This window comes from Semicossyphus pulcher, unplaced genomic scaffold, assembly GCF_022749685.1.
Source record: "Semicossyphus pulcher isolate SPU_LCO1_2020_fin unplaced genomic scaffold, fSemPul1.0.p SCAF_25, whole genome shotgun sequence".
NCBI lineage: Eukaryota > Metazoa > Chordata > Actinopteri > Labriformes > Labridae > Semicossyphus > Semicossyphus pulcher.
In genome coordinates, this window is record NW_027211699.1 from 9,659,433 (window position 1) to 9,803,611 (window position 144,179).

General features: G+C 43.4%; 2 protein-coding genes across 2 annotated transcripts in view; one reads left to right on the forward strand and one right to left on the reverse strand.

Annotated features, from left to right (window-relative positions):
• The first annotated feature begins 561 nt into the window (after nt 1–561).
• On the forward strand, nt 562–65,658 carry tmem104 (transmembrane protein 104). Its single transcript, XM_069676381.1, has 10 exons — nt 562–805; nt 1,827–1,894; nt 3,392–3,513; nt 4,650–4,731; nt 9,234–9,327; nt 10,201–10,284; nt 19,372–19,471; nt 20,854–20,950; nt 49,601–49,694; nt 60,339–65,658. Exons 2-10 carry the CDS (start codon nt 1,850–1,852, stop codon nt 61,100–61,102), a joined length of 1,482 nt encoding a protein of 493 aa, XP_069532482.1. The 5' UTR covers nt 562–805; nt 1,827–1,849; the 3' UTR covers nt 61,103–65,658.
• Nucleotides 65,659–113,503: 47,845 nt separating this feature from the next.
• The window catches only part of grin2ca (glutamate receptor, ionotropic, N-methyl D-aspartate 2Ca), a 49,594-nt gene continuing 18,918 nt past the window's right edge, over nt 113,504–144,179 (reverse strand). The window contains exons 3-12 of the mRNA XM_069675900.1: nt 142,180–142,294; nt 136,195–136,406; nt 127,642–127,810; nt 124,877–125,030; nt 123,335–123,460; nt 121,472–121,701; nt 118,272–118,432; nt 117,964–118,151; nt 116,630–116,862; nt 113,504–115,760 (exon numbers count right to left, since the gene is read on the reverse strand). Of these exons, the coding sequence (XP_069532001.1) occupies nt 114,138–115,760; nt 116,630–116,862; nt 117,964–118,151; nt 118,272–118,432; nt 121,472–121,701; nt 123,335–123,460; nt 124,877–125,030; nt 127,642–127,810; nt 136,195–136,406; nt 142,180–142,294 (3,211 nt within the window). The 3' untranslated portion in view covers nt 113,504–114,137. The remainder of the gene's footprint in view (nt 115,761–116,629; nt 116,863–117,963; nt 118,152–118,271; nt 118,433–121,471; nt 121,702–123,334; nt 123,461–124,876; nt 125,031–127,641; nt 127,811–136,194; nt 136,407–142,179; nt 142,295–144,179) is intronic.

The window sequence follows — 144,179 nt, forward strand, 5'->3', positions numbered from 1 at the left end:
TCAGACAATAAAAACAAAATTTTCAATATTTTAAAAACACCACTTACAAACTAGACGTGAAAGTGATACTGCACGGAAGCAATCACACATAGGTGTGGAAGTCATATGACATGTACATGTATCATATGACAGCTGGATAAGGGCTAGTCGTTTTGATAACTTCAGCAGAAGGTTCTAAACAAATCCTGCACGGTTAAAGTAAGGTAAGGTTTAACACTACACTGCCGATGAGGGATAACTGTACAGAGGTAAAAACAACAACAACAAAAACATGTCCCCCCCCCCCAAAAAAGAAGTCAGACTTTATTGGACCTCGTGATGTAATTTTAGCACCAACAACTAAACGAGCAGACTAAAAGAATGCGCATCAAGATAAACAAAATAATCCTGACCGTAACTCTATTCTGTCTTCACAATAAAAGCTTTATTATCAACAATTTATTCTTAAACATGTGCGAGATGAAAAGAAAGTTTATTCTGAAATCTTTAACCGGAAGTGAAAGTTTGCGTCAAAGCTAGTTTAACGGATATTCACGCGGGGCACGTCAGCTGGTTGTTTAGTTTACTGTTCCAGTTAGCTAAGTGTTACAGCCTTGATAGCCAATGGGAAAGTGTTTTTCCATTAGTTTTAGGTTTAAATATTTCATGCATTCAAATTATTCAAATAATTTACAACGGCATAGCTAATGTTAGCTAGAGGGCGAGGGGTCTGCGTTTATTCTGCTAGCTAGTTAGGGTGACAGCTTGGAGCATCCTGCTAGCCTAACGGCTAAAGTAGCAAACAGGAGACACTGGAAAGAAGTAGGTGAGTTGTGTTTACTTTTGATTTCATTTATGACACCTGTCTAGCTAGCCGCATGAACCAGTTTTTTTTTTATCAGCGTGATTCATTAAACGTCACAATAATACAATATCAGTATTATTTTCAGGATTAGATTAACTAGTCTAATCTACGATGTATTGCTAGCGAGGAAAGCCAACTCACTAACATCAACAGGGATTTAAAACGTGAAAGAAACCTAGACTTAATGCAAACAAAGATAGCTATTACAAGTGACCATGATCTCCATAATGCTTAAACTGTGTTATAAATGAAGTTATAACTTCCACAATCTCAGTCAGAGGACAACACAGCACATATGGTAAAAGGGATATTTACATAGAAACGTATGTTTCCTATCACATCATCTGAAGACCGAATTGTGAAGTATCAATTTTTGCCAACATAAAAACATTTGTTAATTGCAAGATAGTTGATTTAAAATGATCAAGCTTTGGGCAACACAGTGCTTGTTTTACTTGTGTAAACTTATTCATAATATCATTAATCAGGTATCAATAAGACCGGATGTATGTGGCTTAAGATCAGGAAATACAATTAGACACCATGGCAGATAATTGTTTTTAATATGGATATTTATTATTACAATACACTACTTAGGTTAAAGTAGGGGTAAAGGTTACAAGATCTTTTCCAAAACTTGCTGTCAGGTACCACTGACTCTGCGTTGACTCTTGTAAAGTGTACTACATAGATTTCAGAAGTGGCAGACAAAAAGAACTGTAGAAGTTGCCGGTAGAAATTGTTGAGGACCTGTTGTTAGAGTGGCAGGTGAGGTAAAGAACACTAAAGCACTAAAATCTCAAGCACTAATATGTCCTGATTGTTTGCAATGTTTGTTCTTTGTTTGTTCTTTTTTCTTCATGTGTTTTAAGTAGCCTTTTTAACACCTTGGCTTAGTCTTACATGCTTTTTCCAAGTGCATTTGTAATTTTGCAAATAAACTAAAGCTAAGCTACCTGCCTTGTTGTTATTTTTCATTAAGGAGAAGAAACAGTGTCATAAACCATGGCAGGTGGAATTACAGAGACCGGGGAACCCTACTCCGCATTTGTGAGTATCCTGCAGAATGCTGTGATCTTTTTTTTGGTCATTTAAGGTCAAGCACACTTTAACCACATTGCAACAGTAGAGGAAGAACTCTGTTAAAATGTGGATTGTCACCCTGACATATCAAGTTGCAGAATGTCCAATGTCCAACTTTCTGGGGCTAATTAAATGTTGCAGACCCTCAAAATCCGGTTTAATAAGTTGTATTCTGCTTTGGTGACTTATAGATGCTTTAACTTTCATTTAGTGGATCGTAATGAACTACATGCCTATGTATGTATGTATGTATGTATATATATGTCTTTGTAAGTAGGTGATGGTGCATATGAATGTGCAGTGCTAAATAAAGAGGAAGCTAAATTGCTTACACGCCTTCCTCTTTATGGCCAGGACGCAGTTTTGACAACTCATTTAGGCCCCTCACTCTGCTTACGTCGGCATCACTTTGCCACAAAGATTAAGTTCTGCTTGTAAAGTGTTTTTTTTTTTCCAGGAAGCTCAAAGCGTTGCATCATTAAAGCACTCTGCTACATGATACGGGTAATGGCTGACCAATCAGCCCAGTTTACTTCCTCAACAATGGTTGAGTCTTCCAACAAGTAGTCCGATAGTTATCAAACAGGGTGCTTAGGAAAACCTGAGACTGTTGTGCCCCAGATTTTCCACTTGAGAAAAACATTATGTGAATCATTAATATTAGATGAAACTTGATCGATCCCTGTACGGGGTCAGTGCAGCAGCGAAACTAAAAGGTTTCAGGTGGGGGAAAAGCGATTAAAGGGTCATTCCAGTATTTAAACGTGGGTCATATTTCTGTTTACATATTCTTGGATCTAAATGACTAATAGGTACAAAACTTTTAGAGCTTGCGAGACTGGCTGTAATGGCTGCAACGTAATCCTTTGGGACAAATGTGCCTGATCAAAGTACGTCCACTGCTTATTATTCAGATTATTAAGTGTATCACAACATCACAGAAAGGATCCCTGCAGTGATAGACCTTTTTGTTAATGGGTGAGATGTTTTTTAACCAAACACAGAAGCCTCTTCAAAACCACCAGACTCCATTGACAAAAATGGTAATTTTACCTTGCAGATCACTGGATTTCTGGTGTAACGCTGGTTTTGATTGGTTAGTTAGTTTGTGTTTTTGTGTGTTACAGAAATATTGTGTTGTATCTGAACTAAGCATTTAAAACCCCTAAGGAACACCTTTGTTCTTAGAGGTAAAATTACTGTTTTTGTCAGTGGAGTCTGGTGGCTATAAAGAGAACGATGTAACTCTCTTTATCTACCTCTGTAGGGATAGACCTGTTGTCCTGTTAGGATGTTTTCATTACTCTTAATGAGCTTTCTTTGATTGGATGAATTCTCCCCTCGGGAATAAGTTGTAGCATTACAGCCTGTTTCATTAAGGATACAAAATACAGTAGGTAACTTTCTTGTTGAATCTGGGCTTGTTCATTTTTTTATCGTCCATTGTTCCCATGTCTTCTCCAGGTGGGGCTGGTGTACATGTTCAACCTGATTGTGGGCACAGGAGCGCTGACGATGCCCAAAGCCTTCGCTACAGCCGGCTGGGTGGTCAGCATCGCGCTCATCTCCTTCCTTGGGTTTATGAGGTAAATCTTGTTCTACTCCAACTTCAATTTGAGAGCCACACGGAGAATCTGTTTACTGTATACTGCTCTTCTTCTTTTCAAAATGAGTAATTGCTTGTGTAGATGTTTCTTGTTTTGATAAAAGATTTTTGTTTTCAGGTTAAGTAACACAGTGAATAAGAACAACACAGTTTAAAAGGTGTCTCACGTGTGCACCGACCTCGACCACACGATTCATACAAACACAAGTCAGAGGGCATTGACAAGGCACAGGGCTGATGGGTGTCAGCCAGGCTCACATAAAATGTCGTTTATGTCCATGCTGGCAATTGTTAACTCGGAAAGCCTCCACGATTGCCCTGTTGACCGACATTCTTGATTGTTTTGTCAGCAGGTGGCTATTAGGTTGCTGTTTACACTCCATTTAAACATCCTCCCTTCCCAGCCCTTGCTGTTATGTGTAAACGCTGCAGTGGTGCAATTTGTCAGCTACTGTCTGCAAGATTAGCTACCATGATAGCTGAGGAAAAAGAAGACAGTCTTTTTTTATCGCAGGTCTTGAAGTCTTAGAATATATTTCTTGCGCATTGCAGATTTTCCTTATCGTGCAGGCGTTTCATGAAAAAAAGGCAGATGTTGGTGGAAGATTTCAGCTGTTAACACCTTCAGCTGTTTGTGATGTCTCTGATGTTGCATGACAGAAACACAAACATAAAAGTGAGGTGTGTATGTACGATGGTGTTGAATCAGGGCCAGTTAACTGATCCACCTGCTGCAGAAAAAAAACATGCCGAAAGGTGCTGAACAGATGTTGCAATGAATGAGAAGAATTATATCAACAGCTGGTGTCCTAAATCATTGTGCTGGCCCCCTGCTGGGCCCTAACGGTACTGCAGGTTGGCTGTGAGAGGTAATTTACAATAAATATATAAATACTATTATTATTTAGTTTTACAGTTGACTATTTGCACTTTGCTTAAAAACTGGTAAGTGTGTGGAAAGTTTAAGTTTTCTGCTCTGCATTGCTATAGGTCAACTTTTATTTCTGTTTATGAAACAAAAAATATGTTGGGAAATACTTTTTATATGTCTTTAATATTCATTAGTAGCTGCTTGTTTATTGTCTTCTCTCTTTTTCTCCCCGCTCCTCTGTCCAGCTACATGACGACCACGTTTGTGATCGAGGCGATGGCAGCGGCCAACGCTCAGCTGCGCTGGAAGAGGAGAGAGCAGGATGAGGTGAGATGATGAACTCTGTGCAGGAGTCTTACTCTATATGTAAATACCTTTAATAGCATGTTGGCTGAATGGATGGCTCTCTATTTGCTGTAAGGATGTACGTCAGACAAAGCAAATACTAAAGAAGTAAATGTCCTCTCTGTCAGGGGGAGTTTGTCTAATAAGACATTAAGCCAAACTCCATTTACACCCTGCAGGCATGAAAGTGGAACTAATGTTAGAAGAAGTGCAGCGCAGGGTGTTTACTCTACTTAGCTCTGGTTTCATGTGCTCCCTGGTCTTGTTGTGACATGATGAAGCATGTTTATGAAGCTAATAGCAAAATTAACTTCATGTTTTATTTGTACACAGATACACGGAAATAATCTGCCTCAAAATAAACACAAATCCAGAGTGATTTCAGTCGCTGTGCTTATTTAGAGCCACACAGCAAGACAGATTAATGAGAACTACCCTTTTGGAGCGCGTCAGATCCACTTTATTTCATTGACTCTCAAAAATAGACTAAATGCTAATCCTGTTTTAATTCACATTTAGTACAGACAAGCTAACAGGGAAGCAGTGACACACAAGATAACACCTGTGACAAGGACTTTGTGTTATTATAACATAACATTTAGCTTGTGCGGTTATCTAATAATTTCCATTATATACTACCATTAAAATTGTAATCAATCTGTTCTGTTGCGTTATGTTATACCTTGATTTATACTTGATGCAAGGGGGATAATTCTGTGATATTCGACCTGCACTTAATGTAAAATCTTATATATAAGTGGCACCGGAGCATGAGTCGCAGTCTGTTTTTGGCGGTATCCCAGAGGGAAAAAATATTTCTATAGCTATTTATTAATTAAAACGTGTATAAAAGTTATTTCAACACTATTTCAATATAGTTTTATCAAAACACACGAAACAAACACAAATCATAGCCTACCTCCTGTTTTCGCCACGCCGAGTTGCAATCCTGCTAGCTCCCGGTGCGGCAGCTGAGCTCAGCCTACGGTAAGGTTGACTGTTGTGAGAATGGCGGCTGCACTGGCAACTGGCACTCGTGACGCCGCATGTCCGTGATGACGCTTTAGCTAGATGATAGCGCCATCGTCTGGGTAAAATACCGTAACACAATAAAATACCTCTCTCTGCTTTTTATACTGGTATATTGGCCGCACCGGTAGGATGCAGCCCGGTTTTTAGATGAAAAAAAAATTGATTTAAAAGTGTCTTATACACTGAATTTTATGGTACAACCAAAGAATACAACACTGAGATATACAAGATCATAACTCTAAATGTGCAGAACATTAGGTCAGGGATTAATGAGCCCACAGCAGGGCTGAGTGATGGACACAGCATCATTTAGGCTCCTATAAAAATCCTCTCCAAAATTTGCACATTTGTTTGCTGAATTAAAACTTGGGTGCAATCACAATGTTTATATTCTTTAACTAACTGTGATAGTCGGCGGTTGCAGTCTTCAGACAGTATGAATAGAGTCAGATAACGGAGCCTTTCTTTAAAGGGCTGAAACGTGGAGTTTTTGACCTCTCGGTGTAACACCATGGAGCTTTTCTTTTAAAAGGCGAGTCCCTGTTTTTGTCTCTAACTATTTGGACGTATAAGATATTTAAAGCTGCAACGATTCATCAATTGATTGATCGCTTTTTGACTATTAAATAATCATTTGATCAGTTTGACTAAGTTCTCTAAATGTGAATATTTTCCTCCTCAGTGACAGACTAAATATCTTTGGGTTGTGGACCAAACAAGACGATTGAGTACGTCATTTTGGACTTTTGGAAGCACTGATTGACGTCCTTTACCATTTTGTAACATTTTATCGGCCAGACAGCTAATTGATTAATCAATAAAATACTCTACTCAGAAAATTATCAGTTGCGTAGTTGGACATATACAGATTAGAGACACTTTTAGACAGTTTACTTACAAACATATTTATCCTTTCAAAGCCTTTAGTGTCAAAGTAAACGGAGGGACATTTCGACCATTGATGTCTTTCTTTTACTTTTAAACTTAGACCTTTTCTATTTGCAACCCAGTAAAATATATTTCATCTTTTAAAGCCAGAAAAGATTTCTCATTTCAACAGGAAGCTGTATTTATAATCAGGAAGCTGCTGTTGTTTTATTGTCCAATCTGAGCACAAGTGAAATGTGTCTCCTGCCTTCCGTCTATAAAAACCCTATTTGGATGAAGCCGCTGGTTTAGGACTGTACTCCATTACGTCCCGCTCTTCAATCATTTTTACTTTGACTAGGAAAAAGACTTTGCACTTTAAATGGCTTGGCCTTTGCCTTTTGTTTCTCCCTGTGGTACACAAGTCATTTTGTGGGTTTCCACTTGAGGAGTTATGAGCCTGAGGACAATAGCCCGACTCTAACTGAGCCCCGAACTCTCGGCCCTGATTCATGGCTGCTGCTCTCCTTCAGCCTTTTTCTCCCACGTAATGGAAAACAAGAGAGGGAGGACACTGGAAATGTTTGCAGCTGAATGCTTTTTATTTCTCTCTGCTTGGATGAGGTTTATTTATGAAAGTTAAGGCCTTTTTTCTACAGCAATGCATCATGTATATTTTCCAAGAAAGACTCATTTAGGTGTATTAGGTGTGAAATCGAGAGCGTGACTTTGAGAGTGGCTTTTCTGTCTGCATTACCTGCTGTGCTAATTTTAAACCCTTTCATATGGAAAAAGGTAAAGCAAAACCTGCGGCTGGCCATGATCAGATATATCCTCTGTGTCTGACTGTAACTGGTTGTGCTGCATCTCAGGCTCCGTGATGCTTTGATTAGATCGTTCATGTTCGGCTATGGCACGTGACCCCCCTCTGCTGGAATTTTAAGAGCATTGCGGCTTTAATATGTTCTCTTAAAAAACTCCAACATGGACTATTATTCTATCTGTATTCTAGAATTGCGGCTATAGAAGATCTTTATGTTACTGGTCTGATTTAGTCTGCTCTGAAAATATCCTAGAGATAGTTGTGTTGTGTTACTCCTAAAGTGTGAATAATTTGCAGACATAAATTCAGAATTGATATTTATGTATATATATAAAAAAAGGTTAAATTAAAACATTAAATATCACAGTCTTTTTTTATTAGAACCCAAAGAGATTACATTTACAAGAAAACTCCAAAAACATATTTGAGAAGCTAAAACCAGATTATTTAAGTAGATTGTTTAAATTGCTGGTGATCATTTTCCTTTGATCAACTTATTAAAATACTGTAACAATTGTTGAGAAACTTTACAAATAAGTAAAAACTCCACCTTTTACATTTCTTAGTCATACAGAGCGCCTTTTTCTGGCAGAAAAGCGCTGACAGGGCTCTGGGGAGCGCTTGTGGGCTGAGAGGAAAAAAAGCTGCACGCCGGTTTTGTTTCTCTCTCTCTGAGTTTAACTCAGAAACAGCTAAAACAAGTTGCTCCTCCATGTTTGGTGGTAACCAGGGTGACGAGTGGTGCCCCATCTGATTGGTTGGAGATTTTCTTGAACTTGAAGCACTCAGAAAGCTGCACCAGTAAGGCTGAACGCTGAGCGCTCTGCTGGGTGCAGCGCCTTTTCTCTAGGCGGCCGCATACACTCTGTCCTCATTGGTAACAATCAAAAAAAGTGGGTGGAGCAGTGGTTAGCGACTCACCTCATAGCTAGAAGGTTCCTGGTTTGAATCCCGGTTCGGACATAGGGGGCCTTTCTTAACCCGGCCTCTCGTCCAGGCCTCCAGCCCACCCTGAACAGGATGAGCGGTATAGATAATTGACGGATGTTATGAGTACCACATTGAGTTGTGCCTTTCAGGAGCCATGTGATGAATTTCCAGTTACATTTATTTTTCTTCCTATAAAATGATTTACAACATTTATTGTACATTATGACTTTTAAATAATTCAGAAATCCTGGTGTCGTAATAAAGCATCACAGAAAACGCACTGATTCAGCGACATGAATCAGAAATGAAACATTGGCAGCTGCAGTGATGATTCACAGATTTACATTCAGCCTGGTGCGTTGTCTGTTCTTTAATAAGCTTTGTTTAACGCTGCCTCGAGGCACGTACAGTCGTCTGACGCTGCATACCTCCTCCTGTTAATCTGTTATTTTTCTGGGTGGCTCGTGTTTGCTGTTTCTTGTTTGTCACCGATCCATTAGCTCCTGTCACTCCTCATCCCCTCTTCCTCCCTGAGCTCCTTCCAGCGTGTTCATTATTGATTCAGCTGATGACACTCACAAAGTTGACTATCATCGACAGCTAATTGACATTAATCTGCAGAGAATTTACAGAAATAATAAACAGCGATTGGTGTGAGTTGTGAAGTCATCAGCTCTCCAAAGTGCGTCCCAGCTGTTGCTTGTTATTTCCAGATGTCGCCTCCTCCTGCATCACAAACACAGCTAATAAACGCTGTGTTTTAATCGCTTGTTAACTGACTGTTGTTGATGTTCAGGAATTAGAGCTTCACACGCTCGTGTTGTCTTCACAGAGCGATGACAGCGACTCCACCTCGGAGTATTCGGATGATGACGTCATGGGCCGAGGCCGATCAGAGCCGGAGACGAAGCCCATCTTGTCTGTCCGTGAGTATCGTGAGTACCACAGGTGTTTATGGTACAGGGGTTTTATTACAGTGCAAGTACTGTCAAAACAAGAGGTTAAGCTTTTTTAAGCTGGACTGGACACAGTGACATGCTGGTAACTGAACCAACGAGGAATTTACGGAACTGCTCCGGTAGTTTGTTTCAGTCAGCAGCCATGAAACAGGCTGTAATCACTGGAACATAATCCTCGGAGGCAAATGCTCCTAATCAAAGTACGTCCACGTGAAGTGCTTGTTTTTTTGCCACTGACAGGCTCAGATTTTTAGTCTAAGTGTCTGACAACATTTCAGTAAAGATTGCGAAAGAGATAGACCTCTTTGTTACACTTGCGGTAGGACTCCGAAGCAGAAGGTGGCAGTAATGCACCTCAAAAAGAAGTAGAAGAATAAGAGCATCATCACCTACACCACATTGTTCATTTTGTCTTTCCAGTGTAGAAAAGCGTGCAAACCGCATGATCCCAAGCCCATACACTGCCGCCGACCGTTGCTCTGTAGGCTGCTTTTTATACAGTGTTATACTCCAGAATAACAGTCTGTACCTGTCATTGGTAAAAACTTTGAGTGGACATTGGGCACATCTGCCCTCAGGGATAACGATGCAGCCATTACATCCGTTTGGCTGCAGGTTGAAGCAATCTACTGGAGCGAATTGCAAAACTTTTTGTACCTGTTAGTCATTTAGATCAAAAAATAAAATGGAGCCCCAGGTCTCTTTAAACCCTGGTTTCTGCTGAGCTGCCTCCAGCTTATCCTTGGTGTCTATGTAGAAATCTGACAGCCGGCTTTTTGACCTTTAACTCCCTCCGTTGTACTTTTATATTAACTCTAGATGATGTCTTTGTTTTCACAGAGAGATCGGGAGGTCACGTCGATCATTTCGACATAGCAGAGCGGGTCGAGATGGGTCAGATGGCCTCCATGTTCTTCAACAAAGGTAATATTCTCCTGGCCTAAGGCTCTTACTCTCAATATCCGTTATTTAATTACCTGCAGACGCCGGCGTCATTAGCCACGTGAAGGGTGAAGGTTGTGTGGGATGATTCCGATTTTTTTTACACCTTGTAAATGTGCCCAATCTTCACATTCACAAAGGAGGGCTGCTGGCTCTTTAATTGGAAGTAATTATATATGGATAAATAGCCTTTGGATGTAATTACCTGTTCAAGGCCCCATCAATGCTGTTAATCTTCCTATTGTGCGTGTGTGTGGGAGGGTCTGCAGCCTGCACTAGACTGTAAGGCTTCAGCCTGAATGATTGGAGATCTAATGAAGCTTTTGTTGGCTAAATTGAAAGCAGAATTCACCTTGAATCACGCAGAACAACCTCGCTGCTTTACATTTCCTATTCATATCAGTACATTGTCCCTGTCGTGTATGCAAGCAGCACCTCCTCCTTCTCCTCATTTCCCCGCTCCTCACGTCAGCTCGCATTACTCCCAGCGGCTCTCCTTAAGCAGACACGAGTGACTCAACAGTCTGCGGCGTCCCTGTTGCCGCAGGACTAAAGGAACAACAAAAAGGTCAAAGCTCTGACAACATCATCGGTGCTGACATGTTCTGCCCTTCAGCGCTTCAACACTAGGTGGAGCACTCGGCACACACGCACACCGTTGCACACATCCACCCGGCCCGTGTTCACACCCACACGTGTGAACGCATTCATGCATGCCGTCATGCAGCTCCTGCTGTTAAAGCTGCAGTGTGCTCCCATCCATTCAGCCTCTCGTCACTCAGCTCGTCTGTCCTGCCCGTTAAAGGTGAAGTGCTAAAAAAAACATCTGTGCGGATGACCTCTCTCACCATGAGACTGTGCGGGCGAGTCACGTGGAGGTATCGATTGGTAATAAGGAAATGAGTTTTCTCTCCTCTCCTCTCTCTCTCCACACGCTACGGGAAGGCTGCCCGGTGACTCTAATCAGGAATGAATTAGACAGGCACGAGTCCCAGCACATGCTGGACGAGGAAAAGGGAAACGCAGCTCTTTTGTCTGTCCTGACAGCAACGACCTGCTCACTTTCTACCTGCTGTCCAGGTTTTTTTTACCTGTGTGTGAGCCCTCTGTTTGAGCACAACTGAAGACACAAATACAAATGACACAACGCCAAACCTCTCATATGTTTCATGTGGTCTGAACATAAATCAGCTACCATCTGATCAAAGACAAAGACATTCAACCACAACTATCACTGCTATTCGATGCATTACACCAGAGGGAAGCTAGTTTGTGTGATGTGTTGTCTCACCTTATTGGAAGATGTTCCAGACGACCTCCCTGGAAGTCGGAGTGAAAGTCGGCCATCTTGGAGGGTAGGGGTATGCTTTAAGGCATAGCTACCTTGTTTTGTGTTCAGTTGTACTAAAAGACACTCTGAGGATCGGCTGTGAATCGTCTTGGTTAGAATATTTTGTTTAAAGCTCGTTTTTTTACCTGCTAAAACTAGCATCCAAATGCTTCATAGTTCGCATGAATTTTGGCTGCACCTCGCTCACCAAACGGTGTTAGTGTTTGGGGCGGCTGTGGCTCAGTGGTAAAGTCTGTCATCTTTCAATCAGAAGGTTAGAGGTTCGATCCCTGCCTGCTACAGTCCACATGTCGAATTGTCTTTGGGCAAGACACTGGACCCCAAATTACACTAGCAAGCGTAGCCATCAGGTATGAATGTGCATAGATACTGATAAGAGATTGCCACTTAGGCCTAAGACTTTGGGCACTTAGGAGTGCTGGTAGCTTCAAGATGAAGAAATGAGTTGATGCAAGCTGAAAATTTGCACGGACCACATTTTTATGAAACGCACATAAAAAAATCTGTATCTTTTAAAAAATGATGATTCCGCACTTCCAGGCGACATGTTTACCTTTGATGATTTTGTTGTTGGACTTAATAAGTGTTAATAAAGTCATAGACTCCAGGTGAGCGCACTAACAGAAAGGACAGACTCGTGGGGCTGAACAATTAGTTCTGGCTGACCTCTGCACGCTCAGATTAATGATAATTTATGTAAAACATGCTGAGGACCAGCACGACTGTCTGGATGCACAAATCTAGGTGTTGTACAACACCGCTGAACTCTGCGTGTGGTGTCTCGGTGGTCTTCTGTGCCTGTTGATCTGTGGGAATTACTTTTAAAGTCTATTGCACCTAAAATGATAACATTAAGTGTTTGGTGCAATTTTGTTTTAGAGCTCAAGGACTTAATATGCAACAATTTGGCTGTAAACTTTTGTTTAAACCATTTTTAATTTAAACAAAATGGCAAAGCTTCACTGCTCCTGGACCCTCAAGATGTCTTTTTTCAGTCTTCTATGTAAGTCAGTTGAACATTTTGGGCTTTGAGGGTTCTTTTTCAGAAAATGTAAGCAATTTGAATCTTTAGATCAGGCCTCTGGAAACTTGTGATTTCATTTCTTTTTGCAGAGGAATCAATAATGAAGAATCAGCATTATAATTAGCATCTTATATGTCATAGATAACTGCTAGTTGCATCCTCTGCTAAATATTCTGTATTGACTGACTGTATGTAATGTGGCTTTAACTTCGAGACTTCTTCTGTGAGCATGATTTCTGCCTTGTTCTGGTTGTTTAACAAAAAGACAACAACTCCCATGATCCCTCGCTACTTGAGCTGCCTTTGTTATTGTTTTGATTGAGAGACCCCTCGTGGCAGAAGTGGCGTACTGTGCCTTTAAATAATCTACAGTGTTTACTATTAAACCAAAATGCCTACAAATGTTATCCTCGGCTCTCTTCAGAAGGGAGTGGATGTGCAGCTTGTTAATTCAGGTAAACCCAGGAAATGACACTAAATTGCAATGCATTATGGGAGTGAGGGGACAGATGTTTACATATTAGAACCAGGAGTGCCTCCTTCTTAGAGAGCAGTTCAAAATATAATCAGCTGAGGACGAACTGACCAGGTGTTCTGCTCATTTTTATGTTTTCATCGAGCAAAATAACAAAAGTCGATCAAGTGAAAGGGCGATTAAACAGTGGTAACACCACTCCCCCTCTCCTCACAGATGATAAACTGGGTGTGCTGCACACTGTCTTTCTGTCCTGCACCTTTTGCAGGCAATTAAAAGGCAACTCTCCTGCTGTTGAAGAGACACTCTTAGAGGGCATTTGACTTCCTCCTGGACTGAAATTGACGTGGCAGCGGCAGCAGCGCTAAGGCGGGCTTGGAATAAGGCCATGGGTATCGTATCAGCCTGACCTGCAGCCGCTGACAGGAATGTTGATGGGGGCTGGTTTATCTGCACCAGCGTGGAAAGGTGTTACTCTCACCTTCACATTGATGATTTGAAAGTTGATTAGAAGACGACTTTGGCTAAAGTCACGAAGAGAGAGACAAACAGAGCGCTGTCCTTGCATCAGCATCTTGTCTCAGCTCTTCCTGCCGCTGTGATGTGATGCGGTGGTTAACATGGCCGCCGCGCAAACAGCAGGATTGTCTTTTTTCAACGTGAGGCGTCCTCCCCTGACATAAGGAGGACCATGGAATAGACCAGGGAATAGTAATTCACTCCGTCGCTTCTGTCTTTAATGAGAGCCAAACATGGCCACATTCATTTTAACACTTCAGTGGATTCTACTTAAATGTCATACTTGAGCACTGAGAGCAAATGAAAATGAAATCCAGGAGCGCCCGAGCCACTGGGAAGATAAATGGACATGTTTGCTACAGCCTGCAGCCCAATCATTTTCCATGAGCCCCTGCTACGACGGCTTCCTGTGTCAGCTTTGTAAGAGATGCACTTTAATTTCAGGGCTGTAACGGCTGACTGTGATCAAGACAACAGATCAATACAACAAGTTCAGTCCAAGGAAGGAAGCTCACTACATGAAAGCTTTATTTGTTACTCAAAACAAAACAAAGTGAGGCCTCTTGTTTCAGCTCGGACTCTGTTCAGTGCTTTCAGACCTCATCTCTGATTACTGATGATTAAAGGTATCAGTGGAGCTGCAGGGGATGAAGTGACAGACGTAGATCAGAGTTTGTAACTCTTTACAGGAAACTCACCCAAAGGTTCAAGCTTTGTTTGCATGTTTTATAGCACTCAGAACTAGATACTAAAACCATTTGTGGAAGTGTCTTTTGCCGGAATAAGTACTGCGCTCATGAACGATTAGGGTCATGTCTGCTAAAAGCCTGAAGTAGAAGAAGAAATGGAAAAATTTAGATGTATGATGGTGTTTTTGCTGTCTGTTACTTCTGCATCCCTCCGTCTGTATGACAAGCATTTATATGATATGAATTTGGCTGTTTTTAACCTTTAACTACACCCTGACTGATACATCGCTCTGCCAATATTATTGGCTGATATTGGCCCATCACAGATTTATCTTCCCAATTTAACCAGACGTCTGCGGTTGGCTCCCTTTGTCACGGCTGACGGTCGCTTTCCTTTTCAGACTGTTTGCTTCATCTGAGCGTCGAGTTTGTTTCTTCTTCTTTGGATTTTCACTTCTTGTTGAAGTTGTATCTGTAGTCATCCATCTTTCCTTTGTTTGTTCAGCCAGAGTAGATTACTGTTTACTCGCAACATTTACAGAAGCATGAAAAGCAGCTGCTTAGCTCCGCCTACCCTCTCTGGCAGACCAACCACTGCTGGCTGATGGAAAACACGTCACTAACTGGGCTTGGGATTTTCTCCGTGAATGTAGCAACAGACACCCAGCCCATAATAATACTATATACTGCAAATGCAAAGGCTTTCATCAGAGGGCCATAGGCTCAATCACCTCATTCAGTGATGGATAGTGACTTAACAGACATTTATTTACATGAAAGTCTTCCTATGATCTGATACCTGCAACACACAGAAAGTGTGTTTACAAGGGCTGCCTGAATCGTCCATTTCTGACCCTCTTCTGTCCTATTTACTTATTTTTAGAGACTTACTGTTAATGATGTTTTTGCCCTCGGGGCCGGCTCAATTTAGACTTGATTTGTGAGAGTGAGGTAATCACGGTCATTAAAAAATTCCCTCTGATACTCCCGCAAGAAGCAAAACTGGAATATAAGGAGAGACAGATTGATGAGGTGAAACTCAGGGTTAAAATTCTCTGTCCTCCTTTTGAGTTATTTTTGACTTAACATCATGAAAACAAATGAAATCCTGTTAAACCCTTTGAGTTAACAGAGCGCGTTCCCATATTATACACTTTACTAAACAGTGTCGGCTTGTCCTGTAGCTGCTCACAGAGAAGGTTGTCAGGTCTGCTGTCAGTCAGAAGCAGAGCGATGATGGATCGTGGCGCGTTTCACAGCTACATGAAAGACTGGGCGCCTGCTTGAAAGACCCATTTTCAGGCTTTTTCGCCCGCGGCTCTGAGTAATTGGGAAATATTAGTTACAGTGCCGTGAAGGCCTGCATCCCCGTGGTCATGCAGAGCTCTCGCCCTGCTATCGTTTACTGACAGCGGCGGCAGAGTACAGTACGTCCTGTTTCTGCTATCCGCCACTGGGACGCTAATATGTCTCGTCCAGCGCTGTGCCACAGGAGACATTATGCAGCGTAGAGGAGGATTTGTTTCTCGGGCGGACGATGTGAGAAAGAATTAATTTTCTCTCTAATCCATGAGCCTTTCCAGTCTGAACTTGGACTATATTTAATATCATATTATTTCATACTACTAGAGGCTGACCCATATTACATCAGTCGCTTCACTACAGAGTAACCTTTGCTGAACAGTGCGTTTGAGGGAGCATCAGAAGTACCAGTGGCTGCACCCTCACTCGACAAAATAAAATATAGTTAAACCTAAACGCAACCCATGTTAATCACTTTGTAAGGACACAAGCATTTGTACTTCACATTTTTCCTGCAAGATTAAATGCAGCTCTACTTACTTTTATTGTTTAAAATCCAAATAATTACTGCTGACTATATGACACCCTCATTTTGATACGAAAACCATACTTTTGACACCTTGTTCTAAGATAAAAGTCTCCATGGGTTAAAAAATAATGGACACAATTCCTATTTTTTTTCTGGGAAATTGTTTCAAGACCCTAAAAGAACCAAAAATGAAAAAAAATACAACAAATTCTTTGAACTGTGGGGACAGACGGGAGCCCTTTATTCTTTGGTTGTAGTGACTGAGATGGAATACAAGTTTTACTGAGGTCAGTCATATTTGAAAGGGTGATCACATTTAAAATTTGGGGGGGAAACAGTAGCACCTTAAGGTCTGATCTGACCAGAACAGGGAGGCAATTAACTGAAGCTTAGATTGCTGTAAATGTAGATCACATTTTCTGGATTAATTTAAGATTGTAGCTGCAACGATCGGCACCATTTCTAGACTTTTAGAGTGAGCTAGTGTCAGACCAGAGAGTAAAATATTAGAAACCTGATAAGTCACACCTCTCTGATTCCTGCTCTTTGAATAAAAGCGTTTGGTGTGATTTGTTTCAGTAGCATCATTTGGTTTCTAGACTGAGGACAAAAAAGTAATCTGAAGACGTATAACGAGGCTCTAGAGAAAACAATAATCAGCTAGAAGTCGTCTTCTAAAGTTAAACTTTTAGTATCAGTATTTGTATATGTATTTTGTACATAAGTATGTAAGAGATTACAGGACGTTCAGATCGTAACTTTTAAATCTCATTGATGCAATAACTGCTAGCACAAACTCCCTTAGCTTGGGAGCTAGCTTGCCCCTTGGAACAACAGATTATACCAGTGCTGCTTTACGCCATTTCCACTAAAACCACCAACCAAGACAAAACCACTGCCACTATCTAAACTTGTTACTGGAGACTGACCCCATTGAAGCAGGCTCAGTCTTTGGGCCCAAGACTTGGGCTCCACCTCTAGACCTTTGGAGCCGTGGACCATCTTCCCACCTTGCATCAGGCTCTTCAGCCAGATGAGGAGGACATCGCCCAACTTGCTGGTCCTCTACCCATGGCTGGATCCAATCCACCCATCTCTTTATCTCCTTACCACAGGCCTCCTCTTCCAACCCCTTTCAAATATCTTCTTCTTTAACTACAGTAGATGAATGGTTGTTTATTAGCCCAGCTCCTTATGTTTTAAACTTCTATGCCAGCTCTAATTAACTGTCTGATAGACACCCTCAGCCCTTAATTCATAAAAGAAGCAGTCTACCCTGTGAAGCTGTAAATCTGTCTCTTTTTATTCCTCTTTAATGGACTCCATGCTCTAATTTCCTTGTCAGTAATGTATTAACCGAGTGGTCCAGTTGGACGTTTGAACCTCCCTCTGAGAATTCAGGAGCGTGATGGATGTGTGGAGCGCTGTGAGGATCCGTCTGCTGGTTAAACCTCTCGATCTTGTCTTGGCAAAGGCGGCCAGGCCAGACTGGGTCGAGCCTGCCAGCCGTCTGGGTGGATGAAAAGAAAAAGGGAGATGCTAAAGAGCTTGATGCTGTGGAGAGTAAAAGCTGATGAGGAAAATTTCCTTCATGGACTGATTAGTTTTTTAATTAATGCTATTAATATTTTTCATTGGGCCAATAAGATGTGCCTACGCTGTACAGGCTGCTGTCCTAGAAACGGGATGGAGGGATGAAACAAGCGGAGGTGTGGATGAGAGGGCATTTTAATAAAGATGGCACCATGGTGGTTAAGTTTGACACACAAGGTCCATCAAACATTTTTCAGGATGACGTGTTTGGACAGCTGATAAAGAAGAAAGATGTGTTGACCTCATTTAACTTTATAGTGGATTTACTGTGTTTTTAAACCTGGGCTCTGTTTTAACACTTTGGGGTCCAAATGACTCAAAAAGTTTTAGATTTACTCCACTTCACCCGGAGGCAGCGAGTCCTTGGCAAATGCTCCTGATCAAAGTAGGCCCACTAAAAGTGCTTTTTGCCCCTGAAAGACTCAGATTGTTAAAGGGCCAGACTGATGATTTTCAACCTCAGTCCTTTCATGCAATGATGGGAAGCTAAAACCTTTATGGTCGAAAAAAAATTTGCTCTGTGCCTTTGTAGGACACTATCCGCTCCTCTGATAGGCCCTGGAAAAGCTCGCTAAACTACACTTCAATTTAGGACGCCCGCCTCCAATGTCATGTCTCGTTCAGAATCGTCAGGTTTCGTCAGCCCGGAAGTTTTTTTTTAGACGATCTACCGTTATATTCTCGTCGTACTTCGGATTCTGTCCCGCTCTGAGCCATTGTCTGCAGCGAAAAATGGAAGTATTTCACTCCAGCGTCTCTCGCTGGGCCGTTCCTTTCAGAGGGAGGGGCGCAGTGTATGCTGGGTGTTGCCAAGAGCTATTTGTAGAACTTTCTCCACAGCTATGGTGCCAATTTCAAGTATTATTGCTTCTATCGATTACAGAGAACACCAGCTCTGACTGACAGCGGCTTTTTCCAGGGGAGAACTGCTCCTTTAATATAAATGTCTGCCAACATTACAGAAAGTGTCTCTGAAGAGAAAGAACTTGTTAAGATAAAATCCTTTTGTTTTAACCAGAAACAGCTGTTGCGTCGCTTTCTTCAACGCCACCAAACTACAATGATAAAAACAATAATTTAACAGAACTTGAGAGCTGTTGGTCGAGTGCTACCCTAATTGGTTTGTTTGTGTTATTGTGTGACTTTAGTTGAGGTGAACACAACATTTGTTAAACACTACAATAAGAAGAAAACCAAACTGTTCGAGGCAACAGGCAACTCTGGTTTTCTGCAAGAATTGAATAAAAACTTGAATAAGACACGTCTGGTGTCAAGAATTGGCTTTGAAGGGAGTGACACGACAGCTGTTTCTGGTCAAAAGGAATTAAATAAATAACATTGTGAGTCTGTCAGCGGCAAATACAAGCACTGTTATTGGATGTACTTCGATTGGGTGCATTTGCAAGTTTTACATTGCAGCCATGACAGCCAGTTTCAAGGCTGCTGGCTGAAGGAATCTACTGGAGCAACTTCAAAACCTAATACCAGCTTTTAAAATTCCAAAATTCACCTTTAAAATCTGTTAATTTCTCTACAGATGAACATCTTTGAGTCACTCATCTGGATCTGTTCATTTCTGTCTTTCAGTTGGCGTCAATATGTTCTACATCTGCATCATAATCTACCTGTACGGAGACCTGGCCATCTACGCAGCAGCTGTTCCCATCTCACTAATGGAAGTTGCCTGGTAAGACCGACTTCATCACTCTCAGTTTTAGTGTGAAATTAAACTTAAATTAAATGGATTTTATGGATGTTCTCTTTGAAGATCATTTCCTGTCTTCCACTTTGGCAAGACAGACTGCCTCTCCCTTCATTTCATTGACTCCTCTGCCTCCCCACTTTGGTCCTGTTGTCACCTTCTGAACTCCAGATTAAGACAATAAAGCTCTGGTGACAGAAGCTGACCTCTTACCGGCGCTCTTGGCGTCTGAGTGGTGTTGACTCGCTTCCAGATAGATTTTTATTAGAAGTCCTTTGGCAAGACGGGGTGAGAATGAGGTATTTCATATAGCTACAGACTGCCCTTCAGATCCTGGACCACTGAAATAACCTTCCGTTTTTAGAGTTTATTTAGATCTCAGAATAGCAGCATGAAAAGCTTCTGGTCATCTCAAACACAGCTCAATGGGTGTTTGGAAAACTTATACCTCCCCTCAGTTTCCCTTCTTTCCTGTGTCATTGAATGCATTTACAACAATCCTCTTTCATATGTGATAATTGAGTCAGAAAGAGTCCCAGTGTAAAGTCTGTCCTCTTCTTCTTTTAATTGTTGTTGTGACAAAGCAGTCTAACCTCATCCAGTCCGGAGGCACAGCACACTGACGCTGTCTTATCGTGTTAAATTCTCCTCCGCTGTGGCTCACAAGTCGCTAACCTTCCAGCAAGAATAAGTGTGAGATGTAACTGAGACTTCAAAAGCAGTTTGCTTTGCCTGAAAGCACCAGAGCCAAAGACTGCTAAGTAGCATGAAGAGAGCAGGATGATTTTACTAAAGCTGCATCTGTCATGCAACAACGACGCGGTTTGTGATTACTTTAAAGAGATTCTTTCCACAACCTCCGCTGCACACATCAACTCTACCCTCTGATTCATCCAATTTCTGTCTTTGATTATCAGATAACTCCATTTAACACGGAAAGGCGTAACGAGAGTGCAAGCCCCTTTTACTCTGCCAGTTCAAGTCGGGATTATTACGCCTCTGTTAGGTGTCGTCTTCTATGTAATACGCACAGAGGCAGAATGGTGGGGCGAAGGCGTTCCGCCTCTGAGCCCGCATCAGAGTAACAGAGGCGAGCATGCGCTGTTTGTTTACACCTCACGTTTTGCTTCCACAACGCCGGAGCGGTATTTAAAAGCACACAGAGGGGCAGCTTTATAGTGTTGCTTGGTCCAATGTTAAATAGCAAAGGCTGCATGACGGTGGAGCTTCATTACGGCGCTGAGGCGGAACCACAGTGTAAAAAGGGCTTTGGACTTGTAAAGAGCAGCCGTGATGATCTTCAGTGCATCAGTTTCACAAAGTTTGGGTTAAAGATTAAAGCGTGTGTTTGTGTTTGTCCTGTGCAGTGGAAACCACTCCTGCAGCGCTGGAAGTGTCAAGTACAACGATACCGACCCGTGCTGGGGTTCTGTGACAAGGAAAGATGCATACAGGGTGTTTCTGGTAAGTGGCTCCTCCTCCTTGTTTCTGGAAGAAAGGTTCTCAGTGATCAGGCCTCACATCAACCTCCTCGTCTTGAAGGCCAGGACCAAAGTTGACAATTCAGATCAAAATTATCCTTGGGTTTTTATCTTTCACAAGGTTTTTACCAGGAGCCAAATTATCTGCAGAACTCCCACTTTACAAAACAAACAGACTCCCTCATAAAACCGGTAAAACACTGAATAAAGCTCCCCTGTGGACACAGGACGTATGGAAGGGCTGTAAGCTGAGCAGCCGAATCTACGGTGTTAGGATGCAAGATTTCTCTTGGCCAGTTCACTGTTCAAAAAGAGATTTAATCTCAATAAAGCTGTTAAGGGTGGTTAAATAAAGAATATATATGTAAGATCCAAACCTCTGATAACTGGAATCCTTCATCTGAGAAATGACAGTTAAATAGGACACTGATGTGACTTTAAACACTAAGAAGGTATTCATCTGAAAGCTGACAAAATCTGAGTCCGACACAACCTTTGTTATTTGTTTCCACGGTCTGAACACACAGAGAGAAACATTGAAAACACGAGTCTTTACAGTGTGTCCAGGTTATTCACAGCAGTGATGGCTGAGGGAACACACTCCTCCTAAAGTGTGTTTTTATGGAGTTGTTGTCTGTGTCAGCAGCCAGGCGGGAGGAGGGTGAAGCAAGGGTTAAAGGGCTGGCAGGGGTCATGTGCTACTTTCAGTGACCTGTGAGAGATGGCGATGTAAAACCTGACACTGGAAGTGCAGACTTCTTTGTCACAGCAAAGCAACGTCGTCCCTGAAATTGGAAAGTTCTTATTGAACCGTAAGCTGGGGAAAAGCCAAATCAAGTCATAAAGTCAATATACTGTTAAAATGAATGTGAGTTATTGAACTTTCACTACTTTGAGAGGCTTTGTTGACTTATTAATCTGCCCTACAGTACATGAAAGTAAACTTTTCACTGCATACATCCTACGCTGTCCTATCGGAGGTGTAATGTGCCAAACTACGTCCGCATTTCTGTTGAGCGCAGCCTGTCCTCTGAATCCCTCCCTTACTTAAACTTCCCTGGACAAGCCTCCTTTGCAGTCCATCGGAAGTGTGTGTTTGTGTGTATATGTGTGTGTGTGTGTGTGTGTGTGCGTGCGTCCTTGAAGACTTAAGCGAGCCAAACTCTGTGATTTCAACTGGAGCTTTAACTTTGCACGGCGACAGTGATAGATGTGCTGATCTCCTCCTGTATAATCTCTCAGCCTCCCTCCTCCCTGCTCGCGCTCCGTTTCCCGTCCTTACTTTTATTCCAGCAGAATGAGAAAATAATTTGCTAATAAATTAACTTTTCCCCTTTTATCTCCTCTGGGATGAGCCTCTTACTGTATGGAAGCAAAATGGAAACAATGCTGATTTGTAATCTCTCGTCAGTTTGTTTACACTTGCAGCTTTGCAAACTAATTTCCCTGTTTCGTCGTGTCGGCTCAGGGGAACAGATGGATAAGAATAAAGAATATTTGTAACAGAACACTGGGAAGAAGGGATGCACTGACCTGACTTCTTCCTACAAGTCTCTAAAACAAATGAGCAACCTCTCTCTGTGGCTTTCAGTGAGTAAGGTGACACGAGGCTATAACCACACAATAGAGCCCAACTGCAAATGGAGACATTCCTACATGAAACAACTTCTTAGACCTGTGCATATGTAGGTTGTTTTGTTTAGAGAGTTCATCAAACTGTCTGTAAAAATGAATTTAACAACAGGACACAACATCATGTTCAGCTTGTCCAGTACATGCAGAATATACTTTTGATGTAGAAAACTGGTGGTGTGTGTGCGCCGTCACAGACTTGTCTACATGCCTCTGAAAGCTTGTTGCAAAAAAAGATTTGATCTAAACGGAGCCGCTCGGCTTTATCCAACTTTGTGATTAAAGTGTAATCAGCAATAACACGAGGGTTAAGAGTGCAAAGAGGACTAGCAGAAATATTGAATGGTTATTGTTATAAATTACTATACAGGCTTGATGTAGTACTTTTGTTTTTATAAACATGCGATTGAGTTGAAACCAAAAACTTTTACATGTAAACGTTTATTCCTCGGGCGCGTTAAAGTCCGCCATAATGTTTGAATCGGCGCGCAATGAATCTGGGATACGATGGAAGATGGAGGATGCTTTTGTCGGACGCATCTGAAGCAGCCTTCGAATTGGGACAGTCTTTGATGTGCTTCTGTGACGCAATCGGCCTTCAAATACGGCCTTCGAAGGATGCAGCGCCTGGATCGAGACACAGCTAATGTCAGATGTTAACACCCACTTGGACACATTAGACACACTTCATTATATTGGATTTAATTGCTGCTAATATTTTATATTACTATTTGTAGATTTTTCAGTAGCTCCCATGTCATGTGACACCCTTCTAATGGTTGTTTTTTTTGTTTAGCTCCGTCTGCTCAGAGTTTTATATTTTTGTCCTGAAAATCTTCGTTTCGTTTAATAAAACAAAAATCATTGAGCTGTGATGAAACATTCAGCAGCTTCACCGAGCAGTGAGTGAACTGCCTCTTCACTCCTCTGTGTCTCCTCACTTGGCCGGAGGCTCCGGCCTAAAGAAGCTGCCCAGACTCTGAATGATGAGTCTAAATAATTGACTTTTTCTCATCAGATATGCTTTACCCTGTGGACAGACCGATCTAAACCTGCCCCACCCAGGACCCACCTGCCTCCTTTGTATTCTCAGTGTTGTGAGCTGGGCTGCAAGGACAAAGTGCCCTTCTTCCATAGGATTGAACTGAGTTTCGGACTGTTTTCATTCGGGTCTCCCAGAGTTTCAGAGGGGTCAGGCGGTGAAGCCATGCTCAAAATTGCTACCTGAGAAATAGACCTAAAAATATAGATTTCAGATTTGAAAAAGGGCACTTCTTGGGAGCACCGGACCGTCGCTGACTCAATAAAAGTGCCTGGAGAAAGGCTTCATAACCCTTTGTGGCACCTGACTGCATTTTTAAGAACCAGAGTTTCCATTACGTTCATCCTGCACGATGAAATTGGAAGATTTTTATGGCAAATTATTCCGAATTATTTCTCAAAGGGAAAAAAAAGAATTCCGAGAAGGGTCTAGATTTTAAATATGTCTTTGAAAACTTTGCAGGGCTGTACAGGTGGGAAGAAAATGTGCAGAAGTGAGTGCAAGACTGCAAACTTTTGCACATGTTGGACTTTCCTCAGTGCAAAATTAAACATGCATGTTTGTGGGTTACTTGGCAGGTGTAGATAGTAAATGATCTGACGTGAACACACGTGAAGCCAATTAGCAGCAGGTCAAGTCATTCCAAACACATTAGATTCCACAGCATTATCTCATTCTCATACAGACACTGATGTACATGCAAATGTTAGCTTGTACACACAGAAAACAGGTCATGTCTAATTCTTCTATTAAACCACTAGGGTGTAGCATTTAAAGGTGGAAGGTACATTCTGCATCCACATTGCTGACACAACGATGAGGAATCATCCTGTCATCTCCACAGGAAGCAGAATCTGAAGTTGAATGATTGTATCTGCAAAGTGTCTTTCCATGGCAGATAGCACTTTGATGGTCGATTATTCTGAATCTAAATCGCCTCCTTGTTTTAACTGAAGGGAAAAGTATTAAGTATTAAAAGTATTTACCCTTTTTACTACTAGGTATGTTTCTTTTTTACACCTGTTTGTGATATTTATGTTCTGTTTTTCTCATATTAGATTCTTGTCTTCCCTACACGCCCCCTTTCCACATGGACATGTCAACAAATAGAAGTTTTTTAAACCTTTGTTTAACCAGGAAGTCCTTTGAGATAAGATATGCTTTTTAGAGGTCGACCACATTTAGAAAGTGACGAATGGAGCAACAAGACAAGGACCAACAGAGACATAAAATAATGCAAGTTAGGATAGAAGTTGCACTCTCTTGCCACATTAATAACAAAATATTTACCTAATTATACATCATATTTTCTATATATGATGTCCATGTATGTCCAATGCAGAATCAGGGAGAGCTGGAAACTGATTTGCACAGCACCAATTGAATTCTTTTCCCCGTCTCTCTCTGTGTAATGATTTTAATTTTCTCGCCTTCTCGCCTGAATATTAAAATCTTTTTTGAGCTCCAGTTATTGAATCTGTACTCTCGTTCCAGGCGTTTATATAACGAGTGTGGATTATTGGACACCAGCAGTTGCCCGCAGCAGCATTGTCATTTTACTGGAGTGTGATACTGCCTGGTTGTGTCCAGAAGAATCATAGCATTGAGACATTACTGCCATAACATTTTTAGAGTTGAGAAAATGAGTAGAGATTAAAGAGCAGCCTGATGTGTTGCTCTAAAGAGCTGTAATCCCTGTGTGGGTGATTGGTGCGGAGAGAGGGAAAGAGGGGCAGAGGGACAGTTAGGGAGGCTGATGTCAGAAGGATTTGGACAGAGTTGTCCACTCGAGTTCAGAAGCTTTTATATATAAAGATATAGACTCCTCAACAATTAGCCCTGATTGTCAGAATGACACCAATTTAAATGTACAATATTACAAGCCTTTATTTTGGTCCAACCAACACCGAGAGATATTCAGGTTACAGTTATCTAAAACAGGGGCGGCAGTGTGTTCTCAAACTTTACAGGCAGAACAAGTGAACATTTGGCTTTTTAACCTGATAAATCTCCCAAACAGCGAATTGATTATTCCACTTTTTGCTTGCTTGACAAATAGGTCCAGCACTGATCTGTTTCATCATCCTTTAAAGCAGTCCACCAGCTTGGTTTTTAACAGAGTTTCTTGAGGTTGACCTTATTCTTCCGTGTCCCTTCTGTCTGGACTTGAGGTCCTTTTAAATTTTATATGTGAATCTCTTCAGCAGTTTTGGCAGGTTTCCCCCGGGTGGCTGCTCCGCTGCAATTGGGCTGCTTTGTTTCGCGGTGGACAACAGATTGTGGGTTATTTTTAGGTTTGAGAACAGCTGTCCCTGTACAGATGACTAGACCTTTAACGAATGCAGTCCTGGTGGAGACGGAGGAAAACGAGGAGGGTTGAGGGAAAGTGAGCCGAAGTGTTCAGGCTGGACCGGTTTGGATCATTTCCGAGGGACGATCATAGACTGTATGTAAGAAACTGTCTCATCTTAAGGGGTTGAATTGTAAAGCCAGCACAGAAGTGCCCTAAACCTGCATTCTTTTTACCGCCCAGCAGGGGGACACCCGACTGGTTGCAAAAAGAAGTAATTGTATAAAAGTCTATGAGAAAATAACTCACTTCTCTCTTGATTTATTCCCTCAGTAAACATTTTCCTAACGAGTTTATGGTCTCAGTTTATAGTTTCGAGTCTTTGTCAATACAGCATGATGTTCATTTTGCAAACTTTGGTCCAGTTTTGAGTAAAATGGACAATAAATCAGGATAAGCTTTACGGTGGTACTTCTGCCACATGAAAGAAGCCTTGTTTAACATTTCGTTGGACTTAAAGACACTTTGAGGAAGCGGCTGTTCACTTTTCTGTTAAAGTACATATTGTTTAAAACCTGTTTTTTGCTAGCATAAACTAGCATCCAAATTAAAGTCACTGTTACCATGAATACAGATAATAAAAGCATGATTGATTATACTTTGGTACTGTTTGGACAGCCCTCGCTGGATGGCAATGTGGCAGCGATGCCACAATTTTGGACTGAAGAAGCCAATAGGCTTGTTCGAGATGACTGCCGGCTCGCCTCGACAACAGGCGAGAGTAGCCGATTGCAGTCGGTGGAGGAGTCATAAAGTGTTCTTTGTTGACAAGTTTGCTGCTGGCCTCGTCAACCATCTATAATACCAACACCTCACTGTAAATTGAATTGAATAAAGTCTTCATTTGTTGTTGTTATTATTATTATTATTATTATTATTATTATTACTATCGTTCTTATTTTAATTGGATTTAATATTAAGTTCTCATTATACTTTATTCAGGGATTTTGATAGTTATTTCGATATAAACTTCATTGTATTTATGTTTATTAAGATAACGGTCATGAGGAATGAGTAAAGCATCACATTGTGAATGATAGTACTTTGATAAACCCGTTTGGTGTCTGTCTGACACTTCATTAAGTTTAATGAATAATGATGAATAAGACAGAAGTCTCATCACTTCCTTGTGGGAGGTGTCGAGGCTTTTTACAGCCAATAGGTGCTTCATTCAAACCAGAGCAAGTTGTTTCCCATCATGCACAGCGTTGTGCAGTCGGTGGAGAGCAACTGCGGCGCCTGGCCCTGAAAACTGCGGCCGCCTCGCTCCCGCGGGACTTCAAAGCCTTGCGCAGTCCAGTTTTCAGAGCAACAATCTAACCGTCATGCAATATGCTTGGCAAGGCAGCGATCGATTCTGCGCAGGTCTCGCTCATCTCAAACAAGCCTAATGACTTAAAAGGATTCTTTCCTCTTTATGCTCCCAAAAATGAAAAACGAAAAGACCCAGCTAATTCAGAAAATGTATCAAACACATCATTAATATATGACAGTTGGCTAGAGAGAATTACTTTACTTTTATACGCTACTTTTGTCGGCATATTTGATAATACCGTAAAAGCTATAAGTCCAAAATGCAGAGTCTTGCTCGTGTCATGCTACATGCTACTGCTATCCTATTTCCATCAGTTTAAGTTCTTTGCTAACAAAGCTAGCATTATTGGCTGATTACTGGATGTTTGCCAAGTTATGGTCACTTCTCCCAAAAAAACAAAAAAACAAGATGGTGGCCAAAATGCCAAATTTAGGCTTAAAAACTGTCAACAAATGTACGACATTACGGTGGATGTGTCCAATTCTTCTTACAGTCTATGGTGATACTTTTGGTCGCCCTCTTGTAGTATCTTCAACAAATGTTCCAACAGGTCAGTGTTTTTATTTAACCTCCTGCTGCCAGTCTCTTGAACTGCGTGATGTTTCCTGCAGATTGCCTGACCCTCGTTTCTCTCTTTAACACTCAGAGGGCGTGTTTGAATTTAGTCTGTTTTCAGGCAGCACATTTTCTTTTTAGCTCCACACCTCAGGCCCTTTCCTTCGTCATGTGTCAGTCACATCAACTGAGCGTCACTCTTGACTTTGACACTCAGCCTGTAGGGAAACTGCAGGGATATGGGTGGGTTCAAGGATGTTAAATTCTGCATGATCTTCACAGCGATCTGTCCAGTGGTGTCTCTTTTATTCAGCTTTCTAAGAGCACCAGCTGCCACAGAATGATGTCGTATTGTACATCAATGTTATTCATGTAGACATAAGTGCTGACTTCACAAAGAGACGGACTAATTACTGGAAGATAATAAGGCCCCGAAGCTGCCCGGTTGATATTTCATCAGGTCACATCTTTGACTTAATCAGTATTGACTTCACACATCAACACTATCAGCTGTCGACATGTCACCACGGCCGTTTTCCCCAATCTGAGCTTCTGAAAGCTCTTAAGAAGATCAATTGAACTTGATTTGCTCTGCCGCTGATTGATTCCTGTGTTCGCTGGCTGAGTGGACGACAGAGGGCTTCTCCTCCCATATCTACAATATTTGTTGGCTTTGAGGATGTGAAAGGAAGAGGATGGAGGCCATTGCATAACAGAGCACTCAGTGTTGATCCTGGCTCTTTCACACAGCTTTGATTGAAAAGATTAAGCGACCGTACATCATCAGGGGTCTTCTTAGGTTTGTGTTCAGCTCCAGCAGAGATTTCTGAGACCTCAATTAAACTTGTCTGTCCTTGATTGTCCCCCGCTAAGTTTTCTCTTTGAATTTCCCTGCGGGGGTTTTGTCACAGCGGCCGGCCGAGCAGCGGTTGGTGTACACCATCCTGCTGGACAGCAGCTACAATTTAAATGGCTGATTTATTGTTCTCCCAGTGTGCGGGACGTGATGGAAAATCAATGCAGCGTATGAGCTCAAAGACAGTTTGTGCTTACGCTGCACTGTTCTTTGCTTATCTTCATGCAGATGTTTCAATTATAGTATGTTTCTATTAAGCTGCACGCTGTCTAGAGATGAAGTTAATTTAAAGTGCAGCCAAAGTTATGAAGTTCAGAAATGGCCTGCCCTGCAACTTTCATCAATACAGAGCTGATTGATTAATTAACTGACTAATAAAGATTTATTCTAAGACAAAGGCCTAAGCTGAGGCCTCCTGCTGACTTTTTACTGCAGGATTGTAGCAGTTATTAACACACATACGACATACAAGGGCCGTGACACACCAGGCTTACGGTCGGCCACTGGCTAATCACAGTGTGCACCTGTGGCCATAGTTTATGCACACTGTTGGCACTAGACGTGTTTTTTTATCTGTTGTTTTATCTTTGTATATTTATCTGGTCTTTATCTTATTTTTGATTGATTCACCTTCTTGTATTTGACTGTGAAAGGTGCTATAGAAATAAACTTTTCTTGCTTGCTTGCTTGTTGGCTTTTGTCCACAGCTTTTCAACCTTAAAGGGGGGTATTATGCTAATTTCAAGCTTCATATTTCACTCTGTGATACCTGTGGAGTAGCTTAGCATCATTTACAGTTAAAATAACTCACACTGATGCTCTGTGCAGGCCCTCATGCAGCCTCTGCTTGAAACAACTCACTTTGTTCTGATTGGCCAGCTCTCAGAAGCCTGCTGAGGCTGCACTTTGTGACGTCACAAAGTGCAGCATGTAGAAACAAACTGTGAGAAACCTGGCGTTCACAGCAGCCGGCAGACTGAGCTGAGGAGCCTGGGGATAATCCAACATACTTTTACCTACAGATTTGAAACTTCACCCACGTTTAGTCTGGACATCCAACTTTGTAACAGTATGTATACGTCTTAAAATATCCCCTCTTTAAGCATGTTGAATCTGCAGCAGAGCAGGTTAGCCAGCGGTTGTTCAGCTAAGGGAATAACTGCACGAGAAGAGAAACTGAATCGAGAAAAGCTAGCAAACCATTCGTATGTTCTTCTTCCACGCAAACACCAAGATTAAAACACCGGGGCCATTTATCAGACAGATTCTCCATTAGTATATATTACAAAACCCTCCTAGGAATCTGAACCGAACTGTGAAAATATGATCCAAGATATATTTTTTTATTGTTGTATGGAAACCGAAAATAACTTTTTCTGTATGAGTTTGAAGCCTGTTGCATGTAAGATATCCTTGAACTTCATGTGTAAGCGTATATCATTTAGTTATCAGTATATTAATAACTTTAGTGCAGGTAATTTTTAGCTGAAGAATCCTCAATGCCATCCCACATATCTACTACACATGGCTGTAGCTGTCTTGTGTGATGTATACTGTAAGGAGGTACAGTATGTACAGTGACTCCCCCACTCGGAGGGACGACAGTGCAGATGGTTTAATGGAGATTATCGCAGCAGGAGGAAGTGTCTGAGCTGCGGTCCACACAGGGGGAGTCCACTCCACACAACAGCAGGACGCTGCATCAGAGCAGCGGATCAGGCCGGGGAGGGGACGCATGAGGCTTGAATGACGGGTGATGATGGGTGTCAAGGACGCACAGAGGTCACCGAGCGCTAAGTGACGAGCCGTGAGGATTTGTTGCCCTGTTTTTGTAGATTAAGACATTTTTAAGTCTGTTTTGTTCCGGCCTGAGTGATTCATCGACTCATTCTGCAGACTTGTTTTTACTAGATAACGTAAATACTCATGCATCATGCTTTTATTAAACAGAAGAAGCCCTTTTCACACTAAAGCCTTATCAGATCTCTTGTGTGCGGTGCGTTCAAGGGCATCCTGAGTGTGTGTGGGTGTGTGTGTGTGGGTGGGTGGCCCAACAAGCCACTGACAGATAAATGTTAAAATTCATCAGCCACTTGATAATAAATCATTATTGTGTCTAAAATCTACTAAAGACCTTTTTTTTCCTCCAGTATTTGGTTTGTTTAAATTTCCCACCCTGTCGTCCGCCCAAGAAAAACATCTGTCGTTTTAGCAAATGCCCTAAACTGACAAATGTTTACTGTGAAGTGACAAAACACTCTGGTTCCCTTGTTTGTCAGAGCAAAGAATGAAGTCCTCTGCTGTTTGTTGCGGAGCTGCAAAGCCCAGTAAAGAGGCCGTCAGAGCGGGTCAACAAAATGATGGACTTTAACTTAGGAAATCAATGTTTGTTTCCTCTAAAAAAATCAATGCACCTCTTTTTACAATGACCATCATTACTTCCCAACTTTACCAAAGTAGTAATTTTAAAGTAAACCATGCATTCAAGAGAAAGCCCTTCAGTTAGGGGAATAACGCGATGTCAAAGTAATCAGAGTTTGGGCTCTGAACGTGCCTAGACAGGCAGAGAGGGTCTGACAAAAGCTGCTGCACTTATCGTTTTGTTTTTGCAATTTGAATCAGTTTTATTGTTCGCTAACTTCCCATTGGACAGCCCGCTCTCACTCCCAACTTGTCGAATACAGCAGCTTTGTTAGTTCTCCACATTTCAAATGTATGACACTGTAGGCACCCCTTAAGTTCAATTCTTGACCACCAGAAAACAGCATTGCCAGCTTGCTTTTACTGCACAGATTGGGATGTCTCCTAGAGCTCATGCACTGAATTGAATTGTAGTATGAAGAGCAATATACGTCCACATAAAGAGGCCATCAGGATAATGGATGTTTCCAACAAGCACACACCTTTTACATTTTACAGTGGAAGCAAAGCCTCTGTTACTACCTCTGATGCTAGTGGAACATCGTCGTCCCACCATTCTGTGCGTTTTACATAGAAGACGAAACGTAACAGAGGCGTAATAATCCCGCTTTGAACTGGCAGAGTAAAAGTGGCTACCGTTTCATAACGTTACCCACATGTGCATATTTGTCCAACTTCCTTGACTCATAAAATGGGATATACTTCTCAGCAAACTTTATTTTGAACATCTAACCAAGATGATGACTTGAACTTGTGTTGTGCAGAAATGGCGCTGACTAAGCTGCTGTACTTCATGAGTTGCATATGAACACTGAAAAAGGTTTTGCTTTCTGTAATCATTCCTCCTGTTCAGACTGCCTATTAAGAGATCCCTTCTTAATGCATTATCTATGTAAGTGATGGTAGTCGGTGTTTGAAGTCGATACTGTTTAAATCAAAGATGTGACCTGATGAAATATCAACCGGGCAGCTTCCAGTAATTAGCCTGTCTCTCTGTGATTTCAGCACTTAAGTCTTATGAATGACAGATTGCTGTACATGTAGACATCTTAAGGTAGGCTAAATAACAGAAACAGCTCTCTGTGTGCTGCTGCAGAGAAGAAAAATACAAGAAACCAGTCAGATTCATATATTTTGAGAGTATTTTTTAATGTGACAGTTGTTTGTGAGCATTTCTCCTTGGAGAGTACGATAAAGTAAATGTGCTTCATTTGTCCCTTTAGTGCGGTAAACAAGGTCCTTTCATTGTGATTTCTTTTTGCTTTCATTTCTGTTATGAGGGAGGCACGGAGGGGAGAATAATCTACATGCTGAATGCAAGGAGCTGTTATCTGGTACAAGGACGTTTCAGGGAGCAGAAATGGTCACACGCACTGAAGGCAAATTAACTTAATTTCTATGCAATGTCGGGCCGTTCATTGCTGCATTTAAAATGCAGCCAGGTTAACAACAGCCTTGCACACGTAGACCCAGTGTAACCTGTAGCTCATTAGATGCTGGGCTGCATGTTTGTGGATTTCTATGCAGTAGGATTCCCCAGCAGTGGACCTTTCTGAATTGATTGGGTGGTTAGCTGCTCTGTAGTCGCTCCTCAGGGAGCAGCTGCTTAAGTGCTGTCCGCTGACCTGTGCTGCCCTTCCCCAAAGGGAAAATAAAATATCCAATCATTGCCTTTTTCAATTACACCTTGATGTATTGCACGTTCACAAGATGTCCACTTTGTTGATGTATCTTTTATTTTCTCCTCAGGTCTATCATCAGTGTAATTTGGAAAGTCATGTACTATAATGCTGCTGCCTCCTCCTCCTCCCCTTCTTCTCTGTCTCCCTTTCACAATACCTGGGATGATGGGCGGAGTAAAATAGCCGCCATCCTATTAAACCTCAAGCAAATTATCGTTCCTCATTTCCTCCCCTGATATGTCCCAGGCCATAAAGTCATAAATCTCCACCGTGTGCTGTTGCTCGTTATTTTTACCTGGGAAGATGTGAAATGGTTTCCTTTTTGAGGAGAACTTGCGCATCGTGGGCTTTAATTAGGTTAAACAGCTTGTTCAAAGTCACAAAGACTGCAGTGAACGGATGCTCATCAGTGTTTACTTTGATGTGACTCTCCTTCCCTTTATGAGAAATGTGACTGTATCTTTTAGAAACAGCTGCAACCGGGTTTTCTTGGGTTAAGGTCAAGTCCAGTCACTTGTGGTTGTGAGTTTTGGGCACTTACTTTGAAAGACACGATGCCAAGTGAATTGTTCATGTGTGTAACTCCTACTGTATGCTGATGATGCACATTTTTCCTTATCTTAAATCCTCCTATTTCCGAGGGGTTTTAACCCATTAACTGGCCATCATCAGTTCTTATCAGGAGCTGAACATAAGATACTAGTGCCCCATTGTACCTTCTAGTCGACTGAGGCGTGGCCACCTTTGCCCATTGGTTTGCGGGCTGCCATTTGGAAGCCTGAAGCATTTTGGATGTTGCCGTCTTGGTTTTTTGGAGCCAAAAGACAGTGGATTCGATTCCTGCGCCTCTAGTCCAATATACAGGTCGCAGTGTTAGAGACTAGTTAATCAAAAGTTAGCCACGCTCCAAAGCATGACCTGCTTTATTGTCCATTTTACTCTTAGTGGGACCAAAATTTACAAAATGAACATCATGTTGTTTTGAAGAAGACTTGAAGATTGAGACTATAAGCTCATTAGGTAAAAAAAGGTTTACTGAGGGAATAAGTGAAAAGTGGGCTCATGTTCTCATAGACTTCTATATATTCAGACTTGCTATTTCCACCAGTGAAGTCGCCCCCTGCTGGCCATTAGATAGAATGCAGTTCTAAAAAACTTTTGCATTGGCTTCACTTTTAAAACACAACCCAAAGGTCATTTTGTAGTCATTTATTTGACTGTAACACAAACAATGTTTTTAACAAACCCAATGAAGAAGTTATGGTGCATAAATCTAACCAATTTTCCACCGTTTCACAGCGTTAGCCAACGTTAACGTTATTGTTAGCATGACGGTGGACATTCTGTGTGTTGCTGCAGTGTGGCTGCAGAAGTGTTATAGAGTGTGTGCATTTGGTGCATTTGGTCTGGTCTGATGCATTCTTCATTCATGTCTTCAGAGTTTATGTACAAGAATGATTCTGCATGTTTACAGGACAAAGGTTGTAATATGCAACAGCTTGTATTAGTTTTACTGAATCATATTTGTTTGAGACCTTTTGTTGTTATTTACATAAGGGTGTGGAACATCCAGATCACCTGCAATATCACGCTGCAGATGACCAATGTTTGGATGAAGTTTTACAAATGAATTCTGCCACAGGCAGTCCAGCCAAGCCATTCCTTTTGTTTGCATATTAAGTCTCTGGCTGACGGTGATAAGGTCGGTGTGTGTTTGTGCTCTTTATTTTCCCTCAGGATATTGGTGTGGTCCAAAGTTGAATGTCACGCAGGTGATCGTCCCACATTCTTGCAGATTATATCCACAGTGCTGCATACATCTGAGTACAGTGGCCCCAGTCTGAATATAAGTCAGCCTTTGTTTTATTCTCAACCTCATTTACTGATGCATCTTTATTCACAGTTTAAAATATACCGACCCGTCCTGCACTCCGTCTCAGGGAACACAATGATACATTCTCCTTGCGTCTCCGCCCTCATTTAATCCCTCCTCCACCTCTCCCTTTGTCTGACTTGTCTTCCTTCCCCTCATTAGAGTCCTATCTCTTTAATCGTGTGGAGACATGGCAGTCCCCGGGGCCAAATACCTCATTAACAGTGCAGGCTACTGCGCTGGATGTGTTTCGTTTTCACCAACTGCAAATGAGATGAAAGCCGCTTAGAGAGTTCGTCTACATTTGTTTTATGTGATTTTTAAAAATCTGGTCACGTAGGTGTTTGAGTTTATTCTCACACTGTGTGTTTTACAATTATCCAGCTATCTATTTAATCAAATGGATGGATCGCAGCAAACATTTTAATGCAATTGTTGATGTGAGAAGGCCGTTGCCTGTAATGTAGCTCTGCCAGTGTTTCTATAGGTATTATTGGTATGAATAACAACAAGTAAACACACTTTCAAATCGACTCAGATTGTTATTCTAAGTGTCCTACAACATTACAGAAGGATCACTATAGATTTAGATCTTTTTCTTATAGGGTACAATCTCCAGGTTTCTATTAATGTGCTCTTAAGCTCCTCCCATCAACAATAATCGGTAATTAAAAGAGCACTCTTCCCGATTTAACCAGACGTCTACGGCTGGCTCCCTTTGTCATGGTTCTAACTCTTCTCGCTCTAGACTGTTTGTCTTCATCTGAGCGTCACATTTGTTTCTTTTTCACTTCTTGTTGAAGTTGTATCTGTAGTCATCCATCTTTTCTTTGTTTGTTCAGCCATAGTAGATTACTGTTTACTCGCAACACTTGCAGAGAGCGGAGAAGCAGCCGCTTAGCTCCGCCTGATGCAATTTTTTTTCCGGGAATGTCGCCACAGACACCCAGTCCATAATAATACTAAATACTGCAAATGCAAAGGCTTTCATCAGTGGGCCATAGGATCAGTCACCATTGTTTTACCTCATTCAGTGATAAATAGTAACTTAAAAGACATTTATTTAAATGAAAAAGTTCTGCTTACATCGCTCTCTGAAGAGGAATGTTTATCTTGCAGAAAACAAGAGTTGCTGGTCAGCTGCTGCCCGTGTCGGTGTCACACACAATATTTGTGTTCCAGACAATAGCAACAAACACCAAAGCCACAGATTAACAGAAACAAACTATCTGGCAAGGCAGCTGTAGACCAGCAACTCCTGTGTTCTGCAAGGTAAAATTAAAGTCAAACCTTCTTCTTACTAATAAACAGAAAACTGTTTCAGTGGCAAAAACAAGTTCTTTTAATAGAAGATCTTTGATCAGGCCCATTTGCCCCAAAGGATTCTGTTGCAGCCTTTACAGCCTGTTTCCGGGCTGCTGGTTGAAGCAATCTGCTCGAGCAATTCCAAAACTTTGTGTCACTATAAGTTTTTAAATCCCAAAGTATCTCACTACATGGCCGAGCTTTAAAACTCCCCTTAAAACATTTGACATAGATCGGAACAATAACCACGGTAATGTGATTTGTTCATGGTCAGATGCTACATTTCGCAGCTCTTTATAAGTCCAGGTTTGGTCAGGGTATCAAAGGATGACACACAGCGCCTCACTGGATGCTAAGTGCTCGACAGCTGTATCACTGACAAAGTGAGTGATATCACCAGATCCTGAATAAATGACACATTGTGCCGCCTTCTCCTGGCTCCTGTGAGGAGAAACACCAACACTGAGTGAGTGAATGTGTGACTCACTCACTGATATTTACTCTATCTCTACTATTATCTGTGTAAGCCCGCACACCAGCGGCAGTGAGCCATACATCAGCAAAGGTGGACAGCAGCTGTATCTGCCTCATGTGAGAACAACCAGGCGTTCATTTTCAATCTTAAATCTGATGTAGGAATGAGCAGCAGCATCCTTTTCTGTTATATCTTATTCAGCCAAAAATAGAAACTAAGAATATATTTTATTTGCTTGGTTATTTGGTGATCGTACAAAGCGATGTCAGAGCAACACTTGGAACAAACTGTGTGAAGGACCTCTGGTGAATTTTATCGTCTCCCTCCTGGCCGACAGTCCGTCCACGTCCTGGTTCACTGCCTTCCTGAAGTCTGCGTCAGTCGCCTTTTGGATGCAGGGCATGCTCAGAGAGAGAGACGGCATTATTTATTCATCTATACATGTGTGTTGGTGAGGTTTTGTGTGTGTGTGTGTGGCTGTGTATGTTTAATTTATGTTGCTTGATGGTGACCCAAAGACCCAGAGGGGGGTTGCAGCAGCGTCCAGAGCTGACAGAGACGGTCACATTAGAGATGGATGGAGAGGCTTCTGTTGGCAGCAGATAAGCGTTCAGTTATACAGACTTTATGTCTACCCCATAAAAACCCAAATATGCATCAACACTCACAGAAGTCAGCACAACATTGACTCATCGTTATTATTATTTATAACCAGTCTTTTACTCGTCGGACTTAGGGACGTGCATGTGTCCAGCAGAGGTTGAACTGATTTAGTCCAGCCAACATGTCACACGTTTTGATGCACTGTCAGCAGCAGGTGCAGCCAGTTTGTAGGAAAAGATGTTCACTGAAGTTAGTTTAACTTTCCGTTCTTTCTTCTCCATCCTCCTTTCTTTCTGTTGACTTTTCTGCACCCAAATCTGGAACATTTCAAGCAAATATCCCTGCAGAATATTTACAGTTTAGACTAAAAGGAAATTCTAGAAAATGAGTAGAGACACGGCGTTATTCCTGTCATAGAAGGGTTGTTTTGTCCTGCTTATGCTTTTAATTGAGGTGCCGATTTCTTACACTCTGTCAGCCTGGTAGATAACAATTAACATTTTTGACGACCCTTATCCTTATCCTTATTTTGCACCGTGTCCAAACAGCAAGCAAGCGTCTAAATACCACATCCCACATTGCGAGCGAGAAGAATGAATGAAAAACGGCCTTGGACATAGCTCACTGTGTAGCCAGAGTTGTGTGGCTCAAAGCCAGTTAAGACGCGGCGACAGAGGAAGACAAAGCAGATCATGGAAAGCAGAGCCATCGAACTGATTTTGATGCTTTTCCAGTTTGGACTCAGTGACAGAGCGAAGGGTGACCTCTTATGGTGCTTGAGTTGTGTGAACAGCAGTTTGAATATCTGAAGATATTCCATGTACCATGATTATGTACAATGATACAGAACAGAAATAAACTAAAATTCAGAAGCTGTAATAAGAGAATAATCATCTTTTTTTAACTAGAAAAATGACTTTTAATCGATTATTAGATGATATAAACTGTTGTCAGATCTTTGTCGTTTATCTGACTGCTTCATTAAGTTATCAATCAACTCTACACTTATTGCCAAAGTGCACTCTTGTGATTATTGATTTGTATTCATGAGGATCACTTCAGTGTCCCTTCACATAATATTTAGCATTACAGTTTCGATGCTGCTTCATGTTGACATTCCTGCACAAGGTTAAATACACGTTTAATCCTCGTAAAGGAAATGACGACGCGTATAAAATTGGTCAAGTCAAATCATTGTGTTTATTTATTTATATTAATTATGTCTGCTTGGTGGAGATGTTAGCAGGTGATTAATGACGCTGAAGGTAGCCTCTCTTTCACCCTGACAAACGTACACTTCCAGTGTGGTTGTAACTGCGTTGTGTTGCCTCCAACCATGTTCATCTTTGCCCCCCCCCCTCTCCCCGCTGCCTGTGTGTTCAGTAAATCAGTTGACTTGTTATTGCTATCATTTGGTCTTGTACGTATCTCCTGGGCTTTTATGGCCTATTTTATTCCATTTCCAATCTGTGCCACCGCGATCAGGCTCCCCCAAAGTCTTTCATCATACATGTCACCACGGAGGCATTAAAGAGCCCCATAATATCCAACATTCCTTTGCATTCTCTACATGATGTATATGAAGTGATTTTTCCACCATTTTATTGTATTTTGCATCATTAAGATGAAATATTGTCCGCGAATCGAAATAATCCGTCTTTTTCTCGAGATTGATGCGTGTTTTTGTCCTGAACATATGTATGTATCTTTTTAATGGGTATTAAATGGTTGGTAATTAATTTCAATCAGTCTGAATGAAAAGTAAAGCAAATTGTGGATCCTTTGTTCTGAGTAATATTTTAATGTCAAACTGTCTGTGTGTCTAAGAAAGTGTTGGATTGCTCGACTCTGTACTGTACTCAGTCAAGGTCTCAACTTGAGCTCTTAATTAAAGTGAAATGATGCGAGCAGCTGTGGAAGCTCTGAATTATTGCCGCTTTCTCAGCTGCTCTGCTGGTGAGGAAACAGACCTGTGTTTCAGTTAAGTTATCTGCATTGCAACGTGCATCTTGTATTTAGTTGCTTATAGCTGCCTCTATACTGTTGCAACATCCTATTTCAGTTGATTAGAGTTGGTTGCCCCAAAGATCTACAGGCTATTTGAGCAAGTATTGAACAACAAAATGCAGCATGTGAGCAGTTCTGGACCAAGTTGGTGGCCTCCGTTGTCGTAGTGATCTCTGGTATGAGTATGATAAAGTTGTCCAGGTTTTGGGCTCTGATGTCCAAAAGCTCCTGACGACTGTAGGAGATGATGCAAGGCTGTTCTGAGTGAATAGACTTGCAACAAACACTAATTGCGAATCTGGAGAGACGCTGAGCCTCACGTTGTGCACACACTGCCGTCTTAAGACAAGGTGCAGAACTATGCTATAAACAGCAAAAATGGCAGCCCAAAATGCAGAGGATGTAATGCACGGCTGAGGAGCCATGCCAGGAGTTCATTTAGATGGATGCACTTCCTGCTAGCAGCTGCAGCCTCAGTGCTACTGTGGGTCGAATACATAAGGCTGAATCTCAGAGTCAGCAAACACACTGCAAAACACTCGTCCATGACATCCTTTGCAGTCATATTTAGGGATGCCATTTTTGCTGTCGTCTATGAACAGGAGAGCTGAGCCGCCTCAGTCAGTATAGCACACACTGAAGGATTTGTTAGACTAAATTTAATGGAGATCCAGATAAAACGTGAAGAAAAATTGCCTTTAAGCTTCAGCGAAAATAAGTAGAGGTGATGATGATGTTAAAGAAAATACCTGATGAGGCCCAAGAGGTGTCAATTATTAATTACATGACCTTATTAGGTCCCGAGCACTGAACGCATTCCTATTGGAATGTTTGTTCTTTTACCAGGACAACAAAAGGTTAGGAAGCCTTCTTTGTGTGTTGGTGAAAAACTCCCAGCAGTGTTGCAGGTTGAAGTTAAACACAAATGGTCCTAATCCAACATGACCTGCATGGAGTTAAAGTACGTTTATCCTGGAAGAAGCCCGGATGTAAACATGAACTTTAACCCTTTAATCACACGTGACCTCCCTTAATCAGCAGAATAGAAGCTGAGAAGTTTCAGTGTCCTTTCTTTCCAGAGATGTGACAATGATCAAAAATCACCAATCTGCTAATACTATAAAAAAAGATTCAGTATTTTCTATCTGAAATCTGTTTGTAATCAAGATTAACATGAGACACAAATGGCTGGGGATCTTGGGACTGTGGGGATTGTTCATCGTAATCCTTCTCTCTCTGTTGGATTGTGGGGGTGGGTGATGGGGAGGGGATTATCAGCGTCCAGGCTGGACCACCGCATGGAAGCACCCGGGCACTTTGCTGGTCTTTCTCCCTGGTGTGATCTCTGCTCGCCCTCTGGCTCTTCTTCCGTTAACCCTGTTTGTTTGTGTCAGCCAAAAGCATTTACCGAACTGAACAGTGATCACAATTGTCAAACGTCTGACAGCTTGGCCGACACAAACAAAGCGCTCGTGTGGCTCGTTTGGATAAAGAACTCAACCACAGTGACGTCCAAGAGCTCGAGGACATCTGTGCCCATCGCAGTGTTTGGCCGACCTCGCAGAAAAGAGCAGAAAAATATGTTGATTAATTACTTAAATGGGGTTGGACGGTCAGAGGTTGACTTATGTAGCCCAACTGTGATGGATGAAGAGCTGAGGCAACACGTGGCTCAGGAGAAACGCTCACATATGTGGAGATTAATGAGACCAGTGGATTGGCTCGTGGCCTCCGACTGACGCAATCTAATGCCAATTAAATGCCTTTCCATACTCTCTGCGCCCTCTCATCCGCACAAATCCAAAACACTGGTCTTTTATAGACTTTGAAAGTGATTGACAGCCGGCGTTGCCAGTTGGTGGCGGGTTTTTCGCCATTATTGAGATCATTCACCATATCTAAGCCCCGTTAATCTCTTACTCCTAAATTATTAACTTTGCGGCGTCACAGAGAGCGCTCGGAAACTTGAAGAAAAGTGATGTTAGTCTGTTACTTTTCTAAAAGTACTTTTTAGACAGAGGACAGATGCAAGCTGAAAGGAGACAGAGACTGAGGACGGTGCAGCAAAGGCCACTAGTTTTTGCAAATGTTGCGACTCCAATGGCAAGAACAGTGCCTTTAGCTTAAATAGGTTTTGTCTACGAATGCCTCGATCAGTTACTTTGATTGTGTTATTGTGCATCTTTTAAATGGTAAAAACATTTGTGCAACACAAAATAACACCAAAAGATGAACTGATTAAAGCAGCAGTACCCAAGCAACAACATTTGTTGTCAATGGAGTGATTCTGGTGAAAAGAATCTTTTTCCTTTAACTCTTCTTTAACAAAAACGTCTCTCTATAGGGATCAATTTGGGATCATGTAATTAGGCAATTGACAATCGGAATATTGAATGACAGTCAGAGTCTTTCAGTGGTAAGAACCAAGCACTGTTTGTGGACAAACGCATTTGCCCCAAAGGATTACATTGCAGCCATTAAAGCCTGTTTCATATCGGTAAAGTAAAGCAATCTACTGGAGCAAACTTATATACTGTCATACTTCTTTAATGGGTTATGACAAAATGGGGGCTCGTCCGGGATCCCCATTTTGTCATAACCCGGCCCGTGAGGCCATGACAAACAACTGAGTCCAGAGAGCGAGCGAGAGAGAGCGAGAGAGAGAGAGAGACCGCCGGAAGCTGCTGTATTTATACTCGGAGCCATGGGCCCAGGTGCTCCATACAGCGGCAGCTATTGACCAGCTCCTCTGCAAACAAACACATGCGTTAATACAAGAGATTTATACTATGCAGGGGCCGTCACAACGTCTCCAGTCTGTGCCCTCTAAAGAGGTAATAGGGCCTATCTTAGTGTTTGTATCCATGATTGCTTTGGTCACCTGTCCCGTCTCACACTCCCGGTTTGTTGTGTTTCTCTGAAGTGTGTGATAGCAGCCGGCCAGGTGGCTGTTGCAGAGAGTGTTGTCACACACCGAGGAGGAGAAATGACCGATTTTTTAAAGGATGTCTTTCTTGTCAAAAGTGAAATGCTCACAGCTGATGTGTGTGCTGCAGCGGAGGAGCAAAACCCATCAGCCTGGTGAAGGGGGGTGAACGGGGGGCGGAGGGGGGGTCTAGCCAGAATTGATTCATGCCACTTTTCCCCTGACAGAGTTTGTTTTTGTTTATTGAGACATTTATTAAAGTGAGCATGAAACGTAAGCAGTTTCTGTGGCGAGGAAGCAGAAACGCAGATAAAATGCGGATGTCCGCCCTGCGAGCAAAAGTGCGATGAAATTGCTGGAACAGCCAGAACAAAGTATTAAATGAATAAATGCATCGGAACCAAGTGTCATTCAATCTGTCCACGCTATGAAATTCTGGTTATATTCATCTCTTGTTCTCCTGGTGTCTGGCACTTTTATCCCTCCAGCTGACACCGCTGCAGCTGGGGAGAAACCACTGATGCTGGTGCTCAGATGTACCGTGTGATGTAGATATGATTACAACTGTTAAACATTTGACACCTTGGAGCACACAGGTGGCTGATTGATGATTGTAGTTTTTTAATAATATCAACAAGAAAAATCTTCCTTTTTGCAGCTTTACTTTCATATCCAAGAAGGGAATTGTTCAGTCGTGTCCCACATCAGGAAGTCTGACGTGGAAATGCATTGCTTCTCTCAGCAACATATTGAGCTACTGCTGCACGTCGTCAGAGCCACGCTGTGGGGGACACTGTTTTTGTTAAGAAGACACGATATATATTTGCTAATGTCATCTGTAGAGATATTATCAACAGCCCGGGCTCGCCAGACGGCGTCTTTTTTAGCTGGAGCGTTCATTGTTTTTGCAGTGGAAAGCTTGGGCATCTGTCCTTTGCATCATCAGGTTGTATCTTTATTGATGATCACGTGACATAACGTGATTTGGCCATGGAAATTGTTGTTTGCAGAGTCCAGTCTAAAGTGATTTAAAATATAAAACCTAATAGCCTCCTAAAACCTAAATAAAGGCTTCTCTCTTTATTGTCGGCCAGCGTTTGAGAATGTATCGTATGGTTTATGAAATCAGCCTTGCCTTAGCAGTCTGTACTTCAGTCTGGACTGGATGTATCTCTTCTTCCTGCTTCATCGCTCGCAGCCGGATCGCACTGACAGGGCACAAAAGCACTGCTTCTTTAAGGTGAAATGGTGAAGTGCGATCTCCTGCTGGCCGCGGTGATCCTACCAGTCTGTCTCTGTGCTCTGGCATCACAATGCCAACTCTTTGGGTCTGAGTCACCCTACAGCACCCGCCCACTCACACTTCCTCTTCCCTTCTTTCCCATGCTCCCTTTGTCATTCTCTGTAGCCTGAAGTCCTTTGTTATCTAATTTCTCCCAAACTAAAGAACTCCTTTTTTAATAGGACCAAGCCTCTTCATATATTTAGTCTCTGTCCTCATTGTCTAGTTAATGAACTGTCTTTGTGGTTTTACACGTTTTAGACCATTAACTTTAAGTCTTAGTCAAAGCTTTACTGACATAAATTTCCCAAAGTGTAGAAATCAACATAAAAATGAAAGCATGCTTTGTAAATGATGGTCAGCAGGAGTGTTTGCAAGGTAAAGTTAATTGGACAAAACGAGAGCGAGTGAAGTTAGCGGTGTGCTGCGTTAGCCATCATTAACCAGCATTTTAAAAGCTCTTACTTCAGGTACATTTTCCGGAAACACAACTCTGCCTATGGCTGCATGCAGACTGATCTATTGAGCCTCCTGTAGAGTGATCAATCTCTTTCCAGAGCTGCTTTTGTGATTGATCTGTCGCTGTCCTGCTGTTGAATATCAGCACTTTAATTCTGACACAATTTAAAATGTGGTTCACTTTGTATTTCTGACCACAGCAGCCACATTAAGGTCTTTGTTGGTGAATTAATTGGTAAAAATGTAGCAATCTCTATAACGAAGACTTGTGTCGTCGTGTTCTTGCATTGGTCTCGTTGTTGAGATACAGTTGAGCAGCCCAGTGTCCTCAGGCCATCGTTCGGGATGGGGTTTTATGGGAGGCTGTAAGCTGTTGGAGGTGCAGTCGTGATTCATGAGTGGTCTAGAAACTGTTCATCAGCCGTGTGCCCACATAAAGAACAGGCGCGGTGCTATGTAGCCTCAGGGATATCACTATCTCTGCAACACTAGGCTGGTGTCTGACCTGTGCATTGAGACGGCTCCGTGTTTGAGCTGATGAAAGCTTTACAATGAATCTATTTGGACTTGTTTACCAATTGATTTTCTTCTAATCTGACCTGAAGGTGTTGGGATCTTTTTGGATGTCTAGGGGAACCACGTTAGTAATGTAAAGAGTTTTCATAAAACATTTACCAAAATGGACAAAAACGAGAAGAGGCTGAAAAACAAAGTAAAACCATTTATATCTTTGCAGAAAATTTAAGCTGTGTCTAAATCCAGGGGCTGCAGCCTTCGAAGGAGGCGGCCCACGGAGGATTCTCCATTCATAGCCTGCGTAGAGATTAAATGAGATGGTCTGGTCTACCCTTGCGTCACCAAACGCCAGTCCTGTCGCCTAGCAACAGGTAGCTAGCAGGCTTACTAGCTAGCATAACTAACGCTGAGTAAGTTAACCTATTATTTTAAAGATTTGTTTCAAGAGACCTTTAGTTTTCTTAAACAGGTGTAACGCTAGTTATTTGACTGAGTTGAAACCAAAAACGTTTACATTTTTAAGTGTATTCCTCGGCCGTTTAAAAGTCTGCCATTTCGTTTGAATTGGCACGCAATGCATCTCAGGATACGGTGGGCCGCGAAAGATGCACCTGATGGATCCTTCGCGTCCGGTCGCATCTGAAGGAGCCTTCGAATTGGGACAGCCTTCGACACATCTCTGTGACGCAGTCGGCCTTCGAATACGGCCTTTGAAGGCTGCAGCCCCTGGATTGGGACACAGCTTTTTTAACAGACATAAAGTTACTTAAATTCCAGAACTGGAGGCAGAACGGCATCACGGTCTCCAACTGGTGAAATAAACAAAGACTTGTAGCTACCAAAATCTAACAGGAAAACAAAACTAAGCTTCTTTACTTTCCACAAAACAGGAGAAAATGTGAAAGCACAATAAATAGCGGCTTTTTAATGATACCACAACTAATTCTTCTATCACAAGTCAGCAGAGCACAAAGGTTAAATAGAGCTGTACCCAAAAACACAGACTTGCTACACTAGCAACAAGCTCTACAACGTCAACACCAAACAAATAGCTCAGTGGGCAAAAAGGAGAAGAAGAAAAAGTTCGGAAAAGTTCACATGAACGCTCCTCAAGTCAGTAAAACCTCTCATAAAGTAGGAGGAAGTTTTGGTACTGGACTTTCTGAGTTGACAAAGTAGAAGAAACTTTATGAATTAAGTTTTGCTCACATGTAATGCGTAATATGGTATCAGTTTTTCCCGTTAGTTGCTGCACGGATAGAGGGACCCAGATCAGTTAAAAGAGCATTAAAACATATCAAAATAAGTTATTAGATAGAATAGATAGTCTTTTTGTGTCACGGCAATATTCAGCTATTGTTCTGCCACTAGTAAAGAGAAATCACCAGCAAACCACACTCATTTTTTAAAAATCAATTTCCCCAAAGAAACGGATAAAGGAAAGCTTGTGTTCACCTTTCTGTAAGAACTCCTTTCGATAGATAGTATCAGGGCCCGCTAAGTAAAGAAGTTTGTTTGCCCAGACTGATGTCAAGCTGTCGTTTACAAAGTGATCTTTAGACAGAAACCAAAGGTGGTGCGAGAGGGCAGACCGAGCTGAAACATTTAGTGCGAGAACACTGCTGTCTGTCTGCCAGCTGCCATTAATTTCACTCTCTTCCTCAGACACATCTCTCTTCATAATGGTTCATTCATTACCTCCAGTAGATGTTGAGGATTTATGCTTTGGCTCGCCTTGAGCTTTGGCTGCACTTTGCCAAGAAGACAGCTGGTAATACTGTAATATACAGGCACATAGGCATCATCATTATTCAGCAGAATTAAAGGCTATTATTTTTCCCCTCTCACCCCCACAGACGCCCAAGCTGTCCGTGTGTACATCTGGAAGTAAACGCTGACTTAGCTGTGTCCGAAATGATTCCCTTGTTTCCTCATTCACTACTTCAAACACAAAGAACACTCCACAGGGTGCTTCCAGATACTTTTAAAACACTGTTTTGCATCAACACTACCTTATTGATTAACAGCATTAATAAGTAAAGTGTCCCCTGATATGTGCTTGTGTACAAACAGCACCTATTAATGCTTGTGTCATCTATCATCTATCTATAAGTAGTAGCCAATTAATAGAATGTGTACATTTCCAACAATGTCTCCAGAAACAGAATATAATGTGCTTAATGAAGATAGATTTCATGGATTTTCACTTAATCAAGTTGCCCGTGTCACAGTGATGATGCTGGTGTTTGGAGGATATCATCTTTAACATGTTCACCAAGCGTGAGATTCATGTTGAGAATCAGTCAAGCTTCGGAAAAGATTATGACTTTTTTCAAAGTGGACTTTACGTTGGACAGGAACAGCAACCTCTGGATAAAAATGCTTAGAGAGTACTAGCCAATCATAGCACAGTTGGCACAGTTGTCTGGCCAATAGCACAGTAGGGCGGGACAAGGCGGCATCTTCTTAGGGAAGAAAAATTGAGCCAAAAATACAGCCAATGCTGAGAGGATGTCATTAGATTAACAGGTATTTATAATAATAATAACCATTATTTTTTGTACAATAAAACATAAAACACATACATTTAAATATACAGTATCCATCAATAAATTACCATAATAAGTATAATACAATGAAAGCCATAAAAATAATAAAGGTCAATTACAACGAGTTAAAGAAGTTAAAAACAATTACAGCTGAAATCAATCAGACTTTTGAGAAGATTTCTGAATTGACCCATTGGAACCAGAGTGTCGAGCTCTAAGGTGCACTGTCATTTGTTCCAAGCATTCGGTGCGAAGAATTTAAAAGCAGTCTTTCCTAGTTCACTGGGAACTCTGAATTTGGTTACACACTGAAGAATTTTGAACTGATGATGGCACTAAAGTTATTAAGATAACTAACACATACTTTATTGTCTTATCTGAATCTGAATTTGGCTTGACAACAGTACGTCATACAGCTGCGTTCACTAAATACAATACACAACAAACAGTCCAATAGTATACCAAGAAATGTTGGCAACTGACATACAACATTAAATAAACGCATATATACAATATTGCACAACCCCTGTGTTATAAAAGGAATGAGATCATGGGCATTATAAAACTGAGGATTATTACATAAATGCATGGGTTAAGGCTGAACATGTAATCGTACCTCCATTGGAAATGCAACATGATCCAGCACAGCCTCTAAAATACAGAGGGAAAATCACTTAGGCAAAATAGTCAAACACTGTTCCTAGATAATGCTGTCGTTCAATACAGACGCACTGGCCCACACATCTTGTTCTTTAGACCTTAGTAAACATCTTTAATCCCGGCAGAAATCACACAGCAATCGTTTCAATATGTCACCAAAATATTGCAAGGGTTGGTAGTGATTTTATTGCAAAGATTAAAGATGTTTAGTCTTAAGATCATGATGTGTTGAACAGGACATATGTTGTACAACAGCATCAGTTTGCATCATTGTTGTTGAGACATTTTGCCAAAGAGGTGGAAAGAAAGGCCGACAACGCCACGCAAAGAGACACAATGCCAGCATGGCTTACCAAACAGTGGTCAGGAATGTTGTGAGTCGAGGCTCGGTAGATTAAAAGATCTATTTTTTATGTTTCTTAGTGACATCTTACATTTGACCCTGATTCTACACATGCAACGCTGAGCTAAAGACTGTGAGTCCCTGTTTGAAGCCCTGCAGGCTGCTCTTCAGATGAAATGGCACACAAGAGACTGCCTCTGAGATCATGTGCAGTCAGACCTGAGAGTGGCAGAGAGCGGGGGTCGAGGGGAGGAAATGGATGAAGGGAATGCGTTTGCAGGCCTAAAGGAGGAGAAGGAGTGAGGGGAACTGATGGAATTGGAGCTACAGTAGCTGAGCCACTGTCTCTGATTTCAGGTCTTGATAAAGAAAAGTATCAGACAGGCAATCAGAGCTGTGGCCTGAGAGGACTTCAAATTTTTGGTGGACTATGGATTGGTCCACTTTTTCATCTGTTCGCCTATCTTTGAGAGGGCTGATGGGATTTTGACAGCATTTGGTAGATTGATACGTCCTCACGGGTATTTCAAAATTACTTGCCAGTGAATTACCTAACAGTGATCACGCAAACATGCAAGAGCGGCAGAATGCAAACATGTTAGAAGCAGGGATGTCTTTCCAGTTACTGATAGTTGTTACACCTTTGAAGGCTGAACAAATGTTTAAAAAGTGACCGTCGCAATTTCCTTGCGCCAGTGTGGAATGTTCAACTAACTTATTTTTACAACCAACAGTCTGAAATCAAACGACGCTCAGATTTCTTATGTTTAAATGGTTGTACTAGAACTTTATTAATTTGGGGTCTTTTAAAACCACTAATGAATAATATGTCTGATAACATTACAGAACGTATCTCTGCAGTGATGGAACCTTTTTTAAAGTTAAAATTTCTTGTTTTATGAGCCAAAAACAGCCATTACGTCGTTTTCTTCAAAGCCACCAGATTCCATTGACAAAACCAGCGATTTAAACTTGCAGAACCCGATATTTGCTTATCGACCTCTGCCTTGATCTGTTCGTTTTTTTAGTGGTATTAAGCACTTTCAAATACTGTTTTTAATATGAAAAAAATAACATTAAAAACACCAAAGTTTCATAATAACAAACAAACTAACTGATCGCCACATTGGAAGACGAGAAACTCCTCTGTTCCACAAGCTAAAATAAGTGTTTTTTTGCATGGAGTCTGGTGGCTTTGAAGAGTGTTGTCATAGGTCATCAAAACAAAACAAAACATCTCACTTTTTAACAGGTTTACCTCTGTGGGGATTTTTTCTGTGATGTTGTTGGACAAGAATAAAAAATTTAGGTCGACAGTGAAAAATAGATGTTAAAAATGTTCACTCAATATAAAACCTGCTTGATAATTAATAATGTCTGTCAAGTAATGTTCTCTTTCTCTGATTAATCAACTGTTTGAGCAGTAATTAGAGGCATGTGATGCACCTCACACAGCTGTGATGATATGTTTCAGGGAGAATACAAATCAGAAGTATCTCAAAGGTTGGATTGGACAGATGTTCATAATACTCATCCCTGTAAATCACATTTACTCACTGACAAGCTCTGACATTTACACCATCATTCATAGTGGCTGACATTTTACTGTTATTGCCTTTGTTTCTCAGTGTTTGCCGCCTCTTCTTATTGGATAGTAAAGGGAGGTCCTCACTTAAAGCCTGTTTCACAAGCCCTCTTTAAATAAAGGCTGATTTTAAAAGCTGTTTGTTTGCCTGTTGGAATATTTTTTGTCTGACTCTTCCGCTGTATTTCTTCCTGCAGAGCATCTTCACCGTCCTGTTGGGGCCTTTCACCTTCTTCAACGCCCAGAAGACCAAATATCTTCAGATTCTCACCTCGCTCATGCGCTGGATCGGTAAGAACAATTTAATCTTACAGTATTCCCTTAAAAACATTTAGGCTTTTTCTTGGCCTCTTATCATCCTCCTTTTTATTCCTGTTTGGCTCCAGCCCTCTGTTTCCGCCTCCTCTTTTTCTTGCGACACATATTTCCATTTTCTCCGTGTCTCCCCCCATTTCTCTCATCCCTCCCTCCCTCCTGCCCTCGCCTGTGCGGCGGCTCCGCTCAGGTCCGTCCATCATGGTTCGGTCCTGCTCTGTGTCTTTGATTCCCATCTCCTCTCATTCCTCAGCCTGACAGGCCTGACAGCCCGTCCCAAGCTTGATTGGACCGTCACTCACAGGGCGACGGGCGAAAATAAACCGCCCGTCCTGGGTCCGCTGTTAAAATCACAACACCACTGAATCATGGCGCTCCAGCCATCCCCCGCACAGCCGCGTGCTACCTCGCATAAACAACACACAAACGCAGCAGCATCCACACGCTGTCCACCAAGAAACACAACGGTATTAGCTGCACCTTTCACTCTTCTTTATCGTCACCCTCCCCCCCTCGCATGTGCTGTATTTGATTGGTGCTGTCGTGTTTGCAGGGCTCTTTACAACACCGGCTAATGATTCAAAATGGCTCCAGTCCCAGCCCTGTGTTTACTCCATGTATGTGAGTGATAACATGAAGAAAAGGTCCAGACACTCAGCCAAGAAAGTTAGAGTCTAAATCATGAGGAAAATCACATAAATGTCAGTTTAGACTGAAGCCAAAAAGAAAAACATTGTGCTCTACATTATTCTGAGTCACAGGGTGAAAGATGTCTGCTTGAGCTAAGATGTGAGAGGCTAAAGATCGTTAGCCCCAACAAAGAAATCTAAATCACAAACAAGTCAATTAAGTGAGCGCACGAAAAAGTTCTGCAGAGAAATTCTGTAATTTTACACTTTTATCCCAAATAATAATAACCAAACACCGTCAACAAAGTGCTCAACATTACAAAATACAAGTCTTTATTAAAATCACGTCACTCTTTAACTTCACATTACATGAAAACACGCCACATTCTCCCACTCCGCTCAGCTGAGTTATTTTTGTGTCTGTTTATGTGAAATCACTGACACTCTGCAGACATCAGACCCCACCTCCCCTCCTGACCATCACTCACCACTCCCTGGCTACACCTGCAGTCACCTGTGCTGCCCTGCGAGAGGACGGGGTGTGTTTAATGTCAGGGTTCACAGCTGGCGGGTGTGTCGGGGCCCTGCCTCCCGCCCTCGGCTCTGGCCTTGTCACCATCGTTGCCACTCAACTGTAGCAACCTTCTCGTCCGCTGAGCCCTGTTTCCTTTACAGCAAACATGAGTGATGGAGTGACTTCCTGCTGCTGTGCTGCCTGTGACACGCTGTGATTTTCAATAGAGTAGCCATTAGCCCGGGACAGTGTGACACCTTGTGTACAACCCGGACAGGACTGCAGTAATTTGGTAGCTTTTCTCCCTCCTGCCATGCCACTTCATTGTTCCCAAATTAAAATAGAAATGAGTGCAAAGGGCAGCGTTTGGGCTCAGGCCATCTGTGCACATTACGGTCGGTCATCACATTAAAGTCTTGAACAACACAAAGTCATTATTGATCAAACAAGAGGATGTGATGCAGCAGCTTTCCTGCTCTTTTAAACTAATGTGCCTGTGTTACTTCAGATATCTGAGACGCTGCAGAGGTTATTATTTTGTCAGTCAAATGACATAATAATTACTGACTGGTCTTTGAGGCCTTTGTTTGTATTTTCTGTTAAAGCTTTATTGAATTAAAGTATTAAAAACACAATAATATGCAATAAGAATATAAGAACATAAAAAACTAGATTTAAAGTCTTTAAAAAAAGTATCTCAAAGGTTCGGCCCCAGTTTCTCCCTTGGTCCCACCCTTAGTTTTGTAGTATCCTCGACTGGGTCGTGGCCCTTTTAAAGACAGCTACAAAGAGTAGTGGCTGAAAACTTTGGCAAGGAAATGGGACATCATTGTTGTGTCACATTTTTCAAACAAAATAACTCTTCTGTCACATGATTGATTGTTCACTGAAAGTTTTCCTTGACATCATGAACACAGATTTTTCTTAACGTATGACAGTTAAGTTTCACACGGTGGTGCGGTGGTTAGCGCTGCTGCCTCAAAGCTGGAAGGTTTCTGATTCGAGTCCCAGTTCGGACAAAGGGGGGCCTTTCTGAGAGTTTGTATGTTCTCCCCATACATGTGTGGCTTCCATGCTGGTACTCCGGCTTCCTCCCACAGTCCAAAGACATGCTCGTTAGATTCACTGGTGATAAGCAGTATATATACGGATGGATGACAGTCACATTTTTTGCATGATTATTCGCGGCTATTTCCCCCAAACTGGTGGCCTTGCTCTAGGTTTAAATCCCTTATGCAAGGCCCCTCCTACATCCAGTGTTTGGTTCGTACATGCTGGTCCACTTCAAAAACATGGCCGACTCCGTAGAAGAGGACCTACTTCCTCTGTAGAGATAAAGAACCAATTCTTTGGTAACAAAACACAACTATTGACCAAAGACCATAAAACACTCAGTACCATCCACTCCAACCACTCAGAGCTTGTTAACCTTTACGTCTCATCTCTTCATCCCCGTGTTATAATGAGTCCGGTGCGAACGGTGCTGCTTGCAACGTGCATCAGTGCTCACTTCAGCACATCACGTTAACCTTTGTGCTAAATCTTTATTTGCAAGTGACATTTGGGAATTTAAATATAACCAAGAAATACTGCTTGAGGATGTGATCCTTGATGTGCCCCCTGAAGTCATCAGTCTGTCCTTAAATTTACCACCAGAGACAAAGACTTTTGGTAGTGGAGTATGAGGAGTGTGCTTAGCCACTTACAGCGTATTTAAAAAGTCACAATCCAGAAACCGCACAAAAATCTTCTGCACACTTAGAAAGAAGCCACATGTGTCAAAAGTATGTCGGTGAACGTATGCAAAGGTAAATACTGTTGCATGAGTCCGCCTCTTCATTTCCTGCCCACTGAACGCATGGAGGATCATTACCAGCTCTCCAGAAGACCACCTACCTCCTTCACACTGACAGTAGAGAGCTTCTCTAATTGATATTGAGCGCTATGAGAGGAGGGGGATAAGTGAACAGCCTCCTCACTCAGTAAACGAGTATTAATCACTTCTGTCCATCTCTCCTGGGATGGATGGATGGCTGCTGGGAGCCCCAGAGGAGTTACTGTCTATATTAGCTGTGGCGTCAGTGACATATGGATCATGTGCTTTCCAAGAGGAGCTGTCACTTTTATGTCAGAGGAAGGCTTCAAACCTGGTGTTGCTGCAGAAAAGTCTTCATACTGCCGATTATGTTCTTGAGACTGAGATTGAGACTGCAAGAACGTTCCAGTAACTAGACGTTTTTATATTTGCATGCAAAGGTACAAGTACAAGTTTCCCCTTGTAATTTCATCTCATCTGATAGCTCACAAAAGCTGCAGACTGATAAACAGAATATTCATGAGAAATGTAGTAAAGCTGCACCATTGTCCTCCTCTGCACCAAGAAAAAACAACTGTAAGTTTAAGCTTCAGTGATCCATCAGCCTCACCATCCATCTAATGCTCTTAGTTTACTACAACACGGTGTACGGAGCTGAGGAAATGCCCGCAGGGACACTCGCAGCTGCCCGGTGCCATTTTAAATGGGTGAGGGATGGAGATATTGTGTTTGAAGGTCAGGGGGACTCTGGTGGCTGCTTGAGTGGAAAGTTCGCTTTGTCCAGAGCGTGCAGCTCACAGGGGAGCAGGTGAAATACGAGCAGGTCTTAATGAACCGAGCAGCAGAAGCACAGTTCAGAGGTCCTGAAAAATTACATTTAAGGGGTAGATTAAAAAATATCACCGCTTTTTTTTGTCTTTTTATCACAATCATGTTGTCAGCCAAAGGACTAAATCATCAGACTTTTTAGCAACATGATCACAGCCACCTTCACTGGTGGCTCTTTTTCAGCGCCCCTCTCCTCCTGCCCTGCTCGGTATTGATGTCTCTGTGCTTAATCAGAGGTTGGACTTCCTGCTGAGATGAGTTCCAGGGTGATTAGGGGAATGTTTGGCTGATGTCTGCTTTGGTTTGCAAACATGATCAATTGGATCTATACCCCCTGGCTAAGCTTTTAATTATGGTCTGTGACCTCCAGGTCTTGTTTACCTCAGAGTTGCCTTCAGCTCAGGGCAAGAGGTATTGGAAGGGAGGAATTAAAGCTGCACCTTCTAATGTGTGTTTCAAAAGAAGCCCGACCCTGCCGAGCTGTATCCTTTTAATATATCGAATTTCCACACAGTCAGACAAGTGTGTACAAGTGTGCTTCTTGTATCCCAGTGCAACATGGAGCGACCTGCTGCTGCTCTTCTGACTGAGCTGTTACCCAGTCAGTCAATCACAGGAGACATCAGTAAAACAGATTGTACTCCCCTGAATAACATCGTCATTCATCACAAAGTTTCACTCTTGATATTATCATATACCAGTTCTGTAGACATCACCCAACCCTAATTGGATTGTTCCTTGTCTTGCTGTTTGCACAGACAGATGCATTAACGTCTTATCTGGGTTTGAATGTGCAAATTTCCAGAGCTCTGGCTGAGTGATTCGGCTAATTGATGTTTTCATGACGCTGTTAGATACTGGCATGGAGTCTGGCTGGCTCATCCCTGTGAAGCGGCGCTGCAGCAGTGTGCAGCGCTCAACAGTAGGCCGACTGCTGTGCTGCTCTGTGCTGTGTTTACTGATAGCCACATCTGAGATTACACAACTTGTTACGAGGCAAAGCAGCCACTTATCAATGAGTCTCCCTCCAAACTCAGCAGCAGCAGCACGTTAGCTCCGCTCCTGATATGTTTGAAGTGTTGTAGTTCTACCACAGCAAGAAATCCAGAGACCTTGGTGAGAAACGGGCGAAGGGCCAAGGTTTCTGCTAATTACCTCAGAGATTATCCAAGAGAGCTTCTAGAGTCTCCCTTAATTAATGATGGGGTGATTGCTGTGCTCTAAAACCAATAGAGGGGGACGTGTTTGAATTGGCAGGCAAGATGAGAAAACAGTAGCGCAGCATGAGCAGAAGCTTGCGTTGCATTGAAGCACAGTGTGCTTCCTCAGTGTTTGAAATGCTGCCACAGCAGGGCCACCTCTCTCAAGCACAGCTGGGAAGTCCTTGACCTTTACACCATCATCAATGAATTGCTCACGCTTAAGTGTCCTTAAGTCATTCTCTCAGAGAAAACCAGACCCCCCCAACTTGCGGCTTTCTCGTGCTCCGCCGCACACGAGATTGATCACCCCTCTCACCTTCTACCATTTTCTAGTCATTAATTGAGTCCAGGAATCCCATCTCTTCTGAAGAATCCTTCTCCGTACGCGGTCAATGACTCCTTGGAGCATTGGGAGTGTGTGCCAGCCTTGGCTTAACAGCAACAGCTTTGTTTGCCACCAGTGAGAATACAGCTGTAAGAGCCTTCTCTGGAGGGCTGTTAAGCTGAAGCACTCCTCACAAGGTCATTGCCATCCCCATCTAGGTGATATAAATCACAGGCTGCAGGATGGACGGGCACTAGTAATGCGGACGTGATATGTTGCCGGGTGACACCTTCGCAATTTACTCAGTTCCTGTTGTCGCGTGTCAAGTGGAGTGTGGGAGTATTGGCGTGTCAATTTGAAAGTGCATGTAATCACAATATCCTGACAGAGATCTGCAGAGTTATACGGCTCAGACCACCTGAGCGAATGAGTTCTGTGGAGGGTCTTTGGAAAGATGCTGCTCTTATAGTTGGAGACGTAGATGTGCTATGAGATTTAGTCTTTTAAAGGGCCTTTATCAATCTGTCAATTCATAATACAAAAGAAGACCATGAAGCTTTATCCTCCATAAGAAGAGACGACAAGTTACGATTAAAACTGACTAACACGCTTCTGTTGCATCAATCCAGAGACCTCGGCGGCCATGCTGAATTTACGGTGTAAATAAAACTGTAGTCTCTGTTTCCTCGGTCCTTCAAATCTGTCAAGGTGATCAGACGTAATGTGCTTTTATTTCCTGGCTGCACGAGCATTGAGATTCATAGCTGTATCTGCAATGAGTGCGGATAAATTGTCACGGGCAGACGTGGCTCGCCCACCTCGTGTAGCGCGATGCAGCGGAGAGTCGGTGACAAATGAGCACATTATGAAAAGCTTTATTCTGCTGGCTCAGTTCTGGGTGTTCGGCTCCCTTCTACCGTCTGATTGACTTTCAATTTCTTTGAAAACTAAGGCATTAGTTCCTGTGTCTTAAGTAAGATGAATGAGTTCTCTGCCTCTAATTTGCATAAACTCTTGTGGGTTTTGTGTGGGCAGAAAAAAAGAGATGATATGCGTAAGATTCTGAATATTATTTTGTTATTAACCAATATCAACCTTTAAAGGCGAATTGTAGTATTTTAAACCTGGGCTATTTATTATGTGGTCTAGATCAGTGGTTCCCAACCTTTTCTCCTTGGAGCCCCCCCTGCTTGTTTCTAAGTATATAGTCCGCAGAGGTGTGGCCTGCAAAGTAGCTACTACATCTGAATGAGGACCAGAAAAATATGTTTTTAAAACAGACTTTTGATTATCAACTAAGTGCTTTTGTAATGATTTTATTTCACGTGCAAATCTAATCTTGACAATCTCAGTGCAGACAAAACCTTGTGCACCCCCAGCGATCTTTGGCGCCCCCCTAAAGGAGCCCCGTAAATCGCTTCAGGTGACGGCCACAAAACAGGCTTTAATGGCTGCAACATAATCCCTGGAAGGAAATGTGCTCTCTTAAAGTGTGTCCACTAAAAAAGTTCTTGACACTGACAGACTCAAATTGTAATTCAAAGTGTCAAAAACATGGCAGAGAAGGACCTTTTTCCTCAGGTAAGACTGATCTATTCAGAGCCACCAGACTCCATTGACAAAAACTGTAATTTTACCTTGTAGAACACAGGATTTCGTTTTCCACAGCTGCCTTGATCTGTGAGTTTGTTGGGGTTATCATGTGACTTTGGTCCTTTAAATGGTTGGTTCGCATCCAGCCAATATTTATGTAACACCCAATAGCAGACACACACATCAATAAAAAACCCAAGAAACAGTGACCAACAGGGGCAGCAGAAGACAAGCAAATCTATACTCCTCCAAGGTAAATTACAGTTTTTCTCTAAGGACTCTGGTGGCTTTTTAAGGAAGAGCATATGTATGTATTCTTTCTATAATGTTGTCAGACAATTAGAATAACAATCAGAGCCTGTCGGTGGACGTTACATCCTGTTAGGCTGCTACAAGCTGAAGCAATCTACTGAATCATCCCCAAAACTTTTTGTACCTTTAAATCATGTAGACCACAAAAGCAAAGGATGACCCCTTTTCTTAGACCATCAGCCGTGCTGTCCTTTCTCACCGCCTCTCCTGCAGCATTTTAATCTTGGCCTGACTTGCAAAAAGGTGCTTTAGGTAGTGTATTAGTGCCCATCCACCCTGAGGCACTCTTAATTAAAAGCCCCATGCTAGTTTCCTTCCTGCAAGCGTCGGTGACAGAGAGGAGAAAAGCTCCCTTTCTCCTGTCCTGCACCTTTTCCTCCCTCGTGTGCAGCAGGCAGACAGGTGGCTGCGCTTGGCCGTTCACACATCACAAACGCGACGGACAGAAAGGTGGGATGAAGATGAGAGTTTGAAGGAGAAAGACGACAGGAGGAGCGAAGGGAGCAGACAGATGGGGTGCAGTGATGGCTCTTTCACACATTAGAGATGTTTTTGTACGGGAGAAAGAAGCAGAGAGTCAAACAGAAAGGAATCAGTGTGTCTCCAACAGAGCAGACAATCAGAGCCGGTTTCATGACCTGAAATGACACCAATACCATTGTGATATCTTGTGCCATTTCTTCCTGACATCTGCTTAGAGCTGCATTGTAGGGAATTGGCAGAAAACGAACTATTTATAGCTCTGGCTTTATTATTTCAGTAAGCAAAAATGCATAAAAGTCTTTTGTGTTACATTTAAATAGAGAAAATACAGTGAAAATAATTGCCTCTTGCGGTCCTACATCAGTGTGTCCGCGTCCTTGCAGGTTGGTCCGCTGCCCAGCCATTTAACCTCTGTGTGTAAGGAGGGTTAAGGTCGGAATGGGGAGGATTGCAACTCCCAGAGCTTCTCCCAGAGCCAAAGATTACGTTGGATGTAAGCCAAAAAAGCATTAAATATTGACCACCTATGCGACAGGTTTACAGACTATGGCCTCTGATGTGTGCGAGTGCTTACATCTACTCTTCTATATGTGTGCTGGAGTGTGAAACAAACGGAGGAACGTGTCGTGCTTGTTTTAATGCAGGATATATTTCTCTGTTGGAGTCAGTTATGCTTAGATAACCTTCTCTAGATTTATGTCCCATTAAAAACAGTGAAAGAAGATAGTATCCTCCATAATTTATGTTTCATTTATCATCTGCAGCACTTCTTTTTCATTTAGGACTGAATCAGTTTTGCATTCACTTCTTTCCCTGTTTCTAGTAGCTTCTGTTCACTCCTCAGAAAGTGACGTGGATCCAAGTAAACGTTTTTACTTTGTTTTCTCACTTTAGACTGAAACACCAAAATGTGAACATGGCTAAATATCTTCTTTATCCTCTTTTGGTTGGCAAACAAAAAGTCTGCATCACATCTGCAAACATACTTCCATTCTGTCCCATCGTTATATCCTATAACACCTGTATTGTTTTGTTGCTTTGTTACCATCCCTTCTTAAACATGGCCGGGGGTTTTGGATTCATCCACTCCTTTGGGGTTTGCGTCAATGACACATGCTTGATTTACTAGTTTTATCTTTGCGTTGTGTCTCGTTACATAATGTCTTTGTTTTTGTCTTTATATTCCTTATAATGAATCTTTGTAAGATATGTTTCTTTCTTCTTTTTCTTCTTCTTCTCCAACCTCTTCTTTTGATCCTAATATAAACTGGGTTTTTATTTTAAACCGATCCTGATTTTAGAGGGAAAAAAATTCACCTATTGCCAATTTGTCGTCAAATATAGTGAATTTTGAAGACGCGGTGAACCTTTCTGTGTTGATTGTGCAACGATTTCGCAACCACTTGCTGCATTTAATAAAAGAACATTTAAAGCTACTGCGAGGAAGTTTTCGGTGTGCGACCGTTTTGGCGCCCCCTGTGGACAAAGCGGTACATCTTGTCTCTTTGCCGATCTTGTTCTTAAAATGTGTAGGTCGTGTTTTCTGACCATAAATCTCGTCCTGCTCCTTTAAACAGTCAAACTCACTGAGAATCTTTTCCATTGAACTTGTAAATAAAGGCTCTTCATGTCGACAGTGAATCGCTTCGCCTGACACCCACTCGGTGGCAGCGGTGAGAGGCATTAAAAATAACGATATAGAAATAATCTTATATCTGATGGTGTGGTTTGCTTCTGTAGGTCATAAATAGGAATCAGTATTGATTTTAGTCTGTTTCATAACCTGTTAGAAACTCCTCAGAGAAGGTTAAACATTATTATCGAAGTCGAGGAATTGGGACCATGCTTCATAGGAAAAACTATGTGATATAACCCTTTTTAAATCAAGTGTTCTGCATCAATATGTTCTGTAGGATATTGGCGAATCGTATCGGCCGACTAGCTCTAATATAAACAACAGTAGTTCTGCTGGTAGTAGTACAGTTTCTTTTTAAATCCCTCAAGGAATTTTCTCCCGCTCACTCACCTCCGTCTTCCACCACTTTGTCGCTGATGGCTGCTCTTTCCTTTTGTTCAGTCTGTCCCTGATAATTAGAATGAGTTTTGTCCTCCTGACGTACATTAAAGTGCCACTGCGAGAGCACACAGCAGCTGATTGATAGCACCTGTTTGAAACTTTAAGTTCCCACCTTGAGTTCTTTCCATTCACCTTTAAAGAGCACTACAACCTGTGCTGGAAACAGAAACAACACTATCCTGAGAGCGGCTGTACTTACCCTCTTGAATATTTCCATTAAAGGCAGCAGGGATCTCTCTCTTTCATTTATGCGTTACACCCCGTCTCACCGAGCTCACAGAGGGCTGCGATAAAGAATAATTTTCTGCATGTGTGTGACAAATGATGGGACTTCCTAAATGTCACCCTGTGTTTAAAGGACAGCGTGATGATGGAAGTTGTGGAGCTGGCTGCATGCCGTCGCAGGGCTATGACTAACTCCTGGTGTCACGGGTTGATTGAGTATGCGTGGAGGTGAGATGGCTTACCTGGTCACATGTCTGTCAGCCCGTAACGGGGCCGCATGCACGCTCAGAGGTCTCCTTTAGACGCGCTCATGCTCGTTACCAGAGAGGCACCTCCAGAATCAATTGGGGATGTGAACAGCAGGAGGTGGAGAAACACGCAGGAGGCTTTTCTCTCCTCACCTGGCTCCAATGACGTTATGTCTGACCATGAAATGTTCCATGGTGGGGTTTTTATGCCTGGTGTTTCTGGGGCAAACAGCTGGAAGGCAGTTCCACACTATACTCACACTATGTACACACACACACTATATAGCTAGAAATAAGACCCGTCGTCATCTTTGTGAGTGATTTACTGTTCTAAGTTTGTTCTTAATCTCCTCTTCTGTGTTTTACAGCGTTCACCATGATGATCATCTTGGCTCTTATCCGTATTGGTAAAGGCACCGGCGAGGGCCACCCACCAGTCGCCTCCCTCTCTGGCGTGCCCAACCTGTTTGGTGTGTGCGTCTACTCCTTCATGTGCCAGCACTCCCTGCCCTCCCTGGTGACGCCCATCTCCGACAAGAAGCGTGTCGGCACCCTGGTGTTTGCAGACTACGTCCTGATCCTGTGCTTCTACTCGCTCCTCTCCTTCACCGCCATCTTCTGCTTTGACAGCTCACTGCTGCACGACATGTACACACTGAACTTCACGGACAACTGCGATGTGTTGAATATTCCCTTCCTGCGCTACTTCCTCGGCCTGTTCCCGGTCTTCACCATCAGCACCAACTTCCCCATCATTGCTGTCACACTTCGCAACAACTGGAAGACCCTGTTCCACCGCGATGGTGGCACCTACCCGTGGGTGGTTGACCGTGTCGTGTTTCCCCTCATTACCCTGGTGCCCCCGATCGTGGTGGCCTTCTGCACCCACAACTTGGAGTCCCTGGTGGGCATCACAGGAGCGTATGCTGGCACAGGGATCCAGTATATCATCCCAGCCTGTCTCGTGTATTTCTCTCGACGCCATCTGGAGCCCGTGATGGGCCGGGATGCCGTCAACAAGCACCAGTCTCCTTTCCGCCACTCCTGTTGGGTGTGGTTTGTGTGGTTGTGGGCCGCCTCCTGCCTCATGTTTGTCACAGCCAACATCATCCTGACTGACACCAAGAAATGAGAACTCGCTCATCCCAAAACTTTCTAAGTCTGTATCTGTTTGGCCAGTCTCTCTGTTCCTGTACACGAGGCCTTACTTGCTGCTGGTTGGACAGTGTGCCTTTTATGGGACTTTTGTTGCATATATTAAATGTAATTAAGAGTAATTTATCAAATTTTGTTAAAAGGGACCAAATGTCAAGTGTTTTTGTTCCATGAAAATAGCTGGAACAGTGCATGAAAACAGTGAAAGGGAATTGATATGGGAGATTTATTAAAACTGTTTTGACAAATACCAGCGGACAGTCTGAGGTTCTCACAAAGATTAGCACTAACACAACTTTTTAAAGATATATCAAGAGTTCAGAATGCTTCAGAGGAAGTAGTTCAACAGCGTGTTGAGCTAGCTGCTTGTCAGATTGTTGGTTTCAATAGTTTGAAAGAAAAACTGTCAGACGCAACCCCCGACTTGGACGTTGAAAACGTTCGTGGCAGGGGGTGCTGATGATGCATCAAACACATTGTTGAAGCACACTGATGCTGTCTGTCCTGGTCGTCTTTATCTACGGATGTCCGTTTGTATCCCAAAGTCTAAAAAGGTGCCGTGCACAGATTGAATATAAGACGTGGACGTAGCCACATTGACGTCACCAATTGGTGTTTGACATTTTGGTCGTCGCTGTCTTGTTGAGATGTCATTATCTTTGGACAAAGAGTGGAGCAGTGGGGGAGGAGGAAGGGGTTAGCAAATATTAAGTTATAAGCTAATGCTAGCACTACTTTGGTTAGAAAGGTCCATCAGCAACTCATAGTAAGGCTGCGCCCACTTTTTATGTACAATTTAAGGTTTGAAGAGAGCCACACCTTTTGAGTTCCCTGTGTTTTTCATGGTGTCCCTCTCGTCTTGTTAAACTCCCAAACTCTGGAAATGGTAGGGTGCAAAGACTCAAAAATCCATCGGACCTTCAGGCCCGAATGTTCCACTGAATATATATTAAACCAATTGAAAGCACAGAATAGCAACAAGAATTAGAGCCGGTCACGTCCAGCCCGGTGCTCTGTTGTGAAACTGCTCGGCGTCTTCACAGCTCAATATTGAAATTGGAAAGAAGAGAAAGAAAAGAATCAGGGGCGATCAGTCTCTCCTGGCTGACGTGTATCCATTCCTCAGCGGCGGCTGCCACCGATCTCGTCGCCCCCTTGTGAACAATGAAGCTCCGGCGTGACAGATTCACTGACAGATAGGCCTCCAGTAAGAGCTCCATCTCTGTTTATCACTGGCACATCACATCTGTAGTTCACACACAGGGCATGTCTCCTGTCTTTTACTGCTCAGCACCCATTCATGACTCTGTCAGCCTCACACTGTATCTATCACACAGCCCAACACCTGACCTGACAGGATAATGGTGATCTACAGGGCTTCTGCTCTGGATCTGCTCAGGCAGCAGTAGAGTTGTGATCCACACTACAGAGCTTCGAACACTCTCTCTGTACGGTGGCTTAGCTATGCTGATTTCTTGACGCAGCTTTCTCCATGAGTTGTGCCTGTTGTTGCTGGACTTCATTATGCCCTCAAACCTTCATCTTCTACCTGTCTCATTTTCTCTTTGTGCTTTCCAACATGTATTATTTACAAAGAAAGGGTCGGCTCATCCAAAGACAAAGAATTCAATGGTGGATGGAAGTTTGTTTGTGGCACTGACAGCAGACTGGTGTCTTGGGGATGATGTGTTTTGGAAGAAAGTAGTTCCTCTGAAGCCTTTCATGCTGCCTGTGGATCCAGGGCAGCAGTGGCATTGTCTCTGGAAAGAAATGTTGCTGCCGAAAGGCCACAAACCAACATTTTTACCAACCTCCATTGTTTTAGGGTTTAGGCAGAAATCTCAGAGACGGCTGTCTCAAAAAAAACCCTGACAAATAAAACCAAATCAACCGCATTGTTTTTGTATTTTGGGTAAAAGGACCCTTTAGGATTTAGTAATGTCGTAATGTAGGAGGCTAGATTTGGGTGAGTTAATGATTCCAATGGCCACAAAATATTCATATTTCTGATTGGTGAACAACATAGTTCAAATCAACAGCTTAATCAAATACTACGTCACACGTGACTTCCTGTTTGCTTCCTGTTTGCTTCCTGTTGGGCTATTTTTTCTTACTAAACGTTATAAATAGTGAGAATGTACGCTGTATTTATTAGACTAAGATATTCCCATGATACATTGAAAATGTATATCAATTCCAAAGCACAGTGATGGTAAAAACATGCGTTTTCAAAATGTAGAGAATTAGCAAACCATAGCAAGAGTACCTCTGCTTTATGTTTAAGTTTACTGATTCTGGTCAAACCGACAGAATGGGAGTTAAACTGACTAAAAACACTTTTTAAAGTGTGTTTGGGAAGTCTTTTAGATTTGTCAATGTTCCTGTTAATAAGTGCAATAACAAAGTCCGGTGGCTGGATGAAGAAGTGACTCCCTCAGTGGAAGAAACGACTCTAGAAAGCATTTACGCTTCCACTTATTTTTCTTAGGTATCCTCATTTTTCAGTACCCAACTTTTCTGACCTTTGACGATTGATCCTGTTCAGGAACATATCCATGGCACAAACAGACTTATATTTCTCTGTTTATATATCTTCTGAACGCATTAATAATCAATACCAAAAAAAAAGATTAGCTGAGATATCCAGACTTCCCTGGTTCGGGTAGAGCTCCATCTTTACCTTTAGTCAGATCAGTATAACCCTGATCGTCGCCCAGCTCTGCTTGCAGAACATATGTTTCTTGAACGTCCCTTGATGCTCTTACAATGAGTTTAAGCTTCGACTCACAGTGGTTAAAAGGGACACAGCCATCCGCACAGCAATAAGAGAAGTATCCCCACATTTGTATTTTTATGCTCGTACAGGTGTGGTCCATTCAAAATGCAAACCCAGCAGCAGGGCGAGCCGTAGTTCAGTGGGCTGTGGAGCGTTTACAGCGGCTGTGCAGCGTTTTCATCAACTGCTGAAATGCAGTTTAGATTGAGAGGTAATGTGCTGTGACTCGTTTTAAAGGCACTATGACTTCTACTCATGCATTGTAGCATCGCTGTGCTGGAGTACTGTTAGAGGTGCTGCTGCTTTGTGCTAGTGTTGTCTGTAACAGGCGTTTTCCAGGTTCTCACTGGTTCAAGATCATCAGTGATTCAGTTACTGTTAAATACTGCAGGTCATCAGGTCATATCAGCCCTGCGTTGTTGCTTCTGTGCATCTTTAGTTGTTGGAAACATGCTGGAGCACAGACCTCTTGGATGGTGTGTGAATAGTAATAGGATGTAGCCATGGTGATGTCACCCATTAGTTTGTGGACCACCACTTCTAAATCCTCGATCTTGGCACTGCAGCCGACGCCGTCTTGTTTTTTTGCTCCCAGAAGTGACCATATCTGGACGAGAGGGTGGAGCTTCAAAGAAGTTATACAGTCCATGCCTGAGATCGATTTATCAGCAGCCTAATTAATTAGTTTATGACGTTGTTTTCAACACAATGAGATACTTGTTGTGGTGATGTCTGATTGGAGGCGGTACTTAATTGGGTTAAACAAAGCTCAGGAAGCGTGTGGAAGGTAGCGACTGAACGGAACAAATGAAGGCTTCAACACGGCCGAGAGGTTCAGTGGCTAAATCAGCTGAGGTGACACCTAGCAGACAGCTAGCAGCTCTCCTTAGATATGCATAACTTTAAGCCTTTATGTGATTAAAATGGGTGAGTTATATGAAACTTAACCCCTTGTTCAGTTGTAGATAAAATCATTTTTTTTACCAGGCGCTAAACATGTTTTTTCCCGCTGTAACGTTGAGCATTTTAACATGGGGCTCTATGGAGACTGACTCACTCTTTGAGCCGGCCTCAAGTGGCCGTTCGAGGTACTGCAGTTTCACGTTGGCTCCATTTCCCGCCCTAGAGGATGCAGTTTGGTATTGACGGTGAATCCGCAGCACGCAGAGACACATAAACGATCATTACATGTGATTGATGTTTACATTCCCACTTTTGTGCCGTCTGTTTTTCATCCTCCTGTTTCTGATGTTTCCGACTGAAAGCGAACGTTTCAATGAAAGGTACAAACACTCTAACCCGGGATAGATATTTATAATGTAATGTGGAGACAGAGGTGTGACTGTGTGTGTGTGTGTGTGTGTGTGTGTGTGTGTGTGTGTGTGTGTGTGTGTGTGGTCTTGAGTGAATGAGGTTCGGATGACTCTTATTTGGAGTTTTCAAACGTGCCTTTATTTTTGTACGGCGTCATTTTCTCGCCCTGAACTCGTCGACTCTGCTGCCGGCCGGACATCATCTGCTTGATGCGTTTGTTTAACTGACAGTCTGTGTGTCCTCTACGCGTACTGTGCAATCCCCGTTTCATCATTCCTCGTCTTTATTTTGTTGCCTTTTCTGTATTTCTGTGAATTGTTTTCTCGTTTCTCCTCCATGTTTCTGTTTTTGTTTACAATCATTTTGCCAGCCTGTGATTCTCAATCATTTTATGGGTGTTTACTGTTTTAAAGGTTCTGTTTGATTTTTATGAATTACAAAGACAAAATAAAAGCTTTATGTTCATCTGAAACTGATGACTTTAACACAGATTGGGTTGTGTTGCATTCTGGGTCGTGTTTTTAACATTTCCGCCCTCATGCCAATCTTGTATAAAACTTACTGTCTTCAGTGTCGAGAGTTTGGAAGCAGGGACGTCGAAATCAATCCTACAAGCTGCGTGTCCGGCTGTCAGGATGACTCACATGGATTGACTCTGCAGTCGATACGATCAATACCAAAGGGATCAGTTTTTTATCCTCCAAGTTACTTTGTACCCGTTTGTATTGTTCACATAGCAGCGATTCACCACTCTTACTTTAGGTGTTCCAGCAGATACATCTACAGCGTATGTCCCACAGCACGCTTTATAGTCCACTGAATGTTAACATATTGCACAGTTGCATCTTACTATGAATGACTCTGTGGCTCAGGTCGTGCTTGAAAGTTCTGCAAAAAGCAGTGAAACTTTGTGGTGCAACTGGCCGTTTGATGTGTGTTTCATCTTTCTTATTACACAGCAGGAATCGTTTGCATTTAATAATGTTGATGAAACATGTCGGCCTTCAAACCATCCAGAGCAGTTTGTTCCTCGGCTCGTGGTTTGATATAATTTTTACCTCAATGCTTTCTCTTTTTAATTATTGTGCTTATTGTTTTATTTTTATTATTCCATCAGGCAAAGAGACTCCTGATGAAAACTAAGCTAATTTGGATACATTACATGCTGAATGTTTGAGCTATCATTGCATTGTCTCTTTTTAAATAAACGATCTCTTGCAGGGCTGCACGGTGGTGCAGTGGTTAGCGGTGTCAGTCGTAGTGGGCCTGTGTGGAGTCTGCATGTTCTCCCCGTGCTTGCGTGGGTCCCTCCGGCTTCTTCCCACAGTCCAAAGACTCGTTAGGTTCATTGGTGACTCTAATTCACCCGTAGGTGTCAACCTGTCTGTCTCTATGGCTGTGTTCCAAATGCCATACTACACCAGCAGTACGTACTGATTTGGCCAGAAGGTAGTATGTAGTATGCAAACACAATGTGCAGAATCTCTGTAAAATCTTCGCCTGTATCCCACAATGCAAAGCGCTGGAACACAGTTGAGATGGCAGACGGCAGCAGAAGAGCAGAAGGGGGCGCTGTAGCTGAAGAAGCAGCTTTTTGCTGTTGTTTACTTCTGCTTTCCAAAACCAGAAACTGGCGCCTGGTGTGGCATACTGCGAACAGCTCCCGACTACAGACTACCGCAGAACGCAGTATGTAGTACGCAGTGGCATTTCGATCACAGTCTATGTGTCAGCCATGTGACTGACTGGCAACCCTGCCTCTCGCCCAATGACAGCTGGGATAGATAATGGATGGATGGATCTTGTGCAGAAAAGTGTAGCTGGCCCATTATCCACTAAAGAGGTTAAATAACAGGATCGTAACCAGCACACAGCACAGCACTGACGACAGAAATATGAGCCAGGCTGCACAAAAACAAATGTTCCTGTAAGATTCAATTAAACGTATCAAACAGTCCTCGCTGAACAGTCGGAGTTTTGTGATGACAGCAGAACAAGAAGAGGAAATCCTTCCTGCTCCTCGGTGACGGATCGTGTCTGGCCTCTTTCCAAGCGGCTTGTTTTCAGAAACATCCGCTCTTCCCTTCTGGTGCCAATAAAAGTGAAAGACTCTCTTTGGTGAAATGAACGCATGAATCAGCGCCGCTTTGCTGTTCCTTCAGTCACATCACATCCTGGTCTTCAGTCGTACTCCTACACTATTTCACAGCCTGCCGGTCGGCAGGTTCTGTACCTGCTCTCCAGGTAATTGGCATCTTTTTTTTATTTTAACACCTCCGTTCACCTCAATCTTCCCTGGAGCACCTCAGAGGGTTTTTATTGACATACGAGATCTGAAACCAAAGCTCCCCTCTGAATTTCAATCTGCAGCCGGCTCGGCTGTGCTTTAATTTACCCTCTGCCCTTTTTATGTGTGTGGGCGTGCCTGTGTGTTACAGCTATGATTGGAAATGCAAACTTGGCACTGCTTAATTAAATAACAGTGTTTTAATTGCTGCACAGTTTATACAGTGCAGAGAGCAGGTGCTGGCTGCTGTTTGTTTGCAGATGTTTTAAACTCGTCTCTTCATCAGCAGCTAATAAAACACAATCAGCCTGACGTGCTGTTTCCTTCACTGAAGCACAAACTACATCAGGTAAGAATTTAATTCTCAGTAATGAGCTGAACTTGTCGTTGTTTTGTCTGCATGTTTGCTTCTCATATTTTTATTGAAGGGTGCTTCAGTATTTTTAAACCTGAGCCTAATCTTTTTAGATATTTCAAGTCTAAATGTTACCAAGTAGAGAAAAACTGCACATCTGTTTCATAGAACAGGTCCGAAAGAATTGCAACTCCTGCACACTGTCCAACGTGCAGAAAATACATTTATTTGCTTGCAACGTTTCGGTACTCGACCTTCATCAGGCAAACCAACGGATGAAGGTCGAGTTTGCCTGATTTTCTGCAAGTCGGGCAGTGTGCTGGAGTTCACTTGCAATTTTGACGAGTCTGAATGTTAAACAGGTAGAAGAGAGCTCGCCTGCCTGATTGCAGTGTTTGATGCAGTTCCTTAGACTTACTGGGATTCCCCTTTAATATCTCTATACTCCATTCTATAGAAATGTGTCTTGTTCTTTATCCTTCATAATTTCCACTGGACGCAGCATTAGGGTTATTTTCTGCATGCTTTATACATATGTGAATGTAGAATGATGTTGTCAGCACAGAAGGACAACAACATAATGAGACATGTTCATTACATTGCACATAGCAACAACAGCAGCAGTGAAGAGGACAGAGCAGCAGGCTGTTTCGAGCACATATGATGGATCGATCAGCTGATAGGAATGTAAACATTAGAGCGACTCTAAGCATGATACATGTGCTGTTTCAGTTCTCCCTCCATACAAACACATACTGTGTAATATCATATTTATATCAGGCTTTTAGGCATGCGAGCTGCATGGCTATCATAATTTCATTCATGTTCCTCTGAGAATAAACGTTAGTGACTCCGATTGCCTCGCACTACCAGCACGTCAGTTTAGACTTCTTTTAGTCAAATTTTTACGTCTCAGCTAAAAACATCTACAAAATGCACGTGCACAAAAAATCCTGCATTTATTCCTTTCAGTCTGTGAATCCTGCTCACTTTTCTTTTCGCACCACATTGAGGTGGAGACTTATGATCCGTTTATGGAAGCTTCATCTGGTCAAGTCAAATTTATCCGTACAGCCCGAGGTCACAGTTTTAAAAACAGTCTTTACAAAATACGACACCCCAGCGGCCCATCGGCTATAGCCTGACGATGGTGTAGCCTCTGGGGACAACAGTGACATGTCGGGCATGTCCGGTGTAGCAATTAAATGACTTCCAGCTAAGACGTCCTTCTCCGTGCGCTGCATTGTTTACAGTCCAGTTAACAACTTGAGAAGCGAACTAAACCGTGCTAAAGCTCCACACCCCTGCCTAAACAGATATTAGGCGCTTGCTCTAGTGCTAATTTGGTTTGCAGTGTGCATCTGTAATTAACAATAATGTGATATTGATATGAGGGCTAAACAGCCAGCGCCTCACAGTGTCTTTTAATACAACTGAATGCTAAACAAGGAAGCCTGGTAGGGACTCGTCCTGCTTTCTGGTCTGTGTGACTCTAAATAGGAGCATGATTTACTGAATAAACATCGTGCTGTGTTGAAGAAGACTCGAACTAGAGACTGAGACCATAAACTCATTAGGAACATGTTAATGAGAGAAGTAGGCCTGTTCTCGCACTGCTTTTTGAAACCATAGACTGTATAAAAAGATGGACGACATGACAGCTCCCTAAAAGTGAAGCCAAACCCTCTCTGTCGCCCCCTGCTGACTGGCTGCAGTATAGCTCATAAAGCCTGCCTCCTCCATGTTAACAGATGGGACATGAGTCAAACTATAAAATCAAAATACACGGCCGATAATTTTTTCTCACACATGGTTTCTGTCATTATAGTTAGTTCTTATCATGCTGATTTATGTCCAAGTGTTCATTTTTCTGACAAGTTTATTTTTAATTAGTTATTTGATGCTGTCAAAATGATGATTGACAGCTCTGTGTGACAAATAAGGCTCCTGCAGCCATTCATTGGTCATTGAAGTTTCCATACCTGTGAACGTTAATCTCAGACCAACACAAAGAAGCTGTTCTGCTGTTAAACGCGCCAGCGTGCGGGATCCTTGCTGTTTTTTCACTAAGTTAAGTGTGTGTGTTTTAGTTAGCGGAAGTGGCTACGGCCGTTTCACCCGCCGATCTCTACTGCGCAGTCTCTGGCTCCATATGACGTCACCATCGCAAGATGGCAGCGCCTATCACAGGGGCTATTTTGGCATCGATTACGTACAATGAGAGCAGATGGAGACGCGTTGTCCATCTATATATACAGTCATTGTTTGAAACCAGTTAAGTCGCCCCCTGCTGGACGTTACAAGAATGCAGGTTTAAGGCACTTCTGCATTAGCTTCACTTTTGAAACAGATGGGCCACGTCCACTCCTTACACAGTAACCAAAGAAGCAGGATATTTTTTAACTTATTTCAACTTCTCTGTCTCGGTTCTTTGCTAACATCATCCCTCTTCTTTCCTATGTATCACAGCTTCATGAATCCAGAAACTCTCTCTTTTCTTTGCTGCCAATTTGCAGCTGAGTTTCCCACTAAAAAGGCAGAAAGTTTATCTTTCTCTGCTGCTGTCCCTTTGCTGAGAGTCTGAGAACGAGTCCCATGTTTGTCCTTGGGAGGAGACAGTAACGCACACACTGTACCGTCAGCCCCTCAGCTTTATTACTCCATTTATTTACTCTGGCTGCTTCAGGTGCTTCTGTGAGACCTGCGGGCCCCACAGGTGAGCCCTGGCGGTGGAGGCGATTATGACTCTATCAACCGGCCTTATTAAGTGTCAGCAGAAGCGGGACACGGCGGGCGGCTGCAGACTCCAGTCACAGGCGGCAGCGCAGGGGGAAATCGGACACAGCGTCCCATTTGAGGCCGCTCGGCGCTCATTAGCAGGTCGCATGTTTCCCTCGGTCTGCCGTCGTGCTGTACAATCATCCTGTCTGAAAGGTTGTGTTCACCTTGGCTCAGCCGTGATGATGGGAGTCATTTCAGGCAGCAGCAGTAAACACCGTGGCTACAAGATAAGACATGACTGCAGTTATTTAAGCAGCGCCGGGGGCTTGTTTACTGGCAGTTTGCTAAGTACCCGAAAGAATGAGTGAGATCGAAAAGAGGCATTAAAAGTTGGAATCTTCGTCATCTGCCAACTGCCTTTGTTCGTTTCCAACATCATTCACATTTAATATTTCCCTGCCTGAGGTTTTGAGCACATTTGGAACTCATTAGCAGCCAGGTGTAGTCTCATCTTGTACTGACAGATGGCTTTCTTTTAATTCCAGACAGATGCTTCCCTTTTTTTAATGACCTCTTTTTTCTCCCCCTCGTGCCTCGGCGCTGCAAGGTTCATTAGCACAAACAGGGCTTAGGAGAAGTCTTGGGGAGAGATTAGGGTCACAGTATTTTAGGGATGGTAGCCAAAGGCCTGAGTGAGCGGCTCTGACAGAACTGATCGTCATGCAGAACAGAGGTGGTCGTCCGTCTCTGTGTGCAGGAGACAAACTCGGAGGACATTTACTCAACTGTCTCAGCAGCTCGTTCTCAAACACAAGTGTTCGGAAAGAAGTTCATTCCAACTCCAACCGTGTCTCCTGTGAAAAGTTTAGGCTCAAAAACTTGTTGGTTACATTTAGAAAAAAGATGATGGTTTGGGTTAAAGTGAGACTCCCACAAAGGACTCAAACTCTGCTCTCCTGTGTGGGCTTTATTCATCTGACTCCCACTCCATGCAGGCCTCATCTTTCTTTATACCAAGTCAAGCTTAAGTTTAAGCGTATTAAGCTTTTGCACTGCTGACCTTTCGTCATATTTTTAGTGAAATCTCTTCCAGAGGCTGGAGTGTTGACATGATACCACATGTGGAGGGAAAATATCAAGCGTTGTTTTCTGCACTGCATGATCAGTAAAAAAGGGTCCATAACGATGCATATTGGAAAACATAGACATGGGTCCATACTGGAGCGGCCAAAGGGTTTCTGGGCTCAGTCATAGAGATAAGGTTCGGAGCCGGGACATGGGAGTAAAGCCGCTACTCCTTCGCATCGAAAGGAGCCATCTGATGAGGATGCCTCCTGGGCGCCTCCCTTTGGAGGTTTTCCAGGCACGTCCAACTGGGAGGAGACCCTGAAACAGACCCAGAGCTCGCTGGAGGGATTATATATCCCGTCTGGCCTGGGAACGCCTCGGGATCCCCCAGGAGGAGCTGGAAAACGTGGCTGGGGAGAGGGACGCCTGGGTCACCTTGCTGAGCCTGCTGCCACCGCGACCCGGCCCCGGATAAGAGGAAGATAATGGATGGATGGATGGCCCATGATATCTGCCAATGGTTATATCAGTCAGTCAAGTCTTTTTCTGCACTTTGGGCCACCGTAGAGGACACTTAATGGTGGTTTATCTACCACAGGAGCATCAGAGTGGCCAGCTTTATTGTGTTTTTTACGCTCCCCTGGCTGACTTTCCTCCTTCACACTCCTTCCTGTATTGGCTCCTAATGTTGGCGTTAAACTTGAGGATACGGAGCTGTAATTGAACGATGGTTTAACACAGTAAGTCCCGAGGCCTCTGAAAAACTGTGGACTCTTTTCATTCCGACCTTTGACACAGTTTTCTCTCTCACGTCTGACGTTCTCTCTTAGGATTTCCCTAACTCTGCTCGTCCCTCCTCTTCCTCTCGGATGTATTGACGGGAGCTGTGGTTGAACATTCTGCTGGTGTCGTGTCTGCTACGACTGTCAGAGCATGATTTATAACCATTACAGCAAACGTGCAGACGAGCACAAGCGGCTGCTAACGTGTTGTTAACATTCAGGAGGCGTCCCGCTCACCCCGCAGTCGTTCGTCACTCAACACTTCAGCCTGTTTATTATGTTATATTTCCTCTCTGACTCATTAATGTTTTTGATCCTTTCAGGAGACACCCATCCAGCTCAAACAATCTCCTGTATCTGAGCGTTTCAGCGTCACGTGACCGTCTAAATGCTGCTTTAAAGGCTTTTCCGTCCTGAGGGAAACACTAATCCCTGCAGCCCTTTCCTTTTTGGCAGAGGGAGGCACGTTAATGTTAAATACTTTCACTTTAGCATCAGTATCAGCTTCCAAAAAGCCATATTTGTCTAATCCTAATCCAGGCAGTATTATGTCTCTGAACCTTCACGAGTCATTCGAGCTCAGACGCTAAATGAGCACGACAAATGTCCAACAATGTGAACTTAAATCTGCTGTGGAGGTTATTTATATCAGTGTGAGGAGGGACGTTCTCGTTGTGCGACTCTCAGTCTGTGGCACAGCTCAGCGCTCCATTACAGCTGCCGGGTCAGCGAGCGTCTGACTGCTGTCTGCTGCTCGCCGCTTCACTGAGAAACCTTTTTACTGGAGCCGGAGACCCTGACACCTGCCTGGTTAACAGATTCAGTCCATGACACACGGCAGACAGCGAGGCCTCGTGGCTCTCTGTCAGTCATAATGACGGCTGCTCTCACATGACTCCATCCTGTTACCTACAGCCGTCAGCTGACGCTCAGCGTGGACCGGTACGCAGTGTGAGCTCCTGCATGTAGATTTACTGTTTAAACAGATGGAAGGAGGGACGCATGTGTTCTCACAGCCAAAACGCTTGAGAAATATTCAACAGCTTAAGAACACTAATGTAGACGAAAGAAAAGGTCTCTACCAAAAAGGAAAGCAAGAAATATACAAGAAGGACAAAAAGGAAGTTATTTTAGAACTCGTCCAGAAAAGTTTTAGCACCATTTCAAAACAAATTTGCTTCCATAATCAGACACATGTGCTGCACGTGTGGGCAGGAGTTATAAAATGCAGGATATAACCGCACAACAGCAGCTAGCATCAACAAGAAGGTTGCAGGGCCTTGAAAAAGTTACTCATGTTGAGGTAACGGTAGCAAATCAAGGCTGAGGTCGTTGGTTTTCTTCCAGAAAAGGGGAGTGACGAATCAGGGAAGGACATGTCCTGACTGGCTGGATCAAATCAGGAAGTGAATGTTGGTGTCTTCATCATTTCCAAAACAAAGCTCGCTGTGTTAAAAGTGAATTTGTTTCAGCAGCGTTTCCAGAAGCTGTTAGCGTCCTGTGTTTCCTTTGTTCCCTTCCCTCATGTGGATGTGTCTGTGTTCATGTTTGTCTGGAGCTGGGGCGGTCATCCTCAGTCATCCGCTCCTCGCCAGATCGTCCGTTACCTACTGTGCTATACTGTATACTTTTTCATGCTTTCTGGCTCTCGTACCTTTTTGTCTCCGTGTTTAGACCTCCTGGGATCAGTCACCAGCTCCACCTGCCTTTTGCGCTCCGTCGTCCCCGCTCCTGCTCTGCTCAGCTCTCAAGAACATTCAAGAAACCCTCCGTCTCCCTGACTAACTCACCTGCTGCTCGTCTCGGAAACCTGTCCGCTCCTCGGCTCCTCATCAGCTCCCTGATTACCTTTTAACATTTCTATAAGAACTAAAACTCACTCTCTGGTTCGCCTTTTGTTAATAAATTCCACATTATTGATTCAAGCTAGTCTCTGATCTGTGTCTGCATTCTGAGGTCCAGTCAGTGTTCTTAACAGAAGTCTCCATTTGAGAGGCTCTAAAACAACGGACGAAACAAAGTTGTGCGTTTAACAGCTACCACAAAGTTTCCTAACTTCGTTTCTCTCTCTGGTTTTGTTGTTGAAATCTGGGAAATAAGACCAGCGTCCATCACGGTGCAGCATCCTCAGACAACGAGAGACACAGTCAGAGTTCAAATCAATGATCCCAACACTCATTTGGAAGACAAACAGAGTAAAGTCACACTCAGTCCGTCAGTATCTGCAGCAGTAGTTTGTAATGGACAGTCTGCGTAATTTAATGTGTAACTTCCAAAGTTTCCCGGACTAAAGGTGAACAATCATTCGGGAATAACAAACGTCCCTCTCTCGAGGATCTTTGGTTTGGTGCTCAGCCAATAAAGAATCAATAATAAGTCCCTGCACCTCGAGAACAATTAGAGAGCGAGAGGTGATTTACAGGTGCAGTTAACGTTCAGGTAACTCGAGCATAAATACAGAGATGGTGCGGGGAACCCTGGAAGTGTCTCCGTCTGAGGCCTCACTGTTTGCAGAGCTCCGCGTCGACAGTGTCTCAGCCTGCCCGTATGTACCCAGAATCCACAGGGGCCTCGGTGGTTAGAGGATCAGAGAGAGCAAACACTCGGAGACGGAGCGGCCGTCATCGGACCTGCCGCCGGTATTTTCTCTGAGTGTTGGGCTGTCAGAGGGATCGTCCTCCAGACAAACGCAAACAGTCGGCCGCGCTCGTCGCCGCGTGAGAGGATTTATGTTTTCTCACCTCTTTGGTTTTTTGTAGCTGTAACCTTTAGAGGAGCTCTGCTGCTCTGTGTGCTCAGAGTCTGTCATTTTGCTTTTGGAATGAAGAGTATCAAAAATGGGATAGATAAAGGTGAGGCCGATTGCTTCCTTATTTACAGGGGAGAAAGTCTGAGGCAGTGCCCGACAGGGTGCGCCTCCACTGGAGAAAAGGTGATGCGTGGTCCTCCAGTGCATCCTTCCATTGTATCCCCTAAGGTGCTCTTCCAGGAGTAAACGTGACGCAGTGTCCTCGTAGATGCCCTCTCATTAGAGACAACAGGATCAAGTGTGCTGAAGGAGGCACCTCTGTTTTCTTCCACTACACACGATGCAGCGTCCTCTCAGGGGCCTCTCTGTTAAAGGGGGGGTATTACGCTGTTTCACTTTTAAAGACATGTTTATGATTTTACAATGTTGGATGTTCAGACTAAACGTCGATGAAGTTTCAGATCTGCAGGTCAAAGTATGTTGGAGTAATCCCCAGGCTTCTCAGCTCAGGTTTGTGACGTCACAAAGTGCGGCCTCAGCAGGCTTCGGAGAGCTGGCCTATCAGAAGAAAGCGGGCTTGTAGGGGTGGGGTTTCTTAAAGAGACAGAGCTGGCTGAGCACAGAGCACCAGTGTGAGAAACGTAACTGTAAATGATGCTAAGCTACTCCACAGGTATCAGCGTGAAATATGAAGCTTGAACTTGGCATAGTACCCCCCCTTTAAAGAAAATATATAGTGTACTAATTGTTGCACTTAAAATAGAGAGACCCTGACAGCAGCGCCCTCTGAGGCGTCCTCTCAGTGGAAAAAACAGAAAGCAACGTCCTGACAGGAGCCCGTAAGTGTCCTCTTTGGTGTCCTTCCACTGGAGCAAACATGATGCCGTGTACCCGCACACATTCACCATCATGCATCACGATGTGCGCCCTTGTTTCGACATACAGATATGTGTTTTCTCCTTGCACAGTGAGCCGCCTGGTGACACAAAGATAAAACACGACAGAGCTGTATCTGTGAGACGAGGAGGACTGTGACGCAGCACACGGGCCGTGATCTGATCTGAGACGGGACAAGTCTGTGTTTCCTCCCTGAAGCCTCCTGATCCATCAGCTCAGGCTGTGACGTGTTACATGCTACACTCATCCATCACACAGTCCCATACTAACAGATGCAAACTCTGCTTGTTGTGTGTGTGTATCAAAAGGGCCAAATAAGATCTAAGTCATGATTTTGGACCTGATCTTTGAAAATTAAGATTTTTTACCTGATGATTTTTTACTCTGTAACGTCGGAACCACTTTACAAATATCATTTTAGTCCTCAAACTTTTCATATGAAGCTGAAATGCGCATTAAAAAGTAACTTCAATGAGCAACACACCAAACTGAGGCCCTAAATGAAGCTGCACTTTCAGTTTCTGCTACGACACATGCAGGCTCACAAAGCAGCCACTCATGTTGTTGGTTTCAGGTGTTTTGACTTCGTCAGATCCTCCCTGAGAAGTCTGTTTCAGGAAGATTTCAATCCGAAAATTCAGATATTAAAGAGGCAGACACTTTACATGAAGTTTGTTTAGACGTGTGATTGGTGTCTGATTGTTTTCGGCTTCGTTAATGTGATGAACTGCTGCCAAACACTTCCAGTCTTTTAAAGTTAAACAAAACGTTTACTCCCAGAAATCAATGAACATAGTTAGTCTAAGCGAGATTTAATCGACCACTTTAATGAAGAAGTCAGAGTTTGACGCTCAGTCAGAGACACACGGATGTGTTGCATCGGCGCTGATTACTGCAGAGTCTATATGAACACCTGAAACTTCAGACGATGGAGCTGACACTTCCTATGTCTCCTTTTGCATCCAACACAGTCTTGATGTCATGCTTCAAGTCCGGCCCGATCAGTTTTGTTCCTGTCGTGTGTGGAGAGCAACGATCTGACCCAAACAGCACACCGCACACTGACAGAGTCATTCAACCAGAGTCCGACTCTCACAACTGGAAATCTCACAGAATCTCTGGCGGTCAGACGAGACTTTAGAGTAAACAAACATGGCGGACGACGGGCAGGAAGACTTGGCGATGATAGAAAAAAGAACAAACTGTGGATGTGGTGGAGACAGCGAGAGCACGGGCTGCACATATTACTTAATGCTGCACGTTTGCTTTTGTTGCCATGTTGTGCTTCCTGCTTCCGTCAGCTTGCTTCCTGATTGGCTGATCGTTTGGTTCCACGTGACGATCCACAGAGTGCATGCTCGGCTGTCCTCGGGGTTCCTCCCTCACATCAGAATAAATTAATATTGAACATTTAATATTTGGTGGGACCTCGATGTTCGTCAGAGCAGATCGGGGGAAGTATAATCACTCTGAACATCCGTCACAGCACAGGAACATCTGGAGCGATCATCTTTAGAACCATCAAACAATCAGGACTTTTGTCTGACGGAGGGAATCAGGCCCAAAATCTGCTCGATTGCTTTATTTTGTCTCTGAAATCAGCTCCACATTGTCTCCAAACTCAGACTGATCTTCTGCATCTCGACCCTTGAAAACTTCATGTCCTCCTGCAGCTGTTGGAATATCTGAGCCTGATTTTTACATCCTGATATTTGTCTCAAAAATATGAAATGCCCTTTCACGCTCCTCTATTATTCCCCCTGCAGGTGGCCTGAGGTCACCTGAGGCCCTCCGACCTATAGCTGTTCTCTGTCCCTGCAGATGCATGTCTAATTATTATGGGGACAGAGTTTTCTACTTTCAACGGACATCTAATTCTCTTTGAGCTCAAACTGAGCCTGATAACCTGCTTGTGTTTGTATTTAAGTCTCTGAATATCCTTCTGGTGCATTCTGGGAATATAGATTTAAAGTTTTTGATACATTTGTTTCAGTTGTCTTCTCAGAGATGGAAAACACAATGGACACTGTCAGAGAAGTAGTCATTTTCAATGAGCAGCTCTGTTTCTGTCTGCAGACTTTAAAGGGTCAGAATCTGGTCTTGAGATGTGTCATGTCCACTTATTTTTAAACATTATGAGCAATGAGTTGTTGCAGAAATGTTTGAGAGCATTTCTACTTTTGGAGGCTGTGATCAGAGAGCTTTAAAGCTTTTATTAGCATCACAAGAGCATGCTCTCGCACCGCTGCACAGGTTGATATTTTAATGAGTCAAATTTAGAACACTCGTCCCTGCGTTTCCGTAACTCTTAAATGAATCAGGACGACGGTGCTTTAAACGCTGAAGTGTTGTTAATAATTAGTGTTAACAAGAGGCAAATTATTCCTGTTAATCACCCATGAAAAGATCATGTGTGCTGCAGCTTCCTGTTTCTGTCATCACGAGCCGCTCGTTAAAATTCTCCTCCGCGCCTCCGCCGGCTCTCCGGGGTGAAATCTGCGCCTCACCTGAAGACAACCTGTGGGAAGGTCAACAGAGTTAATGATTTAATATTTAGCCGCCCTCCCGAGGGTTACAGAGGCGACGGCTAATCATCATTCAGTGTATTCTTCTCTCATTATGTGAGGCAGAAGTCATGTGTTGTGCTGGGAGGCAGAGCAGGTGGCCGCTCTGAGTGTCGACGGCATGAAGCCACAAATCAACTATTGTGTGTGTGAAGCTGCAGGGAGGATGAGGTCTTTATTCTAAGAGAAATGATGCCAAAAAACTAAACCTAAACTTTCCTCATTTATCCGAGTGTTTTTACATCCTGTGAAACGGCTAACAATCACATCTAAACACTTTTATTTCAGGGCGTCGGTCACAGCTCGTCACAGATTCACTCGTTGATAACTCAATAGATGATTTGACGTTCGTCTTCCCTGTAGGAATGCCGAACTCTCCGTCTCTTCAAACGTTTTCTCTTCCACATTAAGGTCAGATCTGCTGCTGCATTCTGAGCGACCAGCAGCTTCCGCCAGGACGTGACTCTGACGTGAGCCCGTCCACCGAGGATTAAGAGACAAAGTTTTGGATTGATGTGGTTGAACAGCGGCGCAGGAGGGGTCGGGGAGTCACCTCCTCATTAGGACTCGCAGTCAGAATGCTGAATTGTGGACGTGACAGCGGCTTAAAGGCTGCAGAGTGACGGTGCTGGAACAGGCGCAGAGGGACGGCTGACAGGAGGCCACTGTGGTCACTGACAGTCCAAACCTGACTGCGGCTACGCTGTCTGCGCTGGAAAACATTATGTACTGATTAAACAGCAACCCTCAGGAATGAGAAAAGAAGCCTACATGGAAGGGGGCGCTGGTTTGGTTTAGCGGTTAAATCAGCGACCATATACAGAGGCTATAGTCCTCAATGCGGCGGCCCCGGGTTCATCTCCCGCCCTCTGCCCTTTGCTGCATGTCTTCCCCTGTTTCCGGCTCTATCCATTGTCCTCCCTTCAAATAAAGGCCCCCTAAAAAATCGTGAAAAACAAACAAAGAAAAGTGTGAAAAACTGTAGTTCCTCGAGTGGCCACTGGAGGCTTGTCCTTAAAGCGAGTCAATCCCCAGCTCAAGCTCTCCTACTGCTCCACCTGCTCATCATGTGTGTACTTCCAGTGATATCTTTTCCTGCCTCAGTATGTTGTGCTGCTTTTACACAGCTTCACTGGTGCAGCGGCCCAGTTTACCCACAAGCATCATTCACCTCTTGTCCTTGCTCACGCTGTCTCTCTTGTTTGTGTGTATCGTGTGTGCCGTGTGTATGTGTGTGTGTTAAGGCCCGGGTATATGCATGAGCGTCCACTAAAAGTTCTTGTTGTTTCCACTGACGGGCTCAGATTGTTATTCTAAGTGTGTGACAACATGACAGAAAGGATCCCTACAGAGATAGACCTTTTTGTTACAGAGGAAGATGATTGTTTTCACCTGTAACAGATGTTCCTTCGCTCTCTTTAAAGCCACCAAACTCCATTGACAAAAACTGTAATTTAGGCTCACAGAACAAATGAGTTGCTGGTCTACCGCTGTCACGATCTTCTTTGTTTTATTTTGTAATTGTGTGTTGACTGAATATTGTACTCGATACGAACTTACTATTAAAAGCACCAACGTTACACAATAACACAATCAAACTAACCAGTCGAGGCAGCAGTAGCGAGGTAACTCTTCTCTTCTTCAAAGTAAAATTACTGTTTTTGTCAATGGAGTCTGGCAGGTTTGAAGAGAGCGAAGTAACGTCCGTTTCTCACTCTTTTAAAAGGTCTATTTGTTGGGGTTCTTTCCGCAGAAACTAAGGGTGATAATCTGAGCCTGTGGCAGCAAAAACAAGCACCTTTAGTGGACATACACATTTGCCCCAAAGGATTAAACTGCAGTACCCAAAGTCTGTAAAAATGGGGCCCCAATTTAAAAGCAACAGATTCCCCTTGAAGCTAAGCTTTCATTGTAAAGTTTAATGCTGAATCTTGATGTGATGTTGGTCACAGTGATCAGATTGAACCAAAATGAACAGCAACTTTCACAGCAATACACAATCAATAGCCTGAATAAACAAGTTTGTAATAATTGACGCCGCCTTTGATACCCGACGGATTTGCATGCCTGCGCTCCCAATTAAACTCTCAGTACCCGGATTTCCTCACAGGCTCGATGTTCAATCTGTTGCTGCGTCTTTGAAATTTTACCGGAGCATCATTTGGGATTCAGGCTGCAGTTCAAATGAATTGATGACATACTGTACCTCCCCTCCTCCCTCGTCTGAAGCCATCTGTCCCCCCCGTATCCGTCCCCCACTGCTGCTGCTTCCTGCTTTGTGTGGAGCAGTGCACATGTGCAGAAACGCTGGTGTTTTGTTTGAGTAAATACCAGGGCTTCTCTGCGGGGAAGAACTTCAGTCACAAGCTGTAACCCTCAGAGAAGCCTCTTTCTACAGCCCGACGTGAGACTGTAGGAATTATGGGAAGGCAGCACGGCAACACTGAAGGTCATCGTCACCTTCATGCAGTCGCCATCATTGCTGGAGACAGCCTTGGTACTTTCATGTTTTTCCAGCAGAGGTTTCCTCGGAAACATTTGCAAACAAGTTGCACCTTTGTGAAGTTTGGCATGAATAAAGTTAACGTTAGAGAAACCAAAAAGAAAAGTATCAAGTTTCCTTCTGTCTCTTTTTACCACTTCAGATTGATCTTCATAGATTTTATAACAAACTATTTTTGGATGACCGCCGGGGTCAGCCCTACACATGGGTCTGTATGTGACTGAATGACTGACTGACGGTTCTTTCAGAGCCGTAGAGAGAGAGAGTTGCGACATACGGATACTTTGTTCGGGGGAGTAGGCGGGGCTGCTGCTTCGCTGCTCGTCCGCTGTCTTCATCTACGTCCGCAGCGTGCACCTGCTTTTGAAACCTTGGTTTAATGAACACTGACTTTTAATGAGAACTTGCAGCGAAGCTCACAACGAAAGTTTGTGTATTATAACCCTCGTTCTACTGGCACAAGCAGAGCCCTCTACTGGAGGGTACTACTCTCCTCCAACCCAGCGCACGTATTTGCCCACTGAACTTTAGGCATAGCCAGCTCTCTTCAGCGAGCGGTGCAGGAGCGTCAGGGTCCCCTGGTAGAGGGCCCTGCCTGTGCTTAAGCTTCTAATAAATAATCTGCCTTGTATCACACACAGACTCCGCCCTCTACCGGACTCTATGGGTACAGTGGGTGGAGCCCCGATGCCATCGTGCCAATCACTGCTAGGTGAAGATAAAAAGGATAGCGGTGTGCGCTGCCTTTACACTGTTGGTGACACACGTATTCAGGTAGGCACACCTTGATGGGCGGCTAAGTTCATACAAAAGTTCAGTGGGCAAACGTGTGCATAATTGGAGGAGAGAAGTACCCATAGACTCCAGTAGAGGGCGGAGCCGGTGTGAGGTAGGACATACAGACAGTATCGTGTTGGGTCTTCTTCCATGACCCACTCTCACAGTCTAACCATTAATGTAGCTCACAGATAGAACGCTACCTGTGACGCCGCCTAGTGGCTGGACGTTACAATGCCGTCAAAATGTAAACATTGGTCCTCTAAAAAGAGTCAAAGCTGTGTGTTTAGATTATGAGACATTTTTATAAGCAGCAGGACATTTCTGTGTCAGCACTTTGAACGTCATCAGCAGTTTCTTTGATTTAAATTGTCATACTTCAAACGCTGGAGCCAGAACATTAAAAAACTAAAGCGATTCATCCTCTGATTAACTGATTGTTTCAGCACTTCCTGTCTTTGTTGAATGTGTATTTTTGGAGGTTTAAGATTCATCTTTCCATTAAAAAGTACGAGCGTCTTCACATCACAGGACAGTAATTAATTTCCCCCCTCTTTCACACTTCACTAAGCGCCCTTTCTTCTCCTCCCTTACCCTGCTGCCTCGCCCTTGGTCGGGGTCAGTCCTGCCAAAGCTTGTGTGTTGGGGTGCAAATTGATAGCAGGCTTTGGATGTCATATCTAATTAGTCTCCAGGTGCCTTGTTTCTCCCCTCACCCATCCCCATCCCACCACCATCGCTCCGTGACTTTGGTGCATTAATGCCAGCCTCGGCGTCCAATTTGCTCTCACCTAAATGACTTGTCCATCAGGCGGCTTAATCGCGGCCCTCGTGTGCCGACAAGTGCCAAGAACTCACCCGACGGTCACTTCTGGGATGTTAGCTTTGCGTGTGCACGCAGCCTCCTCTGCTCAAGGTGAAGTGTGTTATCGTCTTTAATTTACTTTGCTGACCTTTCCCTGACCCTCAGCGACTTGCAATTTCACTGTGGCAGACTAAAACTTGAACTCTCTTATCAGTTTTGAAAAGGTAGTTTTGTTTTCATACAGAGAAAAAGAAACAGAATCCTCAGTCCTGCTGTCGTAGCATCGTCCATCTTTACAGTCATCGCTCGGGACACTCTGGAAACTGGGACAATAAGGGACCAACGAACAAGGATGTCTTTCAAGGAGGAATACGGCGATAAGAGCAGAGATTCATGTCGTTGATGTTGAGGAGGAACCCGGAGCTCGACAGGTCTGAAGTGTGTCCTCACAGTTGCTCGGCTCTGATTGGATAATTGCTTTTTGGTTTGGAGCTTTAACAAACAGTCTGTTGTGTTTAATTCATGTTTATTGAATTTTCACTTGATGCAGTGACTCAGATATCGACTGACGTCTCTTACGATCTCACCTGTCAACAGCTTTACAGCTCCAGATGAAATATTACGTGGGAGCATAAATCTATATCACTGCACAACGAGCTGCAGCACATCCAATATAAAGCTGAAACCATGATCCTAAATGTAAACCAAGTATTTTAAAACCTCTGATAATTAGAAAACAGTTTGTCCCGCTCTCGTATCATTTGTCTTTATCAATTAGACGACAGAAATCTGTCCCACAGATGGCTGAAGCAGCAGAGGACGACATAAACTTCATCACCTGGAGGGATGTGCTTCTGCTTCTCTACTAAAATGTAAAAGTAGAGGAGGAAAGTGAAATATGGCTCTAATATCCGGTCCAAACAGCAGGCTACAGCACCCTGATCCACACTTTGTCCCAGTGATAAACACAAGTGTCCTCGCTGTCTGAGTAATCTGAGCCGGTTTGTCTCAACGCTCTCCAAGGACCGGAGGATACATCTGTTTTTATGGCTCGTATTCACAGAGACGCGACACAATATTTGTCCCCATGAAACGCTCCTGCCTCTGAGATTTACACGTGTATTTCCCTCCTGCCTGCCTCGCCTCTGTCGTGGGCGACCAGCGCTCTTGTTTCCCCTCTCGAGGGAGGCGGGGAACGCTGTGGTTAAATCTCTGCTAATGCTTCTGGGCATGTGTGAGACACCGGTGGTTTCGCAGCCGTGGGAACGGTGCAGATCGGCTGCATGTTGGACGTCCGCTGGATCCAACCTGAGCTTTCTTAACTCCTCTTGTTTTAAAGTGACTCCTGATTGATGCTGGAGTCAGATTTTAAAGGGGAAGAGAGGCTCTGAGAGGCGGGCTAGTTTGCAGAGATGTGTGGGAACATTTCCATTAGTGTGAGTTTACAACAGATCGTATAATGAGCATACCTGAAAAAGAAAATCCTTTATTGGAGCTGATAATTGATTGGGTCCAGCATTGTGGAATAGGATGTTTAGTCGGAGTGACGGCAGACTTTTGGGCATTCCGGTTTAGCCAGTGTTTACACAGTTTTTCAAGCATACACCAAAGCCTGCTGACACGTGATTGGTCAATGCTACTCGGACTACAAACAGAAACCAGAACACTAAAATCTGCACGCTACAGATTCTGTATTTTATGTTTATGTTTTTATTTAACTGAGGTGACATTCAGCACAAAATCATCTCAAGCAACATCTGATAAACAAACAGAAAAAAACATTTTGAATCACTTTAACTTTTATAACTGGGTCCCACTCTGCAAGATACAATCCGTCAAACAAACAAGGGCTGCCATACATCAAGATGTGCAGAAAAGTCAATAGCAGACTCTGAATAAACTCCGACATCAATGGCAGAAAGTTTCACAGAGAAACTGGATGAGATAAAGCTGCTTTTTCTTCTGTAATCTCCGTACAGTAGTCGGCTCTTCAATGGTGAGAAAGAGGAATGAAGGATGATTTGATGCTAATCTAAACCTCAGGGAAACACTTTTTAATCCTCCAGGTGAACACAAAGCACACAGGACGGTCTGTAAACATCTCACTGTCATGCTGCAGCTGCTTCTCAGTGCTAAAGTTTCATAAACATACAGCTATTTATGAACAACTCTTTGTCTCATGGTACGAGCAAGGTCAAAGTTGAGGTGTGATAACCTCTCCGATTTATCTTCTGACTATTGATGCACGATATTATCGGCACGCTATCGGTATCTGCAGATTATGGCTTGTCATTTTTCTGCCGATAAAACAACGCTTTAATTCTGCCTTAATGCTTGATGATTCCCAAAACAAGCTTCATGTAACGCTACGACTTAGAATCTTGAGCCAATGAACAGAAGTTAAACAACTTTCACAGCTCTCAACTAGCTAACAGTTTGCTCACATTCTTGTCATTTTACCGACTTAACCACACGCCGAAAATGCACTAAGAGAGAGTAACATAAACATCAGTGCAAAACTAACTTACATATTCATGGACGCACACACGATAAAAGTCCGTCGGCGATCGCTGATGTCTCCGAAGTAGCTGCAGAAAACAAGTCCGGGCATGTCTCCCTCACTGCCGTGTTTTGGGGGGATGCTGCATTCAGGTGCGCTCAGAAACGTGAGTGATCAGACACGTGACCTTTCGTACAACGCCTCTACTGTCAAGCGTGAAGAAGGGTGCAAGTTATCTGCAGTATTGCAGTTTGTGGCCACTACAATAAGAGTAGGCGTGATATCAATGTTCTCTGCAATTAGGTGGAAAAAAACATGTGCCTAATATATCGGTATCGAAATCAACAAAAAGGGTTGGAAAATATCGGCATATCGGCAAAAAATCCAATATCGTGCATCCCTACTTCTGACCCTTTGGACCCGGTCCCCAGGTTTGGAGCCACTTCACTAAAACTACCTAATGCCACAGGCTGCAAGTTCTTTTACCTCTGATACTTCAGGTATTTGAATAAGGGACTAAAAGGGTATTTTTGCATTGTTCATATCCGTGGGTAAAGGATGTGAGTACTTCCTGCAGCACTGGGTTTTTTAAAAGGCTTCTCTCGGAGCACTGATCTTCTTTGAGCAAACCGAGAATCAAAGCCAGGTGCTCACAGTCCAGGTAAAGAGACTCACTGTGATGTAGTTATTTATATGCTGCATGCTACCGTCACAAAGAGCGCCTTCATTATGCAAACAGTTGCTTGTGGGTAAATGCGTCTCACTCACTCTCTGTGTAACATTTTAAAGCTGCATTTCAAAGCAGCGTTCAGCCTGAATACAAAGTGACAACAAAGTCGCTGGAAAATCAAGAGTGGATGCAAATATTTTCTATGCAGTGAGAGTTGAGGCACACTTCAAATGCTTCAAGTGAAAACCTTCCGCTTCATGAACATGCAGAGATGGGTCATGCATTCAGATGAAGCTGGAGCGCCTGGTAGATTCATATAAGAAAGTAAGTGTAAGAGCTCATTGGCTCCTCGTACTGTTTGTATTTCTCTGCTGAACCAGTCTAAAGGCCGTTGTCTCCTTCCTTTCTCTGTGGCCTCTGAGGAGAATAATAATCCAGATAATTTCACTGACACCTCGAGCTGTAAATCCACCGTCATGTCCTGCTAATAGCCAGAGGAGGAAAGTCGTTAAGGCTGCATGTAACGGCTCATCGCTCTGCTAAGTGACCAAAGTCATTTGAAGAAATGCAAAGTAGTTTTGCATTTACTTTTTACGTAAAGGACACTCAGAGAACCCAGCAGAGTGGAGCAAAGCCGTACACCTTCTAATGAACGTGATTACCTGCAAAGCAACATCAAGCTGTGGACTTCCTGTCGCCGGCTGAAAGGGACCTTATCTGCTGGTTGGTAATGCTGATGTAGAGGAATACAAAGCAGTTGTAGCACCTTGTGACAGATGTGAGCCTCCAATTTACTGGGAAAGTAATCATTCTGGGATAACTAGCCACTGGTGCTAAGTGGGATTCATTACGGCTTTGATTGGTGTCATCAGTTGGTTCAACCAGGTAGCTCTGCGCTGTGATGATCAATGCTAATGTATGTTTGGACCCCAATGCGTGCAGTAATTATGGGATATTTGCTCAGCACGTTATGGATGAGCACATTACTGCTCGTCTTGTCGGTGTTCCTCATTTCTCCCACAAGTGGAGGGAAGCATGACCACCTGCCTGTTACGCAGCATCTCCCCCCCAACAAGGCTCAGACCGGTCATACAAATGGAACATGACAATGAATTATGGGCCATTCAGCTGTCATGCACCGTCATTGTTAGGCACATGTTGAGCACAAATGACCCTTCTGTTTTAAGCTTCAATCGGCTGAGGAGAGGGGTGGGCACAAAGAAATGAAGACAGGTGCTTCTACCTCTATAAAACTGAACTGACTGAGCCAGCTAAAGCTATAAACAAAAGAGGAGACCAGTCTATTCTTCAGCATGAACTGGAGGTGAGATTGGTCCTGTTCGTTTTCTGTTAGGAACGTTTACCGGCCCTTGGAAACACAAGCTGTGTCCCAATCCAGGGGCCGCAGCCTTCGAAGGCCGTATCTGAAGGCCGGTTGCGTCACAGAAGCGCGTCGAAGGCTGTCCCAATTCGAAGGCTCCTTCAGATGCGGCCGACAAATACGCCCTCCGTTTCCCCGGGCCGCGAATGATCCATCGGGTGCATCCTTCGCGGCCCACCGTATCCCAAGATGCCTTGCACGCCAATTCAAACGAAATGTCGGACTTTTAAACAGCCAAGGAATACGCTTGTAAAAGTTTTTGGTTTCAACGCAGTCGAATAGCAAATTTGTTCAAGAAAAAAAAAGGAAACAAATTATCTTTAAAATATTTGTTTAACTTACGCGATGTTAGTTATGCTAGCTAGTTAGCCCACTAGCTACCTGTTGCTAGGCAACAGAAGCGGCATTTGGTGATGCAAGGGTAGACCAGACCGTCTCATTTCAGTCCGGCTTTAACGTCTACGCAGGCTATGAATGGAGCATCCTCCCAGGACCGCCTCCTTCGAAGGCTGCAGAGCTCGATCTTCTCTCTGTCATTGGCTGTTCTGTTCCCGCTCTGAAAGTACTGACGTTATCATCCAACTGTGAAATTCTAAATATTAAACATGTTTATATTTTGGGGAGGGCTCCAATGAATCTGCGAGCCATTCAGGAGGCTGATGATTGGATTGTTAAAACCCTCGTGTTCCAAGAAAATTTGGTAATAAAGACTAACAAAACAAGACAGATGTGTGAAATTAACTTTGTCACAATGCAAATTAAGCATTCATGGGGTCAAACAATCATCTACCAATTGTAAGAAACCTGGCAGAGCTTGCATGATCTTTCCACGTTTCCTCGAAACAGAACCATAATAAAAACTTCATAAAGTAGCAGAACTTTCTGCAAGAACAGAACAAGACAGAAAATGGCCAAGAAATACAATACAAAGTTTATGAATGGATAAAATGTTTTCAGACACATTTGTTGGAAAGCTGGACCAGTTGTTTTCTTTCATCGTGTGTTTGGAGACCCTCTCGTGGCCCCGAGGCCCTCAGCAGCAGCTTACTCTGCATGCTGCCTCTCTCCTAACACACTGGGCCTGTTGTTTGGAAACAGCACAGCGGCAGAAAGCAGAGGGAAGAGACCGCTGGGCTCCGGCGTTTCTCATCCTGGACGGAGAGTGGAGCAGACGGACGGCTGCTTGGTGCTGTCGGGGCTCCATCGGGAGCTCTGCCACTAATTGTGTAGGAGAAGGAGATTGTTTTGGCTATAATGAAGGATGTGTTTGTTAACCCCGTGACTCTGCTGTAGATTGGGAGTTTGTCCACTCATTGTGTGCCAGCTGAATGTTGTTTAGCTCTCTGCTGGAAGGGATTGGAGGCTTTGATTATGTAGAAAACATCCTTGGATAAATGCAAATGAGACCCGTGTGGACAGTTTGATACATTCCTGAATGTTGAAGCTGAAGTAATTAGAACTGTTTTTATTACCATCTGCCTTTTAGATTGAATCTGAGATTGATGAGACCGTGTATGACGATGAAGTCTCATTAGTCGCATTGTCAGGCGTCGGCTGCCACAAATCCTGCCTCCATGCATGTGCGCCGAGGATCGTCCTTCCTCCTGCTCTGTAGCCTTGAAGGATCCGTGATGAAGATGGCTGTTGGCGTAGTTTCCGAGGTTCAGTGTCAAGGCTGGAGGAGGACACAAAAATAATGTATGTGATGGTTCAATAATGAGTTTTCTGAGATGTGGTCTTCAGCCATGCGAGGGGTGTGGCTCAAGGCATCTTTCACTCTGGTCCAAACAGAGACGTCTCAGACACTTGGGAAAGGATCGCCTTGAAGTTTGGTACAGATGTTACCCAGAGGATGATGCCAGAGGCCTTTTCTCCCAGCGCACAGCAGGTGAAGAATCTTATTCTCTATTTATTCCTAGTCCCAAAATGTAGTAGACATAAATGATCCCCAGAGGTTAAACCCTATAGGGTAAAGAGTAAAATGTCTGTACAACTATCAGCAAATCACGTAACAACTGATTTAAAGGAAGTTTGTTCAGATGTTCGAGGTCCCCAGGGGATTCATTTGACTGACTTTGGTGATCCTTTGACCTTTACGCCCAGTACGACCAGCAGGTCACCAGAAAGTCTTCAGTATTCCAGCGAGTCTATTATCTATTGATTTACTGGAACAAAACTTCCATCCATCCATTCTCCTGTTCAGGGTCGAGCCAATCCCAGCTATCATTGGGCGAGGCGGGGTTACACCTGGACTGATCGGCGGTAAATCACATGGCTGACACACAGAGACAGACAACCTTTCACACTCACATTCACACCTACGAGAACATAACAAGCATGTCTTTGGACTGTGTGAGGACTGCTGGAGGCATGCACAGAGAGAGCACAAACTCCACACAGAAAAGGCCCACTACGTCTGAACCGGGATTCGAACCAGGAACCTTCATTTCACCTTTCTAGCTGTGAGGCCACAGCTAGAAAGGTGAAATGTCTACACAATTTTAAAGCCAGCCATAACAGCCCATTAAGAGTTGTTTTTGTGCAAATTAACTTCTTTATACGAACATTCACAGCAATCTGAAAAGATATTTCAGTCCAGACCAACTTGGTGATCAGGTGACAGCTTGACATCACGTCCAGCAAGTGTTTTTGTTGGAAGAGGGGTGCCAAGCTGGGCAAGAAGTCTGCAAATACCAGCGGCCCTTTTCACAAAAGCTCTCCAAGCAGATTGCAAAGCGTTGCAGCATCGTCTCACAAATAATTTGACTTTAAAATTGGGGATAAATTTGCAAGTCCGACCCGGATCGTGTATGCTCGTGTCTGCTGTTTGCTGTAACTCAAGAAAGATGAGTTAAATAATATTATATCCTTATCCCAAACAGCAGAAGAAAAACTTCCTCCTGCATCCGCTGGAAAGTCATGAAATAAAGAAGGAGAGAGTCCTCCTGCAGCGAGGCAGCAGACTCAGAGTGAAAATCTCAGGAGGAGGGCTAAACGAGCACCACGGCAAATGTGGGAAGAGGCTTCTGGGAAGTGCACCATGACAAGAATAAAACTAATATGAGCTTTTGGGGCTTAGAGAGGCAGAGTCATTTCCAGCTGATAAAATGGCCATTCCCTCTCTCCTCCTCTCAGCTGACCCGTTATTTCATCACATAAAGCAGCAGAAAAGCTCTTTTCACATCATCCAAGGCCTCTCTGCTTACTTGTCATCCGCCCCCATCGTCCTCCTCGGCTGCAGCACCCTTGCTTCAAATATTTCAAACGCGGGTTCATTCCAGAAATTACATCAGATCGATTTTGTGTTATTTGTCTGTCCTGGTTTTCTGAGGAGTGAAATGGAGCCGGGCTCCGGCGCGGCCGTCAACACCAACCAGCCTCCTCTCACTGAACGTAATAATTCATGTCGTGCTGGTGTCGTTGTTGCTCACGGGCCAGACAGGTTGTTTCTGAGACGATGTTCTTTATGAGATGAAAATACAGTCACATGACAGTTTATTACATAATGTACACTTTTAGCTCTCCATGTGCCTGACACAAACAGTTCTGATAAAACTGCTTCCTAAAGCTTTCTAAAGGAACACTACTGACTACATCAATGTTTTGAATTTCAAACCCCACGTTTGGTTGGTATGAAAGGTGGCTTAGAAGCTTTTGAAGCTCGATCCTTAAACCTCCGTAAACCTTTGGTCCATCTGTGAAACTGGACGGCCGTTTCATTTCAGTCAAAAGTAAGAAAACATCCGTGTTGACTTCTCTGCCGCCTATCCGTCTGTTTGAACGGCCAAAATGCACTGGCCTTGTTTTGATCAACACCCGTTGTTTTGAATAGTCTGAACTGGAACCAAAAGTGTTCTCAGATGTGTCCCTTGGTCGAGTCTGTCTTGTCAAATAAAGGCCTCAACAACCAAAGCTGCTTTTCTGCAGCCGCAGCACCTGATATTAAACACCAGTCACCAACGCTAAACTCCACCTCTGTAGAAGTAAATGGCGGCCGACCCGAATCACCTATGGAAAGAAAAAACATAAGTGACTGACCCAAAGTTTCTCCTCCAGGGACAGCATAAGATGCTACTGGTTCCAGTGCTCTTCCCTAGTGGTTAGAGATATCGTGTCTCTCTTTTAGACACCATCAGACTGACACTGGTTCTGTATGACCTTTTAAAAAAGCCAGCGACAAGTGTATCTGACACAGCTGGTGGGACATAACGTGAGGTTAGTTAAGCACATCACAAAAGTTAACTCCACATTGACTTTTCCGTACAAACAGGAAATGAACATTTAGCCCGACCTTCTCCCTGAGCAGAGATACGTCTGGCATCTTTTCATCTAATCGCGCCTATAGAGGTCTTTATCTGGGGCGGCTGTGGCTCAGTGGTAGAGTCGGTCGTCTTTCAATCGGAAGGTCGGTGGTTCGATCCCTCCGTCTACATGTCAAAGTTGGGCAAGACACTAAACCCCAAATATGAAAATGATAACTGATTGACAGTTGGGCTCTTTACGACGCAGCCTCTGCCATCAGTGTTGGTGTAAAGGTACAGTCCATTTACCATCTGAACGTTAATATGGCCCTTAAAAAGCTGCTTGCACACACGACCGATGTGGCCGTATGTCTGTGAGGACGATCCGGTTGAATGAGTTGCTGTGAGTCCGTAAACAATGAACTCTGTCTTGTATTAGAAATCATGAATTCTTCCACGTTCATCTGTTTCCTCTGATGACACGAAGCCATGATGACTGTCCTCTTAAATCTCCACCGCTGACTGCACCGCTGTGACGTTCGCTCTCCGTCCTCACCTCAGTGCACACAGACAAAATATAGTAATTTAATTGCTTTTCATATCTAAGATAAATAACTATTAAAGTTCTACTCCGAGTGCCGGCGCGGAGCCGTGATAAATCTCCTCTGCGGTGCATTGATAATGTAATTCAGGGCCATGTCAATATTTATTCATCATTATAATTAGACGTGGAGCATCTAGTGCTTGAAACAGCTGTAGCTGATTAATGCAGCGCAGGTCCACAGAAGTGAATTGATGCTCTCAGCAGACGGCCAATAGAGCGGCTGAAAGTGGCGAGTCATTCTGATGTTAATGGCTAAAGGAAGTCAAACTGCGGTACCTTCTTCTACACATGATTATAGACTGGTCGTTCGCTTTGCCTGTGTTCTCTTTGCCTGTGTTCTCTTTGCCTGTGTTCTCTTTGACTTTTCCTTTCTTTCTTGCATTATTTGACCATGTATGTATATTTAGTGTGGACACAACCGAGCCATATGCCCTTCCAGATCAGAAAATGCCCACATATCGGTGTTAATAACATCTTTCATAGGCAAACTTCATGGTCTCTTCCAGGAACTGTGTCTGGTTGAAGCTGACCAGTGCCCGGCTGCATGAGCTGTTACCGAGGATCAATACCAGGATTTCTCTACCATCTGTTTCCACTGACTCACTGTATCTAAAAAGTCGCATGCCTGTGAAATCTGGCCGGCTACAGCACTATGGACCCAAAAATAAACAGATTTCTGTGTGATTAAGCTGCAACAAAGGCTCAGAAGGATGGTGAAATAACTACATCATGATGCAGATGAGTAAGAAGTCTGCACTCGGGCTTTGTCAGGTCTGTCCGCAAGATGAACCACGCAACAACTTTTAAACGCTTCTCTTTTTTTAACGGAGTTTGGGTTGACCGTTTCTGATGCAACATCAGGACATCAGGAAAGTCTCAGTGCAGAGAGGCGTTCACAGCACGTTGAATTAAACGTAACCAAGCGGTGCTAAAAATCTGATGTGCTTTACAGGACTGTGCACTGCGGACGTCATGCAGAGGAGGGCCGTTTGGATGGTTGGGCCTTGAGCACAAGATTCACTCTATGATGTTAGGTCAGTTTTACCTCACCGTCTACTCGAAGAGGTAGTGAGGCTGAGAGCAAGATAGGATACCCCTGATGGAGTCTGGAGACACTGGTGGTGGAGAAAGGATGCAGGATGAGCTGTGGAGCTGGACACTGATGGATGGATTGGAGGTGAACGGGGTGGAGGAGGGCCACAATGATCGAGCTGAAACGACAGACTGACAGGGAGAGAGCAGCAGGATGATTGGTCGATAGAAGTCGAGGCTAAATCTGGTTGGTTTAGTACTTAAAATAATAAACACCTATAATCAGCAGCTACATTTCTATGGAGTTACTTTATTAAAGGTTATAAATGAAAATAAAACTGAAATTAGTTTTATTTAAATGTCTTTTTAGGAGCAAATGAAGTATTTCCTGTCATCAAAATTAAGCCGCTTTCCCACCGGTCAAGGAACCTGCTCACACCCGGCTACAGTCGGCATTCAGACACGCGGGTCACATGACTCTGCAGTAGACCCGGGTAATTATCGCCTCGGCTCCAATCGACAACACAAAACCCGGTCGACACGCTGATCTCCGCCCCCTTTCTGGCGCGATGCTATGCTCCGTCGGTAACTTCTGCGACTCCTCGTCATCTCAGCTACAAACTCCGCCCGTCTCCGTCTGAGCAGCGCTCAAACATCGTTCCCAATTTATCGGCGCAGAGTTTGATAAACAGACTGAATGAGTAATAGATACAATAAAGACCTAACCACTGTCACATCTTCACTGGCTTCCTTTGTGCGTACTTTTGTGTACTAACCCCGTCTCTGGCGCGTTTGTGACGCAGCAGAAAAGAGACCGACAGGAGGATACTTCACTGGCAATGGGAAAAGAGTCATTCAGCGTCTATAAGCGGGTCTTCCCAGGTCTGATAACCTGCGCCTGCGTGTTAATTTCAGTGTCAAAGGGGTCTGACATGGACCAGAGCTGAGTTAAAAACATGGCTCTGCTCATGAGGGAGGAGGAAACAGCAGAGCGGCCGTGATAACTCAGATCGATGTTTGGCTCCAGAAATGACAAAAAAAAAGAGACTCAAAGGTTAATTCTTGTTTCCGGTGAAAGTGGCAGAGTTAATTAGTTATTGGAAGAAGGAGCACCATCTCATTGGTCCATGAAGATGTAATTTTGCGAAGGCAGGATAAACCTCTGACCAATTTCCTGCTTTCCTGCTTCCTTCGTTGAGCGAGAGCAGCAAACTTCAGCCCCTCTGACGGTCTGTGTGCTCACCAACTGTTACAGGAATCCTCCACATCATTCTGCACCAACATAACTCCCCTTTAGTACTAAACAGGCTTTAAAGAGCAGGACGCACCACACCGTGTCAATCAGGCTCATCTTGCTTCAACTAAAGTTCTGCATAAATTCAATTTTCAGCAATTTGTGCTTTCAAATTACATTATTTGTTGCACACAAGCTACAGACCATAAGGCCTCAGGAATGCAGGTTTCTTGCTGCATAAAATGAAACAGAGTAAAAAGAAGCTGCTCGGACGTCTTTTATGTTTGTTTCTGGTTTCTGTCCGTTCATTCCGACTCAGTCTGATCAGTCATGACGCCCGAACGCTGTGACATCAATAATCTGTTCAATATGGTAATGTTCCTGGTCACCACCCGTCTCTGTCTCCAGCAGATAACACTGGTCCCAGTTCACACTTGGATCCTTAGGTGGGGAAAACAGCAAACCTGCATTCAACTTTTAATCAAAGCAGCAGCTGTGGTTAGAGTGTGGCGGGGGGGCAGAGTCTGGCCTCCCCCCTGGGTAATCAATTTGCAAAGGCAGATGCTCAGCGGGGCACAAACTTCTGTGGCTTACAACAGCTGCTCACTAATACATATCAAGGAACATTCTTACTTCTTCTGGACTCATTTATTTGCTTATTCATCCACATGTCAGCCGTCGCAGAGAGGGAACATTTCACACAATATTTTTTGCGCAAATGTGAAATTAAACGGATCAACTTGAGGGAGACGACACCAGCAGAGATCAAGGTGACACCGCTATGACTGATTAGCTCGGTGGATGCCAATGCCCTCTCATAATTTGCCGTTATTAGTCTGCACCTTTTTCCTTCTGTCCTCTTCTTGCAGGTGGAGCTGGAACACCGCGGATCAATTTCTCATGCAGCACCTCCAGAGTTGGACAGGTGGAGACAGATGGCGCCATGTTGGCGGCCACTCAGAAAAGTTCCCTGAATCTTGGACACTGATGAATAGCAAAGAAAGTATCTGCTGGTGAACAGGAGAATCCACGGCTTCATCAAAGAGTCAGAGAGGGAACGCAGAGGAACAAGAAGTCGAGTCATTAGAGAACACGTCCGGAGTTGATGTGCGGAAACATTTGTCAACACGCAGAGAGCTGCCTGCCTGCAGGATGCTCCAGTGCGTCTAGTCCCTGCAAGTTCACATTTAGGACGTCCAAGGTGAACCGCTGGTTTAAAGGAGGAACCTGCACGTTGTTCACACAACTGTTAAGGACTTTCTTCAATAGATTGCTTCAGCTGGCAGTCATGAAATAGGCTGTAATCTCTGCAGTGTATTCCTTTGGGGCAGTTACATACAAGAAAAGCATGGCGTCGTTTCACCATCCAGAGTCACTCGCAGCAGGACAGAAAGGATCCCTGTAGAGGTGCAGCTTTGTCTTTAGGAGTAAGCAGCCTCAGGTGTGATACTCTGTTCAGCCTGTCATTATCTTTTCATTTGTGTCCACTTCCTGTTTTATTTTGTAAACCCTGGTGCTTGTGTGTATGCCTGGTGTTACTTCCTGTCATTGTTCCGTTTCCCACACACACCTGTGTCTCATTTGTGATTAGTGTGACCTGTTTCTACCCCTGTGTTTCTACCTGTCCTCTGCCAGATTGTCATTGTTATCTCCAGCCCTGTTTTCCTCCTCATGTTTGCTTGCCCAGTTTCAAACTCTGCCTGGTTATTGTGGATTTCTCCTCACTGGATTTTTCTGCCCTCGCTGACTGCCTCTCTCTGTATGAGCTACGAACAGTGAAGTAATGAACTTTTTCTTACTGGTTTATGTGTCCTGGACTTTTCTCTGCGTCTGACTTCCTGTTTGGTTCTGAATTGTTACACATACCGTCCCCCTTTTAAAGCCCAACTCGTCTTACTCTTTAACAAACAAAGGTCTCTGTAAAGTCTTTACATAATGTTGTCAGACACAATCTGAGCCTGTCAGTGGCAAAACAAGAACAGTGGACGTATTTGAGGATTGAGTTGCAGCCATGACGACCTGTTTCATAGCTGATTGCTGAATAAACCAAAAAACCCGCTTACACCCGGCTTTTTTGCTCAGTGTTGAAGGTTACAATCAGCATTCAGACCCGGGTCAAATGACTCTGCAGTAGACCCGGGTAATTATCACCTCGGCTCCGATCTACATTGATGGGAACACAAAACCTGTGTCGACACGTTAATCTCCGCCCCCTTTCCGACGCGATGCTGCTCCGTCTGTAACTTCTGCGACTCCTCGTCATCTCAGCTACAAATTCTGCCCGTCTCCGTCTGAGCAGCACTCGAACATCGTTCTAAAGTTGTCGGCGCTGAGTTTGATAAACAGACAGAAAGAGACCAACAGGAGAATACTTCACTGGCAATGGGAAAAAAGACAATCGGCTTCTATAAGCAGGTCTTCACGGGTCTGAAAAACCTGTGTCAACAGGGTAATTTCAGTGGGAAAGCGTTTTTACACTACAAACAGGGTCCAGGTGAAATGAATAGACATAATTTAATAAGCATTATCTCCAAAATGAGTTTGTTATCTGAGCATAATCAACCCGTTATCACAAGGAAACAAAGGTCATTTCCTCTTATTACATTTGTTTATCAGAGATCAGGAGGGCCGTGCCTCATGCATAGACGGTGTCTTGACAACTGTAGTCATTTATTTCAGCTTAAAATGTTTTCTGCACTCATATTTTGTGATCAGTTTCTCTATTTGTAGCATAAATCTGAGGCCAGTTTGCAATACAAGAAGATGAAATATCTTGTATTTCTTTTGGGCAAACATCAAACATCCGGCGTTTTCCACAACATTCAAACCTTAGATGAAGATAAGGAAACTGGTGAATTTCTCTGTAATGATGAGACTTAATATGAATCCTCCCTCGCAGTCAGGGCAGTTACCTTGGAGGCTGAAATTTATATTGTTATTTTAAGAATTTAACTTTTTGTTTTCTTGTGATAACGATAAAAATTTACCTCTGATCACATATAAATAGACTTTACCATACTTCTACTTCACTATTTGCAAGCATGGCCATACTAGATGTCCTAACTAACATATTTTCAAGTCACACACCTTTAGTGTTCTATTGGTAAAGCAGGGGCAGGTAAATATAACCCCTTCACGTCTGTCTGGTTCGATGCTGTGTATTTCTCCGGGGCTGTGATCTGCTGAGAGGAAACTTTTGACCTTGGCCCCCTGTGACTTTGAAATGTTTCCACATACTCTGCAAAAAAGAAACACAAATAATGAATAATAGATACAAACCGAGTTAGTGGAGAGGAGTGCAGAGGGCGCGCAAAGAGGGAACAAATTTGTGTAGAACGAGAGACCTGTGGGACTGCAGGTACAGCAAAGGGCAAAGTGTCAGCACACACTCAGCTCAGCTGCCGTCGCCACATTCACACAATCACATACACACACACAAACACACACACAAGCACTTCCCTTCTTGCAGCTGTTTGCCTTAAAGTGTCTCATATTAAAAGCCTTTTCTCCCATTTCCTGATTTTACTCTGATTCTGTCGTTCTGTCTTTGAGCCTCCAGTTTTGTTGAACTCTTACTGTGTTGCTAATTGAGCTGTCTGTTGAGGTTACGTCCTCTCACATGTGAGAATGTTCGATTTTACAAAGACCGGGTCTCTCGCAGGGCCACGATTTACAAGACTACAGCTTGATTCCTATATTATTACTCTTACCCATCATGCTCCTGGTCTAAATTTACTAGACAAAGGTCCCAGCTGCCCTTGTGTGTGCAAAGATTTGTTTCATCTGTGGTGACAGAGGCCGTAAAGTTACCAGCTAACACCGTATCCCAACTGCAGCGAGCTTTCAACCCCTGCATCGAGCTCAGTTAGGACGTGTGTTGGTGCTGGAGAGCACGCCAAATCTAGGAAACCTCTGAGAAGAATAAACAAGCACTTTTACTGGATGCACCTTGATCGGGCACATAAAGGATTATGCTGCAGCCATTATCACCTGTCTCCTGATCTTCAGTACTTTTTTTTTTACCTTAATTTAAGAAGCAAAAAGTGTAAGACATGGTCCCTAGTATGCTTTAAATTTTATGTCCAGATTGTGGTTTTATGTTCAGATATTCTCACCTTGAGATGTCTTTGGGTTGAACAGAACTGGGCTCACACAGCGGCTCGTCAGCGTTACATTTCTAGGACTGCAATTAATAAACTGTCAGTGGCAAAACTTTCTTTAAGTGAGTGGGTGAGAAAAGAAAAGTCGGTGTGTGTATAATGACGTGCACATTTTGTGTGAAAGCAGCATTTATACTCACACTACACCTATAAATGTCCTGTTGCGTCTGTAGTTGCTCAGCTACATCAGCGTTTGTTTTTCATTGGAATTCATAGATATGTCAGTGCATGTTATGCTGTGATACAGAACCTCGCTCCACTTTTATATCCAGCACAAAATGGGCCGCAAATTGAGAGGCTTTACAACAGGTAGAGCGTGGTGAAGGTCAAGGTAGCTCGGCTCCCTGAGATGCGGGGGGGGGTTTGTACGGGCGAGGACTGAACACATAAATGGTTTCTACTTTCTCGCTGATTTCCTCCTGGGAAATTTCCACTTCAGAGAAGAGTGCCTGCACTCCTCAGCTCTCCCCTCACACTAACTATTACTGTCTTCATCTCTGATTCGGTGCGTGGGTGTCTTTATTGTTAATGTGTTTTATATATAACGTTTCTGTTTATGTGTGCTTTCTATGTTGCTTTTTTTGTCCACACTTTGATGTACAGCACTTGTAATAAAATGTACTATACTGCACAATTGAATGCCTGTGAGAGGAGGAGATTAATGTTTGTCCTTGCAGAGGTCTGCTTCGCCGACAGAGATCTAGATTTGCAAGCAAGTATACATTTCTATTAATGTTGTTGTAGTTTAATTTACAGTACATACTTGTTTCAGTAGGGTGCACTAAAAGAAGAAATAGCCTCTTCACAACCAGACTAAAATATGCTCTTTGGGCTGTCCCACCTCTTGTCAACATCCATTTTAACATCAAACAGCAGTCCAGCAGTGCACAAAGGTCAAAGCACCATCTCGTCTTCTGTCTTGTCATGTACAAAAGTCTATCACTCTGATTTTCTTCATCTTTACAGTTTTTTCTCGGAGCAGTGGAAATCCAAACAGGAGTAGGACTTTGAGACTCGGTACCAGAGTTATGCTCTTGGTGGCCTTTGGGTACCTCTACTTTTTGTTCCAAGAGAAGGCCCAACAAGGCTAGGTCAAAACCTAGCATGTGGCTGACCGCATTAGGTCAATGAGGCCGATGACAACGTGCGTGCTGCGGACGTAGGTGAGGACAGTGGACAAGCAGTGGTGGAGCAGCCCCGCCTCCTTCCCGAGCAAAGTATCCAGAGCCGTATAGACAGAGAGTCGCGTCAGTGGACGTTCAATACGCTCCAAGATCCGCCATTGCGATGTTGCGACTCTCTCTCTCTATCTGGCTGTGAAAGTACCGTCAGTCAGTCACATATAGAGTGGGAAGTGGGACTTTCAGGTAAGGCAGAATTTAATATACAGTTACTTTACGTATCATACAGGTGTTTCTATTTTTTCTGTTGATTTGAAGACAAAATCCAAAGTTCGGGCCTGGGATTGTACTTCATTTGTTTTAAAGTTCAGTTTGAGAGAAATTAAGACGCCACAAAAAAGGCAAAAATAACGACAAAAGCACTGAAAAACAATCCAGGAGTTAAAGCGGTCTATGGGCGACTTAAACAACGACAAACTTCTCTCAAACTCCAAATTGAAACTTGAACAGTCGTCTTTTCTCTTCAGCTCCGCCCCAAACTGTCAGGATGACCCTCATTCACCTAATCGCTTATAAATTTTGAAGAGTAGAACCTCCTGTGTGCTGCATGTATCACAGCCGATTTATGTGGCCATTTCTCATGTGTTGTCGCTGTGCCACATTTGGCCTTGTGACGAAAATCAATAGCAAAAATGATCAGGAGTCAACCATCTGTAATGTCTGTGATGGTGAAATCCATAGGAGAGTATGAGGATGAGTCGATTCCTTGTTGCCAGACTGCAGGCTCATTAACTTTGGAGCAGAAAACAATTCATGGATCAAACCGAACTGATGGATGGCGCTGTCGAGAGGGAGAGGGGACGGGGATGTGCTTTATGACACCGATACTGTAACTACATTTCCTGGCCTTGAGGACGCTTTGGAGATGTTGAAAGTAGTTTATGATGTTGATAAACAACAGCAGATTGATATTCATTGAAGTAGCCGATGTTGATTTTCTTTATGCTATATTTATCCAGGGAAGGCTTGCCGAGCATGAAGGCTCTTTTTAAACAAACATCCCGTCTCTAACTCATCAGTTAGTCACACCTGCGATCTACCTAGTGTCTGTTTGGCACTATCCACAGAGCATTGGAGCAGTAGCGGGAAAATGGACCTCATGGGCACTTTAAGTGACTGGCAAGGCATTTCAATTGACCACAAGGGTGCCAGGAGGGGCATTTTAAACAGCTTTAAAGATAATTCTGCCTACTAGAGGGGCAATATCGTGGCAAGAGGGGCATTTGGACGGACTAAAAGTTGGGCACTTGGACTTACCAAATGGCCACTTTAGATAATCACAGAACCATCTTGACTGAATAGAGAGGCACTTTGAGTTGGTCTTAATTAGCTTCTAGTCAACCATAGAGCACTTGGGCCTTTGGACCCACAAAAGGGGCAATTAGGAAGACCAAGGGGCATTTGAATTAACTAGAAGTGTGCTTGGGCCAACGGCCAATCTAAAACAACTACAAGGATGCCTGGACTGAGCAGACGGGACAGGAGTGCCGACGGGGAAAGCCTTTGGACAAACTTGAAATCCTTCTCTTGAACTGACAAAACCCTTTGGATAGAATACAGGGGCACTTGAGCTGATCCTGGGGGCATTTAGAGGTACTTGTAGAGTAGGATGTTTGTACCAAGAAGAGGGGAACTTGGGCATTTGTACCAACGACAAGGGAACTACTGAACCCAAGAGGGACAGTTGGACAGAAGGGCCATTTAGATCGAGTCAAAGGGCATTTAGGCTTACCATATTGTCATCTGAACCAACTAGAAGGCCAACCAGACAATCATTTAGACCAACAAGCAAAGGACTTGGCCATTTATAAGGGCAAAAAGGTTCTTATAATGATCACAAGGGCACTTGGACTGATTTGAGAGGCAGTCGGGCCAACCACAGAGGCCTTTGGACGAGCTACTAAAGGGGCACTTTTGCTGGCACTTGGAGCTTTAGGACTGACAAGAACTTGGCAACAAAGCACTTGGGCAGACTGCACAGCCATTTGGACCAATATTGGAGCAATGGGGTGAACCAAAAGTTAATTTAAACTGACTGGAAGGGCATCGAGGCACTTGCACTGATAAGAAGGGCACTTGAGATGACCGGAGGGGCATTTGATGGGTGCATTTGAGTAATATAACAACAGTATTATCGTTCAAAGTCTAGACATATCCTGGTTGAATTAGCCTAATTAAAATTCACTTGCCATCGTAACAGCACAAGTGCATAAGCTAGTGGTTAAGAGGCTTGTTCAAGGGCAACCAAAGTTTGTAACAGATGTAGGGGTGCTTCTCATTCTCTCTCAAACTTACAGTCTTTGGGTAATTCGACCTTTCATGTCAAAGCTGCCCTCATCATCATTTTGCAGATGGAGGAAGTGTCTTTTATTGTTCAGTCCCTTCATTTCATTGCCTGATAGACCCAGTGAAGGCGTTCTGTAAAGCCATTCTTTATGATGCTAAATGGGGTTAAATGGACGGCCATGTTGACATTGGGGTTTCTTCTTGGAACATTAGGCTTTTATTGATTTTACCTTGATTACACACAAGCTTCCCAGCATGCACACAAAGACACTCGCAACCATTTTCTGACAAATGAACTCTAAAAGAAAAGGTGAAGAAGCCAATGGGAAGCAAAATATTCTCATTTCTTTACTTAACCTTGAATCTGTCTCTCTCCGTCTCATTACTAGGATAGGGAATAGCTCTCCAAAATGATCCCGCTTGTCCTCCTTTCACGTCTCCTTCATAGACATAGGAAATGAAATGGGGGAGGAAGGGAGGACCCCATTAAAGCACTCCCATTGCCCTTGCACCAGCCATAACCAAAGACATGCAACGCCACAGGATTAAGCGCATGATGAGATGAGGGATATAACTGATATGGGTTTTGAAGGTTGATACCAGATGACATTAGAGGTGAATGCCACTGATTTTATGATGTCCAGATTAAAAAAGGCTGATAGCTTTATCGATTAGCGAGCCCATACGCTGGTGAAACTGCAGTCAAAGGTGTATCCGTACTTTATCTATTTTATCGTAGTTGTTTCAAGCTTTCCCGTTGGCATCAGTCGGTAGGTCAAGAGACTGTGTTCACAAAGAACGTTTCCTGCCACTGCTTGAATCAGACAGCAGTCATACATTGGTTCAAAGTGGTTTGTAATTGGGTGTAATGTAACTCGATTACAGAAGGAGAAAACACGGGAGACGAGGGCAACAAGGAGCTAATAGTTTTGTCACCCTGCCAATCCATCAGAGTTTGTTTTTCCTGCGTCTTGTAGACGGCGTCGTCCCTCTGCTTGTGTCCCTGTGTTTGGCTTTCATTCTCAACATTAGACCCTCCTCCCTCAACTCTCTTGTTGAGTCTTGTTGATTTTTTGTCTTGCGACCACTCAAAGCTGCTTTTACACTTCATGTCACATTCACCCATTCACACACTCATTCACACACTGATGGCAGTGACCTAAATGCCAATTTCCAATCAGGATTTTTGTATTCATACAAAATGGCTGTGCCAACAGGAGCAATTTGGGGTTCAGTGTCTTGCCCAAGGACACTTCGACATGTGACTGTAGCAGTCAGGGATCGACCCCCGCCTTTCTGATTGAGAGACGACCGACTCTACCACTGAGCCACAGCCGCCCCAATGATAATCCAAAAATATCACACCTGTCACAGAACTATTTAAGTTTAAACTTGTTTTTTATGTAGAATATTTAATAATTTACTTCCTGTTTTGGGAAAGTTTTTAGTCGAGCAGTTTAAATTGGGTTAAAATGTCCGACTCTCTTTATTATGTCCTTTTCCTCTTGCTCTCTCTATCTATTGAACTCTTACCTTCTTCTTATTCTCATGCACACTTTCACCCTCACACCTGCCCACCACAACCCCAACCCTTTCCGCAAAGTGACTCTTAGCGTCTGGGAAAATTTATGGAGTGTGAGGCAATTTATTCAAAGTGTGGATGTCCCGAGAATTCAGTTATGGAGATGCTTTGTGGACCAACGTGAGGCTGAGGAGCACAGTGGAATGATAACCAGCTGGTGTGCGTTCAGATGTTTTCAGATTACATTCATTTCCCAAGGAAAAGAAAATGAAAGTTTTCAGGACTTATTTGCCTCCTCCATATCCCTCTTTGCTATCTTCCATGTGTTGAGTGTTTGCATTAGGTGTAATGAAAAGGAAAGTACACGGTCTTCATTGGACGCCATCGACATGAACGCATCATTTGAATGCAGGCGTGTGTGCTGCGGAGCAGATAAGTGGCATGTCATTAGTGACATGAATATGGCTTAAAGGAGGAGGGAGGAGGTCATAAAATCAATTGTGTTTCCAAATGGCCTCCAGTCGCTGCCTTTTGTGCTAATTGATCAAACTGCTGCCTAATTAATGGCATGCCACTTTAATGGAGAATAAATACTCATCAATGTCACAAGGTCACTACTGTAAGTCAACTCCCCAACAGAAACAGGCGGAGGGCCGTGTGGGGAACTTACCTCCTGACATTTTTATGCTCGAGTTTTATGATTTAAGGACGGACGTTAACCAGACGGAGATTTAAGCGATAAGGCCATATGGATCTAAGTGCCTCTTACTTAACAAGGGCAAACATGTCGCACACCGGGCCCAAAAGGTTAAATTCATGGAACAATTTGTACCCAAGGAGGAAATTATTTTCATGTGCTGTTCCATTTTATAATTCAAATTCATTTACACATTATATTTGTCCCCTAATTTAGCAAAGTGCTGTAAGAAAACAACACATTACGATGCACAGTAAACAAGGACAGGCTTCATCAAGCAGTAAAAGCTTTGGTGAAAGCGATTTGGGATGCGATTTAAAGGTTGTGATTTGTTCTTAAATGGAAATTCTTAATTAGCAAAGACTTTAAAAACCTCAAAGTGATTCTAAAAGTACTGGCTGTTAATCAGTGACACGCACGAGGAGCCAGCTCCAGAGGAAGAAGATGACACACGCGATAAAGAAGCATCCTGAGGAATCACGTTCATGTTGGACCTTTCTGCAGATCGCATTCACGCCAAATATCAACAGCGGCAAACGAGCCTGCTTACACATGATCAGTGCTGCTCTGCTCTGGCTGGACCATTGGTCAAAGTTCAACTTAAGGCAACTTTGACCTTGGTTTCTGCTGAACTTTAAGAGCACAACCAATGAGACTTAGCCGAAGCAACACAAAGAAACAGGAGAGCTATACATGAGACGCTCTCTTCTTGTGTCCTGCCACACCAACAGATATGTGGGCCTGCAGTTTAATTTATGTGACTGTACTTTTGGATTATTAATACACAAACACAAAATGTCCCAGACCCTGCACTCTTTGCTAACCTTACTAACTGGCTCAGCCACAGTTGTGACCCACCGTTAACTGGACTCCAAACAACCAGCTCCAAACCAGACGACTTTGTTCTCACAATGATTACATAATCTGAGCCCAACATATCTGTGAGCTAGCAGCACTCTTCTCATTCCCCTGCTGTCCTGGCACCACTGACCCTCACATGTGGCCCACCATCTTTCGCTGAGAGTGCGGTTCAGAGGGAGGCCCCTGTGGGACCCCGACTTATCTGCAGGCCTTGGATAATGGATGATGGAAATCAGGCTCCATCATGGCCAACAATCTGCTCCACTGAGGGCGGCTGGCCCTGCTTACTGGCCGACCCTGAATGTTTCTCTCAGCGCCAGCACATACTGATGGTTGCTTACTCACCCTGGGGTCCAGATGCCGAGGCATCTGCCCGCTAATACAATATAATGCTGAAGCCCTGTGGGGCCGCGCGGACTGGAGGGATTCCAGCAGACTGGAACCACCGGGGCCCGAGCCCCAGTCTGTCCCCCCGGCTTACAGATCTGTCCTCTAAAGACCTGAAATGGATTCATATTGTTCAGTCTGTCAGGATCATTCGGATCATTTCAGGACATTTTTATTTATGATGCAAACTCATTCATCAAGATTGTTTTGTTGTTTTCAGTTGGTTCACGCTGGGTGCCTTGAACGTTTTCAGATTGTAAACTACTGTGAGTCTAAAGTCAATGAGATCCTTTCTAAATGTTAAATCAGTGATGATGCACAATATATTTGCACTGAGTTGCATTTCTTCAGTCTCTTCAGCTGTAAAGCTTGTTGACAGACCTTTTTCATCATAGCAGGAGACGGGAGGCACAGTTGGTTATAATGGCTCTGTGCCATTAAAATGCTGCAGTAATCCATGCCAGAGAGCAGGTATGCACAATACAAGGGGCCATGAGCTAAAGTAAATGGAATGCAACCTTCACTTAATGGTGTTACTGTGTATAGTTGTGCGATTCTTGCTATTACATGTCTGAATGTGTGTCCTTCAAAATGTCCTCTGAACCTGGGAGCACTTTATCTGGACTCGTAACTCCAGAAGGATCGATGGAAGAGTCGACAGACAGGTAGAGTAACAATCTGAGGCTGTCAAAAGCAAAAAGAGGCACTTATAAATGTCTGCTAAGTCTCTGTCTATCGCCGAATGAGGTAACACAACGGTGACTGAGCCTATGGCCCACTGATGAAAGCCTTTGCATTTGCAGAATTACAGACTGAAGAGGTTGGTCTGCCAGAGAGGGTGGACGGAGCTAAGCGGCTACTTTTCCGGTCTCAAACATAGAAAAGATGGATGACTACAGATACAACTTCAACAATAAGTGAAAGAAACAAACTCGACGCTCAGATGAAGGCAAACAGTCGGAAAAGGAAAGCGACCGTCAGCCAGGAAAGTTACAACCGGAGCCAACCGTGGACGTCACACATGCAGCACTGTCTGGATATCTGGGAAGTGTACTCCTGCAATTACCGTTTATCGCCACAGGTGCTGCCAAAGAGATTATAAGACATTATAACTTTAAGTAGATGTATTTTGATCAGGTGCACTGCCTGAAGAGATTCCGTTGCAGCCATCACAGCCTGTTTTGCTGTGCCAGTTTCCTTCTCAGGGAGTCCTAAATGTTCGATAAAGACGACATGTTTGAGTGAGGTTTGATTAAAATTTGTCTGTTTTTAAGTGACTCAGAGCTCATTACCTGTATGAGGGATGAAAGTCTCTGTTTAGAGTGCTGAGTAAAGTCTGTCTGTTTGAGTGATCCACCTGCAGTGCAGCACCTACTGTTCGTTCTTACATCACGTCGCTTTGAAAACTGACAAAGTGAACACACTGATTGTCAGCCACCTCTTAAAGTTGACACATGCAGATTCTCTGTGTTGCTGCCTTTGTGTCTGCGGTTCAGGTAAATAAAAGTTACACATCTTTTCATGTGCTGTTTCTGTTATTTTGTCCACCACGTTCCCGCCTGCAGCTTTGTGTTCCCCTCCACAGAGCTGTCATCTCTGCAGTGGAAGGGGAGTTCAAGGATTCATCAAATAAACAGCAGGCCTCGGTCTCTGCAGAAACCTGCTCAGCTGGCCAGATCAGGTCCACACATCAGGACGGAGCTAATGAGAAGGGCCTCGACGGGTCAGTGTGTGCGCGAGCGTGTCTGTGTGTGTGTGTAAAGTCTGGCTATCTGCCAAGACAAACCCATCCAGGTGGTTTGATTAAACACATCACTAACACATTGTCTGTGGGTTAAGCAGAGGGGTCTTGGAGTAATTGTGAAGGGTAAAGAAGAAGAAGTAGAGAATGTGTCGCACTGATTGTATGCTAAGCTAACTGAACCTCGCGTCGTATTGGGCAGACTGTTAAACCTAAATCATTCTAAAGTCAAATCAATGAACAACACAGAGAAAATAATGAACATGAACTTGCTCCAGTGTGTTAATCAGTTGGATGGGGAATGTCTTGCTGCTCGTTGTTGGCCATGTTGGCTGATTCACGTTCATCCACGTGGCTCCGGGTTCTCCCTGTCGCTCACAGACATCACATTCACGTCCAACAGCTGTTTTTCACCTCGTTATGTCTGTCGTGTGTTGTATGCACTGGATACACTAAGTAGCTTTCTTGTCTACGTGTGTTGTGCGTCTGTTTACGTTGAAATCGAGCCCAATGTTGAGAAGGCAGCTCAGTGATGCATATAAAAACTAATCAATAAAGCATTAAAGCAAAGGTACAAATATTAGAAGTGCCCCAATTCAGGGGCTGCATCCTTCGAAGGCCGCATTTTAAGAACGATTGTATCACAGCGGGCGTCAAAGGCTGTCCCCTTTTGAAGGCTCCTTCACATACAGCCAACAAATGCATCCTCCTTTTCACGGCCCACAAAGGATCCATCGGGTGCGTCCTTCACAGCTAAACATATCTCTAAAAAATAACGAAAGGGGCCTTGAAACAAAGTATCCTTAAAAAATTAGGGTAAGATACAATTATAGTTATGATAGCTAGTTAGCCAGCTAGCTACCTGTTGCTATGTGACAGGAGCGGCATTCGGTGTTGCAGGAAATCCTCCGTAGACCAGACCGTCTCAAATCAGTTCGGCCTCAGTGTCTACGCAGGCTACGAAGGACTCATCCTCCGTAGACGCCTCCTTCCATAGATGCAGCCCCCGAACTGAGACACAGCTGCTGTGGTAAAATGTTAAAAGTAAAAGGTTTACAGACACAGATAACTGAAAACTTCTCTTAAGAATGTATGAAGTATTTATACTTTGATATCTTCCACCTGTTTCAAATCATTTAGTGACCCCTCGTAGCTTATCGATGACTCATATAGAAGAGAGGACACCCACGAGGATAAAATCATTCATTATAGGACACAGGTTGATATTTTGTATTAGTTTTCAGGGGTTTTTTTGCAGGTTTTTCCTTCATTTGTTCTTGTTTACAGCAGGGGGGTTCTGCAGTTGTGTCATCCTGCAGCCCTTTATAAGATCATGTGACATTGTTTTGTGTGTTGGCTCTGTCAGGTCATCTGCAGTCGTTCCAAGCTAACATTGTGTTTTTGTTTTTCACCTCAGCTAAAGAGAAACACGTCAATAATTCAACCAACATCAAGATGGCAGCAGTTAAAATTATTTGATGGGAAGTCACGTTTATAAAAACCTCCCTGAGTGGACGCCTGAGGCTTGTAGCTACAACGTTCCCACTGCAGCTGCTCTGACGTACCTCTGACATTATATATCGCCTAAGCATATTGAAAATATTAAAATAAGATAAACTATCCCCTGATGTTCGATAGAGTCTCTTCCAGTATTTTAGAGGTAAATCTTGAAATGAATCGTCGTGCATGGCTCGTCTGTAAAAGCCCTCCCTCTGTGAATTCATACATCTCTCAGAGGGGGGATGAATTGGTCACGTTACTCGGCACACAGATCACAGAATTAGTCTTTAATTATTGTGTGAAATGAATGAGGATTGGTCTGGCCAGTGAGCACAGTGAAAGAGTTCATATATTCACAGACAGAGATTTAATTTAAGGTTCCAGCGATGAGTTTATTCAGCTGAGAGTCCGTTCTCACACTTATTAAACGCCTGTGGTGTTAATCTCTCTTTGTCCAATTAGGACTCGTGTTTCTATACGATGCTGCGCTTCAGTGAAAAGTGCTCATCGCTCAGTATCATCAGCGAGACGGTTAATAAGTGCACCATGCTGAGATGGAGCTACATGTAACACAGAAGATCTTCAAATTAAATCACACATCGGCTCTTTCTGGGAAAAGAATGAACGGATAGTTACACAGAAAATAAATTACTTTGATATCTACTGTACTGTGTAGTCCCCATGAGTATCATATTAACCATTAAGTGTCCATATTGTTTGATAATGAGAATATGTTCCAAACCTTTTTCAGCTTTTCTTCTGTATTTGCAGAGAGGTGAGCGTTTCAAAGGCTCGGCCAAAATACTGCTTCTAAAAATGTACATCTTTTTTGTCACTGATGGTCTCAGATTTTTATTCTATGTATCCAGGAATGTTATGGAAAGGATTTCTACAAAGACAGACCTTTTTGTTGAGGGGAAATATTATTTTATTAAACCTGAAACAGCGGTTACAACGCTCTCTTCATCACCACCAGACTCCATTGACAAAAACAACAATATTACCTTTCAGAATAAGAGACTTGCTGTTCTACTGCTGCGATGGTCAGTGAATGTTTGTGTTATGTTGGCTGTTTAAAATGGTTAATTCTGAGCCAACAAAATATCTATATAACACACCATAACATTAACAAACTAACCGATGACGTCAGTGGTAGACTAGACGTTTCAATGTTCTACGAGGTAAAATTACAGTTTTTGTCAATGGAGTCTGGTGGCTGTGAAGCGAGCAATGTAACAGCCGTTTCTGGTTTTATAAAAAGGATTTTAAAGATTTATTTCTGTAGGGATGCTTTCTGTATAGTAGTCAGGATGTGAGCCTGTCAGTGGCACAAATATGTTCCCAAAATATGATTAAATATAGTCTATATAGTGGTATAGTATAAGCTATTACTTAAGGCACATGATTACTGATAATTTCTTCATTTAAAACATCGGCTGCATCCCAAATTAAATCCTTTTAGTGTCAAGTACTACATATCAACAAAATGGAACCACTTCTGAATATTTCTCACAGCGAGATATTGCCCCTGATTAAAGCTCTAACTTAGCTGCTAATGTGAAATAATGATAAAGGTTAATAGCTTTACTCTGCGGTGCAGTGCCAGCGGTGTCAGAGAGCTTTTTAAATGGCCTCAGTGTCTCCAGCAGTATGCCGTCCAGCGCCGCAGCAGCATGTGTGTGTCGACGGATATTTTAGACATCGCAAATGGCTGATGATATTTTATCTGCATGTGTGGAATCATTTATCATCCGCGTTGCAATCAGCCGGCCCTCCCATCAATTCTGCAGGTTTCAGAGAGGAGTGCAGAATACATAAATGCCTCATCGCTGCACCATTATTTCCCCTGTTTGTCTCTGGACCAGCCTGAACACACACAAGAGCCCAGGGCATCGGAAACGAGAGGGACGAGTTTAACAGCTGCATGGATCACTGAAAATACGACTGTATTGTGATTTTGGTATAAATGCTGAGCTGAAATGGCAGTTATATTTAATCACTGTGATATTGCTGTGACAGGAGAGTTTACGGCTGCCTTGTTTCGTTTTGTGAATAAATGTTTGAACCCTGCTACTTGAGGTTTTTAAGGATTAAGAATAGAGTCTGGATCTGAGCCCTGTTTGGAAACGGGCTTTTTAGTCTCACAGAAACAACGTCAGAGTGAAAAGAATCTTTTGTCGGGGTTTTAAAGAGTTCACCAGCAAGTCAAACTTCTTAAAAATAAAATGAGGAAGACTATTAAGAATTCTCTCGATGATTTCATCACCGTTTGTTCATTTTTTTAAACATTTATTTTGACTTTTAATGTCTTTAATGTCTCTTTTACTACAGAATGCTGCTCCACTCTAAAGCAGTTGACGTAGAAGTTATTGAGCAGATTTACTGGGTTTTATTCCAACACTAATGATCATAATAATGAGCTGGGCAAATAAAGCTGTTGTTATATTATTTTCTTATACTTACTTAATTTAGTTTTGATGTTATATATTATTTAACTTAATAAAACTTAAACTAGAACGCACATCTTGTTGCATGGCTGCTGCACTGTCACATGACTCTTCTCTCCTCAGCTTAGCACTTAAATCAAACGCACCCAGGTTGCACAAGGTGGTATGTTAAACTGCATAGGCTCCGCCCCCTTGTTGTGGTTTGTTAGCATGTGGCTCATGTAGCATTTGATGAAGAAGCTTGCCCATTAGCAGTCACATTATGTTACTTCATTTGAGTGTTTTTGAGGAGTTATAAGACTCTTGTGGGATGCACTCTGCTGCTGCTGCTGCCTGTGGCCATTCCTTTAATCAACTGTTGGATACAAACAAAGTGAACTGGTCAGGGACTGTTTAACTTCTGCAAGGTAAGTGTCTGCTGCTTGTGCTAACGTGCATATTGTGTGTTTGTGTCTCGGCTCTGGTTAAGCTTCTGTTTTTGTGCTTGGGAATATGTCTGTCTACACTCTTGGCTGGTTAGCTGCTTGTGTTGTTTTCAGGAGATGCTTTAATGATGCTAATTTTTTGTGCATCATTTTCTGTGGCATAAGTTGTGATTGCATGCCTTGAGCTTATTTAATTTTTTGGAATGTTGTTTTAAGGATGGTGTTGATTTGTGCTGCAATGAAAAACAAATGTGGATGTTTGAGATGTGTCATGTCCTGATTGGTTTTGGATTGCTGCTTTTGGTTGCTGTTGTGTGTTTTCTCTTAGCTCACAGTAACAAGTTGTAAAGCTAAGGGTTGTATATATTATCTATCATAATTACTGCCAATATTATTTCTTCTCTATGCAGCCTGGAACAATGGCGGGTCACTCCGGAACTGACTGTTACCTCGACTCCTGCTGATTCACTTCAGCAAAGTAAGTGTCTGCTGTTTTCGCTAGCATGCTAATGAGAACTCAAAGATGTGTCCCTGTTCCATACTGCATCCTGCTGAGGTTTGCAGCAGTGTTCATGCTTCTGAACTTTAAGTAACTTGAATGTTTAAGTGAGCTGTTGCCTTCGAATAGTCTCATGCACAGAGGATACAGAATGATGAAAAACTTAAGGAAGATCTTACAAAACAAAAGTGTTAAATCTTTGAAATGTATCAAAAGTTGATATCAAACAACTTCCTGGTAGAAGAAAACAGTTAGGATTGTGATTTCTTGTGCATCAACCTCTAAAACAACACGCTGTAAATATAAAAGTGCAGACTGTATGCAGAGAATTGGTGGTATAGAATTGGGACACGATGTTGGCGCGGTTCAGTCCGTGTTTATGTGCTTGTAAATATGGCTGCTGACACTGATGGCTGTTTTGTGGCTGCTGCTTCTGCTCCTACGCTGCTTTAATGTGTGTACAGATCGGCAGTGATATCAATTCTGAATTAATTTGTTGTTGTGTTGGAGCTGATGTTCTTCCGGCTGATGCTTGGCGTGTGTATTATGATGCTTTCATGCTGCTGATTTTTGCTGGGATAAATTGTGATGAGTAGTGATTGTTGCAGGCGGCCCGCATCTTGATCATCTGCTATTTATCCACCTAATGTAATGTTTCATAAGAACTTTGATTAGCAGCTGCATTGCTGACATTTTAGAACCTTCTGCTTCATGTGGAGTGGATTGGTGGGCGTAGGTGCCACCGGGAAACCTAGACATGAAATACAATCCTGCAGGGATGGCACCCAATCTTTGGTGATGTGAAACACTGCTGCATCTGTCAGATCTTTCCACCAGGGACTTCTCAGATAGGATACTGTGGGAAAAGGTTCTGCAAATGATACCTACATGCTGCTGCTGTCTTGGGCAACTTGCAGTGCCACATACTTCCTTTGCAGGTTGGACACTGCAAAACGAAACCGCTTTCAACTCAGGAGCCTTTTTTGGACTTGTTTTTATTAATGCATGCCACCTGGTTGACTTGCTACCTCTGTCTGAAGAGAAGTCTTGCCTTACTATCAACTTCAGGAGTTCAGGGAAATTATTTTTTAACATTATACTAAACCAAGAAGTCCATTTAATTCATAAAATTGAATTGTGGCCCAGGTCTAGTGGTTTAATTCCATCTATCTCAGTTATATAGATTTTTCCTATTAACTCAGTTTGAGCACATGGCGCCCAAGGTCGCATCTAGCACTCTGAAACAACTTTGAACACATTCACGTAATCATCTGTTCTGTGTGAGGTGGCAGATTGAAGTAAATGGATTGTGTGTACAATAAAGTGAAAGGTCACATCATGATGTGAGAGCATGTTTAACATACAAATTGAGATGACAGATCATTTCAAAAGGCCCTTAAGATGACCTCGTTCTTTATTAAAGGGTACTGTAACAATGGAAATACACGTTATACTTTTTATAGTTTCCCTTTTTAAAATCCCTCTCAAATGACATCAACGACCAATGAGCAGAAAGCCTCGGGGCGGCTGCACACTCAAGGTCATGGACCTAGAAAATATAAGTCAGTGGTTTGATCATAAAATAATCTTACTAATTTATCTCTCCTCTGACATGTTGGGTACTGAAATGATTTGGAGAAAAATGAGAAAAAATAAATGTCTCAAGTCTAAATCAGATCGAGAGGCTACAGTATATTGTCTCCCAGAATTCTTTCACACAGCAACACAGCATTTAAAAATCCTTTAAATAACAATCAACAGGTTAAATTCTTATGTTAAATACTTTTCAACAGCCTTTTCTTTTAATACTATTTAAGTTTGGCTTACAAAGTCCCAGCAGTAATTTGCTTATCGGTGTCTTCTCCTTTACATGTCGCTGCCCAAGATATTATTGCACTGATAATTGAGAGTCAACACTCTCAAATACACTATCGGTGTAGAGTTTAATTTTTGCTTTAACCAGAGGCTGAGGGGAGACCCCCAGGCATGCCTCTCTCAGAGGGGCCCAGTTTGAGAGCCTAGTGGAGGTCCAGTAAGGATGGGGGCTCAGACCTCAGACTCCAGGCTGGATACTCTGCCCCAGGGCTTTGGCACATAGGGACTGTTGACTCTGCGCGCCACCAACACCTGCCTCCGCTCTCTGTTCCCAGAGCCCGGGTCCTCCCTCTTCCCTGTGCCATCGTAGGGCCCAAACATATTATTGTGGTACACCACTGGCCTGTCACTCATACGAGGCAGCATCGCCGTGTTATCTGGGCAGTGGCTCGTACAGGGAAACAAGTGGCACATGTCCTTGGAGCCGTCGTAGAACTGGGACGGTCCCTGGGCCAGTGGCCCCACATACACAGGTAAGTCTGTGTATGAGTTCAGGTAGGTGGAGTAGTGTCTGTGCACCACCGTGGAGGAGGAGCGGCGCAGGGCAGCGGCATTCTGCAGGATGGCTTCCCTGTAAGAGGGCAGCCGGGTGGACTCAGAGTACTTGAGCTTTTGCTTGTATGGGTAGGAGCCCATGTGGGCTGGGTCCAAGTAGGCAGGCTCAGCAGCCAGGGGGTAGCAGGACAGGTTGTGCCCCAGACTGCCATAGAGCTTGTGGGGCTTTGGATTGGCCACCACCACCCGTGGAAAAAGGTCAGGCATGTCTGAGCGGTTGGATTGACCTGCGGATGTGCTGGGCTTTGTTTCATCTACCTGATGGATTCGGTCGTTGCCCCATGTGGCTTTGAGGAATGAGGCGCGGCGGTTGAGTTTGTCCTTCCCCAGGAGTGGTATGTCATCCATTTCAGGCTCCAGGTAGGACTTCATACACGAGTTGCAGCTGGTGCTGGCGCCTGGGTAGTGTCCTGAAGGGGAGGCCATGGCAGCAGCAACTGGGGCGTGGTTGTTCAGGAGGTGATTGGCCCTCAGCTCGGCAAGGCAGGATCGAGGTTCATCGTAGTCCGCTCTCACTCTTGGGTCTGCAGCATCAAACACATAGCTATGGGACCTCCTTCTCCGGCTCATACAGTCAGGGGGGTAGCTAAACTTCCTCCTCAGTGGTCCTTTGTGCTCCACGTAGATATCAGGAACCTGGAACTCCCGATAAGGAATGAAAGGGGACGTAGGGTGCCTGGGCTGGTTCTCCACATACAGCCTGCTGCTGTGGTGGGGGTTAGAAGTACCGGAGGGGGAAGTGTCCCGCATGGCGATATGAGGGCTGCTTAGGCTCGAGATGGGTAAAGTCCTCTCCAAGACATGCTGACTGCCGCGGGCAGGCAGCGTGTAGCGGAGCGGGGTGGGTCGGGTCACCACGCGGGGCTTTTCCAGAAGAGGCTGGGTGACGCTGTCACCGTAATGAACTGGGAAGGTGGGTGTGAGGGCCCTCTGAGGGTATGGTGAGTGGTTATCTGTGATGCTGGAGATGTAGGGCAGACGGCCGTGGGACATATCTGTGGTGGTTACTCTGGGTGGCAGACCCAACCGCACATTGTCGCCCCCCCGCCTGCTCCAGCTCTCTATTGTTTTGGTGGCATTGTCCAGAGAGTTCTCCACTCTGGCGGAGGACACCATGTCCTTGGCTGTCTGCAGCATCTTTAACATATTGGCTTGTGTGTAGTTAGTGGTGACGTCAGGACTCTGCATGCTCCCGTTGCGGTCAGTTTGCTCCACGCCACTGAAGCAGCTGTAGATGCCCTGCAGAAAGAGACGAGGGTGAAATTAGGATACCAGAACAAAAGAAAATGTCCCAAAGGTTTTCCGGTCGTGTTTCACTTCAGCCATCATGATTTATTTTGGTCAATTTCTACAACATTTAAGTCGTCTTGCTGAGCAAATGAGGCGTAAACAACACTATGGAAACCTGTCATTGCAGAGAGAGATTCATTGTTGCTCCTGGTAGTTTTGTATTCATGTTGCTATATTTAAAAAGTTGTTTGCACGCAGCTTCATCTTAAAAACAGCTCAGGCATATAAATGAGCGAGTTGCTGATCATGCACTTACCGTATTAGCTTCTCCATTTCTATCCCACCAGCTTTATTTTACTTTCAAATTGTGTATCTGTTTGGAATACTAAATCTCACCCCTGGCTGCTGTCGACAGACAGATGAAGGTTTTTTAATGGGACAATTTAAATTCAATTTCTCAAGGATCAGAATATTTCACCAAGTGTCCCTGAAGTCCTTTTTATTGCTTTAATCTAATTTTATTTTACTGTATTTTTTTTTTATTGTTGATGATGACCTTCAACCATTGTGGTTGTGTACTGATTTGACTTTCTGCATTGCCGATATATCTTAAGCTTATGCTTTAATACCTCAGGAGGAGACAGCAGTCTTCACAGCTGCATTAATTTTTCTGCAGCGGCGCTGTAGCTTATTACATTATCTGCAACTTCTGTCTACAGAAAGTTCTTTGTTACGTGCGTCGCATTTCAATAAACACCATTCAGTAGACACCTTATCCTGTTATCATACTGATTATTACAAAGAAATTACAGTTATTGAAACTATAATATAATAGTACCATGAACCACTTTGACCTGTCTGCAGTTTTTCATACTTACTCTGCTGATAGCGAGCAGGAAATCCAGCCGCTCTGATTTGCGGACTGAATGCCGTAGTTTCCAATAGAGCAGATGTTCCCAAGCGAAAACCAGCAGGCTCAGGCCCATGGCCACGAGCAGCATGTAAAAGACCCCGGCCATGTTGTCGATGTCCAGCTTGCTGCTCATCACCTCTTTCTTCTCGTTGCGGCAGATTCCCGTGAGCCAGACGGTCTGCAGCTTCTGTGTGTCGCCTGCGAGAGAGGAGCACAGACTTCAGCTTTATTTGCATAATGTTGGTATTATTTTGGGGGCTTCGAGTGAGTAATGAAACACCTTCACACCTTTCGTGAAATGCATTTGCATAGTAGTTGCATAGTTAATACAAAATCCTTCCTTGTCACTAAATAAGTTTCACATTAGATTGAACATAAGGCAATGGTCCCCATCTCTTTAGATTGTGACCTTGTAAAGCACAGCGAGATTTAACATTATTGGGACATGTTAAATATGTTAAAGGTATCCACGCACCCACCTTCCTGAGACGCTGGTGCATAAAGATAGCTCTAGACTCGATCAAAAAAAGGTTGACTAAGAACATAATCAAGGCAGTGATGACTTTTGCTCCTAAAGCGTAAATGGGAAAATAATCAGGTCATATATAAAGGTTATTTCTAGGAGACAGGGTAATTTTATTTCTGTTTTCCAATCCTGTTTATCGTCTCGCAACGCCTCCGATATCTCTTGCAAGTCCTGGTTGGAAATAAGCGTTTTTGGAGACTTCACCTGACCTGCTGGATTTTAGAGCCAGTAACACACATTGCTGTCTCAGGACAAAGATACCTGATCAACTGCTCGCTTATTGAATTACTGGATATCTCAGGTAATATGAGGTTCATGTGAGTAGTAAAGACTCACTGAGTGCATGGTCTCTCAGTTTGACACATCATGCAACATATTGTGTTATTCCTCTCTCCATCGATTGCGTGTTTCTGCCAAAGGTGACCAGGCTGCCAGGCTCCTGCCCGAGGAGCTTAGCTCAGCAGAATAAGTGTCACATTTTAAATCACGTCTTGAAACTTGCTTTATAGACACACATTTATGATGTGCTTCTCATTCCAATGATTTTTACTGTAATAATATTTTGCACCCTATTTTCATTCCCAATTTTCCCCTTGCCGCCTTTATTGTGCCATAACAGTACATAATGGGCTCTAATGAGATGCTAACAGCCTCTTCTTATTCATTTATTCCCCTTTTGTTTTATAGAAAACTTGCAAATACGGTTCTTATAGCATCACTGCTAACATTCAGTGGATTTCAGCATCTAGTGTATAAATATATAAAGAATTTACCGTCAGCCAGGAACTGAAGCAGGGCCAGGTCGATGGGTCGCTTCCAGCGTGAATCCTTCTGCAGGGCGATGCCATAACCAGTGGTAGCAAACACTTTCCCACTGCCAATGGTCACCAGCTTGCAGCCCTCGTCTTTGCCAGCCATGTAATTCAGCACAGCAGCATCATAGATAAAGGCATCCAGTTTCCTAGCAGGGATAAAGGGAGAAGGATTTCAGCTCAAATAGCCGTCGCAGAACAGTTCTGCTTCGTTTTGGCTCTCGGTTCTGTTGTCAATATTTATTTTACTACCGTTGGCAGACACCTACCCTGTTTTGAGGCTGTTAAGGGCATCCTCCACTCCCTTCTGGTTGTATTTGACCATGTGGGAGTGCATCTCTGGGTAGTTACTCCTTATGTTGCGCTCTGTGCTGCCATTTGGGACCGTACCAAAGCGGAACGGAGGGTACTGCTCCTGCGGCTTTTGAAACTGTCAAGAGATGTAGAGTAAGAATCAATAACAAACATTATCTGGCATGTTGGTTGTTTACACACGTTATTGAACAGAAATTACATAAGTTGTTATGATTGCAGAGAGCTGATACAGATAAACATTGAACAATCACGATTTTGGAGCCTGCACTTGGGAGCTGAGCATTAGCATCAGGGGTTTCTTACATTAGGGCTCAACGTCTTGTTTTGTCTGTGATTCAAACAACCCTGCTGCTCTGTGCGCAGCAGATGTAGTCAGTTAAAGGATACACTCAGCAGCACAACTTCTCTATGAACGGTTAGCCTACAAAAAGGCCGTGCATAACTGGCGGCCCGCCTCCAGCATTTGGAAGACATCAACTAAAAGTGTCTGGTGCGTCGCGTGCATGTTCACAGGCAGGTGTCAGAAGCCTCTGCATGCACGGTGATCAAATCTCTGTGCTCTGATGAAGGGATGCACCTGCTTGAACTTCCTGCAGTGTAACATGCATCATCATGGTGTCAGATATACTCAGCATGCGTGTTACAGCCCTTGACATGGGGGCATATAATCAGATTCAGTTTGTTCCACCCTACAGGCTGTTTTGTGACTTTCTTACAGATGCACCATAAAGTAGATAAAAAGCTCCGAGACACTAAATCAGTGACATTCACCACCTTGCTTTTTTTGTGATTGCTGCCTTAACCACTAACTGCTATTGTGCTTCTTATCCTGCTGGCTCCTTCTCTGTTAATTAAGACCCTACGATCAGACGCTGCGTGCAAAGATATCCTCACTTCCTTTTCTGCAGTAAGAAATGAACGTCTCATTTTATCCTTCTGCTTTTGGCAGAGCTATATGCCTTTTTAATTAGCCGTGAGGACAGGAAGTGGAATGGGGCGGAAATGCAATCGACAAAATTGCACTTTTTCATTAACCTTATGCAAATATGTTCTCAGTACATTAGCTGAGGGACCATTTGTGCTAAAGTTTTAATGTGTGAGAAAAGAGGTAACGTCATGTCAGGACGTCTTGGAAGTGGAGCAGAGCTCATGTGCGATCTGATGGCAAACCTGGAGGAGACGTACAAGGTCAAGTTTATATGTAGAGACCCAAATCACACGTTTGCCCCTGAGGGCTTTTACGTCCCGTACAGAATACTACACCCTCTTTTCTTAGACCCTCAATGCAGACTTAAAACCCGAATCTATAAAAGTAGTAGGTTTATATTCACATGTCACCTTCATTCAACCAGGAAGTCAATAAATATGAAATCTGTTTCTCAAAGAAACATCTGACCAAGACGGCAGACCAATAACAAGACCATTAAATGTTTTAAATAGAGCATATCCAACAAGTCCCTGCAACGAAAGAAGAATGCCACGAGTCAAAATGAGTCCTAAAAACATGATTGGCCGTTCAAAATGTCATGGATACAGTTAGAAAAAGAAACTACTTCAGTCGGGTTGGGAATATATTGTTTGTTTACCATCGTCTGTGATGTCAAAGTCAGACACTATTTACATCCAAACCAGCCCGCTCTCATTCCCAGCTCATCAAATGCTGATGCTTCTTTAACGCACTTTTAATGACTGAAGAACGTTATCTTCCACTCAGAGTTTAAGGCCAATCGAGATCCTCAATCTTGATCAAACAATGCAGGACTTTCACGTAGGAAGCCTGGTTTCTAATCCAACAACGTCAGCTTTATATAATTTTATCCAACACCCTGATGTGTTTCCAACATAATCAAGCAGCCAAACCAACCTGTTCAGGTGTTAGAAAGGCAGTAACAGTCACTAAAGGTGTGCGTCTGTTTAAGCAACGTAACAAAGCACCACTACTGGTGTGATATGTGTTGTCCAAACACTACAAGGCTACAACCTTCCCCCTACATGTTTGGCAGTGCTTCAACACCCTGATACTTTGACCTTGGCATCGCAAAGAGAAAACAGGTCATTGCAAGAAGAAAAGATGTCTCTGGAAAAGTCAAAGCAATTATTGCTGTGAAGAGTTTGACCCAACAAAAACTGCTCTTCTTTTTCTGCTGCAAACTCTGTCCATCTCACCATGTAGCCTGCTTAGATTAAGCTACCCTGCTGTACCCTGACAGCATGCCCCCTGCACACACCTTACTGGTACTACATATATAATGTGTTGCACAAAATGAGTTAAAGGAGGTTGAGCCATGTCAGAGTTAACATGATGTGTTACCCCATCACAAGGACTTCTTGTAGTGTGTATTCTGCAGGGCGGAGGTAATCATCCGCCGTAACACAGCGCGGTGTCCTTAGAGCCGCTCTGCCCGTCTTCATCGCCCCCTCCTCTGATACAAGGTCACTTTCTGTGACTTCATCTTGTACCTCATTTACATTTACTTAACCTGAGGGGTTCAGCACAGCTGGACAAACAGCGGTTCAGCCCTCCGCTTCCCCCACGCCGCCCTACAGAACGCTCCTCAATAATCTATGGACTTGCTGTCAGAACGGCTCTGTTTCTTTCCCTGCCTAGCAGACTTAATGTATAATGAGACGAGAGTTGTAAATGACTTTGCCAGAATGGTAATGAGCAGTGGACAGCTTGGTCTTTTCCTCAAATGCCTCTTTAATCCCCTCGGTTGCCTGCGAGCAAAAAAAGTCTACAAACCATTTCTTGCGCTGACGGTTTAACATGGATTTCCTTGTCAATACTTGTATAAAGCAGATCCCCAGGCCAGACAAATATGCATAAGATAATGTGAGAAATTATAATCACTGTCAGCCCAGAAAATCCACTGATGTATTACATTACAGAAGCTTTCACAGACCTCCCAATCTAAAGAGTCTGGGGATGTAATTCAATTTCACCACTTACTCTGTGAACCCCTCTCTGTTGGGAAAGTGGAAAGTCACAGCCATGACATTGCCGCTTCTGGATATTTGCCTTCATAGCTCGACCACACACTGTTTACACACCCAAAATAGAGCAGGTTGTGTTTTCCCTAAGCTGTACATCAAACACAACAACACGGCACACATCACACACAGGAGGGTCAATGACGGCGACGGAGCTCCGCACCTTTTTGTCGCTCAGTCCGGAGACCGTGTCGATGTACTGCTCCTGGATCATGAAGGCTGCGAGGTTGGCTGTGTAGGAAGCCAGGAAGATGACGGCGAAGAAAGCCCAGACCAGGACCATGATCTTACTGGTGGTGCCCTTTGGATTCTCAATGGGGACGGAGTTGTTGAAGACGATTCCCCACAGCAGCCACACGGACTTCCCGATGGTGAAGGTGGGGCCTCCGGGATCTAGACCAAGAGGGGACAGGACTCCGTGTCAGTCACAGGACATGGTGCACATTGAAGAAATTATTAGAATAAGAATAATTTAACGGAACGATAGCTATGACACCGAAACAACAAAAAAGTTTGCTAACGCCTTCCACAACTTTAAAGTAGTGTTTTTCTGATTTGCAGCCTCAAATGGAACCAATAAAAGTATGTTGTAAGGGAAAAATGTCCCAAATTTTGTAGCGTGACTATCCAGGATTTGTTTGCACTGTAAAGGTTTGGTTGGGCCAAAAGCGATTACATTCGAAGTCAATGCAAAGACTTCCATAGATCGCAATTAGCACATGGCAATGCAAATGATGCAACAGGAATCACGCCAATACGCGTACTCTTGTCACCAAGTTTAGTGTTTTGAACAGTAACCGAGAATTTTGCATAATGCTGTGTGGGGGTGGCAATCGCAGGGTAACTCACGATACGATGCGGGAAACGTGGCCATATACAGGATACAGGAATAAGTGTCACTTTGAGGGATCATAAAGTAGTGGCACGCTGTGTCGAAATCACAGGGAACTCTGTTTAGAGCGCCGTGTATTTGTAAATTAAAATATCGATATTTGGCACCAGACTCAAAATAATCGTAATGCACGAGTCAGGACGACATATATTGTCGTACCGATATTTTGTCCCACCCCTAATGCTGTGTGTAAAAGCCTATCAGCGTTGAGGTTCTCCTGATGGTGCAGCAACCATCAGTGTCTTACAGCTTTGACTTAAAATCAAATGTTTGTCTTATAGAAGACAACAAAAGTGAAGCAGCTGTCTGGTTTGGTCGTCTGAAGGATAACTCATTGCAGCTGAAACCCTGTTACATGTCTACAATTACATGTATACAACAGATTTAATGTCATTGTTAAAACATGTCCTCTTTAACCTTGCTGTTATGTTGGCATCGTATACGTGATTCATCCTAAAGTACATAAAAACAAAGATGAGAAGCCGAGTCATGAGCGCGGCCCCCTTTGGCCTCTCTTCATCCATTATAAGACAGTTTATAGACCACATGGCTCAGAGATGAAACTGCACTATCTCAATTTTCCAGGCATTGATCCAATATGTGGCCGCTGTAAATGGGCTCGGGTTTCACATGTTCTCTAAAGCCCCTGCAGAGCCCTTCAGTGTGTGCAGCCCCGCGATGTTAGAGTTCAGGAAAGCCAATTATAAAATGAATTAATCTAGGCATGTATAATTGCTTTAATGTGTTGGCTTGTTTCCTGCATTATGACAAGAGTAAAAGATCCTTTTAATTTAACATTTTAAAAGGTGATGCTCGAGCACCCAAATGTTATTTTAATTTGATCAAATTAATTTTTAATTGGTACTGCTAATTCCACACACACGGAATAAACAGGTTCTAATCTGCCGAGTTTACTCTCCTCCAGCAGTTACCCAACCAAACCATCATCTCATCTTCTACCACCCACGGCGTCCTTTTGCCACAGTATGGTCAACATAGTGATTTGGCTTTCAAAAGGGTTGTGTCTTTGGGTCTGTTATAGACCTAAACTCCAATGTGAAATGAAATCAATCCATTGCTTTCTACGTCAAGTTGCACCTAAAGCAGCTGTGACAGGAGGATCAGCAGTCTCACCTTTGGCGCTGACCAGGCTGCGGTTGTACCCGACTGGACTGCAGTATTCAAAGACGAAGACTGTGATGGCCACAACAGTCAGACACATGACGAACATCATCACCCAGACGGCCGGACTGTACGGTTCTGCAGGGACAAGAGGACACAGGCAGCAGTCAGGCAGGAGAAACACACTTAGCACACTTAGGGTCGTTTGTTTGGTCCCAATCAAACACCAAATTGTTACAAAGTTGCATTTTGCCTCGAGTTTGGTTTGTGTTCACACGGCAGCTTTTACCAGCGGACCAAAAGTTTTGATGCGCAGGGAAACTGCTCTCTGATTGGTTGGAATTTTCACGTGGTAAAACTTCCTGAAGTAAACAAAGCGAGAGAGAGCACACTCCTCAATCACACTCAACATGATCGCAGACTTTAATGTTTTGTTGTTTTAACAGACACTGTTCCACAGATCGATCAGTTCCACTCTCCTTTAGTTTTTCAACAGTTTGAACACCTCCGTGTTCTCGTGCGTTTCCACAAGCATTTGTGAAATTTAGTCAGCCCATTTTTCTATTTCCTCGTCGCTCCCCCACGTCTGTATTCTGCTCATCTCGCTGCGCGTCTCTGCAAATGTCAAATGTTTGTTTCCTGTATTTGGTCCTACTTTAGGTCCGTTTATGTTCTCACCAGAATCAAACTGGACTGTTGTTTCGTTTGGAAACGGGCCGAGACCCGTCTTTTCTAGCGGACCACAGTCCGGTTGTTTGATTCCGGCGTTCACACCACCTAAACGAATCGCACCAAGGGGACAAAAGCTTCAGGGTTTGGTTCAATCGGACTAAACAAGGCTGGTGTGAACCCGTCCTCAGGCCACAGGCTTGGCCAACTACGACAAAGACAAACCCGCTTCTAACAGGACCGTCTGCTCCCAAGGCAACTTGCTTCAAATCCATAAATGAAAAGTAATTGGTGTAAGAAAATATTCACATACTTGAGTATTGGCATAATCCTTTGCTCAGTCTGCACATAAAGTTGTGCTAAATCAGAGGGATTTAGATTAACAGAAATCATACTGCTCTGATTGATGAAAAAAGTAAACTTTTTAATCTCTAATTTTTATGCATATGGTGGTTTGTTCTTTATACTATGACAGTTTTCCTGACTTTGCACTGTATGGTGAATTATTGCATCACCAACATTCAGCCCTTCAACAGGTAGCTGCCTGGACACTGTCAAGGTGTCCTTGAGCAAGGCACCAAATCCCCAACTGCTCAGGGCGCATGTCCATGTGCAGCCCCCTCACTCTGACGTCTCTCCATGGATGCATGTCCATTGGTTCCTGTCAGTGCATGTGTGTATTTCGGGCCTTTCTGTGTGTAGCATGTTTGTACTAACACAATGTAAAAATATAACTTCCCCTCAGGGATTAATGAAGTGTCTCTTCTTCTTCTAAATACTACACCACAGTGCCCCGCTGATTGAGCACATTTGGTTTCAAGCTAAGGCACAACATCAACATCCACATATCCTCACACTTCACAGAAGCACCGAGGTGTTTCTCACCTAAGAAGGCCGACGGTGAGACCGTCCCGTTGCTTCTGGCCACCATCACACTGATGCCTGTCTCCACAAACGGGACAGAGAAGTCGATAATCTCCGAGCGCTCTTCGTTTATGGTCAGCGAGCCAATAGCCATGTCCGCCCGTTTGTAGAACACCTGTATGCGGGAGGAAAGAGATATTTTTTGGGTCAGCGAGCCAATAGCCATGTCCGCCCGTTTGTAGAACACCTGTATGTGGGAGGAAAGAGATATTTTTTGGGTGAGATGAAAGTGTAAAAGGAGAGTGAATGTTTGATAGATCAGACCCTGTGTGGCGGTGTTCTGCCAAACGCCTGCCATCCATTGCTGACCTTTGACAGAGACCTCATCCGTCTGTGATGTCAACACACTCGGCCTCTGTCCCGGAAGCGATCTACTGTCTGCTTCTTCCAGATGGATGCAACTCAAAAGCCCATCCCAATGTTATCTAGCTTTACCATGCATTGTAAACCATGACCCACCATCTAATCCATCTGTAATCCGTTAGAAGGTATTGCAGCATGTAGCATAATGCCTATTACATAATGTCTGCTGACAAATATAACAAGCAGGAAGTGAAAGAAGTCGCTGCAGGCTAAAGGTCACTAGGGCTCAGGCTTAGAGAAATGATGCTTCTCTTTGTGATGTTTGAACTGGACCTCGACCGATATATGTTTGCTTTGCCAATAATAAAGGCTGATTTGGCGCTGGCCCAAAATCTGTCAGATATGTTCTGAAAGGCAAACTTTTTTAAAGACGTATGACACAGAAAAATAGGGAAGTTTTAAAGATCTATTTTCATTCCAGCTCAAATATTTTCCTGATATCTGTATCTGTATCGGTGTCAAAAATCCCATATCGGTCAGACTTCACCGGTACAGTTCAAACACACCCACTCTGACTGCTTCTCCAGCCTTTTGTGCCTCTCCACACCCTCTGTTTATCATACTGATGGAGAGCTGCTAGATTTACAGTCCAGACACTCCGCCTCATGCAAGCCATTAGCTCTGCTGTGGAGCTGGATGCCTCATTGAGCACAATAGCCTTCCTGTTTTTTGGAAAAAAACAAACAACTAATGTTGTATCCTCCAATTCGTCAAGAGGAGGGCCGGCCAGGGGAACGTGACTGTGTAGATTATTCACAAGGACATCTCCTCCTCCCTCACGCACCACAGTGACCTTGGTACCTGTTCGTGTACGCATTAATCATGACCTCAGATCGCTTTTCATCTCGTTCAATTGGAGAAAAAGAGATTTTCACTCTAATGTATCATTAGGGCACACGATGCAACTTTAACTTAGTTGTTTTTAAAGTCAGTACAGAAATGGGCCGATCAAACCCTGATCACATACAAAAGTAATTAATAAAAGATAAGTTAAAGATTTTTAGTCCAACAGCCTTTATAAAGTTTTTGAGCTGATAAAATGACAAGATAAGAGATGAGCGATCCATATAATCGCATCAGTTCATGTTCGTGTTAAGCATCAGAAGTTGCAGTGCCAAAATGACTTTTACAGAAAATGGAACAAATGTTTGCACATATAGTCTCTTTTCCTAAAGGATAATTAAAGTCTATTTTTGGGTCTAAATGAGTGATTTAATTAAACGTTTAGGAACTGCTTCAGCAAATTGCTTCAAAAAGCAGATGTCTAACTGGCTGTAATGGCTTCAATGTAATCCTTTGGGGCAATTGCGCACCATCAAAGTATGTCCACTATAGGTTTTTTTTTTGCCACTGACAGGCTGTGATCATTATTGTAAGTGTGTGACAACATTACAGAAAGGATCCGTACAGAGATAGACCTTTGTGTTAAAGGGGAAGTTTATTTTATCAACCAGAAAAAGCAGTTACATCGCTCTCTTCAAAGCCACCAGACTCCATTGGAAAAAAAGAGTAATTTTACCTCACAGAACGAAGGAGTTACTTCACTACTGCTGCCTTTTATAGGATCTTTTTTTGTTGTTATTATATGATATATAATATTGTGTTGGATCCAAACCAACCATATATAACATCAATTCATACAATAACACAAACCTTAGAGATGTACCAATGTCATCTGTTTCCTTCCTGATACCGATCCCGATACAGATCCTTGAGTATTTGCCGATTCTGAGGATCAATACTATGCTTTTAAAAAATATACATAACATGTTGGAAAACACTGATTGTTGACTTTTTACTAGCTTTAACTAACATTACACTCTCTGCTAACACCACACTGTTTATGTTTGTTATTGTCACAACCGGAAACCAGTTGAGTTCTGGAGGAATAATTGGTTATGGTATCGATCAGTACTTTGACTGGCGTACTCACTGATACATACAGCATTATAGGTGGTATTGGAGGCTGATAGCAATTCTAAAGACAATTTCTTTGGGCCTTTTATTTATAGAGAGGAAAGTGGATAGTGTTGGAAACAGGGAAGGGGGGAATGGGGGATGACACGCGGCGAAGGGCCGAGGGTAAGACTCGTACCAGAGGACTGTAGCCTCTGGCCGCATTTAACGGCTGAGCTAAACCGACGCCCCCTGATAGCAATTCCAAAACAACTCTAAACTTAACAGATCCAGCAATTTATCTTTGGATGAAGTCATTATCATACACAGCAGTGAATATTTCACTCCTGATCGTGTAGTTAGAAGCAGCTAATAGAGAATCATCCTTCATCACACTCTTGTCTCCTCCTGTTCTCCTGAATGATGATGACAGCCGCCATGAAAAACCATCTCCTGGTAGTTCTTACCTCTCCGATCATCCCGTTCCAGATGCCTCGGACCAGCTTGCCGTGCTTGCCGTTGGTGACCAGGTAGAGGTCGTAGGAGAACTTTATGGTGCGGGACAACTTCTTCAGGATGTCTATGCAGAAGCCCTTACAGCACAGCTTTGTGTACGGCTCAGTGTGGCCCACGATACTGAAAGGCAAAGAGAGAGAGAGAGAGAGAGGATGGTTCTGATGATTACTGACAACAAAAACATTTTATCCTTCAATGTTTCATTTGGAGGTCAGTCATTCTGGCGCTGTCTCTTTAAGAGACTTAAAGTATTCTGTTGATCCGGACTGGTCTGATCTCATTCTTACAGATGATGGTATTAAACTCTCATTATAAGTTATCAATTGAGAGGAAATCACCAGTTATTATTTCCAGTCATAAAGGGAAATACCAATATAATCATGTTTGGGGAAAAAAAGTATCCTAATGTGAAATATTGACCAATTTGTGGGGTTGATATCTGCAGGAAGGAGAAAAGAAAACCTTCAACAGTACAACTCAGTTTCTGCCGACCTTACACCAAAGACTTTCACTGTCGCCGACAATTTTCTAAAGTCGGAATATAGTCAGGAGAGTGTTGTTGAAGTTGGAGCACGCTCCCGTCATCTCCATAGTTAGGTGTAAGGTTGTTGTTTTGACATTCCTGTCAGATAAAATGTGAAGGAAGCTCAATGATGCAAGCATTGCCAATAACCAATAGGGGCGCTCTCTCCAGGACCAGGAAGCAGCAAATCAGGTACATAGGAAACTTTGAGAGGACACTTCCCTGTTGTTAGGAAGACGATAAACCAACACTGCAGCAGTTTATCCAGATAACATCAATCACTTTATCAAGATTTAGTTTTGATATAAGAAACAATCTCTCTGTTTTGGTCATATACTACAACAATATGTTTCCTGATTATTTCCAATACAGAGAAGTATGAAGCTCGTCATTACAGCTGATTTCCAAAGCAAGTATGATGGAGATGAGAACCTCCTTGACATCCAGGCTGGGGCTCTGACGTCAGCAAATTGGGGAGGTGGGGGAGTTGGCAGGAGGTATAGAGTAAGAGCTACTCCACAGGCCCGCACATTGTGTCACGGCCCCGGCAGATGGACGGACAGCTGGGCCGACCAAAACAAATCCGACACAAATTAATCACAAGCAAACAATGGCAGACAAGAGTGAAACTCATCGCTGGGTTATTTGGACCTGAGAATGGCAACTTGGCAAAAGGTACCGTCTTAAAATGTTACCTGAGTCATCCGTAGCTCCTTTACTGCATTAATAACTGAGCAGCTCTTTTTTGACCTCCATTTTTATTCAGTGGACCTTTTTTAAACTGGGGCTGGAAGATTTGACGATATTTACTCGGGTCATTGTGAATTAACCAAAATAACTAGTGGGTTTTAAAATATTGAGTTATTATTGTACTTTCATATGTTAAGTACTTCATTTGATAATTAGCCCAAAAATTAAACATATTCTTTCTTATTTGGTTCTATTTCCGCTCCAAAACACTATTTCACTGTATTTATCAGGGCTAAAACTAACAGTCACATTAATCGATTAAACTATAAACTTAAAATATGTACTTTGAATTATTTTTCTAATTCTAATCTGATTATTTATTATTAACCTGCCAAAAAGTTCCTTTTTTTTGCAGGTGTTTGATTGTTCTACACACTGTAAAAAACAAACCCCAACAAAATGAGTGTCCGTGATGCCTTGAAAGGTTCACAACCCCGGTTCACATACAGTTCGCGTGGGTTCCCTCCGGGTACTCAGGCTTCCTCCCACAGTCCAAAGACATGCTCGTTAGGTTATTTGGTGACTCTAAAATTGCCCGTATAGGTGTGAGTGTGAGCATGAAAGGTTGTCTGTCTCTGTGTGTGATCAGTCCAGGTGTAACCCCGCCTCTCAACCAATGACAGCTGGAGTGGGCTCCAGCCCCCCGCCACACTGAACAGGATAACTCAAATCAAAACAAATAAACTTGAGGGGTGGCCTGGGCCCCCCTTGAAATCTCATTGGCCACCCCAAGTGCCCCCCCAAAATCCTATACTAGGATTGGCTATTTGCCTTATCAGAGGTGGGACTGTGTTGCCACAGGCTGCTAGTGCCTGACCACACATCTTCTGTTTGAGCAAAGAATCAAGCTTAGAAGGAAGGGTTCATTAAATGCTATTCATGTGCGTGTGTGATTGGACACATATTTTATGCCACCCCTGCATAAGTCAGTGTCCTAGTCGGGCCACCCCAGTCAAAAAGGTCTGGATCCACCCCTGCAAAATCGGTTAAGATATAACCTTTTACACTGGTGCAAAAAGATAAAACCATCCAATCTAATAAAATATGTAGCTGCACTTTAGCTTTGTGGCTTTTTGCAGACACCAATCAGTAACCGCAGCAAGTCCCCCCTCGTGTTCGGTTGATATGCTGAATTGCACGGGGCTCTGTTAGCCCTTTAATGAAAACTTTAAGATTCAGACCACATTACCCATAAACCCCTGCGACCCTTGAGCTCACTCACTTTACTGATGCATAAATGTTCATTAGACCATAACTACTCTTACACCAGAGTCATGCAGCAGCAAACATGTTTGGAGCAGTGTTTCTACTGACAAACCTGTTAATGCTGCATTGCTGTTAAAATGCATCACATCACTCTCTTCCAAAGACAAACTGGACTCTGACTTTGATACGCCTTGGACTACAGCCTGCTAAACAGTGTTAATTAGGACATACGCCTGTGAGAATCTCCCACATGCCCGAGTGACCCTCACTAAAAGACACGGCGTGGCTGCTTACACACAGCACTGATCTTCAGACGGAGCGCGCAGCAGAAGTTAAACTGACACGTTCAGGCTCAGCATACCAAGTAAAAGAGTCTGACGTAAGGGTTGAAATCAATTCCCCTTACTTATCAGCAGGATTTCCAAGAACACGGGGATGAAAATGTCCTTCAGTTTCACATTAACAGGATGACGCCAGATATGACTCAGGAGGAGAGGAGAGAACAAAGAAGCTAGTGACTTGTAAAACATCCGTTACTCTGCTCTGAGTCAGAGGAAAACGGGGCCAAAAAAAGGCTGGATTTCTCTGTGTGCATGAGTGCGCTTTGTGCTGCTATCTGCCGACGTCCCTGAATGCATCGTAGAAGTTGTCAAATTAGGCAAGAGAGGGCAAAAAGTCTGACAGGCTCTTGTTTCGGTCAGAAAGTTGTGAGGCTTCAGACTACAAGCAGAAGAATAAACGCTTGTGGAGACTTTTTTCTTTTTTTTTCTTTTTTTGGTTCATGACCCACAAGTTCTTCTTTTGGGTCGGGCCATTACTGAGCTGGAAACGTGGCCTGATTCTGTATTGCTAAAAATAACCTTCCCTTTGCGATGACTCCTTAGAAAGAAGTTTTTTGTTTCCATTGTTTGATGAGATGCGAACTCGTTTTAAAGATCTAAACGGCATTTTAAAGCGTCAGAATCTGAACTGGAGGCAGGTTTTGTCATCACTCTTTACATTGTGGGCATTACTGAGTTAATGCTGGAGCAGTCAATAGATTCTGTCAGTGGAGTCGGACTTTGCAGTTCAATAAGAAGATTCAACTACTCGTCTCTTTTTCTTTAATTCAGCAGCAAACCAAACTCCTGTGTCAGCCTACATAATTCTCATGTTTTATGTGCCTTTCTCTCCTTAACATCAACAGTGATTTAAACTGTATAATTTCACCATTTATTCCCGTCAGTTAATGAGCTAAAGTTAGCCGCAGCTAAGTGACTCTTATTTTTAACATGAAACTACATTATTCTGTGTTTTTACAAGTTTTAATTGCTGTGTGCATTTGTTTTGAAGAGGAGGAGACGTCTGCAGATAATTTATTTCCTGTTAAAAACCTCCTGAACAGTGACCACTGAAGGAATCCTTACCAACACACATGCTAAGCAGCTAAGAACAAGCTAGCAGCAGCTCAGCCTGCAGACATCCTGGGGCCACTGAAGTAGGGCGTCACAGGATTTGAAACTACTTTATTTTACTACTGAAACTCCTTTCTACCATTTTCAGTCAATGAAGTTTGTTTCCTAGAGAGGAAGACCTGAGTGGATAATTAGGCTAACAGTAAAAACCTGGAACGATGAACGCTGAAGAGACATTTATAGACTTGGTTTGGAAAGTTTACAGCCTGTCACGCTGCTGCTTCTCAGTGCACGATGATGCAACTTGAAAACAAATGTGCAGATTTGTGTGAGAAATGTGAGTTGACTGATGATTGGGTCGGTGAGGAAAGCAATCTTTAGTTGTTGTTACAGTCAAAGAATAAGACTCATTGTGTGGTGAGGCTGAACTCTTCCTTGGATTAAGCCACTGCTCTGTGAGGGGGATCTATCTCTGAATCTTTAAGTGTCACAGTGGCCTCGTTATGGTTTCAGCATGGCAGGATAAATGAAACTAGTCCATTCTCTGTATTTACCTACACAGACAGGTCGGCGTCCACCATTAAGCTTTCAGAGAAACCAAAACACCTCTTCAGCACACGAGGTGAGCTGTGTGAGGAGATGTGGCAGCGAACTAGTGAGCCATAGGCGCGATGCAGAGAGCACTAATGATACGTCACCCCTAACCCCCCCCCCCCAGACCTTCAGTCTAATGGACTCTGCACCCACACATCAGGACCGGGAGGCAATGAGACGGACACAGGAAGCGGCGAGCGGGCAGAGCCGAGCCACAACAAACCGAAACAAATGAACACTTTGGAGGAAAACGAGGCCGCCACAGCAGACCGCGAGTAAACACAGCGCTCCCAACATCCCCCGTCTCGCCAGCTGCCAGGGTTCAAGCCTGGGCTTCAAGGCGGCTGCCAATTGCTTAAAACGGGTCTTTGGGAATAGTTGCAAATGTGTGTGTGTGTAAGGTTATTTATTCAAAGTGGGGACATTCTTAGCTTTGAAGCTGCTGTATGAGTAGAGACAGGCAGCATGTGTGCTCTCTGTGTGTGTGTGTATCATGTGACCGTCTTTGTTTAACACTCGCAGGAAAGCGCTTGATATATTCACCTCTTTAACACGTTGTAAATCTGCACCAGGTGATTTTTCATTAGAAAAAAGTCTCATTTCGTTCCTGCAGCTGTGCTGCTGCAGATTTGCCAAATTTGATGAAACTAAAATGCAAACTGTTCCCAAACGCAGAGACCAGACGTGGTCTCATGATACATTTTAGGGACTGAAGGAAGAACAAAAAAACGTTTCTGTTGCACCAAATGATTTTATAGTTTCTTATTTATGACTTTAAACTACATTGTGTTGATGGAAAGAACTTCTGTGTTTCAGCTTGGGATAATGAAAACTTTATGTCACCATTATCAGGCCCAAAATGAACCTGACAACGTCAAGCTTAATTCAATAGTCAGTTTTTTAAAACGACTTTTTGGTGGCTTTTACTTTGCAGTAAGAGATCTTCATCAACCTGAGACCTGAGTCTGGAAGGTGTGGTAGAATTTCCTCGTTCCTGAGAGTAAGATTTCTGTGAAACATCCACGGAGGCCCATACAGACTCAGAGGTCATGCTGAGGGTCATAGGTTTCTCCAGAGATAGAAGTCTCTCACTCGACTTATCTGTTGTTGTGGACAGGGTGGCTCCAGCCTCACATGTGCCTGTCTTTCTCATTGAAATACAGGTAAGAATGCAGTTTGGACCTAGTAGCGTAAAGGGATATCATTATATGGATTTGGTAGATAGAAACAACCTCTCGTTTTGGAGCAAGGCGATTGCTTGGCTTTTAGAAGTTCTGCTTGCAAGACCACTCGTCCGACTGACTTCAAACTCTACTCTGCACTCATTTGGGTTTTTAGCAGTACACAAAACCGAGTGTGAAGTTAATCAAGAGAACAGTTCTCGAGACATACGAAGGACAATTAGAGAGATGGAGAAAGATTCCTTCTTTTTATAGTCAGACAAAGGCTCAAAAGTAACAGTTTGCAGTAAACTGTAAGTTCTCTGTTCAAAATGTGACTAAGCACTGGGAGAATACTACATCCTCGGTAAACAACAGTATATGCAGTATACACATGACACACTGTAAAGGTACAGCAGACACAGCTCGTGGAGCCCTCGATGTGTGAAGTCGCTAAGTGCATCTTCCTGAGCTGTGTTCTTGGTCCTGTTGCTCCGAGCCTCCTGGGAGCTCATCCACGGCTGCACTCAGCTTTAATTAAATCAACTTATGATCTAACTCCCATTGAAAGCAGCTAATGTATGATGACATTATCTTCCCAGGTCAATACCAGCGTTCAGCAGGGCATTGCCTCTGAATTAATCTCCGCCAATGTGCGCTGAGGGAGAAGAGCCCGCCTGCAGTGTCAAAGCAGCGAGGAAGCTTTGGATGTTTGTGATTCCGCTGGAGAAGCGTGCGTGTGTGTGTCTCAGAGGGAAGAGTTTGTGTTAACTGCTTTGGGCTGCTTCAGGCGGAGTCGGGCACTGGTGGCTTTATGTCAGGCCTCTCTGAGGAACAATGAGGGAGCTGCACAGATGGTCTGCCTGGCAGGCCGAATGTATGGGATTGAAGGGGGGTGAGGGATTGAAATGGACAGCCTGCATGACCAATGACTCCCCATTTAGAAAGGGTGCGGGTCGGAGTTGTTGGTAATTTAGGGCTGCAGGGGAGAAGAAAGGTGAGCCTGAATTTAGGACTGGGCGCAGGTTATTTTAAACACAGGTTGACTGATACTTTGTTGGGAGGAAAAAATAGTCATTTAAAGACATCACTTCGTGCTTTCTCTGTCTTCCCTTGTCTCACTTTGCACAAACATCCATCCTCAGTTTGACTGTTGGAAGTATGAAGAAGCATCTTCCTCTTCATCCCTAAATGCATCGTTCTTCTCTGAATGTTTCAGCGTGCAGACTGCGTCACTGAACTTCTTATTGACTTTATCTGGACTGTAGTGCCATCGTGGGACACGGGGGATTATGCACTTTCTACACTGGCAGGATGATTTGGTCAGCATGAGCGATGAAGCACCGCAGTGCTCCGTAACGCTGAGGGGACGCGATCTTCATCTTGTGTTCCCCTCATCTCGTTAACACTATTGTCAGTAATGGGTAATGGCCGGCGCTGCTCTCCCCCACTAATGAACACCAATATCAGTCTGTAGGTGTGGAGGATGGATGACACGGCCTAATCGTCCCATCTAATTGATACCCCTCCATGCAGCACATATATTTCCCTGATTGGGTCACAGGGTGGTCTCTGGGATATTGCACTGTGGCCAAGCAGCCTAATGAGTATCTCACCTCATTGAGTGATAAGAAGCCATGGTGGGGCTAATGGCAGGGGAAGAGCCTCTTAATCTCACACCTAATGGCACTCTCAAGTTGGATACAAAATCAATTAAGCTGAGCATGTGAGAGTGCACGAGGGACTGTGCTGTCATATCAAGAGGGTTCGCATATGAACAAGTCTTTGACTAAAGGTGGACTGAATGGGGCAACAGTGAGTGATTTCATGATACTGATGTAACACAGGTAACACCCAACATACTGTAGAATGAGTGAGCTACGGAAGCCTAACATGATTTCATCTTTGCGACATGACACATTTCCTAGATCGCTTTTTTTTTTTTACCTTACATTAATTTCGCCTGATGGTAACAGATATATTTGACTTGGATCAGGCCTCTGTGCTAACTTTGTTCCCGAGGAGTAAATTTGCTTCTAAATATAAAACAATAGGAGCCAAAAAGAGATTTAGGAGTGAAAAAAGTTCAAGTAACTTGAAGTTTATTAACAAGTAACAAGTTGCTGGCCTGGCTCTGTCATTTTTTATACGCTAAAAATAAAAACAAATGGACAAAAACAGTTTTTTCAGTGTTGTTTACCTTTGACGACATCTGCATCACCACAGAACACCACTGGACAGCATTGCACTGTGTGTGTGTTATTCTTGTAAAGAAACGATTCTAAAAAAGGGACTCTGGGTAAAACATCAAATTCAAAATGTTGTCATTATTTATTATTCGAGAGATCAATCGGTCCAGGGCTGTCCGAGGCTCAAATTTATGGTGCTATCAGTGGCTGCAATTCATTCTGCATGAATTCCCCCTACGTTTTTTCTTTATAGCTTTTTTTTACTGAATATACTGTACGTCTAAAAGAAGAAGCAAACCATCCCTTTTAGTTTTTATTACGTTTACAACCTCCCAACTGTTTTGGAATGGGGCCGTAGTTTAACACAGTCTTCTGTGGGGAAACGAGCTACCTGCAACTCTCTGTGGGAGTGGAATCTCCCGCTTAAAAATCTATAATATAAACATATTAACATAATGGTAACAGATCAGGCTATAAGGCAACATCCGTTTTTCTATATTTAAAGTAATAAGAACATTCAGCAGACGTGTTGAAAAGCTGTAAATCCACTTTTAAATGTAGGTGGACTGACCCTTCAGGTGTGTATGTGTGTGTGTGTGTGTGTGCGTGCGTGTGTGTGTGTGTGTGTGTGTGTGTGTGTGTGTGTGCGTGTGTTCTCTCCTGTGCTGTTATGGGAATTGGGACTTACGCCTCGGTCTTGTTGGACTGCCGTCTGCAGGGCACAGTGTTGCTGACACATGTACCCGTCACTGGGTCCACCGCCTCCACGATGACAAAGGGCCTCTCCTCCAGCGTGGCCACCGTCAGGTGCCTGTAATCCGACACGGGCTCCAGGTAGGAGCCGTACCGAGGCCACACGGGGTATCTCATTTGCAGGATGCCCATCTCGTAGTTCCCCACCTGAAGGAGACGAGAGAGTAGAGGTGAATCAGACGAGTCAGTGAGAAATCTCTGCACCAAACTCCAGATGGTTAACGATGACACTGATGTGTCACTGCAGGGGCAAAACGGTAGGATGAGTGTTCGGGTTACTAAAAGCCATTTTGTCCCTTATCTCTGAAACGACTGTGGACACAACCTCCTCTCACTGTACACGCTGTACTCACACGTCTTTGTGTCTCTGGTGCAGCGAGCAGCTCTTTAGTTCATTGACACTTCACAGGAAATTGATTTTGGGTCACTTGGGAAGTAGAAAGTGCAATTATACATTTAATGCAACGAAAGCAATTCCAGCTCCTGCTGCATTACCAGTTAGCTCATTTTAATTGGATGTTGTGGAGGAAATGAGCGTTCAAGCAGGCCGAATGCATAATCAAGATGTGAAATTAAACATTTCAAGCTCTCTTATTGGAGGAAGCCGTGACCTGTTTAGCAGCACGCTGCACATATTTGACTCTCTGACTGCCTGATTCTTAGAATCAGGCTGAGAAACGAAGCAGTGAAGGTCACAGAGGGCCAGTCGGACCAATTACCTGGAACACCAACACTCAATGCTAACTTTACGCTAGGCTAATTACAGACAGATATTTATATTTGTAAGCACTCAGAGGACACGGTGAGGAGAGGAAGCTGCAGATGGTTTTTAACATTTCACTCAGGACACGAGATCTTTCACAGGGTTGAACCAATCAGCAATAATCAGAACAGCTTGATCTCATTAACTGTTTCTATCTGATGTTGAATGTAAACAGGAAGATTACACAGAGGAGACCGCACAGTTCTAATGTGAGATGGAGAATATAAGAGAGCTCTTCACTGCACTGATTTCAGTGTTTTCATCACATTCATGAAGGCTGAAAAGATCTTTAATTAATTATTCACAAAAAAGTAATTATGGATTTCTATTTACAAGTCAACAAGTAATTAACAAAATATAATTACAGCAACAACTGGTTTAAAAATATAGATTAATTAGTCATTTTACTAAAACAAACAAGCGAGGAGATGGTGTGTTTGTTCGCATCAGCATGAGCTCGTCTTCTTGTCGCTGAATTTTCTGTGTTTCAAAGCGTTTGTGTTTTGGTTTGCACGTGTCTAAGTGGTTTTTGTGCTTCTATCTGTTAGTGAACAGCTAGAGGAGCAAGGTGTGGTTGTTTTAATATAACAATAGTTACTTTTAGGACGTGTCCCTGCAGTTCAGCGTTTTCAGGGCTCGCCGTAAAACGTGCTAAAAAGCTCCGGACTTCAGCTGTTTTTGTCGCTGCGCTCTCAGTTTAAAATCGTTCAACTTTTGGAAGGCTTGTCAATGTCACTTCTCCCTCACCGACCAATCAAAATCAAGAAGGGGCGGGACTTCCGATATCAACTTTGTCAACAACAATGGCGGAGGAGAAGCTAATCCTTTCCTTTTTTCAAGGGTACAATTTCCAGGTGTAGAGCTGCTGCTAACACCAGGACATGATTCCTTTCCACAATTGAGGTTGTGGGCGCTGCAAGCACAAAAAGTAGTGTTAGTGGACACAGGCCCTAAAGCAGCCTGTTCAAGCCAAAAAAATTCACACCTTAATTCCACCTTGTTGTTTTCTACAAAATGTTCAAACACGGCGGTGGAGGCGGTAACAGCGCAGACAAAAAAAAGTCTTCATCAAGACCCAAAAACTGCTGAAAATGTCCAAGAATGAGTGAGACAGCAAGGGTCCAGGAGCTCCTAACGCTCCGAGCACAGGATGAGATAAACCGCCGTATAACAGGGACGTCACACTTGCTTGTGTAACACGTCACTGGTTTGCTTTTGGAAGGTCTGCATGCTGTGTAACGTCACAAACTTGGGCATCAATATGCTGACATCGTTTGGTTTAATATATATAAGCAGAGTATATGTAATGATGGTCTTTCTTTAAATCGTGTGGAGATGCAGCTTTAATGCATGTAATTAAAACTATACACTGTATACATAAAGATAACCAGAACCAAGAGGCTGAGACAAACCCTGTAGGACATGTGTTTCTGCTATCATCTATCTATCTAATCAATAACTCAGCTCAGTCACTTCTTGACATAAGCAGGGAACTGTAATCTGTTCATAACGTTAACGGCGGAAACAGAAGATGAGCAGTTTGCTTCTTTTTGTAGCTGAATCAGTGACATCATCATTTTTCTCCTGATGGTCATTTTGTAGATTTGAGCATTGAGGCTAAAGTCTGGTCATATCACAAGCCCTCCTCTGTTCTGCACTAAATGGCATTAAAGAGCTAAAAAAAGTTTCAGGCTGGACAAAATGTTTCTGCTCCCACATAATCTGTGCTCTTTATGCAGGACGGGGACAATCCTGTCTGATCACAGCAGCTCGTCCCGATGAAATACAAACTCGAGAGAGGAGGGAGAAAAGAACAAATATCATCATTCTCTCCGGCTTTTCAGTTATTCCTCTCTCCTGCCAGTCATATTGATCCGTCCTGCTGTTTACCTATCGCTCCACTCACGGGCTTTTAGTCCAGTCAATCAGAATTTCTAATTTGAGGAGAATATAGTGAGATGAAAAACAGAGCGTCCCTGCTGGTTTCTCAGGCTGTGGACGTCTTGATTGTTCATTCATCCTGCAAAACAAAAGAATCCTCCTCGTTTGCTTTAAGCAGCGTTAACTTAAAAAGTGGTGTCATGAAGTGAGGGAAACATTACTGTTGAGCTTATTTAAATGCTGCTATGAGACGTCGACTGCCACTCTGAATATAGATTGTATCCTGTAAAACTCCATTAGGAAAATCCTCGATTATGATTTTTCTTTCCTTGTTTACAAAGCAGCAGGTGAGACTGTAACTTCTCGCAGACGCAGACAACGGTTCCATATATCACCGTGCCAGGTAAGAGCAGTGACAGGAGCACTTCCCGTACTCCTCTGGGGCTCCTTCTCTCTGCCGCCTCTCTCTTTTGTCATCCTCTCACTCCATCTTCCCAAGTTACCTTGACTCTTAATTCTGGGAGCAAGTCGGAGAACCGGCTGAACAATGGCTCCTGGGAATTACCACATGGCGGAAACAGCATTTGATAAGAGCAATGGAACGATTTCAAGCAGTATTGTTGTACCTGGGCCATATTTTTACCTGTCTTGTTGTGTGAATGAGTTGTTTAACCTGTTCTGGAATTGCTCACTTAGCTGGCAAACGTGTAACAGGCTGTAATGGCTGCAATGAATCCTTAGGGGTGAATGTGCCTGTTCAAAGTCTATTAACTAAAAGTGCTTTTAGTTTCTGCAATTGACAGAGTGAGATCATTATTTTTAGCTTCTGACAACATTGCAGAAATGATCCCTACAGAGGTAGAAACAGCCGTTTCATCTCTCTCTTCAAGGCCACCAGACTCCATTCACAAAACCAGTAATTTTACCTTGCAGAACAGAGAAGTTGCAACTTTGTGCGTTTTTATTTGTTTTGTTATTGTGTGTACCAATAATATTGAACTGGATCCAAATTAACCATTTAAGAGCACCAAATTCCTGCACCGATTCCTGAACCACCTCAACTGGCTCCTTTCCATGCGAAGGAGTAGTGGCTCTACTCCGAACTCCTCCCGGATGTCCGAGCTCCTTACCCTCTCTCTAAGGCTGAGCCAAGACACCCTCCGAAGGGAACTCTTTTCCGCCGCTTGTATCCACGATCTCATGCTTTCGGTCACTACCCAAAGCTCATGACCACAGGTGAGGGTTGGAACGTAGCTCGACCGGTAAATCGAAAGCTTTGCCTTCCGGCTCAGCTCCCTCTTCACCACGACGGTCCGGTGCAACGCCCGCATTACTGTGGATGCTGCACCGATCCGCCGGTCAATCTCACGAGACCCAGAGATACTTGAACTCCTTCGCTAGAGGCGGAGACTCACTCCCCACCCGGACCTTTGACGACATTATGGAAGCAATCCCTACAGAGATTGACCTTTTTGTCAGACACTTAGAATAACAATCTGAGCCTGTTTTTAATTGGACGTTCTTTGATCTGGCGCAGGGATTACGTTGCAGCCATTACAGCCTATTTAGAGCTGCAGGCTGTAAATAAAAAAGAACCCTGTTTCGAATTGACCAGAATAAATCATTAATAAATACAAAAGGGGGAGAGATTATTTGAAGGTTTGAGTCTATATAGTGTGAAGCGGTCAGTCCGTAATGTGTAACAGACAGGCTTCCCTGCAACGTGTCCAAGAAGACGGCTGGCAAAAAGGCAATCACAAAAGTGGAATTGATTTCAGCTCTCAGAGAAAAGACACCGGAGGCAGCGCGGAGTTAAGCAGAGTACAGGTATCGCCTTATATGAAATGTTCCTGGAATGAGCTGAAGGAGTGGCACAAATATATTTTCAACGACTAAAAGGTTTATGTTGAGGTCAGCGCGGTGGAGATGAGTGCCGGAGTCAGTGGAGGAATGAGAGGACACACCTCATGCCGAGACGTCTCCCTGTCAGTGATGTTTGGCTCTTGTGTGACAGTGTTTCTGATTGAAGATGAGGAAAACCTTATGCTATGTCTGAGCAAGGACGGTGACTCATCCCATTCATGTTACTGTCACTGTATTCCATTTATTCCAGTCTAACAGAGTCCGTCTCTGAGCAGCCGTGCAACATGTTTGGGATGTTTGAGCCAATGTTCCTTTAAATCAAAGACGACAAGGACGTTAAGATGGTTTTAAAACCTTCTTTATCGACTGGAAGTGCTGCAGGAGGATCAATGACCTTCAATATCAACATCCAACAGCAGGAAAGTGAGAGACGCAGCTGCTTGTGTCCGTGTTCAGATAAAAAGCACAGTCTTTGTTATCTGCGCTCTGCAAAGTGTTCCTGCTGTCATGTGTTTGTTGATTGATTGATAGAAGATTGTCTCCGTTGCAGGAGCCTCAAACTTACTGCTGTTTCGTGCTCTCGCTCAGCAGGAAGTGCAGAGGAGAAGTGCTGGCAGGAAAATAACATTTGTCATGTGTTTAATACGAAGTGAAGAAGACTCACGCAGAGGTTATTCTGACATGAAGGAAGAGAAACACTTTTACATTAGGCTGATCATTGTCCTGCCTTTTAAGGCGAAGCAGATTAGAGTTCTTAGATGAGATGGGTAATCTCTTGTTCAAGGTTTTAAAACAGGCTTCATACTTTACTCTGTTTCCTTCCACCACCACAGCTTCTCATTAGCTCAGAGCCTTTCTAACATATCGGGAATTAACAGGAAGTAACACCAGAAAACATCAATACCACATGATGAGCTCTGAGACGCCGCCTGCTCTTTACTTTGAGTGTTAACTTAACACCTTCCATCGAGCCGGCGGAGGAAGTGAACTCCCTCCAGTCTGGTGTCCTCATCACATCCACCCCCTGTGCTTCAATTAATGTTTCAATCTCTGACAGAGCCAGTGAGGCGGCACAGTAACCTGACAGGTGTGTGTGTGTGTGGGGTTTCTTTTAATATCCAGTGAAAAGATAGAGTCTGTGAGGTATGTGTGTGAGGACTGTAGTACAGTGTGTGTGTTAAGGAGATGATCCTTCATTAGGTGGTTCATTGGTATCAGTGGAGCTCTGACTAGTCTTTACAAAGAGAGCAGTGATGTATGAAATCACTGCTGCTGCATGAAGAGGAAGACGTCAGAGACACAATGTAGCTGCAGAACAGCTCCTCTGTTATCACAATGTTTCTGTGCATTCAGTTATAATCACACAGAAGATGATTTAGTTTGTGTACAAGCTGCGTCATTTTAAAAGCTCACCTTGTCCCACTGCCTCTCTCGGTCCAACGTGATGATTATCATGGCTGGATTCACCAGGTAACCGTTGCTGTTGAAGGAGAAGTCGTTGTGCTCCCAGGTTACATTCAACATGTGCCTGCACAGAAACAAAGGCAAACATCGTCACTGACTGACACGTCATACTGTCCAAACACTGAAACAACCTAAAGGCTCGGGTGATCTTCAGATGACTCGTTTTGTCACAAAGCCCAAAGATGTCCGACTTACTATCACACAGAACATCGCAGGAGCCTGAAGCTTCTTTTTTTGGCCTTTATTGACAGAGAGGAAGTGGATCGTGTTGGAAACAGGACGAGAGAACGGCGGGATGACACGCAGCAAAGGGCCGAGAGAGTCGGTGTCAACCCAAGCTAAACCAGCGGCCAGCACCTTCTTAGCTGGACTGGTGTTACACACATAATCAAAAGGTTCATTTTGGCCTGTTGTCAAGTAACTTATGGAAGAGTGTTGATTAGCAGATGCGGATGTATATTTTGATTTTGGTTGGCTTGAACCAGTGACTGTATATAAAGATGGAAGACGCGTTTCCATCTACTCACAGGCCACATCCACATGTACACAGGTATTTTTCAAAACGTAACTTTTTCTCTGCGTTTTGACCTTTCGTCCACACAAACGCAGTTTTAGGTCACTGAAAACTGACCTTTTGTAAAACTCCGGCCAGGCTGACGACTTTTAGAAACTCCGCAGAGACATGTAGACGGGATAAACTGAGTTTTTGTCTCGTGATGTGAGGCTGTGCAACGTTATCTCCATGGTGACGCGTCACTAATGAGGCGACAGTCCTTGCAAAATGACGGACGTGACATAAACAGTGATGCTTAACAGGACTTTGTACATGTTTACACACATATATGTACATGTTTACACACATATATGTACAGTTACTCGTCTACTATATTGAGGAACAAAGGCGTCGGGACAGATTTTGTCAGACATTTGACTGGCCGATTCTTCTTCTTCTTTGCATGACTGGGTTATATCGCCGCCTGTTGGTGTGGCATTCTCATGACAGCGTTTCTGTTTCTGTTCGTGTAGACGTGTAGACAGGGCATCATTGCACAAAGTTGAAGCCTGAGGTGGGCGCTGCATGTCCTCATTTGGAGCTGCTCATTAGCGATCAGTGGGCGGAGCCACAGTAGCCACTTCCGCTAACTAAAACACACACTTAAGATTCTGCATGTCGGCTCTGCTACACGGAAACAGAACGCTGCAGGAGCCTGATTTGTCAACAGAGCTGTCAATCACGAGGCCACACCCCCTTTTTATAGCATCAAATAACTAATTAAAAGTAAACTTGTCAGAAAAATGAACACTTGGACATAAATCAGCATGATAAGAACTAACTATAATGACAGAAACCATATTTGACGTGTATTTTCATTTTATAGTCTGACTCATGTCCCATCTGTTAACATGGAGGAGGCGGGCTTTATGAGCTATACTGCAGCCAGTCAGCAGGGGGCGATAGAGAGGGTTTGGCCTCACTTTTAGGGAGCTGTCATGTCGGCCATCTTTTTATAGTCTATGTATATCTATGTATATTTTTCCAGTTCTAATTGGCATATGTTAGTCTGCAAAAGCAAAAGCAAAACTTTTATATTTCTAGGCTACTATAACGCGACCATTGTTAGCACCTTAGCATGCTCATAGAAGCATTTAGCCCAAGTACAGCCTCACAGAGCTGTTAGCATGGCCCCCACACATGCTGCGTGTGTTCATGTTGCATTATCTGTTCAATGTTTCCCCTCACAGTTGTGGGAGTAGCGTTTACGTTTCTTTCTAGATCACAAAACCTTTTTTGAACTGATTGGATAAAGTCACAAAAGCCTGGAACAGAAAACACCGCTGCTTTTTCTCACTCAGAACAAAATGACACGCAGAGACAGAGAACAGTGATTCCATTGTCTCATCCCTCACATCCTGTTATATTAAAGCTCTCTGCTGCGCTCTCACCTCAC

What these genes read in the sequence shown, in the direction of transcription:
- tmem104 (XM_069676381.1), top strand. Translation starts at nt 1,850, where the DNA reads ATGGCAGGTGGAATTACAGAGACCGGGGAACCCTACTCCGCATTT. An exon ending in GGGAACCCTACTCCGCATTT is followed by an intron (nt 1,895 to 3,391) that starts GTGAGTATCCTG and finishes TGTCTTCTCCAG; the next exon opens with GTGGGGCTGGTGTACATGTT. An exon ending in ATGCATACAGGGTGTTTCTG is followed by an intron (nt 20,951 to 49,600) that starts GTAAGTGGCTCC and finishes TTCTTCCTGCAG; the next exon opens with AGCATCTTCACCGTCCTGTT.